Source organism: Pelobates fuscus, chromosome 7 (assembly GCF_036172605.1).
Source record: "Pelobates fuscus isolate aPelFus1 chromosome 7, aPelFus1.pri, whole genome shotgun sequence".
Lineage (NCBI taxonomy): Eukaryota > Metazoa > Chordata > Amphibia > Anura > Pelobatidae > Pelobates > Pelobates fuscus.
Window position 1 is genome coordinate 105,236,611 of NC_086323.1, and position 144,179 is coordinate 105,380,789.

The 144,179-nt window shown below is 41.3% G+C and overlaps 1 protein-coding gene across 4 annotated transcripts; it reads right to left on the minus strand.

Annotated features, from left to right (window-relative positions):
* Window positions 1-22,245: 22,245 nt before the first annotated feature.
* ATF7IP (activating transcription factor 7 interacting protein) lies at window positions 22,246-78,334 on the minus strand. 4 transcript variants are annotated; one of them, XM_063426350.1, is made up of 16 exons: window positions 78,163-78,334; window positions 41,494-42,854; window positions 40,677-40,763; window positions 40,141-40,286; window positions 39,528-39,662; window positions 39,261-39,326; window positions 38,790-38,869; window positions 38,016-38,104; window positions 37,309-37,446; window positions 35,447-36,064; window positions 34,779-34,855; window positions 27,531-27,600; window positions 26,549-26,695; window positions 25,146-25,337; window positions 24,283-24,386; window positions 22,246-23,954 (listed from the first exon to the last, which is right to left on the minus strand). In XM_063426350.1, the coding sequence occupies exons 1-16, from the start codon at window positions 78,168-78,170 to the stop codon at window positions 23,538-23,540; spliced, it is 3,735 nt and encodes a 1,244-aa protein (XP_063282420.1). In that variant the 5' UTR covers window positions 78,171-78,334; the 3' UTR covers window positions 22,246-23,537. The 4 variants fall into 4 exon arrangements, with proteins under 4 accessions (XP_063282420.1, XP_063282422.1, XP_063282423.1 ...); XM_063426352.1 differs by lacking the exon at window positions 78,163-78,334 and adding an exon at window positions 56,245-56,328; XM_063426353.1 differs by lacking the exon at window positions 78,163-78,334 and adding an exon at window positions 51,390-51,467.
* Between the last annotated feature and the right edge of the window lie 65,845 nt (window positions 78,335-144,179).

The window sequence follows — 144,179 nt, forward strand, 5'->3', positions numbered from 1 at the left end:
CTTTACATCACACATACGTATTTACAACTAGCTTGCCTGTAGAGATGACGTAGCGGAGCCTACAGTAGCTAACACAGGCATGCATACATTATCCATGTCACAAAACAGGGCATATTACACAAGGCCAAGATATTCACCCTCTACGAGCTACAGATATATCACCCACACTGCTTTATATAACGCAGCTTAGCTACTCGCCCTCAGCCAGTGGGTAACAGTGGTACTCACCTCTGTTATTAATACATGCAAGACTTTTTGTTTAACCAGCTAGCCTTTTTACATCAGTTTAGCACTTTTCTGTAGAGGCCACATACCTGCATAGTTTACCACTATTAGGCCTACACTACAATAGGCTCTATCAATAGCGACTGGCTTACTGTGGAAGAACCCCTAGGTGCCTCAACTATAGGCTACAGTTAAAAAACGTAACCATATCAGCCTGCTTATTTAGCTAGCAATGTATAATTGGATTACTCGCGTTGTTACCGATTTAACCCTCGCACTGACTGAGCCTGATTACAGCGTAAATGTACACTTAAAATCAAAACTATACTGTTACAATTATTGAGGCCTGAACATGTTATAAAAATGTACCTACTAACTATCTCAACGACGTAAACCTTTCATCTTATTATTACAAAAAAAAGTGCAAGATTTCCCGTTTACCCCTATGTTTCAACTGTTCGTAATGTGCTATATAAATGCCTTTGGGGTACCTCATAAGCAACTGTTATCATCGTACGCACTAAAAAAATAAAGAATTAAAAAATAAAAAATAAAAAAAAGCAAGATGGATAGTGGATTCTGAGTTCCATCTGTGGCACCAAAAAAGAGAATATTTGATGAAAAAAAAAAAAAAAGAGAATGTAATTTTACATACCATTGTGAACAAAGGCGGTAAATATTTTGCTGCTTCAAATTATCCTTATATATCTAAATCATATACAAGGGTGTTTATCTCTAAAACAAAACACTAGAAAGATTAACTATGTTACTATTTCATCTATCATTATTATACAAAGTATAACAAATGTAAAGATTTTTCCCCAGATTTTACCTGTTAACATTTTTAGCACAACAGCATCTGATGTCATTACATGTCTTATCAATGAGATGTAGAGGTGTTACCAAGATTTCAATATCAGTAAAAACAGGCGTTCTTGAGATAATGGGATCCATGTCACTTAAGATAATGTCTTGGAAAGCCTATCAATTAATTTATTCCATAAAAGAATATAGGAGAGTATCCAATCTATACACATCATAAACTGTGTAAAAATGTTTCATGTAAAAACAAAAACACAACCAAGCAAAGACAAAAGACAAAGACAAAAGACAAAGACAAATACCAACACAATCACCACGGTGATAACAGATGATGCTGGTAGAATATCTGCAACCAATTCTAGCCAAATACTTGGATAGCTGGACTCTACAACAAATATCCGGGTATTATACAAACACAACCTCCAGCAATGTATCCAAGGAATGTAAACTTCTACAGGCCTTTAAAGGGACTCTCCAGTGCCAGAAAAACAATCAGTTTTCCTGGCACTGCAGGTCCCCTCTCCCTCCCACCTCCCATCCCCGGTTGCTGAAGGGGTGAAAACCCCTTCAGTGACTTACTAGAGGCAGCGACATGTCCCACGTCGCTGCTTCTTCCTCCGCTCACGCTCCTCCCCTGCATCACGTCAGCCGGCGGGGGAGACTGATCATGTCCGCCGGCGGGGGAGACCTAATGCGCATGCGCTGCAATGCCACACAGGCGCATTAGACCTCTCCATAGGAAAGCATTGAAAATTCTTTTCAATGCTTTCCTATGGGGATTTTACCAACACTGGAGGTCCTCACACAGCATGAGGACGTCCAGCGACGCTATAGCACAGAATACTGTGCTATAGACCAGAAAGTGCTCTCTAGTGGCTGTCTAGTAGACAGCCACTAGAGGAGGAGTTAACCCTGCTAGGTAATTATTGCAGTTTATAAAAAAACTGCAATAATTACACTTGTAGGGTTAAGGGTAGTGGGAGTTGGCACCCAGACCACTCCAATGGGCAGAAGTGGTCTGGGTGCCTAGAGTGTCCCTTTAAAGACTTTGGATTACAAATAAAATTACAATTTTGATTACACTTACGATCAGAATCCACCCAATAATATCTTACTCTGGAACTTAATGTTCTTTTTAATTCTTTCCCAGACAAAAGATTTGCTAATTTTTAACCAACCATCTTTTACATACAAATATCACGCTAATGATGTTTTACCATTACAACAATGAGCAAAGACACTGGGAGCATAACAACTTAAAGACTGTTGGAGAACTTTGATTTACTAATTTAAAGAAGAAATGCTATACAATGCCCACAATGTAATGGAGAGGCTGTTATGGGCAAATGCAAATATTACAAGTTTTAGAATGAAATGTATTTCTTAAACTGTGTACTTTGTCTTTAAGAGATATTGCAAACTGACAAGGTGTCAGAAATTGATCATATTGTTTTTCATACATGTTTCTTTAAGCAATAACCTCTAACCTACTTTCAGTGCATAAAATGTTTACGCCAAATTTGTCTTAGCTTAATACAAAACAAGTAATGCAATAACATCTTCAAGGCTACACTACGTCATCAGACTTTAGGAAGCCATCTTGTCCCATGTCAGGGAATTTCCCATGACGTGTGCACCCTTACGATTTAGTATAAACAATAGATAAGATGTTCAGACTTTAAGATGCCATTTTGTCCTAAGTCAGGGAATTTCCCATGACGTGTGCACTTACGTTTTAGTTATGGCCTTGTATCTTTGCCAAGTTAAGGGAGGTCCTAAAACGAACATCTAAGATATAAATATGTGTACCTTTTAAATGTTAAGACACAGAGGAGATATGTGGAGACAGAGACACTGTCGCTCCATATTATAATGACAGAGATTTTTTTATTTTTTTTGTTGTGCAGGTAGGTACACGTCATTGTCAAACGCCACAACAGCGTAGATAGAGATTCATACAGGCTTAGCATTGGCATGAGTGTGTGCACATTTTTAAATATAAATAAGCTCAATAAAAACAGGCTTAACATAGATGATGGGTTACTGCTATGTAGTTTAGCATGTATGTGGATTGGGGTTAATGACAGGGATAAACATGCTAGATATGTGAGGTACACCTTATATGGAGTTTGCACGCTAGAGACTTGGTATAGTGGGAAAGATCGGCTTGAAACATGCAATACAAGAGGTTTGCTTCATGGAAAATCATGCTTGAGTTGCTGGAGAAGGGTATCACAGGATATACATGTTAGGCTGTTTTTACAAATTACAATATGCATTTGTCAATTCAATTGATAAATCCAAGAGAAACATAAATAAAATAATTGTTTTCCATTTCTGAACTTATTATGAATCAGGTGTCTGGTTTGCATAACTCACTAAACATACTCTATGCACAATTAGGTTGTGTAACTAGCAAGGGTATTAGCGTGTCATAGAGCAGGCATGATTATATTATACCACTGAGGCCAGTGAGCTTGCCAGACCAGCTCAGGCTATTAGGTAAGGAGCTTTACTAAGGGGGGGTGACTTACTGTCATGGTGGTGTCATTGCTTGTGTTAACTAAAATAAAAGGCAACATGCCAAAAGAAAACATAAATGCATGCTTATTTAGCATTCGGTGCATGCGGGGGGAGCTGAGGTTCAGCTAGTCAGTGTCCCCTTATGCCTGCCAGGCGTTATACAGTCCATGCCATGGGTGATCAGATACTTGTAGACATGTGCAATTCGTTTCGGTCCGAATGAAAATTCGGCCGAATTTCTGGCGAATCGGACATTCGGGTTCTTCCGAATGTCCGAATAGCTGAATTGCTGAAGTGCCGAATTGTCGAAGTCCCGAAGTGCCGAAATTACCAAATTTCCGAAGTGTAGTAGTGCCGTAGTGCCGAAGTTGCCGAAGTTCCGAGGTGTCAAAGTGCCGAAGTTCCAAAGCACAGTATTGCCTAAGTACTAATATACTTACCCAGTAAAAGAAGAAGAATGTTACATTGTATACAATTTTAAATAAAAAGTATACAAACATAGCCAGGATTGAGCTGTAAGCAATTGCAACACTTACAACAATCAAGTAACACACATTCATATAAAATGTAAGTTACTTAGCCAGTCAATGTAATGACAGGAATGAATAAGTAGATAACTCCCTAATTCCAACGGTATTAGGGAGCTTTCTACTAAAAGGCTGAAAGACCTGAATTGGTCTTTCAGCCAAATCTACTAATACTAAGTAAAAATTACTTAGTATTAGTAAATTATACCCCTACTCGCTATATCGCGAGTAGGGGCATGTCTATTAAACAGTGAGCAGCGACGTCCGAGTGGGGGCTTTTAAACTAAAAGGGGGACCTATTGCCCCCTCCCGGCCTCCACCCCTGAGCGGCGGGTGGGGGCCCTAAAGTAAAATAATGGGGGGGGAACCTATTTCCCCCCACCCCCGGCCCCCACCCTTGAGAGGCGGCTGGGGGCCCTCAAGTGAAAAAAGGGGGGAGGACATATTGTCCTTCCCACCTGCCCCCACCCCTGAGTGGTGGGTGGGGGCCCTAAATAAAAGATGGGGAGGGACATAATGTCCTCCCCCTAACCCCCACCCCTTAGCGGTGGGTGGGGACCCTAAACAAGAATAAGGGGGGGGGACCTAATGTCCTCCGTCTGGCCTCCACCCCTGAGCGGTGGGTGGGGGCCTTAAATACAAATTGGGGGGGGGGACCTAGTGTCCTCCCCACTGATCGCCCCCTGAGTGGTGGGTGGGGGCCCTAAACTAGAATAAGGGGAGGGACCTAATGTCCTCCCCCCACCCCTGAGCGGTGGGTGGGGGCCCTAAACAAGAATAAGGGGGGGGGACCTAATGTCCTCCGTCTGGCCTCCACCCCTGAGCGGTGGGTGGGGGCCTTAAATACAAATTGGGGGGGGACCTAGTGTCCTCCCCACTGGCCCCCACCCCTGAGCAGTGGGTGGGGCCCGTAAACTAGAATAAGGGGGTGACCTAATGTCCTCCCCCCTGGCCCCCACCCCTGAGTGGCGGGTGGGGGCCCTAAATACAAATGTAACCCCCGTCCCCCCACCCAGGTGACTAGGGGTCCCCAAACCCCTAGTCACCCCCTCCCCCAAAAAAATGAACCCCTACCTACCCCCTCACCTTAAAAATAATGAGGGGGGGACCTTTAACTAAGTACCTGTAAAAATAGAAATAAACTTACATTTGATATTTTTTTCTTCTAAAATCTTTTTTCAGCCCCAAAAAAGGCCAAATAAAAATCCATAAAAACCGACGCAATTTAAAAAAAATATCCATCTTCACCTGGCGAGGGCTCCATGCAGACTGAGCTCTGCAGGGTGGGGGAAGGCTTATAAAGCCTTGCCCCACCCTGCAATTAGGCTCAGAGCACTCTGATTGGTGGGTTTAAGCCATCCAATCAGAGTGCTCTGACAGGTAAATGAAGAGACTGACAGGTAAGTCTCTGCATTTACCTGTCACAGCACTCTGATTGGTTCGTTTGAAATCCACCAATCCGAGTGCTCTGTGTAATTTTACACAGCGTGGGAAAGTTCTTTGGAATTTTCCCACGCTGTGTAATTTGACTCATAACACTCTGATTGGTGGATTAAGTAACCAATCAGAGAGTTATGAGTCAAATTACACAGCGTGGGAAAATTCCAAATAACTTCCCCACGCTGTGTAAAATGACACAGAGCACTCTGATTGGTGGGGTGGTGGCCAGTGGGGAGGACATTAGGTCTCCCCCCTTATTCTAGTTTAGGGCCCCCACCCACCGCTCAGGAGTGGGGCCACAGGGGAGGACATTAGGTGTCCCCCCCAATATGTATTTAGGGCCCCCACCCACCGCTCAGGGGTGGGGGCCAGGGGGGAGGACATTAGGTCCCCCCCTTATTCTAGTTTAGGGCCCCCACCCATCGCTCAGGGGTGGGGGCCAGGGGGAGGACATTAGGTCCCCCCCCCGAATTTTTATTTAGGGCCCCTTTGGCTGCTCACTGTTTAATTGACATACCCCTACTCGCGGTACAGCAAGCGGGGGCAAAATTTACTAATACAAAGTAATTTTTACTTAGTATTAGTAAATTTGCCTGAAAGACCAATTTAGGTCTTTCAGCCTTTTGGTAGATAACTCCCTAATACCATGGGAATTAGGGAGTTATCTACCAAGCGGCTGCAAGAGAAGTCCCGAAATGCCGGAGTTCCGAAGTTCCCGAAGTGCCGAAGTTCCGAATTTCGGAATGCTGAACCGAGCCGAATATTTTCCCCATGCACATGCCTAGATACTTGTCCTCTCGCTTTGCCATTCCAGCTTCCAGTTCCGTATGGTCTGGGCACTGTCGCTTGCTGCCAGGTGGTGGATTTGCGAGGTCTTACCTTGCTTTATCGGCCCAAGGCCTTTGTGGAAGCCCTTTCCTGAGGTCCACTGATCCCTTTGTCAGGATCGTGGGCGCTGGGGACATCCGAGTTGTGAATAGACCCCTGGGTGTATGGACGGCGGTGGGGGGTCGCCCCCACTTGGGCCCCCAGCTTGGAGGAAGAGCGGACAAGGTGACCTGCTTTGCCACCCAGTTGTGTTACTTGAGGTAGACGTTTGCTCTGCTCTGGGGATACTGCAGGTTTAAATGGGAGACTGGCTATGATGGTATCCTGGTGGGCTGTGGGGCTGCAGGGGGTGTCATCACCCGAGATTGGTTAGCTAGTAGGTGCCAGAATTGCTGACATATTGCCTCAAACCTGTTGTTGCAGGAGTTAAGCCACTCCTGCGCCCCCTTGCTGAGTCGCCTTTGCTGTGTTTTCCGCCCAGCGGCCAATTTGGATTCGCCTCGTGTCCACAAGCAAACCATTTCTCTGGCGTATGCTTGCCCCAGTGGGGACCAGGATAACCCCCACCTGTCCAGGGGGGGGAGGAGATCATGGTAAGTGGCCGATTCCACGTGCAGCTGCATCGCGTAGTCCGGGCTATCGGCCGTTTCACCCTTCCATCAGCGACGGCAGGTCACAGCGTGTTCTCCGTGGGGAATCTCAGCAGGTGAGTTGCTCTGGTTTGCAAGGGCTTCCCCCTGGGTCACAATAGGTGTCCATGTGTCTGCCTGCAGGGGGACTGTCTGTGCTGACAGGCAGTCTCCCTGCTAGTGTAAAATCAAAGAACAAAAATAAAGGTTAAAGTTAATAAATAAAAATAATAATGATATATGTGTATATATATATATGATATATAGACGTATATTATATATATATAATATACGTCTATATATCATATATATATAATGTCATACTAAGTGTATTTATATATTAATATGTACATATATTAATATAAAAATACACTTATAATTAAATTACACACGTGTATATATATATATATATATAATAACTATATATATTGTATATATATATTATTATAAAATACAAATAATAAGTAATTTAAATTAAAAAAATTTAAAATAATAATAAAAATTTAAAAAATATATATATATCTATATGAAATTTTAATCTAACTGTATTTTGATATTAATATATATATATTTATATCAAAATACACTTAGTATGAAATTGTATATATATCTATGTATATATAAATAAATAAAAAGAATACGAACTATACATATGTCCATATACAAAATTACATAAATAATTATATAAATATACATGTAGACTTCAAATACATAAATATGCATATATATTTAAATTCTACGTGTGTATTTATGTAATATTTTTACATAATTAAGTAATTTTATTGATTGCAATTTAAGGGACCTGCCTGCCAACCCAGGTCGAAAGTCCAGAGAATTTAATTTGTTAGCACTGTATTTTACCCTGTAACGTTCAACGACACCCTAAAACCTGTACATGGGGTGTACTATTTTACTCGGGAGACTTCGCTGAACACAAATATTAGTGATTCAAAACAGTAAATCATATCACAGCGATGATATTGTCAGTGAAAGTGATTTTTTTTTTAATTTTTCACACACAAACAGCACTTTTACTGATGATATAATTGTTGTGATACATTTTCCAGTTTTGAAACACTAATATTTGTGTTCAGCAAAGTCTCCTGAGTATAACAGTACCCCCCATGTACAGGTTTAGTGTTTTTGAAAGTTACAGGGTCAAATATTTTTGCATTGAAAATGGCCAGGTTGGTTACGTTGCCTTTGAGAGCGTATGGTAGCCGAGGAATGAGAATTACCCCCATGATGGCATACCATTTGCAAAAGAAGACAACCCAATGTATTGCAAATGGTGTATGTCCAGTCTTTTTTTATTAACCACTTAGTCACAAACACTGGCCAAAATTAGCGTTCAATTTAGTTTTTTACTTTTTTCACACACAAACAAATATGAACGCTAACTTTGGCCAGTGTTTGCGACTAAGTGGCTACTAAAAAAGTCTGGACATACCCCATATTGAATACCTTGGGTTGTCTACTTTAAAAAAAATATGTATATGTGGGGTGGTATTCAGAGATTTATGACAGATAATAGTGTTACAATATCACTATTGATACATTTTAAAAATGTATGTTTTGAAACCGCAATATCCTACTTGTACTTATAGCCCTATAACATGCAAAATTTATAAACTATTTTTAAACTCAGGACATTTTGAATCTATTTAGCAGTTTTTTTCATTCGCTTTTGTAGATGAGTAAAAGATTTTTCACATAAAAGTCAAAAAACATGTATTTTTTTTCTATTTTTTATAATATTTTTTCATTTATTTTTTTAATTAAATTACATGCAATTATATAAATAATGGTATGTAAAGAAAGCCCCTTTTGTCCTGAAAAAAACAATATATAATTTGTATGGGAACAGTAAATGAGAGAGCGGAAAATTACAGCTAAACACAAACACCACAAAAGTGTAAAAAGATGCCTGGTCGCAAATGTACAACATCTCAAAAACAGTCCGGTCCTTAACCCCTTAAGGACACATGACATGTGAGACATGTCATGATTCCCTTTTATTCCAGAAGTTTGGTCCTTAAGGGGTTAAGGGGTTAAGTTTATACACTCTGCTATAAATTATTGTAATGGATTTTATATGTCTTTATTTATATATATATATTTTTTTTAATTCTTTATTTTTGTAGTGCATTTGGATATACACGAGTTGGCAATGACAAGATATAGGCATTTAAAGAGGTATCATATGTATAGGTAATGTCATGCTAGTCTGCACTTATTTATTTTTTTTCCATTACATTAGAGATATTAAAACATAGTAAGACGTGGAGATTTAAGCTAGACAGGTATGTCTGAACATTAGACAATTTATTAGAGAGCAAACATGCTGACCACAAAACGGCATTATTGGCTGACAGGATATAGACATGAGGAATAAACAGTGGATATTATAGGATACAAGTAGTGATGTACCGAACTGTCCGCCGGCGGACAGTTCCCGGCGAAATTAGCTTGTTCGCGTTCGCCGCGGCGGGCGGACGTATGCGCAGTTCGATCCGCCCCCTATTCGTCATCATTGGGCAAACTTTGACCCTGTGCCTCTCGGTCAGCAGACACATTACAGCCAATCAGCAGCACTCCCTCCCTTCCACACCCTCCAACCTCCCTCCCAGCATCCATTTTCGATTCATTCGGAAGATGCATGCTTAGTGAGAGGAGGGAAAGTTTAGCTGCTGCTGATTACATAGGGAAATTGATAGCTAGGCTAGGGTATTCAGTGTCCACTACAATCCTGAAGGACTCATCTGATCTCTGCTGTAAGGACAGCACCCCAAAAAGCCCTTTTTAGGGCTAGAACATCAGGCTGCTTTTTTTTTTTTTTTCCTGTGTAATGTAATTGCAGGTGCCTGCCTGCCAGCCTGTGTGTCAGGCTCACAGCATATACTGTGCCCACTTGCCCAGTGCCACCACTCATATCTGTTTTAACAATCGGTTAAGCTTTACATTTAAAATAAATATTTTTTTTTCACTGTAATAGAAGAGCAGTTGCCTGCCTGCCAGCTTCTGTGTGAGGTTGGATGCCTTGCCCATTTGCACAGTCAGTGCCACCACTCATATCTGTTTTAACAATCGGTTAAGCTTTAGATTTAAAATAAATAATTTTTTTTCACTGTAATAGAAGAGCAGTTAGTTGTCTGCAAGCATCTGGGTGTCAGGCCTACTTCAGCGTGTGCCCTGCACAACCCTGCCAGCGTGCTTTGACAGTTGCCAATCATATCTGCTGTCTCTTTAGCGTGCTTTTACAAAGAAAAAAGGTTTCCAGTGTAAGCTAATAGCAGCCAGTCAGTGTCCTTCAAGCGGCTCTGTCAGGCCTTCCTTCAGCGTGTGCCCTGCACAACCCTGCCAGCGTACTTTGACAGTTGCCAATCATATCTGGTGTCTCTATAGCGTGCTTTTACAAAGAAAAAAGGTTTCCAGTGTAAGCTAATAGCAGCCAGTCAGTGTCCTTCAAGCGGCTCTGTCAGGCCTTCCTTCAGCGTGTGCCCTGCACAACACTGCCAGCGTGCTTTGACAGTTGCCAATCATATCTGGTGTCTCTTTAGCGTGCTTTTACAAAGAAAAAAGGTTTCCAGTGTAAGCTAATAGCAGCCAGTCAGTGTCCTTCAAGCGGCTCTGTCAGGCCTTCCTTCAGCGTGTGCCCTGCACAACCCTGCCAGCGTGCTTTGACAGTTGCCACTCATATCTGGTGTCTCTATAGCGTGCTTTTAAAACCAAAACTTTGTTTCCACTGTAATAGAAGAGCAGTTGCCTGCCTGCCAGCTTCTGTGTGAGTTTCACAGTGGATACTGTGCCCTCTTGCCCAGTGCCACCACTCATATCTGTTTTTACAATAGCTTAAGCTTTAGATTTAAAATAAATAATTTTTTTCACTGTAATAGAAGAGCAGTTAGTTGTCTGCAAGCGTCTGGGTGTCAGGCCTACTTCAGCGTGTGCTCTGCAGACCTGTGCCAGTGTGCTTTGACAGTTGCCACTCATATCTTGTGTCTCTATAGCGTGCTTTTACAACCAAAATTAGTTTTTCACTGTTATAGATTGAATAGCAGTTACTTGTCTTCAAGCGGGTGTCTCAGGCCTACTTCAGCGTGTGCTCTGCAGCACTGTTCCAGTGCACATTGCCAATCATATCTGGTGTCTCTATAGCGTGCTTTTAAAAACAAAATTTGTTTTTCACTGTTATAGATTGAATAGCAGTTACTTGTCTTCAAGCGGGTGTCTCAGGCCTACTTCAGCGTGTGCTCTGCAGACCTGTGCCAGTGTGCTTTGACAGTTGCCACTCATATCTTGTGTCTCTATAGCGTGTCTCTTGCCTTTCTTTTAACCAATTTGTTCCTTCCATATGGTTTCAAAAGATCTCTGGCATCATTACTTTCAACGCAAATAACGTCATCATAGTTAGTCTCCTCATTATTCACCGGGAAGAGAGTGTTTGCACTGACTACCCACAGCATGCTCTTGCCATTGCCTACTCCACCTTCAACGACAGGGTGCAAGTCCCAAGGAGAAGGATCATTCACTTTATTATCTGTCTTTATTTCACAAGTAGTGCCTGGAACATCCTCATGGGTCACAAGATGTAAATCTGGACTAATGTCAACCCCAGGGTCTGGAAAATCTAAAGAGTCCTGTATTGTTATTTGTCGTCACTACCTTCCCGCGTCGGGAAGATTTCTTGCACAGGGCGCCCAAAGGCCTAAGGCTGGCCCTGTGCATGGGTCAGTGGCTCTGCACCAGACTTCCCTCCAATTGATAAAAGGTAAAGGATTTCAAGTGGACTGATTACAATCACAGGGCCTCTAAAGAGTCCTGTATTGTTATTTGTCGTCACTACCTTCCCGCGTCGGGAAGATTTCTTGCACAGGGCGCCCAAAGGCCTAAGGCTGGCCCTGCGCATGGGTCAGTGGCTCTGCACCAGACTTCCCTCCAATTGATCAAAGTTAAAGGATTTCAAGTGGACTGATTACAATCACAGGGCCTCTAAAGAGTCCTGTATTGTTATTTGTCGTCACTACCTTCCCGTGTCGGGAGTGGGTCATTTGCGCCCCTGCTGCCTTCCTTGCATGTGGTAGCTGTTTGTCAGGGATTTGTCAATCCATATCTGCCAAGTGACCCTATGTAGGGGGAACAGTCCCTATTCTGCTCTGTGTCAGTGTGTATCATGGTCTCTGTGGACAAGGAACAGTCTCTATTCTGCTCTGTGTCAGTGTGTATCAGGGGTTTTGAGGACAGGTGTCAATCCATATCTGCCAAGTGACCCTATGTAGGGGGAACAGTCTCTATTCTGCTCTGTGTCAGTGTGTATCAGGGATCATTAGGACAGGTGTCAATCCATATCTGCCAAGTGACCCTATGTAGGAGGAACAGTCTCTATTCTGCTCTGTGTCAGTGTGTATCAGGGATCATTAGGACAGGTGTCAATCCATATCTGCCAAGTGACCCTATGTAGGAGGAACAGTCTCTATTCTGCTCTGTGTCAGTGTGTATCAGGGATCATTAGGACAGGTGTCAATCCATATCTGCCAAGTGACCCTATGTAGGAGGAACAGTCTCTATTCTGCTCTTTGTCAGTGTGTATCAGGGATCATTAGGACAGGTGTCAATCCATATCTGCCAAGTGACCCTATGTAGGAGGAACAGTCCCTATTCTGCTCTGTGTCAGTGTGTATCAGGGATCATTAGGACAGGTGTCAATCCATATCTGCCAAGTGACCCTATATAGGAGGAACAGTGCCTATTCTGCTCTGTGTCAGTGTGTATCAGGGATCATTAGGATAGGTGTCAATCCATATCTGCCAAGTGACCCTATGTTGGGGGAACAGTTTCTATTATGCTCTTTGTCAGTGTGTATCTGGGATCATTAGGATAGGTGTCAATCCATATCTGCCAAGTGACCCTATGTAGGAGAAACAGTCCCTATTCTGCTCTGTGTCAGTGTGTATCAGGGATCATTAGGATAGGTGTCAATCCATATCTGCCAAGTGACCCTATGTAGGGGGAACAGTCTCTATTCTGCTCTGTGTCAGTGTGTATCAGGGGTTTTGAGGACAGGTGTCAATCCATATCTGCCAAGTGACCCTATGTAGGGGGAACAGTCTCTATTCTGCTCTGTGTCAGTGTGTATCAGGGCTGGGCTTTGAGGACAGGTGTCAATGTTAGGTGATGTCTGCCCTTTATGGATTAAAAGCAGACTCTTCATCAACTGTGCAATTTTCCATGGGAGTTTTGCCATGGATCCCCCTCTGGCATGCCACAGTCCAGGTGTTAGTCCCCTTGAAACAACTTTTCCATCACTATTGTGGCCAGAAAGAGTCCCTGTTGTTTTTAAAATTCGCCTGCCCATTGAAGTCAATGGCGGTTCGCGCGGTTCGCCGGTTCGCGAACATTTGCGGAAGTTCGCGTTCGCCATTCGCGAACCGAAAATTCCGGGTTCGCGACAACACTAGATACAAGCTTTTCTATACGTCTGTGACCTTAGTACATGGTGCAGTTCATGCTTAAGTTACACGCTAAACAAACTAACGATTCTATATGAATAAGCTTATTCGTAGGTCAACGCTTGCAGGGTCATTTCCTAAGGTGGTACTACTCTATTGTCTCGAGTGTGTTAGGGAGGGAGATGAACAGGAATATTTCCTACGCTTCATGGAGGGAGAGGGGGAACAGGTTGTCAGTAGCTTGAGAAACGTAATGTGGTCCAGAACTGTATATCCTGTATGTTGAACTGGCAGCCCATCGTCCCAGTGATAGGGAGGGCAGATATGTGGTGCTTAAGTATGGTATACAATTTTTAAAACATGCTGAAGACAAACTAAAATAATAGGACCGCTGGGCTGCCCCCCACAATGATTCAAACAGAAGGAGAAACTATGCAAATAAAATATAGGTTATAGTGGTGCAGCAAGTCCGTTTAAACAACACTCAAGCCCTTAAAACAACGCTAGACCTGCATATGGCTGTTCAACCAACTCCTTTTTGTGGCAGTGGTCCACTGGCAGTGGTCCACTGGTCTCTCGGTGGGGCCCGGTGACGCCATGTGGCTTGGCGGCTGGGTATGGGTCACAGCGTCCATGCTTGGCTTTCTCCGGTTACCAGCTTCGGGAAAGGTCCTCCCTGCTTGCCAGCCCCAGGCTCTTGTCGAGGCCTGCCCCTCCCGACCACCCCCTCTTCGGCTTCTCATGCTGAGGATTAGCTGGTTGTGTGCGGATCTCTGCTTTCATGGACGATGCTGCTGGGTTCGCACCCGCGTAGGCCAAGAGTAGGAGTTGGAGCCCTCGCCGTGGGTGCGTGCTGCTGCGCTGTCCTGGGCTTGTGGAAGGCGTTATGGATGTTGAGCCCCCACGGTGAACCTGCTCCCTCTGGTACCTGTGCTGCTGTTGGAGGGTGTCTCCGAGGTAAGCTTTTGCTCTCTGGTAAACTACCCGGGTGAGAATGTGCGCCTCTCGGCAAGGCCCGTTTCCCACCTCGCCACCATTTTAGGGCTCGGCTGGGTGTAGCTGCTGCGGTCTTCTGCTGTGTGACTGGGATCGGCTTGTGCCGCGAGTGGTCATCCGACTAGTTCCAGACAGGCTGGTGCTGTTTATTTGCCAGTTTGCACCAGAAATGATCAAAGATCCTGTCCAGCCTGACCAGGATGTTGTGATTGTCCTCCATGCAGTCATGGACCCGCTCTGCGTTCGCCATTTTGGCTGTGTCGCTGCAGGTTACAGGGGCCGCTTTGGCCTTGTCTCTAGTTCCTGTTATGTCTGCGCGGCCTCCCATGGATGGACCAGGATAACCCCCACTGGTCCGAGGGGGGCGGGGGGGTTCTTGCTTCCAGGCCGGAAGCCCGCAGTGCATAGGAATATAACAAACGCACGTGAGGTACCCCAACAGCAATCCTCAAGCTTAATCACTTGTAACAATGAGGCATTCGCGAATACGTGCACAATTTTATAGTTAAGAAGATGTTAAGCAAAGTTAGACATAAAGATAAGAATTTTGGTAGTGCATGGTAATAACTTAGCAGATTCTACAAAGCCATAACAGTACAGGCGGGTTCAAGATTAAATATAGCATATTGAAACATAACTGTTGAGCAGCATTTTGATGAGACTGCACATTTTAAGGGTGGATATAAAGAAAGCTAGGTACGCTTAAAGGACCACTATAGGCACCCAGACCACTTCAGCTTAATGAAGTGGTCTGGTGCCTGGTCCAGCTAGGATTAACCCTTTTTTCTATAAACATAGTCTGCCAACAGAAGCCGACGGTCGTTTCTCTGGACCCGGCAGGAAATGTGCAGCAGGATGCTACTCTTTAGTGGGGCGGATCTTTGCTGCTTGTCGTTCCTTCTGGCTTGGCAGCTCGATCGCCCACCTCGAAAATACAAATGCAAGCAACTTACCTGCACCAGACCACACCGCACGAGAGGTTTACATACACTTAGGCAGGCCAGAGAGCACCTACCACTACACAGCTGAGACCTGGAGCGGTTCACTTCTCAGAGCAGGGAGCTGAGCATGAATGGCCAGGGTGGCCCACGGGGGACTGCTCCGGCAAGCAAAAGGGCCCCTGCAATGCCTCCAAGCGGCGGGAAGGGAGGACCCTGACCCGCTTGGCACATCGGCATGCAAAGGAGGGGAGGCTCGCTATATCGTGGCCATTTAAATGTCAGCGCACCAAAAATCAAGATAGCGAACCCACTCCTGCCGACTGGGCCTCAGGTGAACTCATCCCAATCAGCTCACTACGGCTCCTATGATCACCTCAAGCTGCACCTTCCTCTACATTTAAAGCAGCAGGTACCCTGACTCCCCACCACCTGCAGGGTGGTGGGAAGCCAGGGTGCCTGCTGCTTTGAGTGTAGAGGAAAGTACACCATGAGGTGATCATAGGAGCCGTAGTGAGCTGATTGGGATGAGTTCACCTGAGGTGGTGGGAAGCAAGGGTGCCTGCTGCTTTGAGCACAGAGGAAGGTGCAGCTTGAGGTGATCATAGGAGCCGTAGTCTAGATATCTGTATGGTTAGCCCTGCTAAGTTCTATGCTTTAAGACGTTATAGTGGTAAATAAGGGAACCAGCTGCAGTTACACAAGCCGGATGGAAAATTTCCATCTAGCGTCGGGAAGGGGTTAAAGCGGCACTGTCATGGCCGAATCCCGCTTTTTTTTAACCCCCCCTCCCGCCTCCATTACATCTAACTGACCCCCTAGTCACCCCCAAATGCCCCTAAGCCCCCCATATTACATATTTTTTATTCTTTATTTTCTGCCCGGATCTTTATTCAGGGGGCCGCCATCTTTGTGTGGGTAGATGAAGTCCCAGTGGGACACGTCATCTGCCCACACTAGACAGACTGTGAGATTCCCGCACATGCGAACGGGAATTTAATCTATTCATTCATTCATTCATCAGACAGACGAATGAATGAATAGAAAAATCAGACGAACAAACTAACACTGAGTATCAGTGTTCGTTTAGTTTATTACAAGGAGGGAGCTACCGGCTTGAAGCTCCCTCCTTGTAATATATACAGATAGAAGCGGCAGGGAGCAGTGCTCCCCGCCACTTCATAAGCCCCCCAGATCCCCCCTCACTCTATGGGGGTCAATATGACCCCCATAATAGCACAAAGGAGATTAAAATCTCCCGAATGCCCCTACTCGCTATACCGCGAGTAGGGGCATGTCCACTAAACAGCATGTGGCTGCTCACTGTTTAAAAAATAACCTACTAAATAACAATAAGTTGGGGAGGACCTACTGTCCTCCCCCCCGGCCCCCACCCCCCACCCCTAAAAAGTGGGTGGGGGCCCTATATAAGAATGGGGGGGGGGGAGAACTACTGTCCTGCCCCCGCCCCTAAGCGGTGGGTGGGGGCCCTTAAAAACAATAAAGGGGGGGGACGGGACCTACTGTCCTCCCCCAGCCCCCACCCCTGAGCGGTGGGTGGGGGCCCTATATAAGAATGGTGGGGACCTACTGTTCTCCCCCCGGCCCCCACCCCTGAGCGGTGGGTGGGGGTCATAATAAACAATAAGGGGGGGGACCTACTGTCCTCCCCCCGGCCCCCACCCCTGAGCAGTGGTTGGGGGCCCTAGAAAAACAATAAGGGGGGGAACCTACTGTCCTTCCCCCCTGAGCAGTGGGTGGGGGCCCTAATAAACAATAAGGGGGGGGGGGACCTACTGTCCTCCCCCCTGAGCGGTGGGTGGGGGCCCTAATAAACAATAAGGAGGGGGACCTACTGTCCTCCCCCGAGCGGTGGGTGGGGGCCCTAAAAAAAACAATTAGGGGGGGACCTACTGTCCTCCCCCCCCGAGCGGTGGGTGGGGGCCCTAATAAACAATAAGGAGGGGGACCTACTGTCCTCCCCCGAGCGGTGGGTGGGGGCCCTAAAAAAAACAATTTGGGGGGGGACCTACTGTCCTCCCCCCCCGAGCGGTGGGTGGGGGCCCTAATAAACAATAAGGGGGGGGACCTACTGTCCTCCCCCCGGCCCCCACCCCTGAGCGGTGGGTGGGGGCCCTAAAAAAACAAAAAGGGTGGGGGGACCTACTGTCCCCCCCGGCCCCCACCCCTGAGTGGTGGGTGGAGGCCATAAAAAAAAATCCCCCCCCCAATCAAGGTGACTAGGGGTCCCAAGCCCCTAGTCACCACCCCCCACCCAAATAAATCTATCCCCTACCTACCCCCCCTCACCCTAAAAATAATGAGGGGGGGGATAAAATAACTAACCTGTAAACAAAAATTTAACTTACCATTTGGCGTCTTCTTTTTTTCTAAAATCTTCATTTTTCAGCCCCCAAAATAACCAAATAAAAAGCCATCATACCCGTCGAACTTAAAATAAAATAAAAAACCTGAGCGCAAAAAAAAAAAAAATGACGCTACAAATATTAATCCATCTTCACCCATGGTGGGCTCCGCGCACACTGAGCTCTGCAGGGCAGGGGGAAGGCTTATAAAGCCTTGCCCCGCAATTAGGCTAAGAACAGTCTGATTGGTTGGTTTAAGTCAATCAGAGTGCTCTTTGTCATTTTACACAGCGTGGGAAAGTTCTTTGGAATTTTCCCACACTGTGTAAAATGACAAAGAGCACTCTGATTGGTGGGCTTGGAATCTTACCAATCACAGTGCAGGGTTGGGGGCGGGGGTGTTGGACAATAGGTCCCCCCCATTGTGATTTATAGCCCCCACCCACCGCGCAGGGGTGGGGGCCGAGGGAGGGGAGGACAGTAGCCCCCCCTCATTGTCATTTAGGGCCCCCACCCATGGGTGGGGGCCTGAGGGAGGACAATAGGTCCCCCCCTAATTGTTATTTAGGGGGCTCCCACCCGCCCGCGCAGGGGGGGGAGGGGGGGCGGTTAGTAGTGTGTTTGTTTTTTTTAAACAGTGAGCAGCCACAGTCCCGAATTGCATCTTAACACAAATGGAGAAACTCTTCTCATTCTGTTAGGATGCAATTCGGCATTTTTTTGGCATTCTGTCTAAGTGACAGGACGTTCGGCAATACTGACAGGAAGCATCGTGGGAACAGGGAGGAAAGCTAGGGATCATGGGAAAATTGCTCTGACCAGCGGAAATGAAGCACACTTTGCTCCTCCGCTGGTCAGAGCTGGTCAAGTGGAGGAATCCTCCATAAGACAAAGAGTCCCTACTTTGTCTTATGATTTTAAAGAAAACTAAAAAAGACAGGAATTAACGGAGAACAGATCCTGAGAGAGGGGGAGAAGAGGAAGAGATTGAGGAAAGGTAAGTTCGGCATGACAGTGCCGCTTTAATGAAGCAGGTTTAGCGTATAGAACATGCCCCTGCAGTGTCAATGCTCATGTCTCTGCCATTTAGGAGTTAAACACGTTTGTTTCTGTCCATGCAGCACAGCTCCCCTGGCTGTGACTCACACAGCCTGCATGAAATTTTTTTTTCATTTTCAATCAGATGTTAAAGGGACACTCCAGACCCATAAAGCACTTTAGCTTTAATTTTAAAAAATAAAGCTGAAGCACCTCTTTAATTTTAAAAACTGAGCAGATTTTAAAGGGACACTGTAGGCACCCAGACCACTTCAGCTCATTTAAGTAGTCTAGGTGCAAACTCCCATCACCCTTAACCCTGAGCAAGTAATTATTGCAGTTTTTATAAACTGCAATTACTTGCTAGGGTTAACTCCTCTTCTAGTTGCTGTCAAGCAGACAGCCACTAGAGGGACTTCTTAAATTGAAATGGACCTTTGTCCATTATCGGACGCTGGATGTCCTCACAATCTGCATTACGATTTCCAGCATCAGAATTTTCTGCATAGGAAAGCATTGCATAATGCTTTCCTAAGGAGAAATCCTAATGGGAGCGCGGCCATTGCCACGTATGGACATTAGTTCTCCCCCGCCGGCGGACGTCAGCTGGGCAGGAGCGTGGGCAGAGCTGAGCCAGCGCCGAGGCACATCAGCGCTAGACACAGGTAAGTGACTGAAGGTTATTAACCCCTTCAGTGCCGCAGGAGGGGGCCTTGACAGAGAGGGAAGCTGTAGTGCCAGGAAAAAGAGTTTGTTTTCTAGCCACTATAGTTTCCCTTTAATAGAAGTTGACAATTTTATAAATAAACCTGGATACACCCCCTTGGCTTTCAGGACCTGTTACTTCCTGGTTTGGTTAGCTCAGTGGAGCTAAACAGAAGAGGTAGCAATAGCTCAAAGCACTTACCTCGCAAAGACTTCGCAAAGCTGCATTAGAAAGTCTGTTATTAGACAGGTCATGAAAAGTCTAGGCGGGAAGTGGAGGGATTGCAAAGGCAGAACTACAACTTTTCAACATATTTTTCGATATACCTCAATTTAAAAAAAAAAAATAAATAAATACATAACTAAATGCATGCAAGTTAATTTGGTTTAGGTCTACTACACAGTGATTTTTATTTATTTTGTATTTGGGTAGTGCAGTGACCCTTTAATTTGCTTTAAAGTGGTCATTGTGCTCACTTTTGCACATTGTCGTTATGATCATGTCTTATACCTTTATGCACATGATTTACGTGCCCTAATTTTGTACTTATGCATATGGCCCATGTGCTCACAATAAGCACTTCATGGTATTCGTTAATGTGCTGCCGTTTGTGTTTTGTGCGTATAATGCAGTGGTTCCCAACCCATTCCTAAAGTACCACCTAACAGTCCAGGATTTAGGTAATCCCTAAATCCTGGACTGTTAAGTGGTACTTGAGGAATGGGTTGGGAACCCCCGGTATAATGGATATGATTAGTTGAACTGTGGTATGTGCTAATTTTCACATGATAAAAGCACAGTTAAAACTTTTTGTTTTGCACTAGATTGTGTAATTGTATGGTAGTTTGGTACATCTTATCGGATAGATATTTTTTACTTGTACTTTTTTTGTGTAATATCTATATGTAATATTAGGCTGTTAAACGTTTTTCTATTAATGAAAAAGGCAAGGACTGCTAAAGCTTCACAGAGTACATTTTTTAAATAGTATTTGTTATCAATCGTTCCTGTATCTCTGATCAGAGGTCAACAGTGTTTCATTGTCCTTGTATGTACATTGTACAGTGATAATAAAGTTGAATCTGAAGTTTGAATCTTCAACTCTGTAAATTGAACTTTAATCATGCACAGGAGGCTTCTGCAAAGTCTAGAAGGTTATTAGCTGGAGATAGGAAATTCTAAATTACACAGAATGTATAATAAAGGAAGTTAGAACATTAGCTCTTTCTTATCAGGAAGTGTTTAGGAAGGCTTCCCAAGTTGCATGCAGGGAGGTGTGACCAAGGCTGTATAAACACTGAATTAATTCCTAAATGGCAGTGAGACTACATGGGGCATGATCTATACACCAAAACTGCTGCTTTAATCTAAAGTGGTTTTGCTGCCTAGAGAGTCCCTTTAAAGTTTGGAAATCATTTACAAATAGCAGCCAGGAATACAGGTTAGCTACATATATTATTCACAAACCATGTTCCTTCAATAATAAATAAATAAATAAATAAATAAACTTTTAATGACACGAACATTCAAAAATAAACGTTTTACCACAGTTTGGAAAGCAACTCCAAAATTATATTTAGCTGGAATGTGGTTGGGGAACAAAGACTGGAAACACTGAGCACACCGTGCAGTCTCAATATGCACTTATACTTGTCAAGATACAAAGTATGTATTGCTTGTAAATACATAAACAGAAGATTAGATTATTTTTAGGATATTATACCTTTTAAATGCCATTCTCTCTTACACAAATTATATTAACTTTGGGTTCAAATGAGTAGAGAAAGACATTCACAATATTATGGCAAAGAGAATGTAAGTTTAATTGTAAACTAATATTTCAAAATACACATTTTTGTAGCCTATTCACAAGTAGAGGGTTAGTGAGTTGTTCTTCTTTTATTTTCCTAGAAATATCATAGTGCTCTTATATTATAAGATTAAAAGATATTGATGTTTAGATAGTAAACCACTATGCATTCTGGAATTAAATACCAAAATAATAAAAAAAAAAAAAAAAGACAATTTAAGACTAAAATAACTAACTAGCTTTGACTGTAGCAGAGTTGGAGAATATTGGCATATCAACTATTTTGGTCTAAATGTTTTGGTCTTCCTTTTTGAAGTAAATCCCAGAGTTTGTCAATGTATTCAATTCTATTCGCTGCAGAAAATGATTTTTATTAACTGGTTACATTTGGTAGAGAATTTTAATGTTAATTATGTTTAGTTCTTATGACTAAGTTAATGAGCCAATAACACAGACCTCTGAGGCCCAAATCACAAGATATACATGAAAAATAAAAACAAATCCAAATGTGCTTCAAAAATAAGTACAATATAAAGATACCAGTACTTATGTTGTAGGAAAGCCATGAAGCTAAACGTTTGTAAAAAATATTTATTAATTTACATATAATGTAACAATATTTTTGAAAGCAGAGCATTTGACCCTATTGTCCAACGCATACCTGCTCAGAAAAATCAGTGATATGTGAGTAAGAACAGCGAGAAAGTTAGCACACAATGGAAGAATAATTTCCAGCTTTTTAAATCCTGTGTCAAGTTTTGGGGTGGTTGTTTTCATTTAACAGACTCGATCCACTTTTCAGCCATATTACTAAAGATGCTAATATCACAATAACAAAAGTTACTAGTTAAAAATAAAATAAAAAATAAAATAAAGTAAAGTAAAAAACATCAGAAATTTACAATGAAACTTTCATTGCTAAAAAAAAACCCCAAAAACAAAAAAAAACCAAAAACAAATCAACCCAAAAATTCACAAACATACATCTGAGTAATTATAGCTAACAAAACTATTACTCCTATGCTGGCATAGCCAAGGTTTTTGTCAAGATTTTGAAGCTAGAGAAGCTATACCAATACAAAAATACATATCCTCCATAAAAAGTGTGAGGATACACTATACATATGAAATAATACATGCATGTATCTTCAAATATACTTGTTTCCGGTTTGCAAGGAGGCACAATAAACTTGAATAACTGCCAAGTGTGAAATCAAAATGGGGATTGAGCTTTCTGTTTATTTTCTGGAAACACACAGAGACGAGATTTATGTAAAATTGTATGTGGACAACTGATTCATCTGGCAGTAAAAAGGCTGCCCAGCTCATGTGGTTTTGTTGTATTCTCTCACTCTAGAATTTATTTTGTACATTACAAAAAAATATATACATATACACACAAAAAAGGGTATGGAACCCACAACAAAACCTCAAAGTAAAAAAAAAAAAAAAAAACACAAGGGAAGGAAAAATTAAATTAAAACCTTTCCGGCATTTAAAATGATTCCTCTTTGGCGTTGGGGTGTGGACATGTTAAATTCTACCAGTATTCTTAGCTAGAGGACAGGTGGATAAATAAAAAAGAAAAAACAAAAAGGAACAAATATGGAAAATGTATTTTCAGGTTAAGGCACAAAACAAAAAAATCACAAAGAAGATGAAGGGGAAAAAAAAAAAAAAAAAAAAAAAAAGCCCGGAGGGAATAAAATCGATGTATGTTAATTTCTTGCTCAACAGTATAGAATCCCCATCCAGTGGAGATCACATCACAGTTTTGTCATTTTGCAAGAACTACCCACACAACACTGGTTCCTGTGTAATACTTGTCCTCTCTAAGAGCTATAATTATATATCGTTAAAGGAAAAGTAGGTTTTCCATTTACTTCAATATGATCCACAATTTATAGGTCTTCCATCCTGTATTCAGGCATTTTTATATCCACTGCAAAGAGTTCATAAACTTGACATTACAATATGTGGATGGCGTATCATGAATTCCTTTCTTGTACACATTTCCAAAGTCATTACAAATAATGATAGTGGTCAGGTTCAATCCACATTGTACTGCATATCAGCCAAACTTGAAGATTTCAAGGGTTGGAGAAATTAAACCGGTTGAGTGTCATGCCAGAATGAAAAGCCCAACAGTTTCCATAAATTTTCTAAATTTAATTTCATGCATGAGTCTTAAAACATGGAAACATAAACTATGAAAAAAATCTGTCTTTTGTCCTAGTCTTTTAACTGCTCTGGGTGGAAATAACATCTGTAGACTGTGGATCACAAAAGGGTCCAAAACGACCATAAATATCCTTAGCCCGGACAGCAAAATAGTACTTGCTACCAGATACAAACTGTGTGAGAGTACAAGCCATTGGAAGTGGTAGTGCTTTGACTTCTCCTATTTTTTTCCACTGTGATGGAGATGTTGCAGTTGGGTCTTCATGGTAAGCATAGAGGTGATAGCTGTCCACAACAGCACAAGAGCGATCTACTTCCAATACACTCCAAGAAAGGACAATTCCATTTTGACTTTGTACTCTGGCCAGTTTGAGGTGAGGCTTTTGAGGAGCAGAAGTTGATCCAGCTTCTGCAGGAAGGCGCTGGGGTTGAGGAGCCTCCGGAAGTGGAGCTGGATGAATTGGTCTTGCTGGTTCCTGTAAAAACAGAAAAGTTTATTTTACTGCATATTATATACAGATTGACATTTAATAGAAAATAGGCACATATACAGAAACCCAATTTGTATGCAATACTGTAAGTGATATAAAGTTTAATGTAAATACTGAAAGACACCAGAAGATCTGTTACACAAACACACAACATAGATATATATATAAGAAACACTGGTTTTCAGGAATACAAATATATTATCAATATGTAGTTGTATGCAAGGTTTTTTAAAAAAAAATGGCTTGTTAATTTTAAACATGTAGCGAAACAGGTAAATACAGAACAATGCAGTATTATTTTAGGTTTTCCCACCTGGGCAGGGCGATGGTGTACAGTGAGCTGTGGTCCTGCAGTACCCATGGCCATTCCATTATTAACCACATATGCAGTGGCTTGAGGCATTCGAACGGGAACACCTAAAAATTGTGCAAGATGATAAAGTAAATCAATAGAATTTTAACATTTCTACAAGGTATACACAACCATGCATACCTTTTATATGATTTGAATTACAAATTATACAATTACATTTTTGTCAAAACTAAAAAACACATTGTTCTTGTAAAAGCAGGCCCATTTTCTATAACATTCCTACAATTAGGATGCTTACAATTACATGATTAGCATAATTTTCACAGTTCCCAAAATGGACATCGACAGGTCATGATGCTGCCAACAAAGGTGAACATGGGGATGGGATATCTTGAAGCAAAGGCTGTTTCAGCTTTGATTTGCTAATTGGCAGATTTTTATTAGAATTGAACGTTAGGTTGTGAGATTATTACATGATTTCATTAAAATGGCTGTGAGGATCATCGTGTGCTTGGCTGTGAGTTAGAGCCATGTCAGCAGCCAAGGGGATACTGCTCTCTCATTGGCTGAGCTATGTACCTACTTCAAATCAGGGAGAATGTTTGTGAAAAAGGAAATTCTGCAAGTAACCCCGCAAAAAGTAGCAAAAACTAAAGATATTGAATGAAAGATAAGATTTGAATGCTGATAAAAAAAAAAAATTAACCAACAAACAAACAAAAAAAGAAAAAAACAGCATGAATATGAGGCAGGATCCTATCAACACTTGTGCTATGTTGACTTTCCCCAGCAATATCATACCAAAGCATATATTGCATGTATTGTAAAATTCCATTTAATAATAAAATCAAAACAAAATTTACCTCCTGTTTGTGGACTTATTTGCTTCAGATTCTGGTTCTGCATAAGTGTGCTACGTGCAGGTGTGGAGGGTGGGACAGTGGGAAGATTTGTTGTAGTATATACCATCTGCTGATTGCTTGGAGGTCGGGGTGCTGTAGCCCTTGTTGGAGCTTGAGTCCCTGGTCTTTGAGTAATGTTAACAGTAGTCTGAGCTGTAATGTGTACAAAAAAAATGAAACCATGCAATTAACATACTGCCAAAAACACTTTTCAAAATACTAGTCATTCGTAAAATGGGTTCTGAATTATATAGATGAAAACCGAAATACACATACGCAGAGCATATAATTGTTGATGCCTTATCCTGTGAAAGACATGTTTTAGTCTACAGGCGAAGTATACTAGGTTTTTTTTTGTTCATATCGCATGTATACAGCTTTATAATGGCATTATATGGCCATAAGTAGGAAACATGGCGTAAAAACATTGTACAGGTGAATCACATTAGCCATAGATGCGTAACCGCCTAGCATCAGGTTTGTGTATGCAACATGAGGTTTTTGATAGGAAAAGTGAAGGCTTAAGTAAAACTAGAAGGAATTGATATCAGTACACAAATAATCTTTACATCCTCTACATTTACAGTGTTACGTGTTGTCGAGCATCGTTAGGAGGATGTATGTTACGCTGTGTGTGTGTCAGGAACTTATACAAGGCTAGTTCAAGCGATACCAGTCTCTGTAGGGAGCGATGTGTGCAAAGATATGTATAGGAGGAGGGGGTAGTAAATCTTGGCGATGTTACGGCTTTGTAAGTGTGCCTAAGGAGCCAGAGAAATAATAACAAGACTTCTTAACTTAAACATACTCGTTTTCCTGGCACTATAGTGCCCTGAGGGTGCCTCCACCCTCAGGGACCCCCTCCCGCCGGGCTCTGGGGATAGGAAGGGGTTAAAATCTTACCTTTCTCCAGCGCCGGGCGGGGAGCTCTCCTCCTCCTCTCCGCCTGAATGCGGCAGGAGCTGCGCGCGCATTCAGCCAGTCTCACAGGAAAGCATTCATAATGCTTTCCTATGGACGCTGGCGTCTTCTCACTGTGATCTTCACAGTGAGAAGCACGCAAGCGCCTTGACCCTAACAAACATAGCAGTTTCTCTGAAACTGCTATGTTTATAGAAAAATGGGTTAATCCTAGATGGACCTGGCACCCAGACCACTTCATTAAGCTGAAGTGGTCTGGGTGCCTAGAGTGGTCCTTTAAAAACTTTGAAACTAAAAAAAATTTACGATGTCTGTCAATAATTACACAAGGAGAATCAACAGTTAGTTCAGACAGTGTCAAGCTGGAGGGTCCGCCGACCCCGCCGTATACTAGTTCTTTTTAAGGAAAAAAAAATAAAATAATTAACAGTTTAAAATATTACCTGATGGCAACACATGTATGGTGGTTTGGGAAGGTCCTGCAGGTACAGATTGTGTCTGAAAACTATTTGGCTGTGAGGATTGTGTAGGTTGTGAGGGGCGACCTGTAACTTGGGATGACGGAACACCAGAGCTAGTCCTCTTTGATTCTAAATAAAGAAGTTTAGGTTTAATGCACCCATTGGTACAGAGGCAGAAAGATTACATCATACAATGGAGACTGCATTACAGAAGTGTAAACATTTTTTTTAACCACTTCTAAATTAAAAGATCAACATTGGTAATGAAGAAAATGTAAGTAATAAATACAGAGAATAAGGTTTTTGTTTTGCACTTTATGCTGCTAGTGGAGAAGCCATAACTAATAAAAAATCAATACCTTATAAGACATTAAAATTATTAACTTGATATCAACACACAAGCACCATGTTTTGCATTATTAATCACATGTAAATTTCTTCTCGTAATCATAAACCTGACAAGGATTATGAATGTTAAAATTCTCATTAATACACACTTAATTTTATTTAAGTCAAATATAGATTTTTCTTTTACTCTGACATTTTCGGTGTTCAGATTTCTGCATTACAAAGACAAACACAGTAAGTATGAAATACCCCCACAGTCCAGGCTGACTGAAATATAGAAACCTCACAGGCTTGCCTGCTAATAGCCTTAGCAAGTTTTTTTTTCTTTTTAAATCTTTCTTTTGGAAGACATGCCATAATCTCATATTACCACCAAGTCTGGATAATGAGCACAAAAGAGCTTGCAGCAGTCAGAAAAGGTAATTAATGTGTGATAGGGATTTTTCTGACTTCTACTCATTGAGATTATGAACACATAGGTGTCACTCTATTCTTGAGGTATAAACACTGACTCCCATTCCATGTACATATATAATGTCTAATATAAACCAAAAACCTATTCGTAAAATGTGCAATAATAAAGTTGCCTTTTATGTAAAAAATGATTGTCATTTACCTTGAGATGCTGCTTCATGATCCTCTTCATCCAATGTAAGGTCAATAATTCCACTTCCAGCTTTCCCACTCTGGGATTAAAAAAACAAAAACAAAATTCTATTGATTTTCAATGTTATAATTAAAGAAACAAAAAAACAACAACTCACATTCATATGTAGTCTACAAATGTGGTGATTCACAAAACTGAACACGGTCAGAAAATTTACAGCTAAAGGGACACTGTAGGCACCCAGACCCCTTCAGCTAACTGAACTGGTCTTTTGCAGTTCCAGAGAAACTGCAATGTTAACATTGCAGCTCTAAATCTGCCCACAGTAGCGGCCTACCAGACAGTCACTAGAAGCCTTCCTTATTCGAAACAGACCTTTGGTCGACTATTGGACGCAGGACGTCCTCACACTCTGCATGAGGACATCCAGCATCAGATTTTTCCACATAGGGACGGAGGAGGGGGCGGAGCATCGACCCAGCGCCAAGGGACATCTGCGCTGGTAAAAGATAAGCAAATAAAGGGTTTTAAACCCTTTATTTACCTGGTAGGGGGAAGCAGAGGGAGCTATAGGGCACATATAGTATCCCTTTAAATAATAACCCTGAAAACATGTAGGCTGAGATCAGATGCACTATATCCATCAATATAGGTTAACACAACAAGCAGTCCAGTTTTGCCCAGCTGATGCTTCCACTTTTGGTGTCTGCAATTTCCCTTTAATACTCCAAGAACAAAAATCACTGTCTCTGGCCCTCTCTCAGATAAATTTGTAAATCTATTTTAGACACGTCTGACAAATTACCTGGGTCTCCCAAATGCCAGTGCTGCATCCGGTCTTCTCCCATAGGAGAAGCCAGATGTCTTCATGGATATAAGCAAGCACAGTCAGCACGTTTTTGTTTTTTTTCCAATTTGACAATTTTGTCATAGAGTAAACACAGATGGGGTACATGAGAGAAAAGGGGGAGGGGAGATCAAAATGTGCTTTAACGCATACATCTTCATTACACATTGGGGTAGCATCGCACTACCTTGTTCAATATTTTGTTGAATGTGAAACTAATAATGAGGATACCCACAGCTTAGTTGCTTAAGACTGAGCGGGGAGAGGGTGTGCTACGTGTCTACGAGAGTTTAATGGATTGTTGGTGACCAGGCCACAGGTGACCTTCGTTCATTCCCTCTCCGGACTTGACGTTGTGTAGCAGCTGTGTATCAGTGTAACTTCTGTCTTGTTAGGCTACCATGAGTGAGTGATCGCTTCTAGTAGGTGGTGTAGGAGCAGCAGTAGATTGCATCTCGTGTCTTGGCGGTCTCTATGTCTAGGAGGATTAGTGGGTTTGTTCTGGTGTAGGGACACTATGCTTATGTCTGTACCTTGGAAAGTTTGTTCCACTAAGAACGCTTCAATCCAGGTGGGGGAGAGTAGGGAGTGAGGGGCAGAGGAAAGGTAGCAGTGGGAGGTCGGGAGGAGGAAGAGGAAACATCCAGTGTAAAGGCGTCTGTATGGCATTCCAGTTTATGCTGAGAAGATTCCTCGGTCCCAGGGTCATGTTTCCCTCCCGGCTTTCGGTCATTGTCTGTGTTTGTCAACCAGGAGTGACATTAATACCCGTGAATTCTCATAGATTCAGGTATAGAGTGTAGTGTGCATGTTAGCCAGATCTTAGGTGTTCAGGTTGGGTGTTTCAACGCCCAGTTTTCCCAAACTTCATGTCTCCAACTATTGCGAGTCAGTACCAGAGTTATTTTGGATTCGTATTTACCAATGTCAGATTAGCTCTCGCATAGATGCATTATTTTGGGATAGCCATTTTTTTTGCAATAAAGTGTTGTGCCGCTACGAGTAAGTGAAAGATGAAATATCTAAATGGTTTGGGGTATTTAGTCTCGAAAATAAAGAGAAGTAAGGCAGGGGAATTTGGTACTTTGACCGAGGTGTGTTGTTACATTAGTAATATGACATCTCTGCAATACGGTTGGATTTTCTAGCAGTTCCAACGTGTGTAGGAACGAGCAAACCTCTTTTTTGCAGCGCCAGCATGTGTTTGGCATGGATGGGCGCATAGTAGCAATTTGTGTAGGGACCATGTACCAACGGTAAAAAGGTTTACGGGTTAGTTCTAAGTGAGAAGCACAGAATGTCAAACCCCTACACATATTTACTGAGGCTAACCAGGTCGTTTCTGGTAGTGTGTCCCAAATCTTTTTCCCATGATTGTACGCAGACAAAGGACTTCATTCCAAGTTTGGGCAGTAGTACCGTGTATATAGTTGAGATAGGTTTGTTCACAGGCGTTAATGTCATGAAAATCTTTTCAAAGATTGTGGGGGCAACATTGACCTGTAGTGTGGAATGCAGTGTATGAGACCTGTGTATGAGACCTCCACCAAGATGTCAGCTGTAAGCAAGAGTGGTGTGCGGTGTTGGGTAGTGTATAACTGCCTTTCAAGTGTTCGAAAGTGGCCAATTTACCCTTATCCAAGAGAGTGTATAGATAGAACACACCACACCTATTCCAAACTCTGTAGTTAAAGTCAGGTATAATAGATGTGAACATCTTAATAGGAGTCGAAAGGGGGTTGGGTGGCAGCTGCACAGGAGTTTGCGTGAGACATCCCAAATTTTTAATGTTGCTACGGTGGCGCGGAGTGCTTGCGATGTGTGTTCCCTTTGGTGGGGTAATAACCACACCTCAGTATTGATATCTTGTCGGGGTAATCAGTGTTGTTGTATGGAGACCCATTGTGGTGGGTCGATAGGATGATTGATCGAGAAAAGACCAGCTAAAACTGCTGCTTTGTGGTACAGTTGCACGTTAGGAAGACTCATTCCCCTGTAATATGGAGTTAAATGCCGGTTGGGAAGTATGGGGGTTGGTTATAGTCTGCAGGATATTATCCACGAAAAGGTTCAATTTGTATTCAGTTTCACCAATTCTGATCACCTTTGCTGATCGGATAAACTCGGCTAAGGGTTCTTAGGCCATGATATACAAGAGCGGGGAAAAAGGGCACCCCTGTCTAGTTCAGTTTGTGATGGGGAAAGGGGTCGGTTGGAAGCCTCAGTAGTATAGAGTTTGCTATGAACGCTGCGAAAAGGTTGCTAATCTCCTGGGGCCTGATCACTTTTTCCCAGTCTGTCGACAGGAGGTGGGATATTTTGGATTGGGCCTGTGCGTCCCAGAGTCTGGTAGCTAAAAGGGAACTCGCCTTATTACCCATGATGTACTCTAGTTTTGAGTCTGTGAAGGATACAAGTCGTATGAGCAAAATTAATATAATTTAGCTCGGATTGGATTTTGGCTGTGTGTTCAGCGCCTGCAGGGTTGGGGTTGAGCAGATGGGAGGCAGAGGCATCTCTCAGTTTCCGCAACAGATTTAAGGATTTAGCTTGGGAGACCTTTTTAAGGATGGAGGCTCGTCTTATGAACAAACCGCGTATGACTGCTTTATGGGCCTGCCATATCAAGGTCAGGAAGTCCCGGGTGTATGATTAAGAGAGAAGTAGTTCAAAAGTTCATATTCAAGTTCCAAACAGAACTTCTCATTCTGCAATACTCAGTCATTTAGTCTCCATGGGTTACAGCCTCGAAAGGTAAAGTCGTTGTTAAATGTCATAATCAGTGGTGCGTGGTCCGACCAAACAATGTCCCCTATGGTGCACGTTTGAACCAAATTAAGTGAAGGGCCAGTTACAAGTAAATCATCTATCCTGGAGTAAGTCTTGTGGGATTTTGAGTAATAGGAGTAACATCTGTCTGAGGGGTGTAGTGTCCTCCAGCTATCGTGTAAGTTAAATTGCAGCAAAAGATTTGTCAATGCTTTGCAGTGAGGTTTGAGGGACCGATGCCGGTGTGTGGCGGTACTAAAGTGTCTAAGTTAGGGTCTAAGACGTGGTTTATGTCACCGCAAATAATAGTGGTACCCCTCTGTGCAGCTGCCACCTTCGTGAACACACTGTGTAAAAAGTTCCACTTGTTTTCATTTGGTGCATACACATTCACTTAAGTATACAATGCATTGTTCAGCATACAAATAACAATTCGGTATCTGCCTTTTTTATCAGGAATCTTTTGTAACAGTTCAAAGGCAACTGACTTCTGTATGTATATAGAGACACCCCTGGATTTTGAGGTGTGAGCGGAATGAAATTGGTTGGGGAAGTGTTTCATGCCAAATTGGGAGACCTTCGCTCTAAGGAAATGTGTTTCCTGAAGGAACAGTATATCCGCTGCTGATTTTCGGGTATCCTGAAGCAACATATGCCTTTCGTGGGGCATGTTTAGCCCATGTACATTATGGGAGTATACTTTCAGTGTAAGTTGCGAGTGGGGCAGCTAATGTATGAGCTGGGATTCTGATAGTGCTTTTTGTGGCATATGCCAAGTTATGAAAATAGAGGGCAGAGGTATGCCTCGGGTTACTTTCCTTTACAAGGGAATTGGTTGGATTTTGTTGGGTGGTGTGGGGGAGGGGAGAGATTGTAACCGGGGAGAGCAGATAAGAGGTGAAAATAAAATAAAAAACTGTGACCCAAAGTATGTACAGTAAAGCCCGCAAGGCGGAGATGGTGACTAGGCAGGTGGCCTCAGCAGGCTAAAGACATCGTGGTGCTAAGTACACAACATTTTCTAAACAGTATACAAAAATACAAAATTGGTGACTCAGACCTTAAAACATTGGTATGAACATAGAGCACCGTTTTTGTAACGCAAAAGAGGTTCTGCATAAAAATGGCTAAGCAACTAGCACAATGCCAGTAGTATAGTGTTGCCGAAGCAAAGAATACTTGTAGTAAGCTGTCAGTTTGGTACATGCCAGTCCTGGTCTACTCTTCTAGTCGACTTGGGCGCCGATGCTTCTCCTAGGACGGGCAGGTTCCACTGATGTAAGAGCTTCACTTCGTCTTCCACGGTATGAATGACTGTGGTTGTCCTGTTTCTGGATATAATTAGGCGGACTGGAAGCCCCAGCGGTATAGAATGTGGTGTGCACGCAAAGTCTCTGCCACCTTCTGGTAGGCCTTGCGTTGTTGTAGGATGGTTGCAGAGAGGTCAGAGACTAGACGAACACAGGCATACTCGGATGGGAGGTCTTTCGCGGTTCTGCTGCGTTTCAAGAGGAGATCTTTTACGTGGAAATAGTGCGCCTTTAACAGCACGTCCCGGGGTAATGAGGCCAGAATTTGTTGGGGTTTGGGGACCCTGTGTAAGCGATCTAGCAGCAACATATCCGTAGGGATCTCAGGGACCAGGATTTTGAAGAAATTGTTTACGTAGCTCAGTAGATCCCCTGGGAGGACAGTCTCCAATAACCCCTGTAATCTTATATTACTTCTTCGGAACCTATCCTCTAGGTCCATAATCTTTGCCTAACGTTGACTCAGTTAGGTAGTGAGGGATCTCATATGCTCTGCAGAGGTATTGTGTGATTTCCTCCATCTTTTCTCCACATGTGTTGTGCGGGATCCTAGTTCGTGAAGGTCCAGTTTTATTTCAGCAACACTTGTCTGCCAGAATGAAATCAGCTTTTGCGACTGGTTGTCCAAGGCTTGTTGGAGAAACGCTGTAGTGAGTGGCTCTCCGTCAGGCGGCTGGTCCACCTCCGACTTCGGGCTGCTCCCTCCAGAGTGCTCGGCGCCATCTTGGAGGTCCGCAACCAAGGTCTGCCTTCTGGGCAATTTTTTTTTGTTTTTCTGTTTGATCCTGCTGTAGGGGGGTTTTAGACTGCAACATCGTATGATTTAAGCGCTGTTCCTCACGGGAAACTCACAAGATTCGCCAAGCTTGTGGTGCAGAGCCAAGGGCTCAAGCGGCCATCTTTCTCCATGCCTGTTGTGTGGCGCTGTAATAGTATTCAAAGTTTGCCAATAACAATCCACCTCACAAATACTTTAAATTTTGCGAATATGACTTTTTGCAGGTCAAGATGAAGAATTGTAAGTTTGCATCTTCTTCTGGGAAAGATCGCCTTTCCACAAGAGAAAAAAAAAATTAAAAATCAGCTGGCAGCTTTTATAAATTGAATGGGGATAATATCATATGCTTGAAGCAGAGTGTGTGCAGAGAGAGTTTAGAAATTGCTAGTGAGCATAACCCCCAAACACTTTAGTACTTTAAGTACTGGATTGAAAATGTCCAGCAGTTCAATTTTCAAAGAGCAAAATAAGATTGGCAAAGCTACATTGTAATATAGAGAAAGGGGCTGGGGGGGTTTAATCTGTTTTACATATTTTATAATCTGGTTCAAGATTTGCATTGGGAAGTCTGTGATTGGACAGACACAAAGTCTGGGGTTAGAAAAGGAGGACTTGCAAAGACTTCAGACAAGAGATCTGCAGCTTCTGCAATCGGTTTTTAATTATACTTCCAATGAAATTTTTTTTTTTTTTTTTTTTTTTTATAATTTAATGCATGCATGTTTTCTTTGGGGCTACATCTACTAAATAGTGATTTTTATTTCAAATTTGAACAGTGGAGTGTCCCTTTAAGCCACATATTTATTGTGCCTTTTTCAGACTATACGGTTAACACTACAAACATGTATTGCTAATACTATAGTGACCACCTAGCGGTGTGCCTGTCACAATGTAAAATAAAAAGGTAGTTTTACTTGCCTTTTCTACAGTGCCACAGTGTTCTCTCCATGTCCGCACCACATTAAATAACTGATATCATCCATTTTGATAATGATATCAGCCATTATAATACTTCCCCATAGGCTAGTGCACATGCATGACAAATTGCCACGCTGCATCATGCAAATGCTGCTCTAAAAGTATTATTAGATTTAGAACCAAGTTTGATTTGGTTCTCACATAGAAGGGTATCTGATGGCAGTCAAGAAAACAGGAACAGTGTGTGTCTAAACTTTCAATACAAACACTGCAGTTTCTACAAAAGTGCAATATTTTGGATTGCAAGGTTAAAACTACATTGAGATGAACTGGCCTCGGTGCATTTAATGCCTGTCTAGTAGCAGAGGACTTGAAATTTTCTGTCCTATTATAATGCAATACCTATAAAATCCCCCCCCCCCCCCCCCCAAAAAAAAAGGAAATGGTAATTTCCAGTCTAGAGTGCCTCTTAACATTAGTCTGATAAGGTGGCTTTTATAGTTTTCTATAGAGTCAAAGCTGACTGCTCAACTATCGTCTATATTTTGAAATTAAACATTTGTAAAACAAGTGAGTTGCAGACTGTTCAGTAGAACTTCAAATTTTTCAGCAAATGTCAAGGGCACATAACTTACAGGTGTAGTGGTTTCAGCTGCACGTTTGCTTGCGGGTGTCTCTGCGTTCGGTGTCACTGGTGTTCGGTTGGCTTGTTCTGCAAGAGAACACATTCGTATTAGGGGTTCTGCAATACTGATGAATATTTAGAAAGAACATGACAAGAATGGTTTGCTACATACACATGCTGTATACATATAAATTTCCAAATGTCAACTCAGTTGCAAACTTGTTCTGTTGTGCCCAACGTTTGAGGGATTTATGATCCCAGACAGTAACTGCATTAGTTGTTTTCCCTATATGAATTGATGCCGGCAAGTTTGAACCCAAAAAACTAACAAAAAAACAAGCCCGACACAAAATAAAATCACAGAATATAAAAGATACTCAACATTTGGGATCATGGATTATTATTTAAGAGGTTTCCTGAACCCCTCTGTGGCATTATTCTGCCATAATACGATTCATCATTATGTATCTCCTATCCACATACACACAAATACGCATTTTATAGATTTTAGAAATATATTTATATTTCAAGGGAAATTCAAATATATACTGGGAACTTTTTAACAAACAAAGTTTCTGAGAGTACATATATAAAAATTACACCCTATAAGGGGAATGTATTTTAGAATGAAATTCAGGTTAATAGGCGTCAACATGGATTCTACTTGTTGCTATATACCTTGTCTTGATGCTGTAGGTAATTCTGGTGTTGATGAACTGCTAAAACCAGACAATGGTGATTTGAGCTGTGAAGGCGTACGATTGTTTGCTTGATTATACACTCCAGTACTTCCCACAGGTTGCAGAGATGGTCTAGATATTTGTGCAACAGAATGTGATGGTGTTATAGCCTGTACTGCTAGAGTTGAGGCTATAGAACTAGCTGGCGAATTCCTCTGAATTCCTGGGCTAGGCAATGAGGAGCTGTTTATGGGTTTTGTTGCAGCCATGGTCACTGAAGGTGTTTTAGTGAGGTTACTCACTGCAGGTTGGTTTTGAACCGGAATAAACTCTACATTTCCAGATTGCTGGTTCGTTACCAATGTTCCAGTTGTACCTTGAAGAATCTGTGATTGTGAGGGCATTGCCACTGGAACATGCAGGATTACTGGCAATGATTGAAGAGAGACAGACATTGGTTGGGTGGTACTGGCAGACACTTGAGTATTTCCAACAACAGTTGTAGTGCTTGGTGCTGAGAGCACCGACGACATCACTGGAGCGGAAGTGACAGGTGTTGAAGGCTTGGGCTGGGTAGTTACAGTGTTTTGTGATGATCCAATACTTGAAGCATTAACTGTAAAATAAATAAGAAGGATATAAATGTGAATTATACTAAACCGGGAACTAAATGTTTCCCTCCAAATTATAGTGACAGGGATAACATGGAGTGGTATGTAAGCAACTTTGAACATCAATCATTGGAAGACACTCACAGTCAATTAATTAAGGCCTATTAAGGCCAAAATTTATATTGTTAAAGAATATGGGCACCAGGAAGGACCCAGTTACATATCAAGCCATTTAAAAAAAAAAAAAAATTCATTCCAAACCAGGGAAATCATGGCTCCAGAACCCCCACAGTGCCAATTGAACAGGATCATCTCATAGTTTTCATTTTACATATATAGATGTATAGATACCGCTAGTAAAATATCCAAGGTATGGTTTCATTTCATGGTCATGATTTGCTGCCAATTTTATGCTCTGAACAATTACATTTAGAACCTAGCTAGCATTGGAAAATTAGCTTTAAAAAAAAAAAAAAAAAAAAAAAAAATTCTTCTCACTTACTTCCTCAGCTTTTATATTCCAGACTTTCTTAAATTAGACTGTTTTCAAAATAATATTGTGATCTGGTTTTCAAATACATACTTAAAATAATTTTAATTTACTTTTTGTTGTTAGAGTATTAATAACCAGTGCACTCCATTTTTTACACAAATGCAAACAATGAATGTGGTGGATGTAACAATATAATTAGTGTGTTGACATAGTGAAAATGTAAATCACACAATTGAAGGAGGATAATGGGTAAATAAAACCACTGGCTGTAGAGTGATTGTTTGTGCCAGATTTGATGGTTCCAACCACTCAGAAACCATTTAGATTCTGCAACTTTGACATGTTACAGTGTAGAATTTATAGAGAAGGATGTGATAAAAAATGAAAACTTAAAAAAACACGGTGAAAGTATCTGCAAAAATGATCTGCTGAAGACAGGGAGGAAATATAGCAAAACTACATTAATGACTACATTGATTTCTTACATTGAAAGAAGGTTTTTAAATGCCATGAGACAATTAAGTAATGTTAACTCCTGGCAATATAATTATTACAGCAGGCTGGGGACGTCCAGCATCACCCAAAACCCCATAGGAAAGCATTGCAAGGCTGACCCGAGCCAGCGCAGAGGAACATTTGTGCTGGAAAGAAGGGGTTTACCCATTTTTTTTACTTCTGTATTCCTTTTTGAGATTACATTTATATAAAAAACAAACGTAGCAAGTAAATATGATAGAACCTAACTTTGTAACTTACTTTTTTGCTGAATAAGCTTCCAGTCAGGTGGTGCCCTTCCCTGAAGGCTAGTATTTGGAGTGGACTGGGTTGCTGATATTTGTGTAGTGTTAGTATTGCGCAGTGGTAAACTGGATGGACTTGGAAGTAATGGTGCACCTGAAATATGTACAACATTACCACATCAACATTTAGCAACTTTAATACCATCATATTAAACGGTTACATCTTACTTAAGAAACAAAGATATGTTTTTTTTTTTTGCTTTCTCGGTGAACACATAACCATTACAGAAGCAGTGTGAGCATGTATAATTCTGTTTTTTTTGTCTCTGACCCACCAAATGTGCAGAGAGCAAGAGGAGATGATGGATCAGGACCTCAAAGTTGGGACACGCATGCCAAACCTGAGATTTGCAATTCCATGTTAGTTATTTACTAAGAATGGCCACTACAGCGCCCCAATAAATCGTCAGATAAATAAGGATGATGTCAGTGTTTGTATTCTGTTCTCTCCCCAGCTAAAAAATGTTCCTTTATTTTGAGAAAAAATTGCCATGCATTCCACAAACTATTTTGCAGTTTGTAGTGTGTTTTTTTTCCTAATCTAGATTAGGTGCAGACTTTATGTAAATGTCCTAATCACTTGGATTTTCTATTCTCATAAGGAAAATGGTTCAACAAATGAATTTATGTGAATATGCATAATAACATAAGAATGTGATTTACCAGTGGTTGAGGATTGCACAGAGGCTGTAGGAGTAGTCTCTCCGACATTTCTCTTTGATTCCAACATCTGTCTCACAGTACTGGAATTTCTATAACAAACAAAACAGATTTAGAAACTATCATAACTGAACTACACAGGTTGTATTCCCAGACTCTTGCATTTATTTCATGCAAAGTCACATAAATTTAACATTACTAGTGTAATATATATTTCCTGTTTTATCAATATTTACGATTCATTTTATTTTAGTGCTGCAAATAATTTAAATAATGTGGAAACTACAGAAATACACCCTCTCTCTAAACTTGGTGTATGTACAAGCAGGATTAAGTTTCAACTTTTGTCAGGTGTATTTTGGTAAAACACATTTGGTGAATTACCCTTGAGGTATATTCATTGCCAGCACAATCTGAGCATTTTAAATTGAGTTTCAAACAATTGTTTTTACATATCTGCCAGGGGAATCTTTGGTGAAAACACTGAAAAATACTGCTACACTGAATTATTATAATAATAAAAAAAGAACCTTTATTCATATACCCCAACCTGTATCCCCTCCCCCCCCCCATATAAAATAATGATAAAAATATCAAAAAAAGATCCAGGTTTGGATAATAAACATTCCCTCAGCCTCAATGTTCTCGAGTCCTCACACTCCTTAACAATGACAATTATGTGCATACAAAGGGCAATGTTACTCCAAGTATTAGCATCTGATGCTTTAAAACTCACCCCCAAGCTACACACTGGTGAAAGAATATTCTTCATCTCACCTGTAAGACACAGCATTACCACTTGGAGTGACCTCATTTGTAGTCTTCTCTGGTGATGCAGGCTGGTTGGCTGTAGTTTGCTTTTTTCAAAAGGAGAATGGGAGGAACAAAAAAAGAAGGTTGTAGTTTTGTAAGAATTACATTTACCACAAAGTAAATGTACTATTTATCAGATTCTTTACTTATTTTACCATGAATCGGTAATACAATCGTTTAAATTGTGTAAAACGATAAAAATATCTGCCTAGTTATTTAAAATATAAGAAAAAGTAGTTTTCAGCTGCCAAGATCATGCTCCTATCATAAGCTGGATTTTCAAGCCAAATCACATTCTCACATTTAGTTTCCATTTGTCAGTAGAGCAGATGGCTTGTGAGACATCTTATTTTGTAAAACATGAAATGTTGTTTTATTGTAATTTTGATGATGTTTTACGGACAAAAAATTTCTTACAGAACTTCTTCACTTTACCTCAGGTCTTTTCTTTAGGTCTTCCTTTGCTGCACCAAAACGCTTTGTCAACCGGGCAATTTTAGCCTAGAGCAAAAAGATAAAGCAAGTACATTTTAGTTGACATTAAGGGATTTCTCTACAGTCATCGATAAACAGGACAATCTGTAGTTTGAAAAACAGTTCCCAATTTATTTTGTATTTAGAGAATTTAGATCCGTAGTGCTGAATCCTTTATCAACAACCTAAAGTTTTCACATCACTTTTACAAAATTCCTGGGAATTTACCTGGATTGCATATAAAACATCTTCATGTTTTTTGCATTCAATTTTCTCCACTCTTGTCTTCAAGTCAGCAAGGGTTGTGTCAAAGACTGCAAACTGCAAAACATTTAGCTTCTCATCTAACATCTTCTGGATTACCTACAAACAGAACATTTAAAAAAAAGTATTAATATAAGAGTGGGGTGCGAATGTTCACTTGTACCATTAAAACATTCTTAAATAGCTATAAAAGTAATAAAATTATGAAATGACCAAGTTAAAGGGGCACTAAGCAATATAACTCCTACAGCTTGGTGTAGGGGTATGCGGTCTATAGTCTGCTGGTGATGTACCTTGCAATAATATAAAACCACTTAGGCATAGTTTTATAGAACACAATGAATCACCACCATATTGGCTGCATGTAAAATGTTGAATTAACACTTCTATGTTGTAAATAGCAATTTTGTCCAACCTGGACAACACTGACAACGACTGTGTGAGTTTTGGGCTGGCTTATAAAGAAGTAGTATAATTCTAATTTGACTATCTATATTAACATGCTTCCCATTAATGCAAAACCACGGACACAGAATATTTGTTATGCATAATCTACATAAACTTAATAAAATATTACCGTATGAAGTTTCTTGTTGAGGTCATTTCCTCCTGTAATTTTAACCTGTAGCTCAGCTTCATATTCTTCACTATCAAACCGCCGCTTTTTAGAACTCTCACTGTCAAGGTCTTCAGATTTAGAGCGTTTACGATGGGAAACTACAGCTATAGAGAGAAAAAGGTTAAATGTTACCCAGGCTTTTATAAGGAGCCAAATGCTGATAACATATAAACATCTATATATCTCTATATATAACTATATATTAGACTTCTGCTACTTGTTAAGTCTATTCCTGGAACGATCTAGCTCTTGCTCATATTTTACTTTTCTCTCTGGAGTAATTCCAGCACTCAGCAGTAGGAGTCAGTGCCTTTATATAAAACAGGGAATGCTCTGGTGAAAACATTTCTGCAGTGAGCTTCCACCTCTCTCCTTACTTGAACAAGGTCCCATAAACAAAAAAAATCCTTAAATGTTAACTGAAAATTCATACACACACAACTAAGCATGTGCAAAACACAGGAATAGATACAAATGTATTAAAAAAGACATACTTTGCTCTACTTGCTGTTCCTGTTCATTTGTCTCCTCTTTTTGTTGTTCTTTTTCTGCTACCGCTTCTTGATCTTCGGTTCTTGGAGCTAAAATGTAGAAAAAGAAAAAACAAATCAGTTCGCAAGTAAGTACATTTAATAGGGTGTTCTCAAGTGTAACAGGGACGCAAATTTGACCATTTTAAAACTGAATTTATATATTGTTCTAAACTGCCTGGCTAGACAATAGACAAAAACTTTTCATGGCAATCAAAAGATACTATCCATCCGCTAACCCGCAAATACATCATGTAAATACCTTTGTGTTGGGATTCCACACAAGAATTCACTCTGGTGACCACTTTGCCTTTAGCATAAATGTGTTAAGAGGCTTAGGATGTATTCATTAAAAAGGACACTTTAGTCATACCCTGGGCATCAGCTTAACTTGTATTTCATAGATTATGGCCTCAGTTTTACAGTGTTTTTCTTCACTTTCATATTATTGACAATAATAAGAAAAAAAATGTTTTGCAGCTTTCAGCCATCCTATGTAATGCCATTACATTAAAATAATCATTTAAATCCTAGGTCAGAACTTTAGGCTGAGCAAGTCCAAAAACACATCACAGCATTTGCACTGCCTAAGCCATCAGAAACCGGTTTCGGTGATTGGCTTCCGTGGTCAAAATGCCTTAAATAGAGTGAACGGTTACACTGGTGAGGTTTCCAACAACACCCCAGGATATGACAGATTATGTACGCCCACTGTTACAACAACCTTGCAACAAAAGCACAAAATGGAAGCGGGAGGGGGACACCACATACACATTATTACCTTGTGAGCTTGATCCATTTTCTTCAGTTGTTTGAATATCACAGGGTTCTTCCTCATCAGAAAGACGTAAAAAGCCTTCACTTGGTCCAGGTTCACTATTTTCAAGCTTACTTGGGGATAGGTCTGCCTTATCTTCATCAATATTTACATCACTCTCAGAAATCAAGTCCTCCACTGGGGCCAGTTTTTCCAGAATAGGGACAATTTCCTCTGTTTCCATGGGTTCTAAACTATCTAAACCAGAACTCTGTAATTTGAGAGGTTTCTCAAATGCAGCTTCTGTGGCCGAAGGGGATTTATTTTCTTCACCTTTTGCATTCTGGTCAACCTCCATACTACTTGATATGGCTTCTTCATTAGCATCCTGATCTACTGATAATGTATCTGGTATATGATTATTTTGTTCTGAACTTCCACCTTTTTCTGCCACAACCATACCTAGAGTCTCTTCTGCCTCTTCTGATCCATCTACCAAAGCATTCACTTGCTTCTCAGATCCCTCTTCATCAAGGACCTCAATATTGTCTCGCTCTTCAAGTACTTCTAGGTTTTCCATCTCATTTTGTAACGACTCCTTTAAGATTTCCTCTTCACCATTAACTTCCTTAGAATCCATGCCACAAGTCTCAAGAGTACATTTCAGGTTCTCCTCCAACATTTCATTCTCTTCCTTATATTGTTGATCTGGTAATGGATCTAGATTTTCCTGTTCCTCATTTAGACAGGCTTTCTCCCTCGGACGTTCGTCTTCCACTTCCTGTATTCCTTCTGAAAGTATGTGGTTATCCTCTTCCCCAGAAAGGTTTAGTTTTAGTTGTTCTTCCGAAATGTCAGCATCACATGGTACCACACTATCCTCTACTGGCAATTCTTTGGAGTCATTTTGGTCCTCATCTATAACGAGAGAATTATTTCCAGCATAGTCCTCTTCATCTTTATCTTGGCATGTATGGGTTTTAATATCACCAACACTTACACCTATTTCAGTTTCTTTACTTGCAAGAGTATCAGAGGTCTGTATATCAAGTGTAAGTTTCAAGTCTTTTGTGTGATCGGAATTTTTTAAACCTTCTTTTATGTCAGAAAGTTTGACAATGGGAACTTCATGTGCATCAGAGATAACATTTGTTGTACCATTTATGTCCTTTTTTTCCGCCATGTAGTCTAGATCATGATGGGATGAGTTTATGTCTGAATCTCCATTTTCATGTTTTCCATTAAGTAACTTTACCTCTGCAGGTTTTAGAAGTTCCTCTTTGGCTTTATGCACGGCTTCTAATTGTTGTCGACCACTAAATTTCATTGTTTTGCGTGCTTTAAAGATTTTCTTTTGAGGTTCTTCTGAACTATCCATCTTAAACCTAAAAAATAAATATTTATATATAAAAAAAGGGTAAAACTTGTATACATTTTTTCTGAACTTTACATTACTATTATATCTGTATGCTCGACAACCACTTTAATAAATGACTGCTAATATTTAAACAAGTAGATATGCTTTTTTATAAGTAGTATATACACATTTTAAAGGACTACAATTAGCCTATATTTTCAGGTGTTCAGGGCACACTTTGAGATGGCCTGAAAGCACACCAATGTGCCATGTAACACAGGATAAATAACACCATTTTACCTGTAGCCACAAATTAATACAAAACTCTGTAGATTTATTGTAACTACTACTTGAAACATTTTTAACACACCCTATAAAATAAATATTTATATATCAAAACTTAAACTCATCAAGACACGTGACGCAGAACCCTTCATAGAAAAGCACTGATTCAATGCTTTCCTACAGGGAAGCGTGGATGCATGCGTGTCATGTGCATGAGGTCCCCAATTCTTCTCTACAAGTAGCAGTGGCTTAGACCACACGAGAGAAGGCCATGTCTCCACGACATTGTGGAAAACAGAGAAGTAAGCAGTGTGTGCTGGACAAAATGTGATGTAAATATATGCTGTTGTATACAGCAAACACAAACTCCAAGGAATCCATGTATTTAAAATGGAATAATGAGCCAAAATTGTGATTCTGTGTTGAACTAATTTGCATATGCCCACCCAGAATCCTTTGCAACAGTAACATCCCCAATTTTATCTGGGGTAATTTTTTTTGGTCAATCTGTTTTATTGAAGGAGTAATATCAGCACAGACATATCATAGATGCAACAAAGAGTAACAATTGCATATTCTCCTATGTTAAACTGACCCATTTTTTTATGAAAGTGAAAGGTCAAGCGAAGCTCAAGAGTATGCCTTGGATAACAGGAGTACGATTAAGTCAGATGTCTGGTAAAAAAAAAACATGTGCCAAGATACATCGAAGTAAACATACTGACCATAAGAGTGACTATAGTAATTAAAATTAAACTGTGCTAAACAGGTTGTGTACCGATCAGACCTACGTGTACCGATCAGACCTACATACAAGAAGAAAAAAAAAGAAAAAAGTAAAAAAGTATAAAGCAATAATCCAGAATGAAGAACTACAGCTGCTGTAAATGCCAGAACTCTGCATTAGGTGTCCACTAACATGGAGAGGCAGTATAGTCAGCCAATTCCCATACTGGGCATAATGTGTGGATTTGAACTCAGTTTATCCAAAGGGGCTTTGCAGCAGAGACCGGGAGAGGCACCCGTCCAGACCCAGGCCCATCAGAGAGCCGGCAACACAAATTCATGGACTGTCTCTCCGAGGTCAAGTCCTTCCCCATTGGGTGACTGTGGAAGGTCCTCTTTTTTGGTGCCAAACTTTGCGTGTTCTGCCAGTGTGTGGCAGTCATCTTACTTTAGGCCCGTTTCAGCTTCTCTACAAAAATTCAGCAAGGCAAGTTACTGTTATGGGTAAGTCGGTACAGTTCACTATAAAGGCGAGAGATCGGCTGCGTCCCTTGCCCTGGAGCAAACAGCAGGACGCAGATAGCTTCAGGACCCAATAAGTGCTCGACACAGCCAAGAGAGTTGGTCCAAGAAGTACTCAGGTGTCTTCTGTATCTTGGGAAGCAGGTGTAGTTTCAATATGTGCAGGATTGCTTGATTCATACAGTGAGATCAAAAGCAAGTAGAGGAGCTCCTTCAGCTTACATCCTGCTTGCTTGGCAACCAGGTCATGTCCCCTTCTCAGAGACAATAATGCACACCTTCCAAGTGTCCCTATTTAGGTGGGTCAGTCCCTATTTTGGGTGCAAATTCCCATGTCCCTCTATTCTCTCCGAATGTTCCTCTAGGAGCTCCATATATTTTTTTTTTTATTTCTTTATTTTTCATTCCACAGAGTAAAATACACAGACACAAATCAGAGTTGTCATACTTGCATATACTGGGTCTCGCTAGTCATCAACAATAATTATGGAGCCTGAGTGAGTGAAGGGTGCATCAATGAGTGTCGGGTGAGGGGATCTGTAGTAAGGCAGCATAAGTGTCGTGAGTGTCGGCTAGCGGTAGAGCTATCTGTGGAGGCTTGTGTAAATGTCTGATGCGGTGTATGACAGGCAGACTACTGGAGCTCCATATTTTTTGTGAATGTAAATCTGTGCTCCACAGAAATCATTCATACTGTGTCTTTAAAATGATGATCCTGCACGTTGCCACAACTCCACTCATACCCCTAAAATTAAAATATTCCCCTTTATCCATTTGAAATGTTGGGAGGTATTAAATTATATGCAACCTAACCCTTGATGGAAATATACAATATGACAGATGAATCTGATCAAGTTATAATCACCTTTGGGAATCTAGATAATTCATGTGAAACCAAACATGGTTAAAACTTTCACATCCAATTTTATAGTAATAAAATTGGTTCCCAAACTAACTCTTCATTGAAATAAAACTATATACTGCAAGGCAGGGCTTGACAAATCTGACAAAAAATCTTGACAAAAAAAAAAAAAGTAGGAAAGATTTTTCAAGGTCAAAATAACAATTCTTAAAGGGACACTATACTCACCACAACCACTGCAGCTTAATGTAGTTATTCTGAAGTCTATATACTGTCCCTGCACGCTTTTCAATGTAAACACTGACTTTTCAGACTAAAGACCGGGTTTACATTGCGGTCTGGTAATACCTCTGACAGTCTAGTGAAGTGCTTCCCATAGGGATGCATTGATTTAATGCATCTCTATAAAGAACAGTTGATTGCACAGCATGTTTTGCTGCGCATGCTCAACAGTCTCCCAATGTTTATCTATGGGGAAGCATTGGATTGGCTGAGATCATCAAGATTCATGATATCAGCCTTGGAGGTAGGGCCAGCCGTAGTGTCACCAGGACAGCATTGGAAAAAGGGTGAGTAAAAATCACCTTTCCCATGTGATTGGAGGGGGGCATGTCACCTAAACACGCACAGACACACACACCATTAAATTTTATTATTTTAAATCCACCCCCACATACCTTTGGGAGAGCTGGAGTGGATAAGCTTTCCTTGGGGTCCAGCAGAGCTGTGGTCATCTCCCTGCTCTGCTCCCTAGAGCGTGGTTTAGTGATGCCGGGCCAGAATTATATTATTATTATGATATTTATATAGCGCCGTCAAATTCCGCAGCGCTTTACAATGGGTGGACGAACAGACATGTAGTTGTAACCAGACAAGTTGGACACACAGGAACAGAGGGGTTGAGGGCCCTGCTCAATTAGCTTACATGCTAGAGGGAGTGGGGTAAAATGACACAAAAAGGTACGGATAGTATTAGACCAGTGACAGTTGCAGAAGAGGAATCAGTTGGGAGCTATTAACAGTTTAATTGATACGCTTTTATGAAGAAGTGGGTTTTTAACGATTTTTTGAAGGAGTGGAGACTGGGTGAGCATCTAATGGAGGAGGGAAGCGAGTTCCACAGGAACGGTGCAGCCCTCGAGAAATCTTGAAGGCGAGCATCAGATGTGGGAGTACGGACAGAAGATAGACGTAAGTCTTCAGCAGATCGTAAGGGCCTAGACGGGACATACTTGTGTATAAGGGAGGATAGATAGGTGGGAGCAGCATTATGTAGAGATTTGAAAGCAAGAACCAGAATTTTAAATTGAGCTCTATATTTTATAGGAAGCCAATGTAGGGACTGACAGAAGGGTGAGGCATGGGAGGTGCGGGCGGACAGGAATAGGAGCCTTGCCTCCGCATTTATTATGGACTTTAATGGCGCAAGTTGGGAGCACGTAAGACCACTGAGAAGCGGATTACAGTAGTCAAGGCGAGAAAGGACAGTGGAATGGACCAACAGCTTAGTCGCATCTGGCGTTAAGTAGGGGCAGATGCACACAATGTTTTTGAGATAGAAATGACAGGATTTGGCGATGGATTGAACATGAGGCTTGAAAGAGAGGTCGGAGTCAAAGAGAACACCTAGGCAGCGAGCCTGCGTGGTGGAGCTGATGGTAGCACCGTTGACTTGGAGGGAAACAGACAGGAGTAACAACACTTGAGGGAGGAAAGACCAGAATTTCAGTTTTGGTCAAGTTTAGTTTAAGGAAGTGGGCAGCCATCCAGTTAGAAACTGTCTCCCAGCGTCACTAGAGGGCACACAAGGGAAAAGAGCAAGGAGATTACAGCTGCCTTGCCGCCACACTCATTTAGCTGCCCACCTTTCTCAGCTCTCAATGAGCAGACTGTCCACCTGCCCTCCTCAGTCCTATCTGAGATGAATGTCTCCAATCTCAGGCAGCTGGTCACCTCAGGGGCTGAACAGACTCACAAATCTCAGGCGCCAGGACACATTTGCTGGTCGCCATGGCGACCTGGGACTTGCTGAGCCCTGCTGCAAGGGTTTGGGAGTATGTCAAATTTCTCTTTAGCAGTTCTGCTCAGAGTTGATATTGTCCTGTAATAAAGGGTAGTCAGGCATACAACCGGATCACTGGTTAAACTGATTGTAAATTCAAATGCAAGTTTCACTCCTGTATGTAAAAAGGAAGTATACTTTCCAAAGGCTTAACCATGATATATTTACCCGTATGAATTTATTCACATCAATAACAAACAACAAAAAAAAATGATCTTGTGCATAATGTGTTGAAGCATCTCCTGCTCTGTTAATTGAACTTCAAAAAAATAGAGACACACACACACACACACACACACAAACAAAACAGGCTGATGCAGGCTCTAGCAGGATCAGTTCATAACTAAACAATGTAAAATAGGGGAAGTTAAAAATTTATCAGGAAGTGTGTGAGTCACAGCAAGTGGAGGTGTGGTTAGGGCTGCAACAAAAAGGAATTTAACTCCTAAATGGCAGGGAATTGAGTAGTAAGATTGCACAGGCATGCTACAACATAAACAAATAAAATTATTAAGCTAAAGTTGTTTTGGTGCTTTAATTATCTGTTTAAAATATAAATTTATCAGCTTCGACTGGCATGGAAGGGAGGGAGACAAAACAAAATGACTGACTGACACACACACACTAGTTGGGCTGTAGGGGTCACAATACAAAAGCATCTTGTAGATGTAAAAAGGAATAAAAAAACAAAAAAACTGAAAAGAAGGCCTACTAAATAAGTCCCTATTCTTAAAGAATGCCCGCCCTAGGACAAAATTAACTTTTCTTTTTCGTTTAAGTAATTTAGAGAACATATTGAAATACACTACATGCCCACATGATTTGCTTGTGCTTGACAACAGTTTAAGCATGTACGGCACATTTATGCATACAAGCCATCATACAGAGTACAATAAAAACAAAAACAAAAACAAACTTTAATTTCAACATTTAACATAAAAAGGTACATTTTAGAATAGCAGGATTATGCCATTCTCACATGACACAAAAGCTACCTCCCCCACCAATGAGACGTTACCTGAAACTGAAAGAATATAACATTTTTACAATAGTATGTCTTGCTCTTTACATTTCCATAAAAATTATTATTATTATTTTTTATTTAAAAACCAAACAGTCAAACCGATTGTTCATACTGGTTGTGACTGAAATGTGCTACACATTTTCAATACATACAACAGAAAGCTAAGAGAACGGCTGGGCAACCACTGGTGTTCAAATACAGGATTTCATATAGGACTGCAAACAAAAACAAACAGTGAAAACTAACCAGTGGAAAATAAACATACTATTATAAAAAGCAATTTTCCATCCAATTTCAGACTCCCATCCTTTATCCTCATTTGGATATGCACCATGCAGATTTTACTAACCAAAATCAAGAAAAATTGCATACAAATGCCAGTCATCATCCATGAGACAAGCAGTTGCAGGGATTAATTATTGTGTTTTGCTTCTGCTCAACAATGCAACTACTCTTGTCTACAGATGCATGCTGCTATCCTCACAATTTCCAAGTACAAGCTGGCCCCCAATATAAAGCAGAAATCATGCAACAAAGCCAAATGACGTTTAAATTTAAGTCCTAACCTTAAAGTAGCTCTTTTCTTTTATATACAAACCTTGCAATACAAATGGCCATATGGTGTACTGCTCAGATTCCATGGCCCACACCTGCACACAACAGGAAAAATTTCCAGTCCTATCCACAAGAGAGCTCCCTGCAGCTACAACTGAACGTGAATGCAGGAGAGAGGCAGACAACAGAGAGCAGATGGAAAGATTGTATGCAAAAAGGGGACTGTTCAGATATGTGCAAGCCAATAACATGCGTTTGCTTCACATCAATAAATATTGGCTTTGTGAGCAAGGTGTTAAGTACATTCATAGCTAATGGGCTTTCTGGATGGGATGGAAATCGTGTTTGCTTTATAAACAAACAAACAAAAAAACTAAACAAAACACACAATGTCAAAGGAGCCTAGATGTTAATGTCAGTTATTCTGGAGGTTATTTACTAAACACCAAATCGTAGTCGACTTAAAACAAACATGGCTATACTCACAATTTTGCCACTTGAGGTGGATATTGTCTCAAAATCAGCAGCTTTTACCTAAATTTTGCAATTCCATTTTCAATACACTAGTTTTATGGGTCAATAAATTCCCTAGTGTCCCATAGCAAATTTGACATTTCTCAATTGAAAGTGTACAGTTGGTCCTGAATACCGTACATACTTCAGTTGGTAAATTGCATAAAATGGCATGTATAGCACTATTGAACTAAAATGCATTACAACTTTAACAGTAATGAACATAATAGTACCAGGAGGAATATTAAGGTCTAAGATCACAAAGTCAGGAAGCTAATGTGGGCTTCAATAACAACTCATGAGATGTCAGACCTACAAAAGTAAAAAAAAATAATTTCGAAAAATATTTGTGACAAATTAAAAAATTATTTTCATTAAGTTAAGACATTCAAATTTCTTGTTGATATATATAAATACTGTACAGATTATTGAAAGTGTATAATCAGGCAGTCATTACATTAAACTACCGGATGACAACTTTCAAAAATATGTATGGCGTTTTCTTCCGTTGGATGATCTAGTGGCCATATTGATATAGGTAAGCAAATTCAGATTGATCATGTGCTCATACTCCTGCATAGTAGTTTGCAGATTTGTTTTGTAACTTTTATATTAACACATTCTCTTTAAACAGCATTGTCCCGTTGCAAGTGTTTTTTTTTTTTTTTTTTTTAATCTTCCCTTTATATTGTCTCTCTAAAACCCTTGGCTTATAGTTTTGGAAATTCACATTGCTGCTGGCTTTGTGTTTGTTATATACAAGATAAAAAAAAAAAAGGGACTAACTTTTCTCATAGGTATTAGCAATCTTCGGCAATAGGCGGAGCTCTAGCAAAGTTCCATTTTAACAGCTAAGCTAATTTACGCACAGTGCATCAGTCAATAGACTCTCACAGAAGGGAAAACTTCAGACATCCCGGACAAAGGAGAACAAAATGGTGGGTTCCTTTAATAAGATTCAGCACAGGAAAGAAAAGATAAATATAAATATAAATAAAAGTAAGTGACAAAGAGAGTGGAGTACAATAACCAAGAGGCGCAAGGAAAGCTGAAAGAATAGACCCTCAAAACTATTACAGTGCTGTTTTAAGTAATTTAACGGTGTATTAAAAAAATACATTAAAAAAACAAAAAAAACAAAAAAACTGGCGACCCAAGTAAAATATTTTTTAAATAAACACAGTCAACTATAACACATTATAATAGAGAGTTACTAGTACATTCAATTAGTGAAAATTTATGTGGCACATTTTACTTTTTCACTCATCAACACTAGTGACACAGATCAGCAATGAACTTATTCTCGCAATTCTGTTATTCTCTAAAGTCCTTTTATTATATTAAAAAGAAAAAAATGTGTTGGGGGAGATGTGTGCATGCATGAAGAGAAATGTTAAACATTTTAGTAGGCTACGAGTTAAAAGCATACATTTCACAAACAACTCAGCACACTAGTTGTGTTATTAAGTGGACAGTTCAGTTACAATGATCCAATATAAGAAAAAGTGAGATATGAAATTTACCATTTAATAAATTTAAATATATATTTTTTTATTCAAATCAATGACCGTTTACTTGCTTTATCGGCTCTCATTTGGTGTTGCTGCCCAAAAAAACAAACAATCAGTAATGTAAAGGTTAAATAATATTGATGGCGCCATTTAATCTTAGGAGTCAGACACACCTCAGATGTGCATGCACGCGCACACATCAGAATTTAGTGCTGTGAAATTTAGAACAGACATCATCTGTAGGTGGCGCACTGGTGATAGTAGAGATGTCCGAAAAAGGCAAGATCAAAAACCAAAGAGCTTAGTTGGATCCATGACCAGCAAGACTAATAGAAGAAACAAAAGAAAAACTTTCAAAATAAATATGTAATGATTTTAGAAATCTGACATGTAATTTTTATTTTTTTTTAACGAGCCAAAATGTTAATCCCACATTACTTACATATATTCAATACATAAGGAATATAACCCCCCCACTCCAAAAAAAACCCAAAAAAACATACCAGGAAGGAAGCCCCCTGCAGCCATGATGCCATCAAAGATCAGCTCTCCCGGCAAAAACAAACTATACCAGACCTGCCTGCTGTCAACTGACTGTGTTAACAATTTGCATACTTCCTGCCATTGGATGCTTGGCTTCATATTATGCAAGCCAATCAAGAGATGTTGAGCACAGCTGAATGCAAAAAGGAGGAGGCAATGGTGAGATCTGCCCAGCAACAGACAGAAGACTAGAGAGAGAAAAAAATAATCGTCAGAAAACTTGCAAAATGGAAGCAGGCAGCAGGCCCCGACTGTACATTTTAAGCAGCCGACAAATTGCAGTGTATAGTTGTGAAAAAGCCAGTAAAAATATTTCAAAAGCTACAAGATCTAATATAAATTTAGCACAATAAAAAAAACTTTACAGCTCTAAACAAGCAGAGAATGCAGACTCGTCTCATAAGGCGGTGAAGCTGAAACTTGTAAATTGAATAAAAATGTTTAAATCATTCAATATTTTATGAAAAAGCGTTTTTAAAACTACACAAGTTCAATATACAGAAATCTTTATTTAGTCAATGGAGTATCCAATAACTTGATATTTGATAAAAGCTTTTTTTAAACCTCAGCTACATACAAGTATAATAATTCACGTTAAAGAATGGCCATTTTGATCAACAAAAAGCTGCGTGATCCGAAAGCTGGTGCGCACATAAACCTATATATTTATAAAAAAAAAAAATAAAAAAAAAAATAGATGTCTCTCTCAAATGTTAGTAGATAAAGAATATCCATCTATATATAAATAGGACATGTATGTAGTCTTTGCAAGGATAGTCTAAGCCCCAGATTTAAAAGTATTCTGACTGATCAATGTATTTCCAGCTCTGTTAATGGTACATATAAATCTATCACATGCAGGATATTCCTTCACCCAATTAGAGAGGTTGTATCAATCCCAGAAAGCCTAAAAGTCACAACCTCCAGGTTTGTATTCCTAAAGCTATTGTGTTCCTTTAAGTATGTCAAATTATGAAACTTGGAGATCTACATTGGGTCACTCTGCTGTAAAGAGTTATAATGTGTTGATTGGCAGACCGCTGATAAGGTACAGAAATATGTGATTGACAAATTTATAGGTCACATAGAGAGACATACAGGTTCTCTCTTCTATGTCTAGTAAGGAATGTAACATTTTTAATCTCTGCAAATTGTTAAACACATAGTTGGGTTACAAATTTATAACAGTTCCGATACCATACACTGAAACGAGAGTCACCTGACTAAGCTTTCCTGTATGGGTAGAGTTTAATTAGGATGATGGCTAATGCCTGTGGCATCTGCATATAAACGAGAACCTTTCCACATTTATTTTGTGCATAAACATTTGAAAGGGATACTGCAGATACATTAACAACGTCAATGGAAACTAAGGATTAAGAAAATAGAATAAAAGGGGGGTGGCCAACCTGCTAACTGACCAGACGTGTACATGTGAAGCTCTGTTCCAGCATAGGGACAAAAGTGGTCCAATTGTGAGATTCAGCTTCCAAAAAGAGAGACTACAAACACGCTTCCCCCAAGATGGGGCACAATAACAAAAAAATTTGCATACCAGAGACCTCCAAATAAGCCAATATTAGGCTCTCATTTGACAGGCCTACAACACCGGCTTAGCCCAAGATGGCGCTAGAGGAGGCCTCAGTAGACTCCCAGCATGACAGGCGAGCCTTACCTCACCATCAGCATAGGTCCTCTGTTGTGACACGGATTCAGATAAAGACTCTTCCCCAGCAACAAAGTGGGATATTAGATACCTTCTGAAAGAAATGAGGGAGGTTTGGAAAGCCGACCTCCGAGAAACCCAAAGAGAGATGGGGGCTCTCCAGCAGAGATTTACTGCAGTGGAATCCAGGGAAGGTGACAGGGAACACCACCTGCAAACCACAGAGGTTCAAATGCAAGAGATTTCTAAACACGTCAAAAGACTAATCCGGACCGTCACAACACTAGAAGCAAGACACGGGAATCAGAATATTTGCCTCCAAGGCATCCCGGAGCGCATCGGCGGAGACGCTCTACAGCCATATTAAGCAGAGTAGATCGTGGGAACCGCACTCATTCCTAGCGGCCACGGGTGCTCTGGATCAGGACCAGCAATCCCAGAACAATAGGCAAAATAAAGAATCAGGAGAAAGAATTCGGAGTGCCTGTGATTCTTTCTTCTTTGCTCTACGGCCATATGTCCAGCGACTATTGGTCACAATAGGCATCAAAGGCAACGGGACACTACTCTCTGTATTCCGAATCTGGAAAGCCGCAGCAGCTCCAGATGATGCACCCAGGGACACTGTAGTTGTGACCAGAGACGTGGCTATTATGTCACGTCCAGAGACCTAAGCACTATACAATTTGAGGGAAGCACAGTGGCCATCTATGGAGACATCCCTTTTGCAGCACTAGTAGAATGGAGGTAGCTTGCCCCAATAGCAAAGCAACTCCGAGAGGCAAAAGTTCAATACCTGTGTGTGGTGGGGGGGGGGGGGGTGGACGGCTCCCTGCAGGTCCAGATTTGTTAAATATAGGTAAAAGTAAACACAATATTAAAAGTTGCAGGAAGAGTGTTAAAGCTTGTTTTGTACACTAGGGAGACAACAACTGACTTCATGTAATAGAATGAATGTATATGTTTTTGTAGGAGTTTGCGATGAGTAAGTCTTAGTGGCATTCATTAACTAAAATTGTCAAATGCTGTTAAAATTGCACGAAAACAGTATATTTAAAGCAAAATGAGCACTTCCAGTTTAGCTCCAATGGGATGAGCAAGACAACGGTGTTCAGGAAAGTGTAATACAGTTCCTGGCAGCATTACCGCTACTACAGACTGTAGTGGGTATGCCATTTAGAGTGCCCTTTTTAACACACAACATTTTGTTGGGCTTTTTCCTTCACAATAGAATGTCTATCTTCTTATTATTTGAACTATTACATTTTAAGCAAGAGAAACAATAGTGTACTGCAATATGATTCCTTGCAAAATCGTACAAGAAATTAGTGACCATGTACATGTATGATACACTCATATATGAAGAGTAATCATCCCATCCAAGTAAACCAGAAGTAAGACTATATATAGTCGCTTGAGCACAGTATTTTTTCCCCCACCATCAATGTCAATAAGTAAAATGAGTGATGCACTGTAAAAAAAACAAACACATTGAGATATGATTTGATCATGCAGAATATTATAGCAAAGTTGTATTTATAAAATCGAAATAACTTTCATGCCACTGGCAGATACACATAATATAACATGGGCAATCCGGTTACTACGCCGAACGCTATTTGAAAGGATTGCCAACAAAATGCAAGTAGTTATAATAGTACATTCCACTGCTAATCTCTCCTGTTCGTCCTAAACGGTTTAATGTCATTTATACACCATTCTTTTATTTGAACTTTTAGCAAAAGCCATATTTGGAAGTAAATGTAAAGACATGTTAGGACATTTTTCCATTAATAGAGAACATTTTGTCAACGTAAGCTTGTTCATTTCCATATAGATACCCGTGTATCCTAAAGGGTTACCACCAACCAAGAAACTGTTAAGAAATCGCTGCCCCCTCCCCAAACAATAAAAATGAGAAATAGAATAGTTACAACTTGGATCCATTTGAGCACCAAGGCAAAGTTTTCCCTGCTGTCTGGTTCTTCTCAAAAAACATAATTAGCCCTCACTGGAGGGAGGTTGGGGAGGTGTGCCGTCTTTGGCTGATGCCAGTGTGCTGGAATCTGATGCCAAATATCCACAAAATTCCCATTAGCCAGCCCAAAACTTTACAAGGCCACATATGGAGTTACATATTTCACATGCTAACTCAAAGAACCATGGCCACTTCAAATCAGTGAAGAGGTAAAGGTGCTCGAGAAACCTTTTAAGTAAAGGTTAGTATCTGTGAACTCTCCCTGCAGCTACAAAAAGGAACAAGATTATGTCAATTACCTGAATTAACTATAAACTCATTTTGTTTTAATTTTGTCTTTTAAAGATGAAAAGCTAGATAATACACATGTAATCTAAGCGGAACAAATGCACTTTTTAAATGTCAATAATCAGGATTTCAACAATGGATACTGACTCAATCTGATTAATAAACCATTACACTTTTTTTGTTCAATCCCACTTCACTTGCTAGGCAGAGTTCAAACACTAGAGTGTGCTCCTACAGCAAATAAAAAAGGCTACAATTTAAAATGGTGAAGTAAAGAAAAGCTTTTGTTCAGTAGAATATATTTAATTTAGGTCTCTGTATTAGACAACCCCACTAATTAGTTATAAAATCGACAATAGCTTCTGCAGCGCTGTACTGTTAGCCAATATAGGCACATCTTGATATCACAAAGAGTGCCAATGCTTTGATTTGTTTAGGTTCTACATAGGTTTTAACACTTAAAGACAAAATGTACTAAATATGCCTGAACTATTTCCAAAAGATCTATTAAAAAAAAAAAAAAAAAACAACCAAGCAGTTAATCTAGTTATCATATTACATACACTTGATCACAAATAAAAACAAATTACAAGCATATGAGTACTTTCTATGTATATTAAAAAATACAAATTAAAGCTTAAGCAAAAATATCTGAACAGTCTCTGGTGTATAGCGCTCAAGGCAAAATCATTATTCCACCAAGACATACCTTGTCATTTGCCCCTCCCATGTCACACCCTCAAAATTTGCATTATGCCAATGCAGCCATTCAGAACATGCATCAACAGAATGCATTTTCTTACTCCTGACATTTTCACAAAAAATTATTGCACATACAGTATATATGTGAGTTTTAATGTATCAATAGTAAATTGTCTCTTACCTTTTAAAGACTCACATGTGTCAGTTGCTTTCTCTGGAGAACAAGACACCAGCACCAACTCCGCATATGCGCAAGATGCACTAGAGAACTTCACACAAACTCAGATGAGATTTCTCTACCAATAAATTAGTGCTAGATAGTAGTTAACTATAATAGCACGCCTTGAAACAGCTTTGAAAAGCAGCTTAACAATGGTAAACATTTTTCTTTCACCATGAATAAGCAGTTAGAGCAAGTGGTAAGAAACTGCAGGTAAAAGCATTAAAGCAAATGCTATAGTGTAGTTAGTAAGCTCTGAACTCTTTGTACTGCTTCCTTTGCTTGCCAACTAGGAGTACTGCAGCAACTGTGTGCAGTCAGGCACCTCCCACATCACACAGCAGCACAAAAAGGCAAAAACAATCCATCACAGACTACAGGAGGCCTTGTTCACACATCAGGATTCCTTAACCATGTTGCCAACATACAAGCTAGTAAAGAAATATATGATGACCTTTGAATAAGGCACACCAATAATGAAATTATAAACTGTAGCAAAGATGTATTCCATGCAGCAGAAAAGAATCCAGTACACATGTTATGTGCTTCCAAGGCAGCCAGACTGCAGTTACAGCTATCTGGCGCCAGAAAACGTTTACATAAAAGCAGACATGGTTCAGGAAGAAACTACAGAAGGATTTTGATGGTGAAAACCCTTTGCCTGCTAGTTCTAGAAAAATATCCTGTGCTTTTTTATATAGAAAAGATAGGAAACATAGAAAAGGGTGTAGTTAAATAGGTAATGGTCTATGATTTTCTAGACTGTCCAATTGAGTTATGGTAATTTGCACACATTTTACAAACATGAAAACATTGCGTTGGCAAAAAGTAATAAGACCCATAAATTGTTTCTGTATATCTATATCGGATATGGAGCAAGACCATTTAAAATGTTTTGTTTGTTTTTTTTTTAATTCATTTTTTCATTTATAAAAAAAAAAAAAGGAATAATCTGTTAAAATGTCAATCAAAATTAACTGGATTACAATTTAACACAAATTCTAGAAAATCGTAGATATTTGTGGATTGGTTTATACATGGTACAGACAACATTCGATATGGTAAAAGCCAGATACAAACAGTCACAATAGAAAACAGGTGAATGGTACACCTATACATTAAGGCTGAATTCCAAGGGGTAAATATATTAATTCATATTACCTGTTTATCTTGCCTAGAGAACTTGTGCATACATGTAGACTGAATTACAATATGCAACACAAGCATATTTTAAAAGAAATTAAACAAAGCATTTTTAGAAAGGCTATAGGATATAAAATTTGAGAATTGTGTTTTTTTAACTTTGCTCTGACATGAAGTTGAGCATATACATAAACTCTAACATGTCTCTACCCAAATTAGTGCCTGCATTTTCCTAGATTTAAGGGGTAGAATGTAATTTCCCATTCTTGTCCTAAAACTGGACAATATTGCTTGGATTCCTTAAAAATAAGAATTAAATGGCACTCTACAAAACATGTAGGCACACAGATGAACTCTGCATTGTTGCAAGAAAAATGTTACAACAAAATGTAGACATAAAAATTTATTCTTACCAAAAGATTGCTTCTGCCTCCTCGATTACAACTGTAGCAAAGTAGTGCGTTGTGGGACAATTATAGGCATATATACAATGAGAAATACTGCCCTTTTGTATGCAGCATTTACATGCTGTTGCAAGGAATGTAAATGAGTATTCTCAATAAATCTGCCCAGTTTCACTGAATGAGTTACCATCTCTGTAGCATGTGAACACTACAGGGCAGCACTTTTCATGTCTACCCAACATGTGACCTGATGTATCCAGGTTAATATGGTTAATCTTTCAATTAAGCAGTAGACCAAATTGTAGGTTGTTGTGAGGGTATTCTGGCAGATTCATTAGTATACACATTTCCAGTTTGGCTATTTGGCCTACAAATTGAAATTCAATCTAAAATTTCCAACAAGTCACTTTAGTGAATAACCCTGCTTGTGTTTATTAGACTTAAGTTACGTCAGAACTACTTTCATCGGTTGTCTGCCCAACCAAGACCCGTTACTATGCATATTTTGCTGTATTGGCTGCATACCAGCATATTTAAGCAGTATGAAGTATGGAAAAATATTAATACCTGTTGCTTTTAAATTGAGAATGTAGTCTTGTGGAAAAAAAAAATTAAAATATTTTTTTTTTTTTTTTTTTTTAAATCCCTCTCCTTGGTTTGCCCTAATCTATTGCAGCTGTGCTCTACTTGTTATGACTGAGACTTATGCCTGCCAACAACAGCTCTTTTGTGTCTTATGATGTGACTCATCGGAAAAAACAGCTCCGCCTTCTACATTCCTTTCACCCCTCCCCCCCCCTTTTCCTGAAAGCATACTGCCAAACACACCCTTGCACTGCTGTTCTTGCATCAGCTCTAGATGCATGCACAAAGACTTATCTTACATGCTGCATTACTGCAGCAAAAACACTTAAAACATGTTATTCATCTCACATGTAACCTTGAACAGGATTTTAGTGGATATTTCTATGCAAAAGTGAGAGCAGTTAAATAAAAATTCTCTCCATGAAATTGTAATTATTACTGGTTCACTAAACCATGATTTTAATTGCACTTCCCATAGTTTGAGTATATTGTGAATTTATTTTTTATGCAACATCAATTTGTATGTACATAGGATGGGGCCAGTTCCAAGTTAGTAGCCAGTTTAGTACATTTTGTATACTGCATGATAATTAAGATTGATTAAATATTAAAGTTAACATGTAATTAATTGATTTATAGCTGTAAATATTAGGTAAATAGAGAACGTTGTTTTATATATTGTAAAGTGCTACGGAATCTGTTGGCGCTATATAAAAAGTTTATTAGAGAATTTAAAAAAAAAATTATATGACTAGCCAAGACAAGGCTTCTGGTTATTATTGTATTATTTATATAGTGCCAGCAAATTCCACTATTGACTATTTGCACATTTGAAGATTTTTCCTGGCAAGTCTCTGCCCTCCACGTAGAATGGAAAAGTATGTCAATTCATAATATCTAAATATGACCAAATTGCACCATAGCTATCACCCTACCAAACGGTATGGTCACTTGTGAGTTTTTCATAAAAATACATTCTTTGTGAATTATCACATTAAATCACAGTTATCACATTTGTATCCAAATTGTTGAATTAACCAGAATAGTTTGCAAACCATAAGACAAATAGCTTAGTTCAAGCTTATAGGTCACTGCCAAGTTTGTTTTTTGGTGCTGTTGCAATATGGGAGGTTTTGAAAATAGTAGGATGCCTTTATATTGCACATGAATGGTCTCTTACTTCATGCTGTTTTCACTCTGATAGCAACACATCAATGCCTTCTTGATTCTTGTATTCCAGTGTTTCAATACTTTGGTAAACCAAACATTTTGAAAAACTAAGAATTACTGTTGTTCAACTAAAAAGTAGACTGTATACAACATACCCATATCTAAACCAAAATTTAGTTACCAGAAGTATATTAAAAATATACAATCCAGCTGAAACAGTTTAAAAATACAATGTTGCTGGTAAAGGGGTAAGTTAACACACATTCTTAAATTGTTTAAAAAGTGTGAACATCTAGAGCTGCCAAAAGGAACCTTACAAGAACAATAACCATTACAGCACATTGTAGTGGTTTTGGTGCCAAGAGTGGCCTGGCGCACCCCTCCCCATTGTAAAAAAAAAAAAAAAAAAAAAAAAAAAAAAACACCAAAAAAAAAAAAAAAAAATGGAAAAATAAAACATCTATAAGAAGCTCCTAAGCTGACTTTTCCATCACTCACGGAGGTGTAGAGGAGACGAGGAGTGATGCTTGGTGCGTTTCATGTACGAGAGTTAAACAGTTCATAAAAGTTTTACTTCTTACCATGGGGGGCACCATAACAACTACTGTACATCTATAGTGGTTATAGTGCACGGAGTGTTACTTTAATGGAACACAAGTAGCATGGAGGGAGCCGACTTGCAAGTGAAGGACATATGTAGTCTTACGAGCATAAAATGTTTAAATAATAAAAAATTAGTACGAAATTAGGGGGTCAAAATATTTTTTCCTAAACAAACTAAAAGTGGACTGATAAGTGCGCATTCAGTATGATCCTACAATCATGAATATTCCTTCTCAAAAAATTTGACGGTATCTTGACCTGACCATTACACCAACTTTTAGGACACTGAATTCTAAATACATAGACTTTAATATGAGTTGGTCCCCCCTTTGCAGCTATAACAGCTTCCACAAGGTGTGTTGCTATGAGAATTTTTGCTAATTCATCCAGTATAGCACATGTGAGGTCAGACATGGATATTGGAGGAGAAGGCCTGACTTGCAATCTCTGACCAGGTTATCCCAAAGGTGCTCAATGGAGTTGAGGTCCTGGCTACGTGTGGCCAGTAAAAAGTTTTTCCACAACAAAATCATCCAACCAGGTGTTTATGAACCTTGCTTTGTGTACTGGGGCACAGTCATGCCGAAATAGAATAGAATAGGGCATTCTCCAAACTGTTCCCACAAAGTTGGAAGCATGGCACTGTCCAAAATGCAGTCAGTTAGGCAACGTTCTACTATCATCCACTAAACCCAGACTTGCCCAACAGAAAAGCGTGATTCATCACTCTACAGAACATGTTTCCACTGTTCCAGAGTCCAGTGGTGGCGTGCTTTACACCACTTGATCTGATGCTTGGCATTGTACTTGGTGATATGAGGCTTGCATGCAGCTGCTCTGCCATGGAAACTCATTCCACATAGCTCCCACCACACAGTTTCTGTGCTGATCTTAATGTCAGTAGAAGTTTGGAACTTTTCACCTATGAAAACAGCAGAGCTGTGGATTGTCTAGCATGGATGAAATTTCATGAACTGACTTATTGCAAAGGTGGCATCCTATTACAGTACCACACTTGAATTCACAGAAAGCTTCAGAATGGCCCATTTGTTTCACAAATGTTTGTAAATGCATGCTGCAGGGCTAGGTGCTTGATTTTATACACCTGTGGCAATGGGTCTAATTGATACAACTGAATTCAATAATTAAGTGGTGTATCCCATCATGGGCTACAAAGCGCCACCATAAAGTAAGCAGAACCATTCTATGGTTACCAATATATGAAATGTTGATACAATTTCCATGATCCGTGTTAATGTCTTTATAAAGCACATTTCTAATATCACTTAAGCCAAGCATGTCAAACTCAAAGTCTGGCACAGGCCACATAAATACAGTCTATAATAAAAAAAAAAAAAAAAAAAGCATCCCCCTCTACTAAATCCAAGTCCCCCCTCCCCCCCCCCATCTACTAAACCACAGCACCCTCCTCTACCACCCTGTGCCAAATCTGACCCTCCCGCTGACACACATACACAATGACAGATACACACACAAACTCACTGAAAGAGACACAGACACACTGACAAACACACACACCATTTAATTTATTGTTCCCTACCTTTGGGAGCTGGTCTGGATATCTCCTCGCGCGATTTAGTGATGTCGTAATCTGACGCCATGGCCCGGCTTCACTACAGACGGCGCGCGGGAGGGAGCAGTGAGGAGCAGGAAGGCTGAGCTCCTTTGCTGCATCCACCGTCCCTTCCTCCCCGGCCGGTTAAGTGTTAGCAGAGTAGGCACCTGTAATGTGGAGAAATCAGGCGCCTGCTCTGCTATAACACCAGCATGTACTCACGGCTCGACGGGCCGCAAAGATGGTCACGAGTTTGACATGCTTGAATAAAGTGCTATTTTTGCAATGTATCCTTAAAGAATATAAATTCACTTTTTATTTTAAATAGAGAGAGATAATATCTGCTGGAACTACCCTTCCCACAAGACACCCAGCCCTTGGCATTGAGTTCTATACCGTTTGCACAGCATGTCTAGAAAGAAACAAATTATAAGAGGAAACCCTTACCAAGCGGTCCTCCTAACCATCAGGGCAACTACAATGCATGTGCTATAGCTGCTTGTGATTATTCCCCTTGCCGGTGGAATACAGAAATGCAGTACCAGAGGTTGGTACATTCGGTTAGGAATTAAATAGCATGTCAAAAGCATTGGGAGACGCGTACTCAGCTTGGAAAAGTGTTCCCCAAGAAGAGTTGACATGGCTCCTGGCAGGTAAAGCATCAAATGCTTAATAAGCATGTCAGAAACAAAGATGGAATGACAGGAAAGTATAGCTCTCTAGACCCAAACCCAGTGAAAAAATACAAAGTGACAGTGCAGCTTTATTCTGTATAACATATGGAAATACCAATATGAGTATGTTTCATACGATATATATACATACACACACACACACACACTAACGCAAAAGTGAATTTAGCCAAGGCAATGATTATTTACTACACAAACCAGCACTAGACCTCTATAAGCTTAACATTGCTTGGTCGGTATATATCTTTGATGCTTTTCTTTACAAACCTTCTGCGAATAAGTCAGCAAATCCTGTCCAGATCTTCCTAATGATGTGCTAGCAATCACACCAAGATTAGGCTCTCTCCACAATCTCTGCTGAGGTACACTGGCAACCTTTGGGATTACTACCAGTGATGGAATTCGTGCCTCAGCCTTTTCTCCAATTGCATTCAAAATGCTGCACACAAGCCATCAAATGCTCGTAATAGAGTCCTCATGTGGTGTCCAGTACGTATCTTCTCAGAAAAGGTGGATTCGGAATTGGTTTAGGGATAGAGGAATGGTTGCGGTGCAAGTTGGAAAATTAAGTGTAAGGTCCGATCATAAACAGCCAAATGAGCTGTTGAAAGAGTCGGTGTGGACAAGCCTAATGGCCAGCAGTCCGAGGGAAAAACAAAAACAAGACTTGTGAAATTTTAGATCAGGAGTGCTGAATTGGTCATCTTCCTCTCCTCGAGTAGACCTGCAGGCCTCAATCAGGGAGATAAGGGAAACACATGGTGATTATGGAATATTTCAGGCCATAGTCGTTTCAGATTGTTCCCTATGCAATAAAGGTAAGCTTAGCTGAAGTAGGTAGCAGAAAATATCATGCTGCAGCCTTATTCACACAGCAGTCAAGCCCATCACCAATTTGTTCAAACCTGCCATTATGATGTATATGATCTAAAGTTTCCAGTACCAAGAATGAATTTGAGAATATGTTTTATTTTTATGAATGCTCCCCCCTCTAATAAAATTGTAGATGATCAAATGTATCTAAACAAACTTATCTGGCATGGCACAGGTACATTGTTATGCATGTAAGTGGAAGGTATGCATTACCACTAAAGTGTGTTTGATATCATTAATAATAATAAAAAATATATATAGTTTTGAGTTTTATAATCTTTGTGACTTTGATGAAATGCAATTAAGATTCTCATACTTGAGACACACAAAAACTAACAATATATTACCCAACTGCCTATCTTAAATGTTTTAGATTAACAAATGATCACTACCAGCATTGCAAGAGTTAAACAAACAGCATGCATGTCTGCTGTATTCAAAGCTTTACTGAAATATACTGAAATCTGAAAATCCAATGCAATGGGTAATGATAGGGAGTACAAAACGTTGGCTGTTGCATTTGTCCTAGAATGTTCTAGCATACTTGAATTTTTTTTTTTTTTTTTTAAATAAAAACATTCAACCATTGTGTTTATTACTCCACCCTCTTTTCATGTGAAAAATTCTCAGGCAGGCACTGTGATAAATCAGGCAGATTTATTGGAGACTGCAATATTTTGACCTACACCCAGGTCTTTATCAAGTGCAGTTTCATGAAGTGCCACAAGCAGCTAATTTACAAAGTACAGACAGGCAGAGTGCAAAAAACAAACAAACAAACAAAAAAAAAACAAGACTTTTTAATTTTAATTATAAACGCAGAGGTGGCCAGGGGCTGGGCTCTTCTGAGACATTGTCATAGATAATGGTAAATAAAGGGTTAAAACCTTTGCCTTAGTTAAGTCCTTCCATGTCTGAAAGGGTTAAACGTTAACGTCTTCGCAGCACATTCCTTTGCATTAAAAGTTACTTTTGTTTTAACCTTGGTATTCTAGCAGTTAGATAACACTTTCTCAAGTAATTGTCGCTTGTTTTAATGTACACATGTGCAGTACACTGATGCCATTTTATATAAGCAATGCTCTCCCAATTAAAGAAGAGGAGATGACATTTGAACTACAGCAAAGTAAGTCTGGTTTTATTATCGGTTCTCCCAAGCGCTCGTACATCTAATTACGATTTTGGCTGACTCAGACAAGTTTTCCCCCCCAATTTTTTTTTTTAATTATATATTAGTTTAAAGACACATTACAGATAGTATAAATGCAATGCAGCTCGTTACATTTACACACACCAAGAATATGTAACTCACAGAAAAGAGGGTACTGAGAGATTTGGGCCTAAAATTGGGACACCTGGCGGTATGAAAGTGATTAGCGCTCACTTACTTTAAAATAACCGACAACTGATAAAAAAAACAAAGAAAAAAAACAAATATTCACTTTTCAACACAATTTTATCATCAGAAGCATGAATGGGTAAGTTGACTGGCTAGACTAGAACTTGCATCTCAACCGTTATAAAAAATAGAACCAAAAGCTCCATGGAAAGCCAAATATCTCTATTCAATTCACACAGAGAGATATATAGTTAATACAATGTTAAACAAAAAATCTGCACATCAATCAAGCCATAAGACTTGCTTTTCCCACAGAAATCACAAATCTGCAGTGATTTTACTACAGCAAAGGATTCTGGGTGGGCATATGCTAATTAGTTTAACAAAGAATCACATTTTAGCCTCATTCCATTTTAAACATGCATTCCTTCGAGTCTGTGTTTGCTGTATACAACAGCTTTGAAACACTATTAAGAAATGATTCAAAGCCAGTAAACCACTCATGGACAGAATCATTGTTAATGCAAATCATCAGCACGAGGTTGGTTACTGGTTTGCTTATTGAGGCTTGGTAGTGCTTGGGAAGCAAAATCCAAAAAGGTTATGGTAGGGGTAAAATTGAGATTGAAAACCCCTTCCACCTGAAGTCTGTGGATAGTTAATACAATGTTAATCCCTTAAGGACGGTGGGAGTTCTATGCCGTCCTTGGGGACCCGGCTCTAAACAACGGTGTGCGGCACAGAACACCCAAGCTGTCCTATGTACTTACCCGGTCGCCTGCAATCCCACACTGGCGATCGCGGTGTGGGGACTCACCTGGGAGCCCAGGGAGTCCCCTTCCTTCCTCTCCGGACCCTCTGGGCCATGTGATCGCGAGGTCCTTGCAAAGACATATAGCGCAAATTCAAGTTTTTGTTTACATCACAACGTATACATTTGGCTCAGTCCTTAAGGGATTAAACCAAAATCTGCACATCAGTCAAGCCATAAGACTTGCTTTTCCTCTCGTATAGTGGCAGTATTTACAAGTGGGATGTTCCTTCTAGTTGGAACAAGAAGCTTCCCTTTCTTTTTAGGATAATTGAAGTGCTCCGCCTGCTGCCTCTATATAACCTGCCAGTCAGAAGAGAACACCAGTTCTTCTTGTCCAGGCTAACGGGACGGACAAGATTCTCCCAGGATCCAGGTGGAGATGGTGCAGTCAGCACAGGCTGCTGGCCGGGGAGGTGAGGCCGATAGCTCCCGGGGTGTGAGCTGAGCGGCAGTGATACTTACGGGTTTCGCGTTATGGAACGCGACCGGATATCCGTTTTTGTGGCATCTGTGGGGAGTTTCTGGGCAGACCTCCCACCAAGGAGCTAGGTGCATGTGCACACCGGTGGAACGCACGCCCGGGTGGCTTTGCGTTACACCGTATCGCTCTACTGCGCATGCGCAAAACGGTGTTCGCGATTTTGGCGCCAGAATTTGACATTTGGGCGCATTTAAAGCTGTGCAGAATCTGGCCCCAAGGGTGGGTGTACAGTCCTGGTTCTCCGTGTCACCAGCCCTCCTACACGGTTCTAAGGTGAGATTGAACTCTTTAAACTCTCCCTTATCACATATCTGTTTTGCATGCTCCTATACAAATGTGTTTCTTTAAAGATATGTCCAGTCCTATTTTACCAGATAATGCAGAAAAAAAAGACAAGATGTCAGCCTCTGTCCCTAAAAAAGCCACAAATAAATCAAAGTACTTAGCTTGTCTGGAGTGTGCGGTCCCTCTACCTGATGGATGTCGAAAAAAAAAAAAAAAAGGGTAATCAGTGCGCTACGGAATTGCTAGAAAAAAAAACAAGCAAACTGATATGTCTTCCTTCCTGTGCTTTATCCAGGAAAATTCATCGAGACTTTTGAATCTTCTAACGATGCTGTTAAGAAGCCGGATTTTCAGGAGAAGCAGGTTAAGAAACGTAGGAGAGTTAGATCTCCCTCTCTAATATGGGGAATGCTCTTCCGCCGCGCCTTCTGATATTTCCAGCATAGCTTTGAGTGTGGAAGAGAGTTTTCCACCAGAAGAGCTTAAAATGTTTTATTAAAGAAGTATCAACAGCTGTTCAGGAACCAGAACCTACCAAGGGCAAGGTTAACCCCTTAAGGACCAAACTTCTGGAATAAAAGGGAATCATGACATGTCACACGTCCTTAAGGGGTTAAAGGTTTCCCTATACCTCCTAAAATTATGGATCTCCTTCAAAAAGAATGGAAGAATCCTGAAAGGCGTGCGTTTATTTCAAAACATTTTAAACTTCTTTTCAAACTACAGTCTTTAGAGAAATGGGAGGGTCTTCCCAAGGTGGACATTCAAATAGCCCAGCTGTCAAAAAAGACCACTATACCCATTGGTCAGGTCTCGGGACTGAAAGACCCAATGGACAAAAGAGCAGAAACTTCGTGTAGAAGAAATTTTCCAAGCCACAGGCTACCAGTGCAGAGCCGAAATAGCAGGTTCAGCGGTTCTCAGGGCACAGAGCAGTTGGCTCCAAGCCCTTGAAGAGTCCCTCATGGGCAAGTCTGATTCCGACCCTGCCCATCTTATGTTCCTCCTAAAATTATAAAACAAATTTCTTTCAGATGCCTCTGATGAGATTCGTTTATCAGCCAGAATGGGGTTGTCATCTGTGGTCAGAAGAGCTCTGTGGCTACGAACATGGAGAGCTGATTCAGCTTCTAAGGCAGCCCTGTGTATACTACCCTTTGAGAAGACATTATCAGACAGATGTCGGAAACTAAGAAGGCTCTACCTCTGGAGTCAAGACCCCAAAAGTATAGAAGATATCAGTTCAAGGGTCAGAGTTCCTTTCGTTACCAAGGGCGTTCTCACAGATTTTAAAAACAGAATGAATCCAGCAGCCAATGGTCTAGGCAGGATTTCAACAGACAAGAAAAAAAAAAAAAAAGAGGAAATTCGGACGCCAAGAGAGTAGGAGGACGCCTTTGGTTCTTCACCCATGAATAGGTAAAGATAATATCCAACAGATGGATTCTAAGAACTATTTCAGAGTGTTACAGAATAAAGTTCTCTGCAATCCCACAACCATCTTTCCTGCTGTCAAGCTATCCATCAAAAAAGAAATCGGAGGCTCTCCTGGCAGAAGCTCTTTTTCTTTTGCAAAAAGAGATTATAGAAAAGGTATCAAAACAATGGGAATTTCAAGGTGTGTACTCTCGCCTGTTCTTGATACAAAAACCAGACGGATCTTTTTGGCCTATCTTGGACCTGCATACCCTATCAAAGGTTTCATATGGAGAATATTGTGTCTGTCACGCACATCTTGCAAAAAGGGGAATTCATGGCAAAGCTAGACTTAAAAAGATGCTTACCTCCATGTTCCAATGTCAGAGTCCTCCCGGAAGTTCCTAAGATTTGCAGTTTTAACAGGAAAGCGAAGAATTTCCATTTTCAGTTCAAGGCTCTACCCTTTGGCCTGTCATCGGCTCCTCGTAGATTTAAGAAAATCCTGGCACCCATAGCAGCTGCTTTTCGCCTAAAGGGTATTTCGATCGTTCCATATCTGGACGACTGGTTCTTAAAAGACCAACCGGAACAACTTCTCATCTCAAGATTACTATGAAGATATTGAAAGATCCGTGATGGCTCCTGAACCTAAAGAAATCCCAGTTGAGTCCTTCATTGAGCCTGGAATTTTTGGGTCTTCGGGTGGAATCAGAATCCATGTTACTTTTTCTTCCAATAGAGAAACAAAGAAAGATTTTCAAAACCGTGTCAAGTTTGCAAAAAAACTCAAGCTCCATCAGGGAGGCTATGAGTTTACTGGGTCTCCTCACTTTTGCAATCCCAGCAGTGGCTTGGGCAAATGCAGAATTAGGACCATTACAATGGGACATTCTCTCTCAATGGTCAAGGTGAAAGGAAGATCTAGATTCTGTCTTTCACCTATCCGAAGTGGTGAAGAATCAACTGAACTGATGGAAAGAAAGAAACGACATTCGAAAGGCATCTCGTTTGCTCAACACCAGTGGATTATGTTAACCACAGATGCTTCCCAGACTGGTTGGGGCGCCCATCTAGGTTCTCAGTTAAATCAAAGGTGTTTGGAACAGGGAAGAGGCAAACGCCTCCTTAAACTTCAGAGAGTTGAAAGCTGTTTGGAAGGCACTGAAGTCGGAATCAATGAAAGCTCTACAAGATCTCTGCTACCGCATCATGTCTTGGGCACAATCAAGACTTCTCGCGATTTCGGCTACACATATCAGAGGGTCTCTAAAGGTAATTGCAGACAACCTCAGCAGAAGTCATTGGTCCAAGGCAGAATGGTCACTATCAAACCAAGTTTTCTTGCAGCTGGTTCTGCCGGCCAGATATAGACCTGATGGCCACAAGGAGAAACAGAAAAGGTCCGGTTTTTGCTTCTCTCCAAGCACGCGATTGTCCAGACGGTCTATCGATCACTTGGAATTTCAACATGGCTTATGTTTTCCCTCCAATAGCCCTCATTCCCAGAATTATTCAGTAGATAAAATGGAAAAAAAAATAAAGTTATAGCCATCCTCCCCTTCTGGCCAAAACAGGAGTTGATTTTCAGAAGTGGAAAACATGACCATCTCAAGTTGGACTCTCCAACATGATAGAGCGGCTGACTCTTCCCTTAGAAACCCTGGCAATGTTCCACCTGACGGCATGGCTTCTGCAAGGTTGATCCTCCAGGGACATGGTCTTTCAGATCGCTTATGTGACGTGTTGATTTCTTTGGTCCGCTTGTCCACAGCTAGAATTTATTTCAACCACTGTGGTACTCCGCAGATGTGGTCAAAATAGTAAAAAACTGTCTGTTAGCATTTAGTAATTATACAAAAAAAAAACAGAGTGAGGAAGACAGAATGATCTATAAGATTAGGCAGAAAGAGGCTAAGCGAGTTATAACAGCTTCCAAATCACTCACAGAAGAGAAAATAGTCAGTAAACAAAAAAAAGGGGGGGGGGTGACAAAAACTTTTTTTAGATACATAAATGAGAAAAGGAAAGTAAAACAAGGTTCAGATAAAAAAAAAAAAAAAGAAAAAAAAAAAGGAAGGTATGTAGAAGAGGATAAAGGTCTAGCTGACTGCCTCAATGAATATTTTTGTTCAGTATTTACAGATGAAAATGAAGGAAAAAGGACAAAAGAGTAATAGGTCCTATTTCAACTGTCAAAAGTAGACAAATAAGTCAATGGGACCTGAAGGAATACACCCAAAGTTATTAAAAGAGCTTAGTGGTGTACTAGCAAAACCATTAACAGATTTATTTAACCAATCATTGTTTTTATGAAGCACAGGTCATGTCAAACTAACTTGATTGCGTTCTACGAAGAAGTAAGTAGAAGTATAGATCAGGGTGTTGCAGTGGATGTGATCTATTTGGATTTTGCCAAGGCATTTGATACAGTTCCAAACAATAGATTAGTGTTCAAACTCAAGGAAATCGGTCTAGATGAAAATGCTTGTTCTTGGGTAGAACATTGGCTTAAAAACAGAGTACAAAGAGTTTTCGTTAATGGTAAATTTTCAAGCTGGACAGAGGTGGCAAGTGGTGTCCCTCAGGGGTCTGTTCTGGGACCCCTTCTATTTAACATGTTTATAAATGATCTTGATGACAGTATTGAAAGTCATGTTTCAGTGTTTGCAGATGACACAAAACTTTGTAAAACAATACAATGTGAGCAAGATATTACTTTGCTGCAGAGGGATTTAGATAGACTGGAGGACTGGGTGCTCAAATGGCAGATGAAATGTAATGTTGAAAAATGCAAAGTTATGCACTTCGGCGTAAAGAATACACAAGCAACATATACCCTTAATGGAAGCAAATTAGGGATAACAACACACGGAAAGGACTTGGGAATTGCTATAGACAACAAACTATGCAACAATGTGCAATGTCAATCAGCAGTGGCCAGTAAGGTATTGTCATGCATGAAAAAGGGCATTCATTCTCAGGACGAGAATATCATTTTGCCTCTTTATAAATCACTGGTAAGACCACATTGAATATGCTGTGCAATTTTGGGCACCTGTTCTAAAGAAGGATATTATGGCACTAGAAAAAGTGCAGAGGTGGGCTACAAAATTAATAAAAGGAATGGAAGATATCAGCTATGAAGAAAGGTTAACAAATTTAAACCTATTTAGTTTAGAAAAACATCGCCCGAGAGGGGATATGATAACATTATACAAATATATTCGGGGCCAATACAAACCATTGTGTGGAATTCTATTCACAAACCGGACTTTACATAGGACACGAGGCCATGTGTTTAGACTGGAAGAAAGAAGATTTCGTCTAAGGCAAAGAAAAGGTTTTTTTACTGTAAGAACAATAAGGATGTGGAATTCTCTGCCTGAAGAAGTGGTTTTATCAGAGTCCATACAGATGTTTAGCCAGGCTAGCGGTATTCCCGAGCGTGACTCGGGGTTAATTTTCGCTGCCAGAAGCGGTAGCCCCGAGTCACGCTCGGGGTAGATAACAGAGCTGGCAGCGGAGTCTCCTTACCTTCTCCTTGCGATCCAGCGATGTCCCCGCGCTGTGATTGCCGGTGAGAGCCCCGGCGGATGCCTCCATCTGACTTCCTGGTTCCGTCTCTGTGAGCCGCAGAGGCTCATGGGGCGGAACATTCAAATGTTTCAAGCATAAAAGTGACACACACATAAAGTTAGGTGATACAGTGAAATCCTGTCAGATTACATTGTATCACCTCAGATTTGAAATTTGATCATCCTACACTGCCCTGCCTGCCCTTTTTGCTGTAATTTCTGCCCATAAAATAATTTTTTTACCATGGCATCAAAGCGTCACTTTAGCATCTCCAAAGCGGGTTTGGATCAGATGAGTGACAGCGGCAGCGACACAGAGCCCCTCGCAGAATTGAGCGACTGCGATAGCGATTCGTGGCAAGATTCGTCATCCGACTCTGACAGTGACCAGAGAAATGGCGACAGCGACGATTCTGCACCCGAGCTCAGTGATGTGCGCACTTGGTGCCTTATTGATTGCGGTATGGATGAGGTACCGCCGCCAAGATTTCCGTTTACTGGATCACCTGGGATGAAGGTAGACGTTGAGCACAATGATCCTTTGGCATACCTAAAATTATTTCTCACAGATGACGTCATTGAAAAGATTGTCACGGAGAAAAATCGCTACAACGAGCAGCAATCAGCTACTCTGCATAGCAAGTTTTCCAGGAACAGAAAATGGGAACCGGTATATTATTTATTAGATTATAATTCATGATTTTATGTTTCGAACTTTATCACATCTGAGAGTACTTTTGGTCAGGTTTAAGAAAGTAATTACTGGCCTACAATACATAATACCAAATTTCCATGCAAAAAAATGGTACCGCTTTTGGTACAAAATTCCTGACATAATCATACCGCCAGGGAGGTTAAACAGCTACTAGATGCATGCAAAAACAGAATATTCAAGGATATAATCTTTCAACGTAGGGTAATAACTGCTTGATCCAAGGATAAATCTGACTGCCATTCTGGGGTCAAGGAGGATTTTTTTCCTAGCTTGTTGCAAAATTGTGCTTCAAACTGGGTTTTTTTGCCTTCTTTTGGATAAACAGCAAAAAAACAAATGTGAGGAAGGCTGAACTTGATGGACGCAAGTCTCTTTTCAGCTACGTAACTATGTAACAGGAGTAGTCCAAGAAGATTGGAAGTTAGCGAATGTTGTGCCCATTCACAAAAAAGGTAGAGGAGTCGGGCAACTATAGGACAGTAAGCCTTACTTCAGTAGTGGGGAAAGTGATGGAAACCATGTTAGGATAGGATTGTTGAACATCTAAAAACACATGGATTTCAAGATCAGAGACAACATGGGTTTACTACAGGGAGATCATGCCAAACTAATCTTATTGATTGGCTAACTAAAATAATAGATCAGGGTGGTGCAGTAGACATTGCTTATCTAGATTTCAGTAAGACTTTTGACACTGTTGCACATAGAAGGCTTATCAATAAACTACAATCTTTGAGTTTAGATTCCAATATTGTTGAATGGGTAAGGCAGTGGCTGAGTGACCGGCAACAGAGGGTTGTAGTGAATGGAGTATATTCGAAGCATGGGCTTGTCACCAGTGGGGTACCTCAGGGATCTGTACTTGGACCCATTCCCTTTAATATTTTATTAGTGATATTGCAGAAGGTCCAGATGGTAAGGTATGTCTTTTTGCTGATGATACTAAGATATGTAACAGGGTTGATGTTCCAGGAGGGATAAGCCAAATGATTTAGGTAAAACCAGAAACATGGTCAGAGTTGTAGCAACTGACATTTAATGTGGATAAGTGCAAGATAATGCATCTTGTACGTAAAAACCCAAGGGCAGAGTACAGAATATTTGATACAGTCCTAACCTCAACATCTGAGGAAAGGGATTTAGGGGTGATTATTTCTGATGACTTAAAGGTAGGCAGACAATGTAACAGAGCAGCAGGAAATGCTAGCAGAATGCATGGTTGAACAGGGAGAGGTATTAGCAGTAGAAAGAGGGAAGTGCTCATGCCATTGTATAGAACACTGGTGAGACCTTACTTGGAGTATTGTACGCAGTACTGGAGACCGTATCTCCAGAAGGATATTGATACCTTCGTGAGAGTTCTGAGAAGGGCTACTAAACTGGTTCATGGATTGCAGGATAAAACTTACCAGAAAATGTTAAAGGATCTTAACATGTATAGCTTGGAGGAAAGACGAAATAGAAACATTTAAATGCATAAAGGGAATCCGCACAGTAAAGGAGGAGACTATATTTAAAAGAAGAAAAACTACCACAACAAGAGGACAAAGGTTTCAAAATAATATCCGGAAGTATTACTTTAGTGAGAGGGTAGTGGATGCATGGAATAGGCTTCCAGCTAAAGTGGTAGAGGTTAACACAGTAAAGGAGTTTAAGCATGCGTGGGATAGACATAAGGCTATCCTAACTATAAGATAAGGCCAGGGACTAATAAAATTATTTAAACAATTGGGCAGAATGGTTTTTATCTGTCTTCACATTCTATGTTTCTATGATCTATGCATGAAAACTACTTCAACGGTCACCCCAAAACAACTTAATATAATAACGTCATCAAGTTTTGAAAGGAAACCATATACAAACACCTAAGGTAAGACAGGGTTTTGAAAACGGAGTTCTCTCTATAGTCTGCCCTACTTTCACAAAGTTAGGGAAGACCATTGACACTGTTGGTTTTCAAAGTACCGTATATACTCGAGTATAAGCCAAGTTTTTCGGCACATTTTTTGTGCTGAAAACCCCCCACTCGGCTTATACTCGAGTCAGTGTCTGTATTATGGCAATTTACATTGCCATAATACAGACCAGGACCCTGTTGGGGGCTGGCAGCAAGCTGTTACTTACCTTCACAGCAGCTCCTGTCAGCTCCCTTCTCCTGCGTTCCCTTCCGCTCACTGTCGGCTCCCTTCACTTCCGCTCGTCTCACTGTCTAAATCTCGCGAGACCCGCGGCTGTCAGAGCGCTGCCACGGGTTACCGTGGCAACGCTCCGCGCAGCACGCAGACCACGAGATTTAGACAGTGAGACGAACGGAGCGGAAGTGAAGGGCCCCAATCTGAAATCATTTTGTTTGTCAGCACTGTGGGGATTCCATTTTAGTCCCTTGTATTAGTTTAAAACACACAGAGCTGTACCGATTGTGACTCTGAGGGTCCCCTACTCCTCCTAGCAAGGGAAGCAGGACAGGAGAACAAGAGGAAGATTGCACTTAATATAATTTGAGCATTCTTTTTAATGCATACATATAAAATGCTGTAATTTTGGGGGGCTGGAACTGATTGATCAATTTTACATTAATTCTTATGGGAAATGTTGATTCGGTTCTCGAACATCCTTCTGGAACGGAGTGTGTATATATATATATATATAAAATCCTGGTTCCCCGCACTCAGTTTAACCGGTCTTGTTCAGTGCCTCGGTGCAACAACTCCAGCCTCTCCATATATTCCCGAAAGAGTGCACTCAGAGGACTTGAATAAACTTCAAATAAATTCTTTATTGAGCAATAATGTGCAGAAATATGCAATTCAATATGCAAACAGACTGAAACGTCGACTTGAATTGCATATTTCTGCACATTATTGCTCAATAAAGCATTTATTTGAAGTTTATTCAAGTCCTCTGAGTGCACTCTTTCGGGAATAAATATATATATATATATATATATATATACATACATATACATACATATACATATATATACACACACACACACACACACACACACTTCCCTGAAATGGACTTCAAGAACGCATCAAGCTCCAAAGCTGCACAGGTCCCTAGTCCGCTTCACCAGTTTGACCACCATGGTCGGTCTTTTGATATGCTTACGGAACTAGAACTACAAACTAAAACATAAATGAAATACTTAATCATTTAAATATTTAATTCTTTTTTTTTTCTCAGAAGCCAGTAGTGTTCACCTCATATCAAAGAGTTAATAAAAAAAAATGTGATGTTTATCTTGAGATGGACTACAGAACAAAAAGTATATAAAGACTTTAAATAGGATTTAACTGTGTGAGTTTTCCTTTCCCAAGAGATGTTGCAGCAAAATCTGTGTACTGTGGGAGGTAACAGTCAGTCAATCTCTAGACTGTAAGCTTGTTTGAACAGGGTCCTCATCTACCGATTGTACCTGTGTAATTGTCTCATTTATCGTAAAGATCACCACCACCCCTCCTTTTCATAATATTGTAAAGTGCTGCAGAATTAATTGGCACTATATAGATACCAATAATATAATTTTTATTGTATTTGCAGTTTGTTCCTAGAATGCTTGTTGAAGTGGTTGTGATGCAAAGAGCATTTGGCTACCATACTTCTGATTTACAATATACTGTTCTAGCTGTGGTTTTGGTAATGCGTCCATCGTCCCATCTGAACTACTACATTGATTATGGTACATAGAGTGCTTCTGTAAACAACGTATATGCAGACATTGCTGCCAGCAAAATAAACAGAATGTATGTATTCCTGAGGAACTTATAACACTTTTTCTGAACGAGTGGAGGAGTTTTAATAAAAATATATATTTTTAAAAAGGGTACGGTTTATTAGAATATGCATTTTTTAAAAAGCCGTACACAACACAAAAAAAAACCACCACCATTTTACGTAGCAAAGGCTACCATGCCAAATGTAATAATGTGGACAATCTTTTTACCATAAACATATCAACAACGATCTAATTATTCCTTAAATACAAACAAAATATATATTTTAAATCACATTATTATTAGCAGCCTTTATAAATTGCCAAATATTTTGCTGCACTTTACAATTATAGAAAGGAGATATTTAGAGGTGAAGAAGGCCCTGCTCAAATGAGCTTACAATCTATGAGGACTTTAAGTGGGCAGATGTACCTAGTTAAGTGTCGTCGCCAGGGACACTTAATAGTGAGGTGATAGGACCAGGATTCGAACCTGGGTTTCCCCAGTTCTAAAGCATTAAAGCATCGGTTGTGCGCTGTTCACAAAAGCAGACAGCAGAGAACAAACCTGGAGAGCAGTACAGTCCCCAAAATTCCAGGTTGTTAAACAGTATGCATAGTTGTCACCTTAACCAGGTTGAAAGTACAGAAAAACAGGAATATTACAGTTTCTAATTATATGATGAAATAAGAGTTTCGGAGGTGTGTTTTCTACCACTAAATGCCTATGGGAAGCTATGCCACAGAGCTACCTTCAGAAATGAATTGGCACCCATATATCACTTGTAAAGTTGCAACAGTGACATATGATGCACCAGAATACCACTCAACCATTTTAGGTGTTTACAGCACAGCATTAATCAACATAATTATTTTTGTTTAAAATGAGCATAGTTGAACTAGGGGCACCAGTAATATTTGAACTTTAAGGAAAATAAAAACACACCTATATACAAACCACCATATCTAATCCCCCCCCCCTTTTTGAATGTAAGCTTGTTTAAGTAGCGTTCTCAGCACCTTCTGTTCCTATATGTCCAACCAATCGTGTTGTAACTACTTGTTTCTTAATCCACCTATTGTACAATGCTGCCTTATTTTGTTGGCGCTTCAATATTATAAATCTAAAATACATTACCCGATTTTCTCTAGGTAATTTGTTTTCTACTTATGTGCTGCTAGTTTAGTAAAGTCTGACCCTTCTCAGACCTTTATTAATTGACCTAAAAAGTAAGCCAATAATTACATTTTTTTCCCCCTTATATTAACCGTTAAAACCAATTTTTTTCAAAAAACAAAACACTAACAAAAAATATTTCGTAAATCGTTGCACTGAAAACTAGTAGTATCAATGGCTAAGCTTTTATATTTGCGGTTTTGTGTAACGGCATAGTTTATTGTACACCAGTCGAACACGTAAAGGGATACACAAAGCAAACATCTTTACAGCTGAATGTAGCGCTTAGTTTGCCTAGATGTGAGGATGTAAAATCTTTCAGGTGCGCTTTGACAAAAACTCGGGCTGGGGTCTGTCTATGGCATTCAGCAACCAACAGACTCCCTTCTCAATAGCATTATAAATGATACAAATAATAATAATTTACACTACAGCTTTATCGGTTTCAATTTCATCCAACATCAATGGCACTGAGAGAACGAGAAAACCAAACTAATAACCTCCCACCCCCAAAATCACCACCATCCAGTTTGGGTGAAAATATATAAGAATGCGTTAATTCTGAATTATCGCTGAGGAGACACCAGCCTCTGGACGTTGTGAAAAGTCACGCTTTTTTTTTTTTTTTTTTAAACTTTATGATGTTTTGTAGAACTGCTTGTGATTTAACATAACTAGTGGGCAACTCACCAAGACTCATAAAAAGGTGCCCTTTAAAAAAAAAAAAAAAAAATCCACTTTTGGATGTAATGTGCAAAATATTTTTATACATTTTTTATTATTATACCACAAAATACATTTATAAAAATGCAGGTAGTTTAAGACATAAAGTCAATAGAACACAGATAGAAAATTAAGTATTACTTAAAAAGGATAAGAATTATTATAACCATAGTTCAACTTAAGCAGTTACAACTTGACTAGCAAAAAGAGAAAAAATTTAACTAAAAAAGTGATGTACAAGGATGATTATCTTAACCACGTGTAGATTCCCGCCCTTCCATAATAACTGCAGCTATGCAAACACTGAGCATTCTAAGAGTGCAAGAAATGCGGCTACACACCAACGCATGCACTCCCAGACCTTTCAAACAAAGGATGAAATGGTAATCACGTGGTACAAATCGAGCCATGCCCCTATAATACCAACTGTGACAGGCAGAGGGCGCTGCCCAACTCGTTATCGCAAATCCCAGCCGGCGCCATCTTGTTTACAGGCGAGTAAAGAAGACCTCGCGGGTGATAACTCTCAATGCTTATCGTGTCGCAACGCAAAAGCCGCTCGGAGCGCAAGAAACGTTGTTCGGAGGTACCTTTGCATGGAGGCGAACGTGTCGCAGGGTGAACAAACAGGAAAATTGTCCGTTAGTGGAAACAATCGGTCTCTCCGGCGCCGCCTCTCCGCTGCGTTAACACTCGCCCTCCTTCTCCCTCGGCACCGTTTGCTCCGACATTCAAACCCGAACACTGCTAAGCTCCGCCCACTCCCAGTCCCCTCACGTCACGCGCCCCGGCCGTTATGCAAATGAGCGATCTCGGAGAGAGCGTCGATTGGCTGTGCAGTCCGCCCGATGTGTTTTTCCTGCCAGTTGGTGGTTTATGTGTTCTTAGAGTGAGCCCGAGCTCTATTCAAATTAGAACTAATGGACTGTAGGGGGAGAAGGTAGGTACCCGCCCCCTCACGTGTCCTTGGCAGATGGTCTGATCTGCAGAAAGACCTACCTCTCCTTTAAGGTGGATGTGAACTTTGCTCTTACAATAATGTGTGGTTAATTAATGTGATAGTGTTATAATTGTGTGGCATTATGTAAGGAGATATATATTATATTAATCATATGCTAATTATATATGTATATAAATATTATTATTATTATTGATTGTATAGCGCCAAAGTATATGGCTGCGCGTTATATGGGGATATAAAATGGCAAATAAAGGACTATAAACAGGTAACGCGCTCCGACCAGCTTACAGGTGCCTTAATGATCACATAGAGTATTGTAATCAGGAAAAAAACTAAACCTTTTCCGATGGGGCTGTTAGGTTCCCCGTGACGAAGAAGTGTTGATGGTTTGGCGGTGTATCCGTGTTATAACTTCGCTTAGGGCTGGCTAGTATTAACCTGTGCTAGTAAACATGTAGATAGGATTAACATGATGTTAGCTTGCTGCTCTTTACGTTCAACACAGAAATAGAGAATAATGAGCTATAGCCAGGCTTGGCAAGCTATATGGGACGCATACGGAGCTCATTAAACAAACCCGGTCGCATCTTTAAATTCGTAACTTAGATGATAAACATCCTAGCACGATATGTAGATATAAATGTATTACTTCTAGTGAGGACATTCGTGTGTGTATATATATATATATATATATATATATATATATATATATATATGTCAACCGTATAACTGAAACCTTGTGTACGAATGTATAGCAGAGAAGGTAAACTCTCCTGAGAGTTGTACATTTTAAAATATGGGTAACAGTGACCCAAACTGGGACACTACGAAATGGTAAATAAAATCCGATTTTGATGTAGTGCCCGACTAAGCATGATTTGTCCGTCTCCTATTATTTTTCATCTAGGAAATGTGGTTTGTATATTGTATATAATAAAATAAAGCCAGTAATGTATGTGCACATTGATACTTTCTGATGTGTCGTGCTAGACTCAGACAAATTTAGCAAGTGTAAGTACGTGAAACAGTGGCTAATAACACTTGCAAATATTTATATTGATTCACCAATCAGGAAGGGTGTTAGGCATTAACATTTAAGGCACGGTGTCAGGATTTGCAAACAGAAATAGCCTATATCAAACCATGTGCTAAGATCTATAAACATCTTGTTTAAGTAGATAAATCTTCTCAACATATATTTCTAACAAATAAAACTTTCCGGGTAATCCTGGTCACTTTTAGCGCAGATAATTATTATTTGCATTAAAAAAAACAATTTCCTGTTTCTTGCACATTGGATAGCTGACAGCTTACTCTGCACAAACTCAGATTGGCTGCTGACATCACATGCTTGCTGTAGCTCTTATTTAATTACTCTTAGAGAGGGTGTGAACATTGAAATGTCGTTTTAAGATGTCCACCTCCATTCTAAAAACTTGCCAGACCTTAAAATTACATTTTCACCTAAAGTTACTCTTGATTGGTTCCATGATCTATCTATCTATCTCTGTTTAAAAGTGATTAATGGAAATCATTTTCAGGTGACCATGCCAGTGGCATTCTCCCTGCTAGGTATCATTTACATAAAAATATAGTGGCTAAAAAAATGAAAATCCATATGATTAAACTGTGCAATCGGCTCATTTAAGTATATTCTACCAAGCATAACCAATACATTATGAAACACTCTAATCAAAACCACAAAGATTTTTTTTTTTACATTGAGGCACAAACAAGGCTGAATGCATGGGGATCTGAATCCCAGAATTAAAATCTATTGAAGCAAAGTGCAAATATAGTGCCGACGGTCATCGGAAAACTAACCTATTTATGAAGCACTTGATCACAAGTCATTATGAAACATCCAATCAAAGTCGAAGGATTATTTGTGGTCCATAGACAACCTTTTATTTATTTATTTTTTAATGCTACCAATCTACGGTTGGACAATTTAGCAGTAGTGACTGCACACACCTCCCACTGAGCTAAAATCAGGTATTTAACATGTTAAGGACCAAAGATTATCTGCTCTGTGCTATCTAAAAGTACTTTAACCCCTTAAGGACCAAACTTCTGGAATAAAAGGGAATCATGACATGTCACACATGTCGTGTCCTTAAGGGGTTAAGGAGTCTATTCCTAAATCTAAAGACCCACACAGTCACTGTAAAACATAGATAAGTGGATCAGTCCATTTTGGCATAAGGTCTACAGAGAATGTAAACATGTAAATATTCATATTCAGTCATATGCAAATGAGATAGGAAAATATATTGAAAATCTTGGGGAGTTTCCCTTTTAATAGTTATTCAGAAATCACCTACAGAAAGGTATGTTCTCAGTAAGGTTTCGTTCTCCTTGCAACTAATCGCTGTTGAATTTCTGCACATGAGCAAGGATAGAAAATGGACCTGTATAGAAAATACCTTGGACACTTGACATTGTCACTTATTTAGGATTATGCCCTCTTTATCAATTGTTATTATTGTGTATAAACTAGTAACACATTCTGCTATTCTGTATAATGGATGAAAAATATGTGCAAGTATTAAGACCGATTTAACTTACAAGAACAAGATACGATAAAATCCCAGCACAGAGAAGTTTACAATATGCAGCTTATTGTTCTGGTTATGGAAGTTGAGCATTTTTATACTTCATCTAAGTTTAGGTACTGCCCTTTAAAACACAGTTGAAGCTGGAGAGGATTTCCCAGGAATTTTATCACGTTTACTTATCCGTATATTTTGACAGAGATGTATTTTTGAGGTGTGAAAAATAAAACTAAATGTGGAAATTATCACCTCTTTATCCTTCTAATAGGCACTTCCATATTAGCGCTCTGTCAACCATTGTTATATGCTCTGTCCTTTGCACCTGGAAGCCAGCATAGAGATGAAGATTACTGAAACCAATGTTTCTGTATTTCTTCTTGACTTGCAACATTTGCCTAGCTCTGCCTTGTCTGAGCTCAAATGTGCTGCAATTTGCTAAGTCTATACTATAAATTTAAATGAAAATCTCAGGAAAAAGGTTAAAAGTAAATAGGAGATATTTAATTTTGTAAATTCCAGAGACATGATTGTTCCCCTTTAATGTTATCTACTAATCACACTTTAATTGAATACTTTTTATGTAAGAAAGTGCAATTGATAGCATTTGGCAAAACCCATTTATAATGTTAATGGAAAATCATTTTGGTTATATTTCATGCCTATCTATGAACATGTTTTTGTTTTGTTTTTTTTAGTTTTTGGGTGTATGTAAACAATAAAGGGTTGTTAATTAGACTAACTTTCTATTAATGTGTGTTATTGCATTGTAAGTTTCTCCTGTTTTTGTCCTGGGTGTAGTATACTTATATTTTTACTATATTTTTTTTTTTAAAAATGTCTAAAATAAAAATACTAAATGTGTTTGGTTTTGTTTGGATCATAATTGTATCTAAAATTAGCATACACATACCAAGTGAACCAGGCCATATGCCTTTAAAAAAATAAAATAAAAATAAAAATTTTTAGTAATGTCTAACTCAATTTTCTTGGCAATTTTGTGTGATTTTAGATGATTCCTGATGCTTCGAAAACTTGTGTGTAATTTGTTCACGTGGAGTTCAATAGGATTTAATCCCTGTAAAAAATGTTTTTCCTGTATTTCTTTCGAAGTTATCGGTTTACCACTGAATTGCCCACTTTTGTTATCTGTCTCTTAGACTCTAGGTACATAGAGAGTAGTTATTTGTGTTAATGCACACTTCCTGCTTTAATATGATTGGCTGATGTCAGAACAGTTACAAGTTTGGGGAGACAGCCAACTAGATGTAACAACTGATACACATCTTCAATAACCGCCAGGTCAGAAAAGGGTAGCTGACAATAAGATGACATCATGCAGATACTTGATGCTGAAAAGGAAAGGGCTGGCATAGAACCAGGTGCTTTATTTCAGTTGCCTAATGAAAAGTTTTAATTAAGCCTTTTTAACATTTACTGCTTGTATTATTTCTGTATTTTCACATCAACAACCATGGATGTGAGTGGACATAAAAAGACTTGCAAGGTTGACACTTATTATCTTTGTTGCCACTTATTTTATTTTGCTGTTCTGTAACGTAAGTTACCAGCCTCATTTGGAGGTTTGCTACTACTTACATTGGCTAATAATTCAAGTATTTTTAAGTTCTGTCTCTAGGCTGATATAAAAAACCTTTTAAGTACTAGATTGGGATACAGCTTTAGTTCCTTGGCCAAATAAGTTTTAGTTTTTTTTAATTTCCACAAACTTTCTGTCATCTAAAGACAGAAAACTGTGAGCGTAAATTTAGGAACAACTAAAGTTAATTCATTTGTCAAGTACATTTGTGGGATCAGATATTCTTCAATTAGCAGGTAGCAGTCTAAATATCCATAGATGCTGGTATTATTATTCTTCATTGCACCTAGTCCCTGAGGAAGTCCATACTTGGGACGAAACGCGTAGGACGTATGGTGACAAGCTGTTTGTTTTTATATTCAAATGTAAGTCATTAAATACTTTTTTACTTAACTCTGGAAGTACACTACATTTTTGTATATATCCTTCTCTTTTGAGATACACACATCTGCTTTATGATGAACATGTGAGGAGGGACAACAATACACTGGATACTGAAAGAAAAGCTACCACTCAAGGCTGTTTTAATTCTACAAATTTGTGAGTGACCAATTGTGATTATACACCAGTGTTAGTCCCCACACAGTTAAACGCTATGTTTCTTTATTATGTCTGTATTTAGCAGATTTTCCCCTATCCTATGTGCATATATCTATTGAAGACAGGAGGAAGTCTTCGGGGATTTACCGGGAAGCTTCACCTAGAACAGGGATAGGCAACCTTCGGCTCTGCAGATGTTTTGGACTACACGTCCCATGATGCTTTGCCAGCATTATGTGTGTAAGAGCATTATGGGGGATGTAGTCCACAACATCTGGAGAGCCGAAGGTTGCCTATCCCTGACCTAGAATATTAAGGGAAGTCCTGGTTTGCTTTGAACTATAAATTTTCTTCACTGGGTTGTGTTCACATATATTGTTGTTTTTGTTTAAATATCCATAGTATCAAGACATAATATGTTGAATCTGTATATTAATGTGTCACTTTATTGTAATAACTACCCTTATATACTTAAATGTAATGCGCATTCCAATTTTGAAACCTGGGAACTGAAAAATGTTTTTGCTGGCAAATGTAATGTGCATTTGTACAAGATACTAAAGTACAACATGTAAGACCAAAGTTCACCGGGTCGAAATTCACATCGCTACAAAGATGTGAGGTACAAGTCTGTACCAAACCAAGTCTTGCATACCTGTCGCAGCGCTGCGACTTTTGCGCTTGCAAATTTGCATCATATGCCCGTAGTATCTAATGTGCCGTTTATACTCTAAACTAATGCTCTATTGAATCTAACGCACATTCAAATTTTGGAGGTTTTATTTTGCCAATAAAGGTGAGCATTAAATTCAAATCAATATGGTATATATTACATTAGGCACCTAACCAACTTTTTAGATTATTGAAGCAGTTCCTGGTGTATAAATTGTGCCCCCTCATTGTTACTACTCAGTTCTTTGCAAATGTAGCAGTTGTTTATGCACCACTAACTGCACATCCCCTGGCTCTGATTCACACAGCCTGCATGGAAAAAAAGGTTTCATTTTTAAAGCACAGTGTGTTTACTTTATATTTTTCGATACCTTTACTTTAATCCCACACAGAAGGCTCTAGGCTCTAAAATGTAATTAACAGAGTAAGATACATTTGAACAGTTCTTTCAGGAAATGTGTAGGGAGGGGTGCCCAAAAGGTAGATCCCAAGATGTTTTCAAGCAAAGCATAATGGGAGTTGTAGTTCTACAACATCTAGGGATCTACCTTTTGGATATCTCTGCTCTATATACTAAAACCACTTACTCAAGCTAAAGTTGTTTTGGTGCTCAGAGTGTCTCTCTAAAAAACAATGTTTAATAATCTGTTATTCCCAAAAGAGTACATATACAGACTTAACCCCTTGAGGACCAAACTTCTGGAATAAAAGGGAATCATGACATGTCACACATGTCATGTGTCCTTAAGGGGTTAAAGGAACACTCTGGGTACTATAACAACTGCATCAGAATTACGTTGTTATGGTGTTGGAGTTCCCTGGCACCTTTTAGGGGTTCTGATTGACTGAGACCATGAGTACAAATGTATGTTTCTCAAGTAATTTGCGAATGGTGAACTACTGATGGGCTTAGGGCATGATCTAATGCTCTCAGCCATCTAGCATTGCCCGTCTGCAACTTCCTCTTTCAAACAATGCAAAGCTTCAAAGAATGCACTGGGCATTGCAATAGGTATCGTCTGAAAAAAAATACCAAAGACGGGGAAAGGGTTTCTTTACTACCACTATTCTAACAAGCCATGAGAGGTGGGACAGTGACCAGCTGTCTAGATCCCTACAGAATATTTCAAGCATTGGAAGGCAATGGGTAACGTGGATATTCATACCTTAGGCATTTAATGGCAGAGTCTGACCACTGGAATGGGAAACAGATGATTTGGTTAGGCACGCAAGTCCAAAAGGGGCATGTTTGGTACCTTAGAAAAAATATTTTTTCAGGTGGGATAAATCGGGACTCCTTTTGAAATGTGATGTAAAATACACAGCGATTTTGTGTGCTATATTGCCCACCTGGAGTCCCTTTATGTTGAGATTTTTTTTTTATTGCTTTTCAAAAGGGTTCTAGGGCAAAGACGAAGAGCGGCAGCATCTGTGGGTTACCCCCTTGCGTGACATTTTTAACAATAAATTACTCTGTATAGGCCCTGTTCACACAGATCCGAGCCAAGGGTTCTCTATAGAGAGCTTGTATCCACCTGTACAATTTTGGTCAAAGTCCCATACACCACAAAGTGGCAAATAGGAGGTAGCCAATCAGGGCAAGGGCTTTATCCATGTTTTAATGTGTTTCACAGCTAGGGACAGTCTTTCCTTTTGTGAGAGGGTCTTCCAGGAGGTTTGCGGCATTAATGGAAAGTCGGTTGTGTAGGTTTATGGAGCTGTAGTCCTGAATTCGGGTAGTAAGAGGAGAATGTACCATTGAAGGAGATGTTGGACTGTATAGTATAATCTCACTACCTTCATTATTTTGGCTGGTAGGGTGGTGAAGTCTGTTTTGTTTATCTCAGATCTTAGCAGTGCACGTTAGCAATCTTTTCTTATTGATCGTAAGCACCAGGAGGGAACCGCATTTGTTACTGTAGGTATGGAAAAACATTTAGAGCAGAAATAGGCTCTGTGATAAGCTGCATTCAGTAGTTTAGATAGGTCTCTCCATATTAGAGTTAGGGTTAGAAGGTGGCCTGGGTGGCTGGTCCATTTATGTTTTATTATACCGTATAGATTTTTTCTTTAAGATTTTGAATTTGGGCTGAGTGGGCATTCTTAAGGGCTGAGCTTTTTGAAATGAAGAATCCACTTAGGATGCATTTATGAGCATTTCAGATCACAGAAGGCCACATGTCCAAGGAGATATCTTAGGTCTGTGTAAAGCGGTGGTTAAGGTGGTAGTGTTAGCTGCATAGTCTGACCACATGGCAATGCCAATCTCAGTGTGTAGCAATTGGCGCATGTGGTAGTATAGTAGAAAAAAGTAGTCAACTCTGGAGTATGTGAGATTTGGAGTGGGGGGGGAAAAAGGTGTAATCTTTCGTCTGGGTTCATCAGCCGCCACTAATCCTGCAATCTGTGGTTATGGAGTAGTTTGTGTATCATGACTTCAGGCCATTTGGGAGTTGCTGTATGGCAACCCTCCTAAAACAGATGATAAATTAGCACTATAGAAATGTAACAAAGTATTAGCAGTGGTCTTGGCATATACATTTGTGTCCAAGCAATTTTAGCTCTTAATTACCACACAATGTAAATGTACTCTGTAAGAACCATAACTGCTTAATTTAATTGAAAAGTTTATAGTGCCTAAATTCCCCTGATTACATTGTTCCTTTCAATAAAAGTTTAAAGCTAAACTAGATTCTCAAGTAGACTGGCCTCTCTGTTCTGCTCGGGCTAATGAGGAAGCTTAGCTGGTATAAATTGATATTGCTAATGAGCAGTGCAATCTCCACTTTAGACATAGCTCCAGTAGGGGCAATCAATGACACTTATTCAGTGTTAAGCCAATGAACAATTGTTTAACACTCAATGGAGAGACCATGCAGGGGACTCCAGGCACCACGACCAGTTCCATCAGGTAAAATTGTGATAGTGCCTAAAGTCTCCCTTTAAGCAACTGATCTTTTTCAAATTTTTCCATGGGCCACACCACTTTACCAATACAATCTGAATTGTGGCAAATTGAAATCCCAGTTGAAAGATTGAGGCTTAAATAGATCATCTTTTGGCTCTTGTGCATACCATACACGATGGAGAAGGATTTCGCTATCCCAGAGAGCCGAGCTGGAGATATAGCATTTATAATCCATGGCATTTATAATCCGTGGCTTTACCAATGTTAAAACACAGCCCAGGTCACTAAACAATGTGTAGATAGATATCAAGATATAAACGGCACACAAAAGATATCCAGGAAAATTACTCAAAGAAACAGTTAATTGCTAATACAGGTTTATTTCGGAAAAAAAGGAGATATAACATGGCAAACAGAAGTACAAATCAAATAATCGTGAATAGACCTAAATTACAAAAGAAAGTACACGCACCTGTGTGAAGGTGGTGGTGGGGAATAAAGCAAAAAATGCTATGAAACCACTGGACGCGTTTCACGTCTACGAACATGCTAAACAATGAACTGGGCTGTGTGTAAACCGATAGCTGCAGCATTTCGACTGCTAATAGTTTATGGGATGATTGGAACTGCTATTTGAAATTATATATATGTATATATATTATGTATTACAAATATATTTATTTAAAGTAGACAATTCCTTTAAACTATTTTGACAAAGATTATAACTCTGTTGAAATGTTGGTTGTATTGCTGTGAACTTGTTAATAAAGAGTCACTCTGATTGACAACATGGCCATGCTACCAATTCATACCAGCAATGAGTATGAGTAATTTAATAGAAATTAGGTCCTCTTCTTATCTGTCCTCTCCTTACCCCTTAGCATGACTTTGAAAACTATGGCGATAATAAGAAGACTGTGATTGGCTGTGGGACAGAGTCGAATTAGCAGTTTTCCTCACACTAACCTCTCACACGTAGAATCACAAAGACTTTTTTTTTTTTGTTAAAAGGGTAGGTGTAGCATAGGGGTCGGGTCTATACTCAACAAACCTGCAAAACTTATTTTTTCTTTCTTTTGGAAAATTAAAGAGATTTGTTCAGGAAGCAAAATATAGCATTCATTTTAAATGCAATAAAAAAAAACGGCTATCATCAATTTTCCACTTCTCTTTTTCTTAAGTTTGATTAAATTTAATGATGTTTTTAAATTATGTATATTGATTTTATTTTTAGGAAAAAAATCACTTTTTGATGTTGGGTCAGACTTTATTATTACCTGACCAACTGTCACTCAACCTTGCTCAAATGTGACTGCTGCAGCAGTTTCACATAGCGCAATCACGGCAGCAGGTACATTGAGCAGCAGTTGGTTAGATAACAGTAGAGTCTGACCCAACATGGCTGCTCATGCAGAAGAAATGTGAAAGTTTCTCAAAAAATCTATACATTATTAATACAAAATTCTGTTTCCAGTATAAACAAAGTAGTATTTTTGCTGCAAGCAATAAATCTAGAATACAGGATCTACATTATTTGTTAAAATGTGGGGAGTGATGGTGTGGATAAGGGAAATTATTTTTATTATGGGCTATTTTAAACCATAAGGGCTATTTTAAAACATAAGACTATGAACATCATATCATTTTGGTGTATTTTCATTCAGCTGTCATGTTCCTTTTTTCATTTAGTGCCTCTACATGTATTATATACATCTTTAAAAATGTTGCATAGTATGCTTTAGTTGCCTTGTCATTATGAATAAAACAATTTAAAAAATATATATTTGTGTATTCTGATTTTCAGAGTTCATTGTACGCTTATTTTCGACTATTTTTTTACTAATAGATCACACATTACAAGGAGCGCATTACTGTTTTCAAACCACAACAATTTTTTTGTAATCTCTCTAGTGACTATGCCTAAAGGAACACTTTAGTGTTAGGAATACAAACACTAAAGTGTTCCTATGCCCTACCACCATAACCACTCAAAGGGTTAAATAAGCCCTGATTTACTCACATTATTCTCTCTGTGGTGGCTCCAAATCCTTCAATGTCAGCGTTAAGTGGTTCCCGGGCTAGAATGATGTCATATTCCAGCTCAAAGCATCACTGGAGGGCGAGGGAGCAAGAAGCTTACAGCTCCTTCGCCGCCTGGCTCCATTCCACACCGCCGGCCTAATACCACTCCCAGCCGGACACCGGCCTGCCTTCACTCTTTCTCAGCCACCTGCCACGGAGGGAATGTTCTGATAAATCCAGGCGCCAGGCCAAAATTCCTAGCGACCATGGCGCCTGGGATTGTCGAGCCCTTGTTTATATGTAGGCTGCTATCTTGATGTTTTGTATCCAAACTCGATTAGAGGTTCCCAGGTTGTCACTGACATACTTTTTTTTTTATTTGAAGTTTCTATAATATTTACTAGATTTAGAATTGTTTTCGTTATATCTGATTATGTCTGGGCATTTGCTGCGCCTTGGGCATTGAGAAACAACCTCAAATTTCTCAGTCATGGCCTTCTTGAGCACATCTGACAACTACATATGGCTCCTGCCCGACTACAGTGCTACAGCCAAACCACTGACAGACCTAACCCTTAAAAACCTCACCAGACAGGACCGGACTGTGGTCTCCAGAGTGTGAGGCAGAATTCAACAAACACAAGTCAGTCCTGACAAACGCCCCAGTGTTGGCAGCTCTCAATCCAACTAAAAGATTTATTGTTCACACAGATGCTTCGATGTTTGGATTGGGGCCTGTGCTGAGCCAGGTCGGAGACAATGGAGGCGAGCACTGGTCGGCATATATTAGCCGCAAGTTGCTACCCCAGGAAATCAAAATCAGTTATGCCTACATCGAGGAAGAATGCCTGGTCTTAGTTTGGCTACTGAAAAAACTAAGCCCTTCCTATATGGATGTTATTTTTCTGTCAGACATTTTTCTCCCCTTAAGAGCTGTACGCACACTCTCTGAGGTTTCCCCTACCCTTCACCAGGCACAGCCCCGAAGAGCACCTGCACTTTACCTCCACTCGTGACCGAGCCTCAGAGTGAAAACTGTGAGTCTCCTAGAGGTCACTCTGGCCAGCCATGTGGTACTCTCCATCGGACCGGAAATCAGGCCGCGGCAGGCAAAAATTTTAGCTGAGTATCTATACAACACCCTGAGTGACCGAAGAATGGGTAGAGCTATCCGGGTTATAAGACATGTTGGGGTGTCACGAGCGTGGGCTATAGGCCCAGCCGAGACAGTGGGGAGAGTGTGGAAGTGACAGGGTTAATGACACCAGACCCCTGGTTACCTGTTGCTAGTCCCAGCAACCACTCAATTAACCCCTGCAATCCCTTTTACACTAACCGCCTAGTACACACTTTACTGCCACCACCAAGACTTTAAACCCGGGCGTCTTAGGTTACCCCACACACAGGAGAATTATAGAATCACAGTCCTACTTTTACTGATCAAACACATATAATTAACCCTTTTTGGTAACGTGTTTACTTGAGCGTTCCTCTTGATAGTGAAGATCATAGAGAACAGAGACACAAGCTGATTAAGTAAACATTTAATCTGACAAAAAGATTCACAGTGCTGAGTACAAAATACAGAAATAAATGACATACAGATAACAAATTGCAAAACAGTACATAAAATAAAATAGGAGAAAACACAAGAAATTTCTTACATGTATTTACCCCATATAGAATTCTTGTGGGAGTCTTCGATGGTATAGGTCTCCTAGAAGTTGCTGACCAAAGAAAAAATGAATAACGAACTCCCTGGATAGTCCAGCACCCTCATATACCTAAACTAGTTGTTTCTCAGTGGGCAGACCCCTCGGGGGGGGGGGGGGGGGATCAGAGGGGGTTGGTCTGGCAGTTTATTGCCCACTCTATGCAATTCCTTGTGTCCAGCTTCTGGTAATGGCTATCTCGATGTTTTATGGTCTAGGCCTGGTGCAAGATCAAAGACCACAATAAATGTCATCCGAAGGTTTACAAAAAACAACTCTTAACATATATCAACACACATCAAACACCAACTCATGCTTTTGGCATGACATGGGGTTATTTATGTTTTTTCATGTGTTTGGTATTATCTCCTAGCCCTGATGTCTGTGATATAATTAAGTTAGCGGTTACTGATCTAGTTATCTCCCAGATTCAGGCACCAAGGTGAGATTTTCACTGTTTAAACCATGTACCCCCTGTTGGGGTTATGTGTATAAAAGTGTACCTTGTTCACAATAACGCATTTTTTATTTACCATTCACTACGTTTCAACTAGTGTTTGAGTGAGACAGCTATTATCACTCCAGGTATCAAGTGCTCAAAGAGAGGAACCATTGATATAGATACTCAAGCTGAGAGCTGAACTCTTTTACAATTTTTATACCTGGATGACATTCTCATCCACTCCTCTGACCTTGTTTCCTACCATATACTAGTGTGTCCTTTTATCACCAAGTTGTTAGAAAATTGATTCATTTGCAAGCTAGAGAAGTGTGTCTTTGACAGGGACCAAATTCTTATTCTAGGTTACATCATTTCCTCTTCTGGTTTCCAGATGGACCCTGAGATGCTAGCAGCTACAGTATACTGGCTCCTTCCCCAGAGTTTTAGAGCTAAAAGTTTATTGTATTCAGAAATTACTTTGATCTGTCCCCTATCACTGCCTTAGCCATGAGACAAGTCGACACGATTAACTGGTCTCCTGGAAGTTTTAGAACTATTTGGAAGTTTTTGTGTCAGCTCCTATTTTCAAACTTCTCAATCCCAATATGTCTTGGAAGTATCTGTATCTGAGGTTGGAGTTGTGGACATATTTTGCCTGAGGACCTTTCCAGAAAGTCATCTCCATCCATCTTTTCCAAGAAGCTCTCTAATGGGGAACAAGACTATGATATTGGCAATTGTGAATTCCTGCTCACTGTTCTAGCACTTAAGGAATAGAGACACCAGCTGGAAGGATCAGTCTCACCAGTTCTCATATTCACCAATCACAAGAACATAATTTATATTAGTGAGGCCAAGAGGCTTGCAAGTTCAGGTGGTCTCTATTCCTGTCTAGATTCAGTTATATTATTGACTATTGTTCTGGTGCCAGAGATGAAAAGGCAGATGCACGTTCAAAGCAATTTGGCAATGAGAAAGATAAATCTACTCTTCTACCCAGTTACCCACCAATTGTATTGTTTCTGCCATCTCCTATCCCATCTAACCTATCCCACCACCAATGGAAAAGATTATCGCTGTCCTACCAAAACCTACTAATTCATTCTTCGTTCCTGAACCTCTGAGACAACAACTCCTTGATCTTCTTTATTCCTGTAAATTAGGGTAGACGACCTTCGGCATGCCTGATGTTGTGGACACCACCTATAATGCTCTTATGGAAGCATCTCGGGAAATGTAGTCTAGAACATCTGGAATGCTGAAGATTGCTTATGTATCAGAAAGAAAAATTATACAGTTACTGTCCAGAGAATTTTGGTTGCCTGATTATATTAAGCATTGTAAAGATTTTGTCTCTGCCTGTCCTTGCCCAGCACAAGGTTGTGCATATACTGCCTTGTGATCTCTTCTCACTTTTGCTAGTCTCTGAATGCCCCTGATCCTACCTTTTCATGGACATCATTGTTCACCTGCCTCCCTGTAACAACTTCACCATCTTTCTAAGTTGCCTTCCTGCGCAGAATTGGCCAAAGTATTTGCTCATGAGGTTATTAAGCTGAATGGGTTACTCACGGATAGAGTCAGTCCATTTCACGCTTTTTTTTAGAAAGTTCTGTGACAAGATTAGCACTTGATTTTTTTTTCGGCCTGCCATCCACGAACCAGGTCTAACCAGTCTCTGGAGCAATACCTCCTTCATATAAGCTTGGTCAAGCAGGATAATTGGTCTCACTTGTTGGGATGAGTTTGCCAGGAACAATGCTACCCATGACTCATCTGGTCAAAGTCTGATCTAAAATGTAAACTGTGTGTTTCGCTCCATGGTTCTTCCTACTAGAAGATCTGTACTCGAACACCTGGCTGAACTGCAGGCCTTATGGGCACAGGTTAAAGATCACCTGGATCACTCAGTTTTCCCCAAAAAAGACTGGCGGCCCATAGGTTCAGGGCTGTTTTTCTAACTCCGCTCCTGTCCCTTCTCCAGTACTGGTAGAAGAATATGAGGACTATCAAATTGAATCAATTATTGGCTCTCAGTACTCTAGAGACAAATTACAATATTTGGTCCATTGGAAGGAATACAATTGTGAGGAGATATCCTAAACTGACATCTTTAATGTCCTCTCCAACAGGGTCCAGCCAGGGCATGGTTCTTTGGGGGTTAATGTTAGCATACTCTATATCAGGGGTGCCCACACTTTTTAGCATCATGATCTACTTTTTAAATGACAATAAAAATACCCGGTTTCTTAAAAAACAAACATTAAATCCTTATTACGACTACAGTATGTATCATCATATTGAATTAATCTAATAATATAAAAAACAAACCCTGTCACCCCATCTACAAAACCCCTGTCACTTCCTCTACAAATTCCCTGTCACCCCCCTACCAGTCCCCTGTCCCCACTTTACAACACCCCTTTTAACCCCCTTACAAAACTCCTGCCCCCTCTCTACAAAATCCCTTGTTACCCCTCTGCAAAACCCCTTGCCCCCTCTCTACAAGACCCCTGTAACCTCTTTACAAGACCCCTGTCACCCCTCTACAAAATCCCTTGTCACTCCTTTACTAAACCCCTGTCACCCGTTTACTAAATCCCATCACCCCTTTACTAAACCCCTGTCACCCCTTTACTAAATCCCAACACCCCTTTAGTAAAACCTGTTCACCCCTTTACTTAACCCTTCTGCAAAATCCCTGTCACCCCTTTACTAAACCTCCTGTCAACCCGTTACTTAACCTCAGGCGGCCCTTTACTAAATCCCTTGTCACCCCTTTAATAATACCCTGTTGTCCCTGTACTAAACCCCCTGTCACCCCTTTACTTAACCCCTTTCACCCCTTTTCTAAACCGCCTGTCACCCCTTTACTAAGCCCCCGTCACCTTTTTACTAAACCTCTTGTTGCCCCTTTACTAAGCCCCCTGTCACCCCTTTACTAAACCCCTTGTAACTCTTGTACTAATCCCCTGCCCACCCCCTTGCAGTAGTATCCATTAAAAAAAAAAAGCCCAATATCAGCACGCAGTTACTCTAGTTACAAACGATGAAGGTCTGCTTGCTGCTCCTGGCTCCGCCCTCCATGCTTTACTGCTGTGGCCCCACCGCACGCAGGAATCCTTCTGCTTCCAGGGATCACAGGAGGAAGGTGGAGCACGTCGGTGTTGTGCACCTTTCCACTCCTCCAGGATCATGTTGTGCTGCCAGTCACCGGGCCCTCATCCCATGTGTGAGTAAAGAGACGACCGCGATCAACCAGCAACGCCTTTGCTATCGACTAGTAGATCACGATCAACGTATTTGGCACCCCTGCTCTATACTCTGCCTTTTGTGTATTATTATTTTGTCATGTGATGTAATGTAAGTATTTAAGTAAGTGATTCAGTATATAAAGCTCTGTGCTTAAGTAAAATAATTTGTCTGCCTAGGCAATTCGGACCAATGGCGTTCGGTTCGGCACTTCGGCAATTCGGAACAGGGCCGGACTGGGACAAAAATTCATCCCGGGCAATTAAAGGCAGAGCAGCCCACTATGAGGGATAGAGCCAGAAAGCAGGCATGTTTATGTTAGTGTCATGCCCCCCTGGAGCAAATGTCCTGTTTTTTTTTTTATGTAAACATGCGCAGTGTTTACTAGTGATTTGTCTCCTCAATTGTGGGATAACAGAGAACAAATGTGGAACAAGACTGTTTTGTGTGGATGCTCCCTGTGGTGTTGTGTGTGTTTGGAGGTTGCTTGTGCGATTGCATGTGTGCATAGGAGACTATTTGTGTTGTAGTTTTTGGCATACTATGTGTGGCAAGGGGCTGTAGTGTGTGTTTTTATAGGGCCTGTCGAGTGTGTGGGACTAGGTGGTGTGTGTGCGCATGTGAGGGCTCTACTGTGTGTATCTAGGGGATGCAGGGTGTTGCATTGTGTGTATCTAGGAGCTTTAGTGTTTGTACGCATATAGGGGTTGTAGTGCACGTGTGTGTATAGGTGCGGCAATTAATGTATCTATACGGGGTGTAGAGTGTGTGTATAGAGGTATAAATGTGTATTTATAGGGAAATTGAGTACTGTGTGTATAGATTGTGTGTGAATGCATAGGGGGTGTGGTGTGTGTGAAAGGGGTATAGAGTGTGTGAGTGTAGTGTGTGTGTAGTGTGTCTTTATAGGGGGTATAGAGTGTGTATACTGTGGGTGTAGTGTGTGTAGATGCAGGGGGTGTAGTGTGTGTGTATATAAGGGGGTGTACAGCGTGTATATAAGTGGGCGTATATAAGAGGGTGTACTGGGTGTATATAAGGGTTGTACATAAGGGGGTGTATATAAGGGGGTTTATTGTGAGTGTAAATAAGGGGGTGTAGTGGATGTATATAAGGGGGTGTAGTGAGTGTATATATGGTGGTATACTGTGTATATAGTGGGTAGGATGGCTTCATTAATTAATTTATATATGTATAAAATTTACTCCCCCTTATTACCTTGATCGCTGGTGGTCCAATGAGAGCGGGGGCAAGCTGACACACCGCAAGCTGGTCCCTGGTGGTCTCGTGGTCCGGTTATTTGGTCTGTACCACCGCAGAGTACAGATCACGTCTTTGTCTCTCGCAAGCGCCAGAATTTCAGAGTCTTGCCGTGGGTTACCACGGCAAGGCTCTGTTAATATCGGCGCTCGCGAGAATACAGAGACTGCCTGGCACGCACGGAGCATGCCCAGATCAACTCTTCCACTCTGGCCCGCAAATCTCTTCTCAGGCCCCTGAAGGGACCGTTGCCCCATGGACATCGCGGCCCACTGGGCATTTACCCGGTTTGCCCGATGCCCAGTCTGGGCCTGACTCGGAACTTTGGCTATTCGGACATTCGTAAGCACCCATCTCTTGTTTTGCCACTTTTCAAAAATCCCAAGCACTTTGCCACCACAACCACTGTAGGGCACATCTGTAGGGCTCTCTAACCCTAAACCACCACAACCACTTTAACATCTATAGGGCTCCCAGTGCCCGGACTGCCACCACAACCACTTACACATCTGTAGGGCTCCCTAGCCCCTTATCTTAACCACCACAACCACTTACACATCTATAGGACTCCCAGTGCCCGAACTGCCACCACAAATACTTACACATCTATTGGGCTCTCAGTGCCAGGAAGTAGCTTATTGGTCACGATTCCTGTCATCATTCACATAATATTCTCTCCCTCTCTCTTGTTTTGCCACTTTTCAGAAATCCAAAGCACTTTCACAATTCGGTTCGGCACTTCGGAAATTCGGCACTACAGCAATTCGAACTTCGGACATTCAAAAGCAACCCGAATTGCATGAAATTCGTCCGAATCTACATTCGGAACAAAACTAATTGTACATGTCTACTAAATACCCTATTATTCCCTATTACATACAATTCCTATTCTGAAAATGTTGTGGTGAGTGAGAGGAAAAATATAATTGAAAAGAATATGTAATTGAAAGGAAAAATATTATTTAATAAATATCCTTCAAGACTGAGGATTTTATGCATTTCAGTGTGCTCTTGATTGAAGCAATTACATTTTTTGTTCTACATGTGTTCTGCTTTAATTTCACAATTTCTCATTAATACATATTATATATTTTGAAAACTTTTATATTTGTTCATAATACATTAAACATGAGAAATCAGTGTAAAAATATATTTCCCAATTTCACCTACAATTTCTACTCTAGTGCAATTAAATAAGTAAATACTATTCATTTTTTTTTAAATCTCAGATTCTTCAACAGAACCCGTAGAAATGCTTGTAGTATAGTCTGTTTTTCAGAGACTATAGGTTCTCTATGACACTAAATGACTAAGTGGGTGCAGAAGGGGTTAATACTGTGTAAATGCATGTTCTAAAATCTGTGCAGGTTGCAGGTTTTTTTTGTGTTTTTTAAAGTTTAATTTAATCAGTGCAACCTGCCACTTTGACCTCCTTCCTGGGGTCTGTTGTGGCTCCGCTCCCTGCCTCACATCAGTGCAAGTACGCACATTGGATGAGAACATCAGAGGTGTGGTGTCAGATGAGTCCCAGAGAAGAAGTCAAATTATTATGGTTATGGTGCTTAAAGTTCACCTTTAAAAGGCACACTTTTTTTATGGAAGTTCTGATAGTTCATTTTTACCTTAATCCCTTAAGGACCAAACTTCTGGAATAAAAGGGATTCATGACATGTCACACATGTCATGTGTCCTTAAGGGGTTAGACCAGTAAACCGTATTAACATATTTATTGAGGTTAACATACTCATAACTCTATTGAACTTCTGTGTTCAGGATGACTTAGCCACACCTTTGGACATATATCTTTAATAGAGCCATATGCATGCACTAGAGAGGTTAATGCAATTTACATGCCATGCCCAGCTTGATACAAACAAACAGGGGATTCAGCACTTCGGGGTCTCTCTTGTCCGGTATAGAAAAAAAAAGAAGCTGAAGGGTGGTGTAGGTCCTTAAAGATATGTGGAATGATAGAAAGAGAAACTAATAGTATAGTATGTAAAATACAATTGGAAAAAATGATTAAAATAATCTACTCACACTTTTTGTGAGCTTAGGTGAAGCTCCAACTTTAGTGCTTTGGCGGAATGATCCCCGCCTAGGTATTTATTTTTATTTTTTTTAATTAATTAATTTTTTAAAATTCTTTATTTTCTGTTGTGCATGGTATAAGAATAGGCTTACTCAGCCACAATAGCATTCGTAAGCAGTAACCGGCATAACAATCAAAAAATGGCATATGATATACGGCACAAATTTTTAATTTTGTTGAAAGAAAAAGTAGACAGTGGATAGACATAGTAATGAACATTTGAGCTTTCCTGTCTATTTATGAAGATTAAGTTAAGTGAAATTCTACACATGTAATGTATACTAGGCATGTTGTTTGTTTAATATTTGTTTATGCTAATGAGGTTAAGTAATTTAATGCTTATAAAGTATGCTAAGCAGATTACATGTGTATTGTCTATGTGTAGGCAAGTGAAGACTGCATGCTTATAAAACACGAATAGAAGAGAAGGGTGACCAGCATATGAGTATAAGAGGAGCAGGTGTCCGGCCATCCGGAGATGCAACCCACGTGTGTACCACAATATTTTACGATCATTATTATATTTTTAGAGAAATGCCCAGCGCAAAAATAGAAGAAACAAGAAAACAAAAAAAAAAGAAAATCAGGCATTTGTAATATCTTAAGTGTTCTCTGGTATTGGCATCTGTTAGGGAGGCTGTTATATGTTCTGGGCCGCGTCCTTTGCAGCAGAGGCTCTAAATATGAACCCCTGCGCTATCCTAGGATGATGGTCATGTTCAGCCTATGCCCATCGTGGGAAGTAGCTTTAAAGTTGCGTGTAAGTCCCTCTCGGCGATGTCTCCTGACTTGATTGTGTTTCCAACGTATGTCTGTGTGGCTGCCTCATGTGTAGTGGTAAGCTGTCCAGCTCATGCCTTGAGGGGTGGTTTAGTGGCACTCTGATCTGCGGGTTGTGAGTTAAGTGAGCTGCTGGTGTGTGGGGGCTGCTCCATGTCCCTGCTCCCTTGTGTGTAGGAGTGGTAGTGTACGCCCTCTGTTGCGGTTTGTGCTGCTTGTGGAGTCGGATGTCTGCTTTGAGGGCTTTAAGGGCCCGGAGAGGAGCCCAAATGGCGTTGTCTGGTTGCCGGAAGGAGCCACGAGGCCACCGTTCGGGTCGCTCATTTATGAGATGTACCCCGGGCACATAATGCTACACAGAGGCTCAAGTAGACCTGATCGAGGTCCTCCAGGGGGTAAGTTCTTGGCCAGGTGCCTGCTTTCTCCCCCTCTAGTCCCTCCCGGGCGGCCATCTTGAGTGTACCTTAACTATTTCGTGTTTCTGGGGGACTCGTCACCAGGAAACCCTGTCTGCCGTCTCAATCAGCTTGACTAGCGGGGACCGGGATACTCTTTGAGAGGGTCTTGAGTCGGAGAGAGCGGCCGCCTCTCCCCGGTCCAGCTTCAGTAGGCCGCACCTGAATTTTCGGTTCCCTGACTCCCAGTGAGGTATTGGTCAATTCAGGAGTGCATCCCCTACATGGGTAGTACACCCCGGTGAGTCCTTGGACTATATAGTCGTCGATTGTGCCCAGTTTTCTGCCCGATTTTCGGGAGCTATAGTCCCCTGCCTCTATACAGCTAGGCGGTCAGGCCCTGCCCCCCCCCCCCGCCTAGGTATTTAATGTGGTCTACAGGTCTGCAAGCAGTCCTCCTCTATATCGATTTCCCTCCAACATAATTGACCCCCCCCCCCCCCCGGGAACCGGGGAGCGAGGGCGCGTACGCAGAACATATAAGAGGAATATATAAGACTGCATAGATAGATAGGAGTAAGCATGACAAACTAGGCATTTTAGACAGGGGATGACTACTGGGTGCGGAGAGGTGCTTCGTACCAAATTAGTACAGGGGGGGTAGATACACCGACGAGCTACACTGAGCCCACACCGCAGAGAGACAACGGAGAATGGTGGATGACTGAAGACGTGAGATAGGGACGACAACCCGAGATTACCTTAGTCATCAGCTGATCCCGACAAGCAGAATTCCCCCCCCTCCTCCCCACCCCATACCCCCTCTCCTCCACATCACAAAGAGAGGGGCACCCACCCGTAGAACAGGAGAGCCCGGCTGTAAATCCCTGAAAGCCCCGAGTCAGCTAATAACATAATCACAGCAAACGTAATGGGAAGCCGGAGATATGCCTTACCCTATGCTTAAACAAAACAAAGGGACCTGCGAGTCCACCTATGTCGAAATAGGAACAGTCGATAGGGGTAGTGTGTAACCTCAGTTTATATGTTTCATATTCTTTAATAACTGGACCTGCGAGTCCAATAATGCTGAATCCTGACAAGTCGGAAGGGGTCTTGTGTAACCCCGGAATATATGCTATAGATACTCTGATACCGGGACCTGCGTGTCCACAAAGTTGATTATGCTTTATGAAACTCTGTGCAATTCCAAATAAAAAGATATTTACAAAAAATAAACATATGAGGGAAAAATGTAAATAAAATGGTGCAGTATGTCAGACCAGGGTAGCAGAAAATAAAACAGTGTAAGAAATGTGCACTCACATATTTTGGAGCCAAAATGTTGGCTCCCCAAATGTAGCGTGGAGTGGTATGATCCCCACTCTAGAATATAAGTGGTGATGGTGTCTCTCGGTATGCAGGCATAGAAGAGAAGAAAACCATATTAGTGTGTAACTTTAAAACTGGAGTAGAGGATGTAAAATAGATTTTAAAAAAAACACACTCACATATAGTGGAACAAAATAAGGTTTGCTCAATCCAATGGGTAAAGGTGGTTTTATGTCCCCATTAAAGATTTTGGCGTTCATGAATCCAGCAGCAATCAGTAAGGTCCAATAGAAAAGTATTTTGGCTATTTTCTTCTGTCTCTTATTTTTGTCCAGGGCTGCATTACTGCAATGCTTGATAGAATTTGGGATGTTTTAAACTGCAGGTGTTGTCTTCAGTAGACTGGGGTAACTCAGTTCAAATGCTCTGAACAATACTTTGCTGGAAGGCACTGCAGGACGTGATGTGTGCAACAGTAAAAGATCCTTTACTGCCTCTCCTTGCCTCCTTACACCCGGACACCCTGTTTACTAAGCTAAGCCTGGCATTTCAGGGTGTAACTCATTGGCTGACAGTAATCTGCTAAAGCACTCAGCCAATGAACTCGCTCTGCACGGCAGGGCTTATCTCAGCAGAGCAAATGGAAGCTTCTAGCAGGGGTTTCCAGCCCTCACGTTCATCTACCGTATATTCTTGTGTATAAGTCGAGAAATTTTAGTCATAAACTTCATTTTAAATGCAGAGTCGACTTATCCACGGGTCAGTGCTAGTTTCAATCGAATTTTGTACATTGAATGCGGGGCAATGTCGACTCCCGAACACCGTTCTCCTAGCTGGTTAGGAAGTCAATTGGGCGGGGGTACAAGTTTTAGCAGGGTTCGCAGGCTTGCATAGCCGACTCAGAGATCCGTCGACGACCATGTACTGCTGCCTGCGTTCGGAAGAAAAGATGGTGTTCGTATATACAAATGGTGGCCACCCAGTGAAACAGCCAGGGGTGGTCTGTGATTACGAGGGTGTTAACAAGGGGGACCACACAGAGTCTGTTCGGTAACCGAACAGAAGGGGAACAATTCCATTCGAATTCAGGGGGATATCAGATGAAACAAGGTACAAATAAGGGAACACGTACCCTCAATTTATCCACAAATCATAGCATATTTCACAGTTGTTGGTCAAAAAACTAGACTCGACTTATAGACGAGATCGACTTATAGAGGAGTATATACGGTAGATAGAATAGATGAATATATAATTGTCTACTGTATTTTCTGTCTGCACTATAGGAAAATCACAAACAAACAGATATGGGGATTCAGATCCATAATATGGCCATATCACGTTAAACCAGACATGCACAGGGGCGGGACTTGACTTAACCTTGAAAAACCTGGGTGGCCGTCTGTTGCTGATTCCTGCAAGAGTCTGGGAGTTACTGGGCACCTGTTACAGCATTATAACCTTTTGTTACGAGGTAGCTCCGGTCTCTGCTGCAACGTGGCCTAATGTGGATCTGATCGGGAGTTGTGGCCGACCTCCTCAGCGGATGCTGGGCAAAATGCGAGTCCCGAATCCCCCCACTTTTGGACTGGTGGGGGTTATCCCGGTCCCCACCAGCGCAGTACCTGTTGCCTACCTGACTCCTGGTCACAGTCCTGTAGTGGAGTGTTGCATGCTAACCTCAAAATGGTGGTGGAAATCATCCCTCCACGGAAGACAATGCTATCCTCCCACAGAGTTGGAAGGAGACTTTCTGCGAGGCATTTGATCATCAAGATCAGATGACCTACCTGCGGGCACTTGCCCTCTAACGAAACCGGGGTCTGTTCCTCGCATTCTGGGCTGTGAATCCAGAAGGGGCTTCGCCCTGACCACAGTTCACATGTCCAGAAGAAGGCTATTGGTTCCTACCCAGGAACTTGACCCACTTAGAAGGGTCAGTGAACATTGTGCCGTGGTTCTTAAAGTGATCCAGAGCCGGAGGAATGGATTTCAAGAGCACGGAGCTCGATTCTAAGACCCGCCATTACTACTGCAAGTGGAGGCCTTTCACAGCACTGGCATTGGCGGAATTGAGGGAAGAGCTGCCATTGTGTACGATATGACGACATGATCTGAATGCTCTCCACTACACAACTGCAGTTTATTACATTTTTGTTAAATTTAGTTTGATGCATTTTACTAATACTATATTCTGCCGGCTATTCATACTGATAATGTAGTTCACCTTGTGTTGCCCTGTGTGGTCCTAAAGGTGCACTACAGGGTCAGGAACACAAACATGTATTCCTGACGCTATAGTGTTTAATACACCATTTAGGTTGCTTTCCCCCCCTTAGCCACCTTAGAAAATGGTAAAACTTACCTTATTTACAGAGCCGCGTGGGTCCGCTGACGCTGGCCCCACTCCCGATCCTCCTCCTTGGTGACATAATCAGAATTGTCATATTTTAGCCAACCTTTGCATTGGATTGGCTGCAATCGGCAAGGAGGTGGGATAAAGGCGGGGCCAATTAGAACCTCCACTAGAAATGCATTGATTCAATGCATCTCTATGAGAAAATATCAGCGTCTCCATGCAGAGTGTGGAGACGCTGAACCATTGTGCTGCCTACTGTGCAGCACTGCCCCAGGAAGCACCTCCTGTGGCCATCTAAAGGAGTGGCCACTTGGAGGTGTCCCTAGGGGGCAATGTAAACACTTCATTTTCTCTGAAAAGGCAGTGTTTGTATTAAAATGCCTGAAGGCAATGATTATATTCACCAGAACAACTACATTAAGCTGTAGTTGTTCTGGTGTCTGTAGTGTCCCTTTAAGCACCAGAGCTACTCTACATATTGAGATCTTGGCAAATAATGTGCTAAATATCCATGTAGGACCTGCCAGTCCAGTTTACGCAGCAGTAGTTTACTACACAGTTAATATTGTCCTATTTACTCTATCTTTTATAAACAATGTTTGCTTTTCATCTACACACTGTACCAGTGAATATGTTTGTCTATTAATGTGATGTTCTCCTTGTTATTACTAAGCACAACGACAATACTGTTTCTTTTCTAAAAATGTGCTATTCTCATGTATGCCATGATATGCTCTGTTTCTAGAATTATCTACCAATACTGTTGGGGCATCTCAAGTTACTGTATGTAACTACCAAGCTAATAAAAAAATAAAAATATAAAAAACTAAATAAAAAGGCATGCACAACATGCCCGCAAAAGCATTTTGTGCAGCCAGCACACTAATTAGGCCCATCGGGTGGCCTCTGCACCTAGGGCCACCCAATGGGCTTTTGTCAGCAGGGGACTGGCCGAGTGCCGTGGCCCTTTAACAGCACGACCTGGCCCCTGGCTTATCCCAGCATGGGAGGAAGTGACAGCTTGTCATTTCCATTCAGAGACTGGAGCCATGCGGGAGGGGGATGAGAAGGCCACTATCATGAGGCCAGGCTGGGAGTGACAGGAAACTGCAAGAAACAGCCCCTAACACCTGAAAGCCTCAACCTGCAGACTGGGTGCCAGGGAAGTCACTCTCCAGCACCCAAAAGGTAGTAAACTGGAGGTTGGCTATAAAAGTGTATATTTTGACCTGCATGTGTATATGTATGTCTGTGTATCTGTATGTCTGTAAGTATGTGTCTGTGTGTGCATCTGTATGCCTGTCTGTATGTGGGCATCTGTATGTCTGTATATGTTTAGGTATATGTATTTCTGTCAGTGGGTGGGCATCTGTGTGCCTGTCAGTGTGTGTATCTGTGTGTCTGTCAGTGTGTGTCTTTGTCTGTCAGTGTGTATACCTGTAAGTCTGTCAGTGTGTGTGTGTATCTGTGTATCTGTCACTGTGTGTGTGTATTTGTGTATATATGTGTCTGTAAGTGTGTGTGATCATCTGTATGTCTGTCAGTGTGTGTGTCAAAAACTATATCTATAAAACCCAGTTAAAATTAACTCCAGTGGTTACAGGTCTAAATTACCTAATATTATGCAGAATTATAAAGAAGATTCCTTGAAGACTTCTCAAACCAAAAAATATATCATAAATAATCTTCAATAAAATACAAAAAGAACTACAATAGTGTGGTAAATATATAAACACCAGATAAAGAGGAACCATAAGTTGATGTTTAGATGGAATTTTCAGTCTTCTTTATTTCCAGGTATACATATAGAAAAGATAAAAAAAAAAAAAAGAAGGAAACATAGTGCAGTACTGTAAATAAGTTTTAAAACCCCTTTATTTGTTGCACTAACAAGATAAAAGTGAAAGATAAGCCCATCAAAATCCAATGGTCCACAGGTTCTCCCGGAACAGGATCAGATGAAAAGGCTAAAACAATTACAAAAGAATACTTTGGTTTCTAACTATCGCCCAATATCATTGCTCCCAGTATTGTCAAAAATCTTAGAAAAATGCATCCATACGCAACTATGTAAGTATTACCAACAATCAAACTATCTGACCCCTGATCAATCGGGTTTTCGCCCGAATCACTCCACTACAACTGCCCTCTTAAAAGTTTGCAATGACATCCAAACTGGCATGGAACAAGGAGACCTAACTGGAGCTATTTTCCTTGATTTTGCAAAGGCCTCTGACACAGTATACCACAACATTCTACTGCACAAACTCAAAAACTTGCTCGCAATATGTGTCCATTTCTGACAGCAACTCCCTCCCTCTCCCAGTCACTTGTGGTTTGCAATGACATCCAAACTGGCATGGAACAAGGAGACCTAACTGGAGCTATTTTCCTTGATTTTGCAAAGGCCTCTGATACAGTAGACCACGACATTCTACTGCACAAACTCAAAAACTTGCTCGCAATATGTGTCCATTTCTGACAGCAACTCCCTCCCTCTCCCAGTCACGTGTGGTGTTTCCCAAGGTTCCATTCTCGGCCCGCTACTATTCACATTATTTATAAATGATCTGCCTAATGTCTGCAAATCCTCAAATATACACATGTACGCAGATGACACAGTAATCTATGAAAGCAAATGCATGCACAACATTTGCTTTGAGCTTGAGGCTGTGCTTCAAGACCAGTTTACAGAGGTAGAAAAGTGGATGCACTTTTCTACCTCTGATCTGCACAATAATCTTTGGAACAGTACCTAAATTACACAAGTCCCACGTATTCATCAAAACTAATTCAAATAGCACACTGACTGCAGTCCACTCTTTCAAATACTTGGGTATGTTGTTAGACCCCAATCTACTTTTTGGCCTCCACATAGAAAAACTTGCATCTAAACTTTAGCCAAAACTAGGTGCCCTGTACAGAAACAAATTCCGCCTAAGCCCCACAGTAAAGGAAAAGATTGTACAGCAAATGCTGATGCCAATTCAAGGATTTTACTATTATCATGACGGAAAGTCATGATTTTATTAAAGACACGGAGGTGAGTGTTATGCTGCACTTTTTCTATAATTCCCTCAGCAGCAAAGAAAAACAAATTGATAACAGGTATAAACATCATAATGACAATAAACAGCAACACCAACAACAAAGTGTAAAAACACAAAATGGGAGTGTACCCTTCAAACAGAATACACATGTAAAATAGGTTAATACTTATATATATGTATAGATGGCAAGGAAGTCTTCACAAAACAATAACCCAAGACAAAGTGTATACTGTATGAACAGAAGTGAGTATAAGCTGGTAAATGGTTAAACTCACGAATTTCAGAGCCGTGCCAGGCTCTGTGTAGTAAGCCCAAACTATACAGAGCTTGGCACGGCTCTGAAATTCGTGAGTTTAACCATTTACCAGCTTATACTCACTTGATTATTCTTTGAAGCTCCCCACTTTTATTCTTTTTTAATCATAATGACAATATCCGCCTAGTAACATGAACATCCAATCAACGACATCCTTATCCTATAGTAGGCGGAACATCGATGACCACTTCCTTTTTCTTGCAAATCCTGAAGAAGAACTTAAACTCGGAGCAGGAAACTAAATAGGCCAGAACCCAAACAAGCCGGAACAGGGCATTGCAACAAATTCACGCTAAAAGAAACAAGAAAATATGGTAATTTCTTGAAATCATGGAATGGCAGCATATTTTTTTTTTTAAATTCTTTATTTTTGTGTGGTGGGTAAATGCCCACCGGTTTTGATGGAAATTTACAAACATTCATTACAGAAAGTTAAAAGTAGTACAAATAATATGAATCAAACAATACAGCAAGTAATAAAACGTATTAGTCTCTTTTGGTCGGACATGTTAGCGTCTCAGGTGTATTCAGTGACAATTATTTAACACCCCTCCTGCTCGTGAGGGTCTAGATTTAGTTCAGGTAATATGTCTTGATTGCTGGTAGGCTGGGTTTAGTATGAGCAGTATGGTGTAGGGTATTTGGGTTTAATTGTTGGCAGCTTAAACGGGCCTGGTGCATTCCGTACCGGACTGTGTACCGTGTAACCAGGGAAGGGAAAGAATTGTTTTGTACGTGTCTGATAAGATTAAAACATAATATCAGATATGTGCTTGTGAGACACGTCCCTGACATGGTGTACATAGTAATTGCACTATTATAAGTCTAAGTCGGGTTGAGCGAGGGCCCGGGAGGGCAATACAACCTAGTGGGGACATATAGGTAGTGGTCATAATAAAGGGCTCCCTCTTCCCGGTCTATGTCACTGTTTAAGGCCAAGTAAAAGCCCTGTAAAGATGATATAAGTTTGTCATATAGTATGCCCGCGGCACCTGGCACGTACATATACAGTCTCTCTGGGTTTTTGTGATAACTCAAAATGTAAACGTTCTAAGCAATCATCTCTAACGATATAACAAATTACATTGCTATTAGCTCGTCTAAATATGGAACAGGTAAGAACAACATGCTCATACCTTATGCCACAACGATATGCCTCTATGTGACTAAGAGGAGTCGGGCCAGGCGTCTAACGGGCTGCCCAAGTTTTATGTTATGAGACTTTCTCGGTATTAAAACTTAAAATGAAGGAAAATGTTATACATATAGCCGTTGCACACTAAGTGCTGATGAGTTCTCTGTGTGAGGCACTGTAAATATGCTGCATTCCTAGCATACATCAATATGTTATCTGGGGATCGGTAGACTGGGAGTTACTGAGATGCTCATATTTAAGGAAATTAAAAAAAAAAAAGAGAAGGAAGTAAAGGGGGAAAAAACGAAAATCTAAAGCATACGTATATGGCATGTTGCACCCCCAAATCCGCACTTGAAACCTCATATGACTGGAATAGACAGTCAACGGGCCTATGACGTAGTCATGTTAAGCATTCTTATCTAAAGACACAACAAAGTACATTGCTATCAGCACAACCAAATATATAAAAGGTAAAAACAACAAGCGTATACTATGTACAACTACGAGATGCCTCTATGCAACATCTAAGAGGTGGCCTAGGCGTTTAACAGGCTGTACAATTTGTATGTTATGAAGCCTTCTTAATATTTAGACAGAAAATTAACTAAAATGGTACTCATATATTCGCTGCACACTAGATGCTGACGGGCGCTCTGTGTTAAACACTTTGAATGTGCCGCATTCATGTTAAACAGTATTATGGTATCTGAGGATTGGTAGACTGATAGATACTGAGACATTCATATTTAAGAAAAAAAAACCATAAAGACTAAAATATATGTATATGGCAAATTGCCCCTCCAAGTTCACCTTTGAAGCCTCATGTGACTGGGTTAAGCAATCAAAGGGCCTATTTAGTAAAAAGAGATGTGCATATTAAGGTTTTTGGCGTATGTTATACACTGGTAGTCCCTATGGGCTGTCGAAGACATGTGAGCTGATGTGCGAAGACAATGGGTTGATATACTATCACTGGGACCAACATCCACATATATCACAAGAATACTAGGCAATAAGTCACCCATTTAAGATCGTTTAAGCGTCCCATGTTAATTGCCTGGAGAGTATCGTGGGTCAGTCTTTTGCCCCTTCAAGTCGGTGGGGGGTGTTGCGGGTGCTGTTTGCGCCTCTTCTTTTCCGTCCCGTTGCTGCTCTCCTGTGTCTCGCTTGTCCCATCCACGTGCGCTGGTTGGTGCAGCTGTAGGGCCTGTAGCAGGCCTGTTGGATCCTCTTCTGCGGATAATGTGAATATAGAGTCTTTATATGGGACCACCAGTGTGCCCGTTGCTCCCCAGCGATACTTGATGCCTTTGTCCCTCAATTGGCGGGTGATCGGCATGAGTTTCCTCCGCTCCATCAGGGTTGTGAATGGGAGGTCTGCGTAGACTTTCAAGTGGTGATTATCCACGGCGACGGTAGGATTCCGCCTAGAGTAGGCCATCAGCGCCGCTTTTACCGTGATATCACGGGTGATGGCGATAATGTCTCTAGATGCGTCTGCTGGGGCTGTCGGGGCTTTCCTGATTCTGAACGCTGCTATTATTGGTTTTGCGTCTCCGTCTTGGTTGGCCCCCATTGTCTCTGCCACTTTGTTCGCGTATTTCAATAAGGCCTCTGGGCCTATGTCTTCAGGGGCTCTGCGTATGCGGACATTTCTCTTGCGGTGTCTGGTTTCTATTGCCGTTACCGCTTGGGTGAGTCTCCGGAGTTGGAGCGTTAGTGTGTCCGTTTGCCTGCTGGTGACCTGCAATAGGGCATCTCTGGTGCTTTCTCGGGTCTCCACGGCGTTTAGGCGCCCCTCTACGTCAGCCACCTCCTTCCTCACCCCAGCCAAGTCGGCCTTCCACATCTCCCGTAGATCCAGGAGTAGTTTCTTGATGTCGCCCTTTGTAGAAGGCGAGTCGTCCGAGTCTGACGTCTCCGACCCGTATATTGCGGCAGTTGGGATTGCGGCCTGACAGTTCTCTTCCTCTATAGAGGATTCTGAGTCGCTGATATTTCGGGGCCTACCCGGCGCCATTTTGGGTGGAGGAGGCTGTTGCGGCCTTTCAAATGATCGCCTGATGTCCGGTTGGTAGGAGCTCTCCAGACGGGCAGGTTTTTAATTTTTCTTTCCCATCTCTGAGCAGGGGGTCTTAGTGCTTAAGCTGCTGGGTTTTCGGGTCTCAGTTCCGCTTTTTGTTAGTGTATTAGGCTGTTTTTAAGTCGATGAAGCAGGAGCTCCACATAGACACGTCTGGTGTGCTCGGAATGGCAGCATATTTAGAAGCCTAATCACCTGACTAGTCAATGACAATGACTCTTAGAATGTAATAGGAATACATCTGTCAGTCTTAGGATAGTAACATACAAGGTCCCCTAATTAAACTGCACCCTATAGTTATGCAGGCATATAATGACAGTAACATCGCCAAACCAAACTTACCATCGAGGATAGGTCCTTCAAGAAGTAACGAGAAGTTTGTAACTTACCCTGTCCTATACCCAAGCTGTCTGAGGACGGGTGGGTCGGATAATACTCGCTTCCGTGTCTTTAATAAAATCATAACTTTCCATCATGATAATAGTAAAATCCTTGAATTTTATTAAAGACCCGGAGGCTCCTATTATTCTAGTTTAAAGGTGTGATATCACGGCTTTTGCAAAATGCTGGATTGTTTTGAATATTTTTATTGTTATCACAACATCACGCAGTTTGCAAACTTGTTTGTGGTAAAGCATGTGATCACCCGCGCAGGGGCGTAAGCATCGGTACTTAAAGATGTATGCATTTTGTCGCCTACGCAGAGGCGGATTCGTCAAAGCATATGTAACATAACAGAAAAGTTCATATTCAGACATTTGTATTTTAATATGGTAATTAGGGCCTGTAATAGCAATGACAATCTTAGTCTTAAGTCATCACTGTAAAGTCGGGTACCAAGCTCTTAGTAATTCCTTGCAAAATTATAACATTAACATAACGGTCGGGTAATGTAGGCATAATGGAGTCAAAAATGTGCAACCAGAAATTAAAGCATAGATATTTAGCGTGTTGTTAATGTGTCTAGCACGTGCTTACAGACCGTGATATGTTATAATTGTTTTTTGTGTCCGGTCTGCGAATTTTAATACTAAGCACTGTCCCTGTGTGGCATGAAGCGCTTCATTAGGTTTCTGGTTGTTTGTATATAAACTACCTACTTTTGCGTTAAGTATAAGCGACATGAGTTGAGCATTGTGTATTTAAAGAGTGGGCACTAATTGGTACTAGTCTGCTATTGGTACTAGTCTGCTATTAAGTAAGCGCCAAACTTTACCTAGCTCAGAAGGCGTAGTAATTTAGTAGTAAGTAAAGTGTGAGCATGTTAGTATACCGCCTATTATGCCGCAATCGGCCATTATGTACGCGACAATAAACGACAGTAATCTTTGGCCCCTAGGGGCATTTTAGCGTAAACTGCGTGTTTCTGCAGGGTTCTAAACTAGCACAATAATAAAGAACCAAAATACATATAATAGAATGCATAAACAAGCCTATGCAGTTTGTAAGAGAAGTGACCCTCCTATTATGCGTGAGCTGGTGCAGACCTTAGCTTATGGAGCTTTTCTGGTAGCTAATATGACATAGCTGTCCTATAGTAGCGCCTTGTACAGTTTGGCACAGGCCTGCGATTGTAATGCATGCAAAAAGTATTAAAACCAATCTTAGCACATAAAACAGCTAAAACAATATGAGCAAGGCTAGTCGTAGCGTGTGTGAAAGCTGTATGGCCGTCTGAAGGAGGCCTCACATGTCTCCGCATCAGTATAGTCCACAGGTCGCCGATCTTCTGTCTGTTTTCCCCTCACCGGCCCCCGCCGGCCGGGTCCTCGGCGGCACCGTGGGCACTTAGGGGTAGAGGTTGTCCAGTGAACCCCACCACAAAGTCCGCGGCCCCTCCCCCCTGCACCTCCCCAGCACCACAGTGTTCCCTATGCTGCAAGCTCACCCGTGTCTCTCCCATTGCCGGCCTCACACTTAAGGCTGGTACTCAGCCCCCACGGTCACCGGTTCACCGGTAGGGCAGCGCACTCCCGCCTCACAGGGCTCACGACAGCGGGGACATGGTTCTCCGGGGACCCCTCATACCCATGTTGTCCATTCATGGATGGCGTGGTATCTTATTTTTGAGCGATCTGAAGCGATTTTTAGTGCCTTTTTCGTTAGCTTTGCACTGGAGACCATGTGAATGGCGTCCAGTCGGCCCGGCCCCACCCCCCAAAATGCTGGATTGGATTAAAGTAGAAGTTATGGAAAGTAGACTCAGAGGACCAATCAGCTGCTTTTAAAATATCCTCCAAATGACAACCAGCAAAGGAGGCTTTAGAAGCCATAGCACCGCAAAACAAATGAGGAGAAAAAATGGAGATATCAATACCTGCCAAGAACATGAGCCATTTGACCCAATAAGCCAAGGTAGGGGAGGATACTGGAGCATGTGGTTTATGAAAAGGAAACGAAGAGTTGGGAGTCTGAACCTGTCCGAAGGGGGGGCGGTAAATGATTCGGAAACCCATAGGCATGCCACTGGGCATAGTCGCGGTTTCATGGGAAAAGCCAAAAGACCGACCTGGAGGACGATTTTGTTCTCCGTGAAATGTCAAAAACAACTCCGTCTGGGGAGAAGGAGCGAGCATTAACATCTAGTGCCCTAACATCTTAGATCAAGCAAAAGAGCATAACCAGTTCAGGGATAAAGAGTCATTATCTGGCCAATGTATGAGAACGTTTAATACCAGAGAAACGTCCCATAAGGAGGAATAGCGAGGCAGGGGTGGCCTTGCGAAGGGAATGCCACGGAGAAGACTACAGACAAATGGGTGGCGTCCAATCGGGGTACCGTCAATGCCGGCATGGTCAGCTGAAATAGCTGAGTGGTAGACTGTTAGATATGCTTTCTTGTTATCATAAAGGCAAGTAAAAAATTGAGGACATTCGTCACAGGAGTTGATAGGGGATCCACACCCTGTGCCACGCACCAACCATCCCATGTGCGCCAAGCAGACTTGTAAGACTGTCTCGTGCCGGGTGCACATGCGACCTCGAGAAGTCGGAGAGTCGATTGCGAAACTCCCTCGATCGACCAGGGTCCCCAGAAATTATCCACACCATGAGGCAGAGGAGACCCTGGAGGATTAAAGGGTGGAGGGGCCTGTCGGGGTCCCGTAGGAGAGACTGGGAGTCCGGAAGGAGCCGTGGGCGATATATAGCCATCTCCAGTAGAGGAGGGAATTAAGGTTGCGACGGCCATTGGGGGGTTATTATCACTAGGCAACCCGATTGGTGCCGCAGATGGAGGAGGCAACAAGGGATGAGGGCAAATGGAAGGATTGCATAATTCCTGGCTATGGACCAGTCCTGGGAGAATGCATTCTATTGCCAGAGGACCCAACAGATCCCAAATGCATTGGAAGATTTGGGGATCGAGGTGCCAGTCGCTGGAATCTCGCAAATGGCGGGAGTACCAATCCGCCGTAATGTTGGACAACTCTGGTATATATTCCGCTCTGACAGCAATATTGTGCTGAAGACAAAACTGCCAAAAGTCTCGGGCCAAATTCGCCAGGACTTTGGATCTTGTGCCTCCGAGATGGTTTTTATTACGGACAGCGAGATGTTGTCCATTTTAAATAGGATTGAACACTGTGACAGGGTCGGGAGAGGCTGCGAATCGCAAAGGACCCTGCTAGGAGTTCTAGGCAATTTATATGCAACGTTGACTCCACTTCCGACCATCATCCGCCTGTGCGCACCCCATCCATAAGAATTCATGCTCGACTACATCTGGAGCCAAGCCGAAAATTGCTCTGCCATTCCACACCTCCATGTGTAGGAGCCACCAGTGGAGTTCCTCTTTCGCCACTGCGTCTAGTGTCAATATATCTTCGTATGAGGCGCTGCCCCTGAGGTATAATGACTGTAGGCGTTGAAGGGCTCTGTAGTGAAGGGGGCCTGGAAATATGGCTTGTATGGAGGCAGCTAGGAGCCCAATCACGCGGGCCAGATGCTTGAGAGAGAATTGTGGCAAGAATGCGCTGTATCTCTTTTTTTATGTTTTTAAGTTTTGACGTAGGGTTTGCATGGACAAATCCACTAGGAGGCCCAGAAACTCTATCCGTCGAGTGCAGGGCCGGACTGGCCCACCGGGATACCGGTGGCACACTCAGAGGGGGGCCGGCGGCCGCGTTCCAGGCTGGAGCCGCCGGGCTGGATGGCACTCTTAATGTTGAGGGCTGACGGAGGAGGGAGCATGTCTTTCCCATGCTCCCTCGCGGTTCCCACAATTCACAGCACGGATGCTGCTGGGGATTGTGGGAACCGCGAGGGAGCATGGTAGAGATATGCTCCCTCCCCCTTCAGCCCTCAGCAGTAGGAGTGCCGCCGGACCGGCGAGGATGCAGTGTGGAATGCTGCCGGCCCCCTGACTCCTCTAAGGTGGGTGGGGGGAGGCCAGATTTTCTATACCTGTCCGGACTTGTCCCAGCTGCTAAGACTCAAGACACTTTGAGTGGGGAAACTTGGGGAGATGTGCCAACATGAGAGAGAGAGACAGAGGGGATGGGGGGGGGTGATAGAGAGAGACAGAGGGGATGGGGGGGGTGATAGAGAGAGACAGAGGGGATGGGGGGTGATAGAGAGAGACAGAGGGGATGGGGGGGTGATAGAGAGAGACAGAGGGGATGGGGGGGTGATAGAGAGAGACAGAGGGGATGGGGGGGGTGATAGAGAGAGACAGAGGGGATGGGGGGTGATAGAGAGAGACAGAGGGGATGGGGGGTGATAGAGAGAGACAGAGGGGATGGGGGTGATAGAGAGAGACAGAGGGGATGGGGGGGTGATAGAGAGAGACAGAGGGGATGGGGGGGTGATAGAGAGAGACAGAGGGGATGGGGGGTGATAGAGAGAGACAGAGGGGATGGGGGGTGATAGAGAGAGACAGAGGGGATGGGGGGGTGAGAGAGAGACAGAGGGGATGGGGGTGATAGAGAGAGACAGAGGGGATGGGGGGGTGATAGAGAGAGACAGAGGGGATGGGGGGTGAATAGAGAGAGAGACACAGAGGGAATGGGGGGGGTGAATAGAGAGAGAGACACAGAGGGAATGGGGGGGTGAATAGAGAGAGAGACAGAGGGGATGGGGGGGTGAATAGAGAGAGAGAGGGGATGGGGGGTGAATAGAGAGAGAGAGACAGATGGGATGGGGGGGTGAATAGAGAGAGAGACAGATGGGATGGGGGGTGAATAGAGAGAGAGACAGAGTGAATGGGGGGGGTGAATAGAGAGAGAGAGACAGAGGGGATGGGGGTGAATAGAGAGAGAGACAGAGGGGATGGGGGTGAATAGAGAGAGAGACAGAGGGGATGGGGGTGAATAGAGAGAGAGACAGAGGGGATGGGGGTGAATAGAGAGAGACAGAGGGGATGGGGGGGTGAATAGAGAGAGAGACAGAGGGGATGGGGGGGTGAATAGAGAGAGAGACAGAGGGGATGGGGGGGTGAATAGAGAGAGAGACAGAGGGGATGGGGGGTGAATAGAGAGAGAGACAGAGGGGATGGGGGGGTGAATAGAGAGAGAGACAGAGGGGATGGGGGGGTGAATAGAGAGAGAGACAGAGGGGATGGGGGGTGAATAGAGAAAGAGAGACAGAGGGGATGGGGGGGTGAATAGAGAAAGAGAGACAGAGGGGATGGGGGGGAATAGAGAAAGAGAGACAGAGGGGATGGGGGGTGAATAGAGAGAGAGAGACAGAGGGAATGGGGGGGGGTGAATAGAGAGAGAGACAGAGGGGGGTGAATAGAGAGAGAGACAGAGGGGGGTAGTGCCACAGGGAGAGGGGGGGAGAGTGAGACACAAGGGGAGAAAGAGGGGTGAATGGAGAGAGACAGAGGGGGAGGGAGAGTGCCACAGGGAAAGGAGGGAGAAAGAGACAGAGGGGGGAGAGTGAGACACAAGGGGATAAAGAGGGGTGAACAGAGAGAGACAGAGGGGGAGGGAGAGTGCCACAGGGAAACTCTAGCCCTGGAGCTACGGGCTAGAGTTCACTCTCACCACTGCGACCACCAGGGATTCCTGGTGGTCCAAGTGGTGAGAGTGAACTCTAGCCCCATACAAACACTGCCCACACACACACACCATACACATTCACACACTGCCCCCCCATACACACACACAGACCCCCATACACACATTGCCCTACACACACAGCCACCCATACACACATTGCCCCACGCACCCTACACACTGAACCTTTCACACACATTGCACCCCTCACACATTGCACCACTGCTCCTATACCCTACTACAGCCCCATATCCCAGCAGACCCCAGGTAAGTTGTCAAACTGTACTTAAACGGTTTGACTATTTACTCTGGGAGCGGGTCCCGGCACTCCTGGCACCATACCCACTACACAGAGCAGTAGTGGTTATTGTGCATGGATTATTTCTTTAAATAATCTATAGGTGCCCCTCCTGAGATCAGGCTCTGGATCCGCCACTGATTTTTATATATATATATATATATATCTATAATATTTACATATATATTAATGTACATTTATATATGCATAATACACTGAGAAACGTCATTGATATGTACAATATGTAATAAGCAGATATTGGCCCAGTCTTGTTGCTAGGTACATACTCCAGCACAATAACATATTTAAAGTGAAGAGTGCACCCACAGGACCTCAAAATAAACAAGATAACGTATTTTTTTACAGTTGTGCCCTACATACATTCACCATTTCAGTCCCATTACCAAGCTTTCCTTAATATGTCATGGTAGTTGGATTGAAACATTGGTTATATGCAAAGGCACGTCTGCTTAAAATAAATCTGCACTCTTTTTTTTTTTTTAAGCCTATATGTGCTTTTTTTCACGTTGGAGTAATAATTTTAATTTTAAGTTATGTTTTCTAACTCTGTATCTGCACACTCTGCTGGTGCGACGCATTATGGGGCTGGTAAATAATTTTTTTCCAGGGCTGCTTTTAATTCCCAGTCCGGCCCTGGTCGAGTGGGAATGAGTATGGACTTTTCCCAATTTATAATGAAGCCCAGATTTTGTAATAAGGTTGTGGTCCAACCGAGATGAGTATGAAGTAGAGGGATCGATTAAGATAACAGCAGAATGTCGTCTAAATAAATGATTAAACAAATCCCCCGACTGTGGAGGAGAGCGATAACGGGCTTCATGAGCTTGGTGAAGCACCAAGGCACGGAAGAGAGACCGAAGGGAATTCAGGGGAGCCGCCATTTCCTTCCTTGCCACGTGAATTGCAGGCAGGGCCGGCGCTACCATAAAGGCGAATTAGGCATTCGCCTGGGGCGCCGACCTGCAGGGGGCGCCCACCGGGAGGTTTCTGGGTGGGCTGCTCCTGTGGGTGGGCAGCGGGCTACCCCCCAGCGCAGCCATATCCTGTGCTCCCTCTACCTCCCTCTTGCTGCAGTGCCGATCATGTGCTCAGGGAGAGGGGATCTGTTGAATCCCCAGCACCCGAGCAGAGCACTCTGCTTCCTGCAGGCAGGGGAAGCTGGGATGTAACCTGGTATCCTGGCTGCCCCCTGCCTGTGAACACAGGAAGCACTCTAGAGGGAGCAGGAAGCAGCCTGTGCTTACAGTGCACGGCTCTCCTGCTCCCCCAGGAACAAGGACAGATACCTGCAGGCTGAAAGATAGTCCCCTTCTCCAGTCACATCACTAGCACAGGTATGGCATAAGGGGAGCTGGTTATTATTGTGTGTATGTTTGAAAATTGGTGTGTTAAGTTTGTTTGTGGGTGTGTGTATAATAAACTGACTATATGTAAACTGGTGTGTGTTGGGCAGTATGTGCGTATGGATGAATGTATTAGGCAGTATGTATATAATGGGCAGTGAGTGTGTATGGTTGAATGTATATATTAGGCAGCGTGCGTGTATGGTTGTATGTATTGGCAGTCTGTGTGTGTGTGTGTGTATGGATGTATGTATTGGCAGTGTGTGTGTGTGTGTGTGTGTGTGTTTGTATATGGATGTATGTATGTATGTATTGGCAGTGTGTGTACTGTATCTGTGTGTTCATATTGGACAGTTTCTTCCCCTCCCCCCCTAAATGTCTGCTCACTGTGTCTCTCCTAAAATGTCTCCTAGTCTGTATCGGTTTCCTAAAAACCTCAACAATCTCTCTATCCCTTTCCTAATTGCCTTCCCGGTCTGTTCCCTTTCCCAAAATTTATCACTGGTCTCTCTGCTTTCCCTTAGACACTTAGGAGTCTATTCACTAAACAGTGATTTGAAAAAGTTGAGATGACTTTATACAACTCTTCTGTTTTGGTCTAAATGTTTCAAGTTATATTTCAACTCACTGTTTAATGAATAGACAGGGAAAAGAAAAGAAGAGAAATTGACAGAAGATAATTACCGGGTTATTCACTGAAGTGAGAATTGTAAGTGTAAGGGCAGAGTAGCCAAATCTGGAGAATGTTAACAGGTGTTTTGACCATAAATTAGAAGTTCAATTTGAATTCCCAACAATTCTCACTTTATTGAATAACCCTATTGGAATAAAGAGAAACAGGCTGGAGAGAATCAGTGGCATAGAGTGAGCAGATAAATCATGAACATAGAGACTGCAAGCTTTTGGAAACAGAAACAAAGGAGAAAGCTGGGGATAAACACTAATGAGAGAGATTGGGCACTATGGAGGAAAGGGACAGCTGATCAGACCTAATTAAAAACCAAATGGCAAAATTTATACCATTTAAAAGAATTCGCCAACTCCGCTACAGTCACAGTCCAGCTTTTTTTGCTTAAACTATGCAATTCGATTTCCAATTCACTGAATTCATAGTTTAGTGAATAAACTTCTGAGAGAGTGTAGTTGCATTCAAGAGGGGGTGGCAAAATGGATCTTTGCCTAGGGCGGCAAGAATCCTTGCACCGGCCCTGATTGCAGGAAATCTTGATGAACGTCTGCAGTGGGCACCGTGAGATATGCGTCCCTTAGGTCGAGTTTGACCATCCAATCTGTTGGTTGGAGTAAATCTTTAAGTGATATCTTGAAGTGATGGTAAGTTACATAAGTATTTAGTTGTTTCAGATTAATGACAGGGCGGATTCTGCCACCTTTCTTGGGGACAATAAACGCATTTTTTCACGAAACCTCGGGTATGCATAGGGACTTCTTGGATAGCACCTTTGAGTGCCGATTCTTGTACTTCCTCGGAAACCAGGGTCATGTCTAGAGAGGAAAAAACAATCTCCCTGGGTGGGAAACGTTGTGTAGGAAGGGACACAAAATCTATTAAATACCCATGGACAGCCCTGAGTATCCAGGCATCTGATGTAATCAGAGCCCAGGTATGGGAAAATGTGTGAGTCTGCCCCCTATTATTATCGGGGAAGAATATTGAGTTAGATAGCTTATCGTAGGGACGTCGTCCTGAAGGAGCGCCTTGTGCGCATCTTGACACCCAGGGTCTGCCTCGTTGAGGCAAGAAGGTGGGAGCGGACCTCTGTTCAGGAAATTGGGTTTTCCCCAAGTAGGAGTCTCGGTTCGGGCATGAACCGCTATTAACTCTGACAGACAGATGGCCCCTTGCTCTGCAAAAACACCCTTTTGATATTTGACTGTGCCTTGTCTAAGGCTGTAAATGTTTTGACAGGAGTCCAGGTCTTTCACAAAAGATTTGCCAAACAGGAAACCTTTTGCTTGAGCGCCTGGCTCCGTAATCGCCATATTAATAAGCTCTATCTTTAAGATCTATCTTTAAGAGAATTGACTTACGGCGCTCTGTGGCAAGAGCAGTATTTGCATTGCCGATCAAGCATATCACCCTCTGTATCCAGCCCCTAATTGTGAGACGATCTAGTACATTGTCTCGAGCCAAGGATTCTTCCACAGTCTTAAAGATCTTGTTTGTTGAACCCAAAATATCTAAAAACCTTATCTTGGCAATTGTAAAGGGTAAAATCCAAAACTTTCTTTGGTCTCCACCCAGTTTTGACTTGTTTATTTTGGGCTGCCTTATCAAGAGGCTTGCAGACCCGGGATGCGATGTAGCGCGCCGCATGCTCGGCCGTTGACCATTCCGCTGAGCAAGGGTGACGTAAGTCATCAGGCTCATATAAAGATTCGCCCTGTGGGTCAAGTATTTTACCCTCTTTGGCCAAATCAGAGCCAGAAGTGCCAGTGGCTTGCATGTCAGTAGAGGGTTTGTGATCCTCCTCAAATCTGTAACCCGAATCCAGGTCGGATAAATCATTAGATTGGTCTGAATCTAAGGTAAGGGCACTCTCCTCTTCTGTGCGGAGATCTGACTCAGTGGAATCAGTTTGGGCTTTTTTTGCTAGAGGCTCTCTTGTGTAGTGAATGTATAATCAAGGAGGTATTGCGGCCGGCATAGAGGCTGGAGGGACCGCCAACTGGGCTTGCAATAAAGGCTGCGTAAAGGACTTAGAAATAGATGAGGACAATTTAACCGATCCATCGGCGGAGATTGGGCACCAACTCACCCCACACCTCACAGATTGGCGGGGGAAGCAATAATTGGCAAGAAAAACAAAAAAACAAGGCCTAACAAGCCCCCTTTCAGCCACGATATCGGGTCATACTGATGGTTAAATACTTTGTTGACTAACATGCTTCCATTTAAAAACAAAAACCCACTCAGCGGTGTGGTGTAATCACCAAATTAATATAAATATTACACAAGGTTCGTCTACATTAAAAGGTATTTATTTAGAAGGCAACAACACAATACTATCACAAACACACAGCCCAGACCCACGGAGCAACAACCCTTTTAAATCTATCAATCTATATAGTAATCCCCTTCCCCACACGTTTGATCTCACCCACGGTTAGGCCTTCACCATCTAGTAATGGCTCACTGCTGCAAGTTCAACATCACATCCACCAAGGAAGAAAAGGAAGCAACAGAGTATAACATGGTTCACCAAGATAGCACATGGCGTCTGCACATCTGCTCAGTAGAACAGCCAAGAAGGAACAGAGAGGGGTGAGGATAGAGGGGAGTGGCTCTCTCTCTCCTGACTTGTAAAGGTATTGAATTACCTACTAAACATATCAAAGGATAAAGCTTATCCCCCTGTAAGAAAGATCTACATGAACTTGATCACATGACCCCTGGTCACCATGTTAGTTTGATGACAGAATGTCACCACAAGCGGGACACCATGTCTCAGCCAGTGACAATGCTTTTGTTAATGTATGTGACCGCTATGGGCAACAGCCCACGAATTGTATTGTTTTCTCTTTTTTGCCTGCTGAGTGAACAAAATAAAAAATAAAAAAGAAAAAAAAATAGATGAGGACATAATGTCCATGGCAGATGCCAGGGATTTTGACACAGATTTAGAGACAGTAGTGTCCATAATAGCCTGCATTTCCTTAGATGCTGGGAAATCAGCTTCATCCCCAGAAACCATAGGTGGAAAAACCAGGGGGGCTTGCGGACCAGTTTGTGCCCCAGATGACCCAGGTAAATTGTTGATGACCCAGGTAGATGACCCAGGTGATTGCATTTTTATATATGATTTATAATGGAGAAGCAAAATTGCAATGTACAATTTAATAGAAAATGAAAACAGGGTTAAGTAACTCACAAGAACAAATATTGCCAGTACTCACAGTCACTTAATAAAAAATGAGGGGGAGCGCAGAAATCAGGGAACTGTCCGCCACTAACTAATCCTGTACACCAACTCCGACAAGGGGAAGGAGTGGGCATTCCAGAGCAAAAAGCATTGAGTAATGCTTTCCTATGGGCTGTTTGAATGCGCGGTGGCTTATGCCGTGCATGGGCATTCGAATCTGACGTCGGCAGGGGGTGGAGATTCCCCAGCACAAATTTGTTTTCCTGGCACTATAGTGCTCCTTTAAGAATACTTGGCCATTAATATAATTTCCCTCTTATTATTAAGAATATATTTCAAACAGAGAAAAAATGGAAATATAAAAAACACAATGTGCTAAGGGCAATATAATATTCTAATTTGGATGAATAGATGTGTCCACCTGTGTCACATACTTCAATATATGTGATATAGGACAATTTAAAAATTCATAAATAACATATAAAAGATTATAATAAATATCTGTTGGAATAAATAAATATAAAAATAATTAAGATTAAAACAGGAAAAAGGGGGTGAGAGGAGGAAAAAAATGCAATATGGGAAATCTTAGAAAAAATATATATTCATGAGACAGAGAGAGGGTCACAAAAAACAAATCATATCAAAATCTACATTCAGACCCTCGGGTTGTAGTAATATCTGTGTATCTGTCAGTGTGTATCTGTCTGTCAGTATGTGTGTATCTGTATATCTGTAAGTGTGTATGTCTGTGTGTGTATCTGTTTGTATGTCTGCCAGTATGTGTCTGTGTGTGTATCTGTGTATCTGTCAGTGTGTGTCTGTGTGTGTATCTGTATGTCTAATTACGAATATGGATCCCACACTCTCCTGGATCCGAGGGTGCAACTGGGCTTTAGGTTGGCCAATACTCACAATGTGATTTGCAAAAAAGTAATGACGGTCAAACTTGACAAAGGCCCTGTTCTGGGCCAAAACGTTGCTTTGATTCTCCCCAATAAATCTGCCTACTTAATTGAACTTGAATGCCTGGACTATCATTACTTTTTTTGTATCTGTATGTTTGTCTGTCTGTCAGTATGTGTGTATCTGTATGCCTGTAAGTGTGTGTGTCTCTGTGTGTACCTGTATGTCTGTCTGTGTGTGTATCTGTATGTTTGTCCATGTGTGTGGTAGGTATTTGTATGTTTGTCAATGTCTGTGTATCTGTATGTATGTCTGTCAGTATGTGTTTATCTGTATGTCTGTAAGTATGTGTGTCTGTCTTGTGTGTGTGTGTGTGTGTCTTTATGCCTGTCTGTGTGTGAGTGTATCTGTATGTTTGTCAATATCTGTGTTTTCATATGTCTGTCTGTGTATCTGTATGTATGTTGGTCAGTGTGTGTCTGTGTGTGTATCTGTCCATTACTGTGTGTCTGCGTGTGTATCTGTGTATGTATCTGTATGTCTGTTAGTGTGTGTGTATCTGTATGTCTGTCTTTACGTGTATCTGTATGTCTGTCAGTGTGTGTATCTGTATGTCTGTCAGAGTGTGTGTCTTTATGTATGTCTGTGTGTTTATCTGTATGTATGTCCATGTGTAGTGTGTATCTGTATGTCTGTTGGTGTGTGGTTGTCTGTGTATTTATATGTCTGTCTATGTATCTGTATGCCTGTCACTGTGTTTGTCTGTGTATCTGTATGTCTGTCAGTGTGTGTGTGTGTGTGTGTGAATCTGTATGTCTGTCAGTGTGTATATTTATATGTCTGTCCATGTGTGTATCTGTATGTCTGTCAGTGTGTGTATGTGTATCTGTATTTTTAAATGCAATTTTCTACCTTTGCTTAAAAAGTGGTGCCCTAAAAACCTATGTGTGGCCCAAAGAAGTTTAGCTTTTTTTAATTTTGTCCACTACCTACTGCCACGTTGTGCAGGTTTGTGTTAAATCCACCACTACGCCACAGTACCCCAATATCGCTGGGTCCTATACTAATTTTAACGTGGCTGTATTGGTTTTTGTGGGCTATATTAGTTTTTGTGCTTATAGTGTTTCAGTGATATACCCTGTGCATCAGTCTCTGCAGATGGTAGTTACACAACCAAAACTGAACTTTGTGCAAGTTTTGCCCAAATTACGGCAAAATGTGCTTCCAGTAACATCACGTTTAGAATCAGTTATAAATAAACTGAGATTCAAAATCAGGATGGAATCATGCAGTTAATTTCCTTTCCTTGGTTTGTTCACATCTGTTATCCACAAACAGAAGAGCTAAGTGAGGGAGTGGGGGATGGGAATTTATGAGATCAGATTTCACCCAGAGCTGCACATGCAGAGCAACTCTAAAGTGGTTGGTTATGTAAAGATCTATAAAGGGAAAAAAAATGATTAAGCTTGCCCATAATCTACCAAATGCCGTATGGTGAAATTGAATCCCCATATTTGTTTGCTGAGGTAGGTGATTGTAAGAAGCCTTATAAAAGTTAAAACTGTATTTTGTGTGTGCGATGTTCATTAATTTGTATTTTGTATACATTTTTACCTCTACGGCAGCACCACTACTGAGACATTCCTGTTCTGAATGTGCCCCCAATTCCCCTTTTTTACTAACATCTGCAGAGACTGTTTAGTTTCAGAGTATAGCAGAAAAACAATTTAAGCACCATAAGTACTACAGCCCGCTGTACTGGTTAGGGTGCCAGGAATGACAAAATGTATAAAAAAAATACAAATTGGGGGCGGAGCTTGACTGCGATCGCGAACGGCCGCCATTTCACGGAGCTCCGTGTTTCCCAGCCGCAAAAACCCGACAATAGGGGACAGATCCTCTCTCCCTACCTGCTACAGGCTGTCACCAAACAGGGCAGGCGACCGGGAGAGGACCTATGCCGTTTTTTCAGCCGGCGAGGGTCAGGAGACAGAAACGAAGACTTGAGGCCTACAAGCCCACTCTGAACCCGACCTGGTCGGATCTGCTGACTGCTGGCGGCCTCCAGGGGCACCGGAGGTTGAATTCTTCCAAGACACCCCTCAATCACACCCAGCACAGATGGGTAAACAGACCCAGAAGCCCCCCATGGAGCCACAATCAGGTTCCAGGGATATAGGGGCCCTGTTACAGAGAAACCAGGCAGCAAAACTGGCGGATCACAGATCACCTCAAACTCCAACAGAGTCTGCACAACCAGACCCCCAGCCAGAATAGGTACCTAGTACTGCAGAGAGCGCAGAGGGGTCGGCACCGGTCACTCAGCGGGACTTCCTTAATCTGGTCCAAGAGCTTAAGATGCTTCTGGCGACAGACGTGGCAAATATCAAAGCAGACATTCAGGCAGTGGACACCAGGGTGAAGGCCTCGGAAGAGGACATAGCAACACTCAGACAGGGGCTCTCAGACCTCCAAGCTACAGTTCTAACCATGCAAACACACCAACAGGCCCTCTCACTCCATTACACCGCTCTTGATGACAGGTCACGGCGCAACCACCTGAAAATCAGAGGGATCCCGGACACAATCATGCCAGACGAACTGCCCCACTATGTGAGGCGCCTAGTGTCCGCCATACTGCCCCAGGCCCAAGCCAAGAAATTTTCAATAGACGGGATATACCGCCTACCGGCTGCTGGCGGACCCACCTCTACAGTGGCGAGAGAAGTGATAGTCCGATGCTCCACTTCACATGACAAAGGAATCCTGATGACAGCGATGCAGGCCAAGACGCCACTACCCTTCGAGGGGCACAATCTCTCATTCTACCAGGACCTCACCAGGTCCACATTGCAATGGCGACGATCCCTGAAACCGGTCACAAGCCACCTAAGAGCAACCGGAGTGGAATACCACTGGAGATCCCCTAGGTTCCTAGTGGTCAACCATAAAGGGACTGTGCATAAACTTTCATCGCTGGCTGAGGCATCTACTTTTTACAAAGCCCTGGGAATCCAGAACCCACAGACCCAACCTGAGCGACACCCCAGAGCCAGAGCAGAAGTGCCCTCAACGACACCCGACCCGGCAACTAGAAACTTGAACTCTCAAGGGAACATACCTACCCCATGAGGCACAAGCACCGAAAGTTCAGCCCAGTTAATCCCAGTTATTCTTTTTGCATAGCAGACATGGCGACATAACACACACCAGACGGACACAGTTACGTGACAACATAATAAAATGCAGTGCTTAAATGGTGCAGACACCACTCATAAATCGCAGACCGAACGCAACATCCCCCCCCTCCCCCCGACACCCCCTTGGTTAGGGGCACATGTAGAAGACAGCCCGCCATCACCACCCCGAATGGAGTACACACCTTCATACACACGCTAGCGACTGATACCCACTTGACAGAATACCAATGCACTCGGACTGGCTACGGGGATGCATACGACAACCCAGTCCCACACATATGCCTGTAATGTATGATTATGTACTCCCCAACCATCTTTTTATCTTCTGTATCCCAAAATGCATTGATATGAAAACATTTCAATAAAAAGAGATTGACAAAAAATTAAAGAACAGTGCCTACAAACACCCCATATGGCCATATTATGTTAAGCCCACCACTACCCCACAGTACCCCAATATCGGTGGGTCGTACACTAATTTTAACGTGACTTTAGTAGTTCTAGCGGGTTGTAGTAGTTGTCATGCTTATAGTGTTCCTTCCATGTTCCAGTGTTCCTTCCTACCCTGAAATAATGGTCTCTTCACATGGTAGTTACATAACCAAAACTGAAATCTGTGCATGTTTTGCCCAAATTACTCAAAACAAAAAAAAAATGTGCTTCCAGTCACATCAAGACTAAAACCAACTTCAAATAAACTGAAATTCATAATCAGGTAATAAAAATCCCAAATTTGCATTACACATCTGGAATCATGCAGTTAATTCCCTTTGCTTGGTTTGTTCACAGCTGTTATTCACAAACAGTAGAGCAAATTCAGGGAGTGGGGGGATGGGAAATTATGAGATCAGATTTCACCCAGAGCTGCACATGCAGAGCCACTCTAGAGTGGTTGGTTATGCAAAGATCTATAAAGGGAAACAAAACGAATTCAGCATGCCCATAATCTACCAAATGAATAAAAATAATTGTGATATTTAACAGAAATTGCATTTACTTACGAAAACAGAAAGAATGTGACTTCGTGTAAATATCCAGGTAGCATGTATTAATTAATCCTATAATTAGACAAGAGAACTCTAAAGTTAGTTATTCTAAATAGCGTAACAATAATAAAATCTGACCGACAAAGTATCCCTATTAGGAATAACCATGAAAATTATGTACTGAATATACAAAAGGACATTTTGTCTTTCTTCACCTTGTTCTAAGTTAATGTCAAATGTGTTGGGAGCTCTGCCAGTTATTACTACCCCGTTTGCATATTTTTTATATGTTATATTTTCCTTTCTGCGGGACTCTACTCTCTGTGTTTTGATGTTGATTGCATGTTTTCTTTTCAATAAAAATTTAATTAAAAAAAAAAAGGACATTTTGTAGGAAATTCAATATATTTTTGTGTCTATTAATTAAGTAGATTATATGTTTCTCAAATATTTTTTTTACTGTTGACACAGAGTTATGAACTGTGTTGGCAATTTATAAACAAAACTAACCACTTAACCCAAAATAAATCAGTGTCCAATTACACAAAAAAAGGGGGAATGGTTTAATTAAAATAAGTGAAGAATGAAGAGATTCACACAAATGGTAAAAGAGAGAAAATGGAGGGAAAAGAATCATTGCATAACTGAGCAGGAAAAGAGAAAAAGGTGATAGAGGGAGGAGCCACAAAATGGAACAAAGGATCAGGCATACTGCAGTGTAGACGAGAGGAAAATCTTCAGTGTTTAGAACTTTAAAGCAAAAAGTAAGGCAATTAAAACCTGAACATGACTCCCTGCAGCAAATGTGCTTAATCTCACATCATCACGAGCATGTACATGTACTATAGATATTCGAATGTCAAAACATTTATTTGGACTTTTCTTATAAGTGAGAAAAGATAAGGGAGGGGAAGGGAAGTAGAGCCAAGAGGAGAACAAAGTGAAAGTCACACACGGGGGAAGGGCTGAGAAAAGAAATAAAGGCAGGCCTAAATAAAGAGAAAGTCAGGCAGAAAATTTACTTCTGAGGAGAAATAAAGTGAGAAAGGCTAATTAGCTCAGTGGAATAATTGGAAGGAACAAAATATAAGGGACGTTACAATGACAAGGAACAGGGAGGAATGGAGAGAGGGACAAAACTGGAAGAGGACGGTTTAACAAAATAAAAATATTAATAAATTAGAGACAAGACATGTAGGTTTATTGACTCAATACTGAATTGTAGGCATGTGAAAACAGACAGTGTTATTCAATAAATTAGGAATATAATAAAGAGATTCAGAATTAATTTAAGACTTAAATACCCAAAAGCAAGTATGCGGACTTGGACAATTTGTCAAATTCGCCTAAATTTGAAATTCACACCAAATTCCTGAGAATTCTCACTTTAGCAAATAACCCTGAAAATGGCAAATTTCAGATAAAATACACAAGTTCTGATTATAGCATAATCGGAGGATTTTTCTAAATCCACAATTCTAGCCAACATTTTGCAATTGACTTTTCCACTCACTACAGTTTGATGTTTACAGAATAAACCCCTGTCTTTCTTTCCTCCCCAGAGAAAGAGTTAGAATTACAGAATAAACCCCTGTCTTTCTTTCCTCCCCAGAGAAAGAGTTAGAATTAATGATGGCTGAGGAACGCATCTGCAAGGATGTAGTATACAGCCTTTTTCACATATACACATAGCTTTGCTGTATCTAGACACAACATGTGAGTCCTGCTGCAGCCCTAAGATTAAAGGAACCCTAACTCTAGCTGTAAGTCTAAAACAAAAAAATCATACAATGTTAAAGAAACGTTACAGTAAAGTTTGTGTTTAAAGGGACACTCTACCGCCCAAATGGGCAAAACAGTATGCATTCACTGTTTAGTAGATATACCCTCAATGAATACATGCATGTATTTTTCATTGGTACAATTATATAGTAAACAAGCTTGCAAAATCTGCAATTCTTATGACTGCAGAATTTGCAAGCCTTTCCCCTTTTCCCTGGATGAAATTTCAGTCTCTTCATGGTGAAATGGCCTACAAAGCTCTCCCACCGTGTACATGCACAGCACAGCGTTCTGAGGTCTGACAAAGAGGTATGCAGGGAGAGGCAGACGCGCTCAAGTAGAACACGCCTGCCACTTATGTTAGCTGTGGGGAGATTAACAAATCAGGAAGCAAACCTTCCTGGCTGTCTGATTAACAACTAGGGGGATGTTTCATAATTTATTTATAAAAGTGCCAATTAATTATAGAAATCAGCAGTTTAAGAGCTGGGGTTAAAATAGGATATACTCCTTGCCCATAAAGCACTTCAGCATATTTGTAAATAGTTAGTCTGCATATATATATATATATATATATATATATCAAAATATATATTTAAAGGGACACTATAGTCACCCAGACCCTTCAGCTCAATGAAGTGGTGTGGGTGCCAGGTCCCTCAGGTTTTAACCCTTCATATGTAAACATAGCAGTTTCAGAAAAACTGCTATGTTTACATAGCAGGGTTAATCCAACCTCTAGCGGCTGTCTTCCTGACAGCCGCTAGAGGTGCATCTGCGGAATTGAGAAATGCTTTCCTAGACAGTTTAAATGCGCGCACGGCACTTGCTGCGCATGCGCCTTCCGCTCCACTCAGGAGCTGACATCGGCGGGGGAGGAGAGGTCACCAGCGCCGAGGGAGCCCGGCGCTGGATAAAGGTAAGCTGCTGAAGGGGTTTTAACCCCTTCAGCACCACGGGAGGGGAACCCTGAGGGTGAGGACCCCCTTAGGGCACTATAGTGTCAGGAAAACCGCTTTGTTTTCCTGACACTATAGTGATCCTTTAAAAAAAAAATATATATATATATTTTATAGTGGTGACCCCACTGGTTTTACCATTATGTCTGATTTGCCTGAACCAGCAGTCTCTGCTGAACTCAAGGCATGGCTATACAATGTCATCGCTGACTCCATACCCAAGGCTTTAGCGGCTTTCCGCGAGCAGACAGTGCCAGCCCCTATAGCGACCATTACTCAATTGTCAGACTCTGAGGATTCTCAAGGTTCAGACCGTGACAAAGCCCCTCGCAAACGCCTTTGGAAGGGTGATAGTGCTACCGCCGGTAAAGGCAAAGCGCCTGCCAAGAACACAAGAGTTTCCCATTCTAAATGCAGGGGAGCTGTCTCCCAACATGATTTTGATCCACTTGAGGGTTCAACCTCTAACTAGGTGGTAGATAAATAATGTGCATGATACTCGGATCTTCCACTCAATAAAACATCCCGAGACTTTTCCTCTTCTAGATTTGCTAACGAGTCCTCCCTCATGCCACAAGAGGAATTCCACTTGGAGTCTGACCTAATCCCTGACCCTAGCTCAGATGATGCCCTATTAAATGCCGCTGGTCGTCCCTTATTTGACCCTAGATGTATCAGGCACCCTACATCTGCTGAATGGACACCTCCGGACCACATTGCCAGATACTGTAGAATGTGGCTCCGTCGACCTTTATAGAAGGCGGTGAGAGCCAAATTAAGGGCAGAATGCCCACGACCCATCATCCCAGACAAGGTGGCAATTACACCCAAATTTGACCCCTTTCTTGTTACTTTTCTGACCAAGTCAGTGAAAGACCCTCGTAAGGGTTTAGAACAAGGCCTGAAGGCCACTCAGGATAAACTTATGGATGTGGTGGGCCCGCTCATCCTGATTTTTATTATCGCAGATGAGGCTTTGACAGGTGGCACTTTTGACGCACATATGGTATGAGAGTGGGCACAAACGACTTTTTGCCTCTTAGGCAATGCCAATGTGGCGATCTCGATGGAACGGCGGAAGGCCGTCCTTTATAAAATCGGTGCCAAGCTTGCCGAATTGGGCATTAAAGAACTAGGTCCTGAGGCTCAAGGGATGTTATTTGGAGACAAGTTCATAAAAGAACTGAGTAAACGTCTCCGTATTTACTACGCTAACCAAAGCGCAATCCTCCCTTCGCAATGTATTTAGCACATAACGTTTTTCTTGGAGAGCTGGTCGCTACAGACGCCGATCAACCGGCAGTCACATTCACGGGCTACAGGCCTTGACCATCGAACACCTGGAACCCGGACAATACCCGATTCCACCACAGGCAGTTTTTCCCCTCTTGTGGAGCTATCCGAGGACGTGGATCTGCTTACCTCCGCGTTTGCACTGCTACAGGTAATGGACCTCCCTTATTCTCATATACCTATTACAGGCCGGTTAACCCTTTTTTTCCCAACAGTGGTCTCAACTCACCCGGGATCCTTGGATCCTTCAGACTGTGTCTGACTGAAGTCCACCTGGACTTCACAGACGATCTGATACAACATTTTTCTCCTATCCCGATCAAGATGTCACTGATAGACGAGTCGACTCTACGGATCGAACTCAACAAACTATTCACCAAGGGTGCTATCGAAAGAGTTTTTGGCCCACATGTCTTCATAAGCAACATGTCAAGAAAAAATCAGGAGACATGCGACCTATTATGAATCCGAGAGATCTGAACAGGTTCATCACATACCTTCACTTCAATATGGAGGGAATCCATTTGTTACGAGACCTACTCTGAGAGGAAGATTGGTTACAGGTGATCTCGCTACTAAAGTGTGAACTGTTCACCAAGATCCTATCACACAGAATACAGACTTTCCTCCCGGATCTGGTCCATAGAGACCAAGTGGGATTCCCCCACGTAACGCGAGGAGCGGGACAACACGCCCTGATTCAAACGGCAACCAGCAGATCGGAGGGCCTTCTCCTGCTCTCCACGGAAGCGGAGAAGGCCTTTGACCGTATCGACTGGGGCTTCATGCTCCTAGTCCTGGAGACGCTGGGCATATGATGAGCTGGATTAAGGCCTTGTACTCGACACCTACGGCACGCATCTGTATCAATGGGGCTTTCACCGAACCTTTCCTGATGCCCCCTTTTATCCCAGCTCTTCGTCCTGGCCCTCGAACCTTTCCGGAACTCGATATGGAACAACAACATTCCGGGGCTTTTGGCGGGGAGAGAGAGACATTCGGTGGCAGTGTATGCAGACGATCTGCTGTTGTTCGTCACCGAGCCCGAAACCTCCATTCCTGTTATTATGGAGGAGTTCACAACCTACGGAGCACTGTCAAATTTCAAAATTAACCTTACTAAATCCACTATCCTTAATGTCTCTATCCCACATTCCAGATCAACAGCCCTTAAACAGGAACTCCCTTTCCAGTGGTCTGATACCTCCCTGAAGTACCTAGGCACTGTGATCACGAAAGATCTCACCCAACTATACACAGTTAATTTCCAGCCACTTTAAACACGCTACACAAAGACCTGGAGGAGTGGGCGAAGGTCCACCTCTCATGGTTCATATGAATCAGGGTGCTTAAAATGAACCTCCTACCTAGGGTCCTTTATCTGTTCCAGACTATCCCCATAACTATCCTGAAGAAGGGAGGCCTTCTTCATTTCTCTTCGCTCAATGTCCCTTAAGTTCACATGGCATAAACTCAAAGCGTGGATCAAACATGACGTCCTCACGTGACCGAAAATGAAAGGAGGTTTGGCCTTACCAGACTTTAAGATGTACAACAGGGCCACACACATTCAAAGAATAGTGGAATGGACCAAACAGGGAGTATCCAAACTGTGGAAGGACATTGAGACATCACACATAGGCAGACCGATTTCATTCCTCCCTTGGATAGATTAGCAACAAGGCAGACACTTGGCCGCTCCACACCCCCTCATCAGAGCGACTATGCAGGTTTGGCACACATTGGCCAAACCTCTATCACTTACCACCCACCGGGAATGGAAACCAGAACACTCAAACGCCTACTAGGACAAGACATACCCAGGATCTGCCATGCTCTGTTTAATGGCACAATGCGATCCCTGGAGTCAGTGGCGCTAAACGAAAGACACTCATTCATGATGCGCTTCAGGTATAAATAACTAACTGAGTTTGCACTCTCTATCATCCAGTAACTCCACCTCCAGACCACTAACGGAATTCAAGGCAATATGCATGGACCCCGACCCACTGGTAAGGAGCCTGTCCACACTTTACGGCATGCCCCTACGGATGAGGAGATTGCCGCCACCGAGTTTCATGGGAAAGTGGGAGGTGGTCTTGGGTACCACATTCTCGCCGGACCAATGGGACAAAATAGGCACCCTCTCTTAACACTGCGCGCCGTCAAGCGGGACACAGGAAATGGCATATAAAGATCTAGCCCTCTGGTACCACACCCCACACCTCACCCATATCTATGACTCCACTGCCGAGGACACTTGCTGGAGGTGCGGCGGGACCTGGGCACCTTCATCCATCTAATAATGGATTATCAATTAATAAAAAAGACATTTACAATTTTTTTTTAGATATAATAACTATGTGTGTATCCTTTTGGATCCAGTTGGCAAAGGCCAATCTAATATACCTGTACCCGAAATTATATATCCTAAAATGAGTACCTTGCTCTTGTTAAATAGAATTGCTTTGAGCTTACAATATAACCCATTTTCTACTAACTTAGAAAACTAAGAAAGGACTCGTCTCACGTGTTTATGGTGGGTTTGGTGGGCAAAATAGCATCTTAGTCAATGGCATGTACATCTAACATTGTTTATAAAATCCTGCAAGGAGGCTGGAGCATTTCAGAGATTTATGGTATATTCATAATGTCCATATCTAGTGTTTACATTCATCCCTTTCTTTGATTGTGCCTCTTAGATCAAGCCACTCTTAGATTATGCTTGATAAATATAGATGATCTTTTGAACCTATCAAATAACTCTGTTATTAATGATATAGTGTACGCATTGAGTATGGTTATTTTACTTAATCCACAAAAATCTATACAGGGTCTAAGATCTCTTAAACTGGCATCAGTTGCGGAGACAGTTTATGTGCCTCTTTCGTTTCAAACGCAGCTGTTAGATCCTCATAAGGATCTGGTATCTTGGTAGACAAGGGTTCCATAGTAGGAACATTAATGAAGCACACTGGTCTCACGTTAAAAGTACACCATTCATACAAGAATCACTCGAGGTTTTAATATCCTAATTCTCTGTCTATCACAGGGTTATGTTTAGTGAGCCAAGGAAACGTAAAATGATAGGAAAGAAAGGTGAAGATATATATTGTTAACCTATAATCTCTTGATGTAATACACATACAAACAAGAGAAGCTGCCTACTTTTATGAATGGTATGTCATAAAGGGGATAATTCTCATTCCTGGACTGCCATGGGACTGCCATGTCTCAAAGGCAGCATAGGCCACCTAAACAATCTGGCAAACAGAAATGGGAAAAACCCTATAACTGACCCAGAGTATTCAGAATTGTGTAAGTCTGGTCTTTTGTAGTAGCCACTTAGTCACAAACCCTAACCAAAGTTATTTGTAATTTTGTTTTTGCATTTTTTAAACACAAACTGTGCTTTTACTGATGATATCGTCATCATTACAAGTTTTAGTGTTCTAAAACACTCATATTTGTGTTTGACGAAGTCTCACAAGTATAACAGTACCGCATATGTACAGGTTTTATGGTGTTTTGGAAAGTTACAGGGTTAAATATAGGGGTTGAAAATTAAATTCAATGGATTTTCTGCCTGGGTTGTCAGGCAGTTCCCTTGAATTATAATTAATAAAATTACTTAATTATGTAAAAAATAGTAGATAAATATACACATCATATATATATACACCCATATATACACACACACACACACACACACACATATATTTAGAGTAGGACCTGCCAAAGATGGGGTATATTTACATTGTGGCAGGCTTATGCAATGTATGATCATATAATGTAACTAAACCCCCATTATTGTTGCCTAGATTAGGTGTTTTTTTAAAAAAAAACTAATAAAATCTGTCAACATTGAAGTTGCTGTTTAGTGGATAAGTAAGTGCGCTGGATTTTGTGTATTGTATAATTTAGAATCCTAAGAAGTATTGTGTGCGATGAGCAATCTTTCATTAAGGTAGATTATGTTTAATGGTTACAAAATAAAACAAAACAAATCTTGCAAGTGGTTTATTAATGTTATTCACAGTCTGTGTTGATCATCTACATAACCAAATTGTTGCTGTTGTTTCCAATTCTGGAATCTCTGTACCGAGTGTGATGTAGCTGGAAGACATCCTCTTCCCTCTCCTCCCCTCCCTTCCTTTGCGGTATGCTGAATTCTGGTAGTAGAGAATATATTACATCAAGCTCCTGCATACATAACTCTGCAAAGCAGCCTAAAAGATATTTTTTTTTCTGCCCTCTACTTTTGATCAAGGAGAACTGGACGCACAATGTGATAGGATTCATAATTTGTGGACTCACAATGTAATAGGATTCAGAATTCAAGCAAATGCCTGCCATGCTCACCCTAAAAATACACAAAGATCAACACTGCCATTTTCTATCACTAATTAGGTTTCATGCTACACTGTTCAGTACCACTCTTAGCCATTAGTCATCTTGTGATCCATTATATTCAAAGCCACAAAACGTTTTTATAGTTCATAGTTTAGGGTGCTGACAAAGCATCCAGCGTAGACGCGAAACACGCTCAGTTTTATCAAGCGTGCTTTATGTCTTCCTACTTCCCTCTTTTTTCATATACAGTTTTCTAAGTTTTACTATCTGCCATTTTTGCTTCAAGATTTTTACTTCCATGGATATTGAATAAAGAGAAGATCTACTTAAAAATACGCTATAGGCATCAGAACAACTTTAGTTTAATGAAGCAGTTTTGTTGTATAGATCATGCCCCTGAAGTCTCTCTGCTCAGATATCCGCCGTTTAGGAGATAATTCACATTTGTTTCTGTCCATGCAGCTCTAGCCACACCTAGTCTGGCTGGGACGCACACAACCAACACAAAAAATGCATTTATTTTCAATCACATGTTAACTTACTTTAGACATTATTATCTCCTGCTCTGTAAATTTAACTTTTATCACATCTAGCAAGCTTTTAACAGAGAAAGAGGTAAGAAATTCTAAATTTAACAGACTGCACAATAAAGGAAGTTTAAATATCTCTCTTTTTTTTTATTCTTTATTTTGTCTTGACACGACATGTTACATACATGGGCTTACACGGATTAAACATGAGTTAGCGTGATTCCACGTGGGTGAACAGAACTTAACATGGTTTAATACAATCTTTCAGCGGACATGCCATGGGATCTCTGGTATCGCATTGTGGACATGTTTTCGTATTGATTGTTATTATGTGACTGTAATATAATAACATCTGTGTGACCTATACGTGTCTTGCTAGTGTTAGGTAAGGTTCGCACCCTGCCTATGGCAAGTCGCAGGTGTTGTTATTGGCTATACAGCCGCGTCCCTCTTCCGAGGTGTCAGATGTCTGTATGTCCCATGAGTCTGCTCCCGTGAATGCATTACGGTGGTCAAATGTTTTGATAATTCCAATTAAAGATTGGAGGAAAAGAAAGAGATAGTGAACAGATTGAGAGAGGGGGATGGTGCAGGAGGGGAAGTGGGGGGGGGGTATCGGGGTATCCACTGCCGGTGCCGATGAGTTGCCATTGGGGCCTAGTCATGTATTAGTTACTCAGGTCGGAGTTTTCCCAGGGTTCCCAGATCTTTTGAAATGTTTTTTGGGTACCCCTTATTCTAGCTGTCAGGTCGTCCATTAGGTGGACTTCTTTTAGTCTGCTGATGACCCTTGCGATAGACGGTGTGCTTGGCTTAAGCCAGTCTGACGCTACCGCCCTCCTTGCTGCTAAGGTAATCTTATGGAGAAGCTTTTGTTCCTGTCTAGTCCAGCCGTCCAGGGTCCTACTTAAAAGGAATAGCCAAGGGTCGAGTTCTGGTGCTCTGCCAAAGACCCGGGTCAATAGCGTCTGTACCTGTTTCCAAAATGTGATCATCTGTGGGCGTTCCCACCACATGTGAACGTATGTCCCCCTCAGTCCGCACCCCCTCCAGCACTCATCCGTAGATGTCTTGTGCATTTGGTATAGCTTAACTGGTGTAGTGTACCAGCGAAGCATTGTTTTGATGGATTGCTCCTGGAGGGTAACGCACACCGACGAGGTATGGTTTGCCTCCCAGATCTCTTGCCACCCTATGCCTTCCAGTGTGTCTCCTAGGTCTCTCTCCCAGTGTTCCGTATAGGCTAATTTGCCCCAGTCCCTGGCTTCCGAACAGAGGTGGGCGTACATGAGCGTTATCATGCCCTTGGGCACCGTTTTTAATCTCTCTTTATAGGAAGTGTTTAGGAAGCCTGTTTAAGGTGTGCCTCGAGCTGTATAAATAAAGTTAAGTAACTCCTAAATGACTGAGAATTGAACAGTGAGACAGCAGGGGCATGGTTTATACACCAGAAATCTTTTAAAAACAACAGTCACTTGTACTGCGACAATGCCAAGTTCGGGAAAGGATTTCAGACACACACCACTGAGCCAATGCAGTTACCCAAAATTCTGAAAAACAATCATATAATATGTCATGCTCTATTTGTTCTACGCCAGAAAACTCTGCAGTTTGCTAACTTGACTTCCCAATGGATTATTTGTCCATTGGGAACTACATGTTTCTTTCTTTAAATTTAAATATTGCAACAAAAGAGATAAATGCTCAAAAATGAGTGCCTAGGTGTCAGAAGGACAGACTAGGAATGTCCAAGGACTTGTCCCTAGTTACAATAACATTGATAATAATGTTTCTTTCATTTCCTGCATTAGCAGCTTCTCCTTTTTCAGCTACCCTTCCCCCACCTAACTCCCTTTGCAGGTGGGGGAATTTAAAGGGACACTCCAGGCACCCAGACCACGTCTGCCCATTGGAGTGGTCTGGGTGCCAACTTCCACCACCCTTAACCCTGCAAATGTAATTATTGCAGTTTTTATAAACTGCAATAATTACCTTGCAGGGTAAAGTACTCCTCTAGTGGCTGTCTATCAAAAAGTATTTTAAACGAAGCTGGACGTCCTCTAGGTATGCATGAGGACCTCCAGCGTCGCCTGAATCCCCATAGGAAAGCATTAAATAATGCTTTCCAATGGGAGGTCTAATGCGCGGCCATTGCTGAGCATGTGCATTAGGTCTCCCTCCTCCGGCTGATGTCAGGGGAGGAGCATGGGCGAAGCCTGACCCAGCGCCAAGGGACATCAGCGGAGGTTTAAACCCCTTCAGCAACATGGGATGGGGGTGGGAGGGGTCCTGCCGTGCCAGGAGAACTGATATGTTTTCCTGGCACTGGAGAATACCTTTAATTTAAAGATTTTCTGCAAAGCCCAGGCAGATACAAATCAGTCACTTCCCACCAATCCAAACAATTACAACTAGTCTAAATGAGTGATATGTTGATGTGATATTATTCCACCTCTACTCTTATAAGTAGAGATGTCCCTAATAGTTCGCTGGCGAATAGTTCCTGGCGAACATAGTTTATTTGCGTCCGCCCCCTATTAGTCATCATTGAGTAAACTTTGACCTTGTACCTCACAGTCAGCAGACACATTCCAGCCAATCAGCAGCAGACCCTCCCTCCCAGACCCTCCCACCTCCTGGACAGCATCCATTTTAGATTCATTCGGAAGCCGCTTTCTTAGTGAGAGGAGGGACAGTGTAGATGCTGCTGATTTAATAGGGAAATCGATAGCTAGGCTAGTGTATTCAGTGTCCACTACAGTCCTGAAGGACTCATCTGATCTCTGCTGTAAGGAAAGCACCCCAAAAAGCCATTTTTAGGGCTAGAACATCAGTCTGCTTTTTTTTTGTAATGTAACAGTAGTGTACATAAAAAAAAAAAAAATAGAAATTTGACTGTGAAATAATAGCAGTCAGTTTCCTTCACACGTGTGCGTTTCACGGCCTGCCAGGGCACAGTGTCACACCAGTGCAACTCATATCTGGTGTAACAGTAGTGTACATTTAAAAAAAAAACAACACTTTTTTGACTGTAAAATAATAGCAGTCAGTTTCCTTCACACGTGTGCGTTTCAGGGCCTGCCAGGGCACAGTGTCACACCAGTGCAACTCATATCTGGTGTAACAGTAATGTACATTTAGAAAAAAAAAAATTTTTTTGACTGTAATAGATTGAATAGCAGTTAGTTGTCTGCAAGCGTGTGTGTCAGGCCTACAGCGTCTACTCTGCCAACTTCTGCCAGTGCACAGTGCCACTCATATCTGTTGTCACAGTAGCTTGCACGCATAGTACCACTAATCGAAAAAAAATGACAGGCAGAGGCAGGCCACCCCGCAGGGGCCGTCGTGGTGCTGTGATTCCCTTTGGCCCTAGAATAATGCCCAGTGTTCAGAGGCCACGTACCATTATTGACTGGCTAACACAGGACACCCAATCTTCTACAGCTTCTGCTCGGAACCTTGACGCACCATCCTCCTCCAGCTTAGCTTCGGGCACCTCTCAAGTTACCACTCGCCCGCCTGCCGCCACCACGAACACTAGCACCACAGCCGCTTCACTTGATCTGTCAGAGGAGTTATTTACACATCAGTTGGAAGAAATGAGTGATGCGCAACCATTATTGCCAGAGGATGTAGATAACAGGGATATGTCTCAGTCAGGCAGCATTAAACACATGGACGTACGGTGTGATGATGATGATGTTGTACCCGCTGCTGCTTCCTTTGCTGAGTTGTCAGATACAAGTGAAGCAGTTGATGATGATGATGCGTCCGTGGATGTCACGTGGGTGCCCGCTAGAAGAGAAGAAGAACAGGGGGAAAGTTCAGATGGGGAGACAGAGAGGAGGAGGAGACGAGTTGGAAGCAGGGGGAGGTTGTCACAAGGAGCTAGTGGCACAGTCAGACAGCATGCATCGGCACCCGGGGTCAGCCAGACAGCACGCCAATCAACGCATGCTGTTGCCACCACCTCAGCAGTGTGGCATTTTTTTTGTGTGTCTGCCTCTGACAACAGCGATGCCATTTGCAACCTGTGCCAAAAGAAACGGAGTCGTGGGAAGTCCAACACCCACCAAGGTACAACTGCTTTGCGAAGGCACATGATCGCACATCACAAACACCTATGGGATCAACACATGAGTACAAGCAGTACACAAACTCAAAGCCGCCATCGTCCTCCTGGTCCAGCATCTTCAGCCACGTCAACCACTGCTGTCCTCCTTGCCCCCTCTCAACCATCCGCCACTCCGTCTCTCGCCTTGAGCAGTTCCTGCTCATCTGCCCACAGTCAGGTGTCTCTCAAGGACATGTTTCAGCGTAAGAAGCCAAAGTCACAAAGACACCCCCTTGCCCGGCATCTGACAGCTGGCTTGTCTGAACTCTTAGCCCGACAGCTTTTACCATACAAGCTGGTGGAGTCTGAGGCGTTCCAAAAATTTGTAGCTATTGGGACACCGCAGTGGAGGGTACCCGGACGAAATTTCTTTGCACAAAAGGCAATCCCCAACCTGTACTCGTTTGTGCAAAAGGAAGTAATGGCATGTCTGGCACACAGTGTTGGGGCAAGGGTCCATCTGACCACTGATACCTGGTGTGCAAAGCATGATCAGGGCAGGTATATCACCTACACTGCGCATTGGGTAAACCTGCTGACGGCTGCCAAGCATGGAATGCGTGGCTCTGCAGAGGAGTTGGTGACACCGCCACGACTTGCAGGCAGGCCTGCTGCCACCTCCTCTACTCCTCCTACTCCATCCTCTTCCATAACCTCCTCGGCTGAGTCCTCTTCTGCTGCTGCGTCTTGCTCCACATCAACGGCACCCCCCCCAGCTCCCCAGATACTATTCCACATCCCGGATACGGCAGTGTCACGCCGTCTTGGGGTTGACTTGCCTGAAAGCAGAGAGTCACACCGGACCAGCACTCCTGTCCGCCCTGAACGCACAGGCGGATCAGTGGCTGACTCCGCACCAACTGGAGATCGGCAAAGTGGTTTGTGACAACGGAAGAAATTTGTTGGCGGCATTGAATTTGGGCAATTCGACACATGTGCCGTGCATGGCACGTGTGTAATCTGATCGTACAACGCTTTGTGCATAAGTACCCAGGCTTACAGGACGTCCTGAAGAAGGCCAGGAAGGTGTGTGGCCATTTCAGGTGTTCCTACACGGCCATGGAGCACTTTTCAGATATCCAGTGGCGAAACAACATGCCAGTGAGGCGCTTGATTTGCGACAGCCCGACATGTTGGAATTCAACACTTCTAATGTTCGACCGCCTGCTCCAACAAGAAAAAGCCGTTAACGACAATTTGTTTGTCCGGGGTGCTAGGACAGCCTCTGCGGAGCTGGGAATTTTTTTGACACGTTACTGGACGCTCATGCGCAATGCCTGTAGGCTCATGCGTCCTTTTGAGGAGGTGACAAAGCTAGTCAGTCGCACCGAAGGCACCATCAGCGACATCATACCATTTGTTTCAGGCCGTAGATGAGCGTGAAGAGGAAGAGGAAAAGTTGTGGTCACCATCACCACCAGAAACAGCCTTATCAGCATTGCTTGCTGGACCTGGAAGAGGATTGTGAGGAAGAGGAGTCAGAGGAGGAATGTGGCTTTGTTGAGGAGGAGGAGGAGGAAGACCAACCACAACAGGCATCCCAGGGGGTTCTTTGTCACCTATCTGGTACCCGTGGTGTTGTACGTGGCTGGGGGGAAGAACATACCTTCAGTGAGATCACTGAGGACGAGGAACGGGACATGAGTAGCTCGGCATCCAACCTTGTGCAAATGGGGTCTTTCATGCTGCCGGGCCTGTTGAGGGACCCTCGTATAAAAAGGCTGAAGGAGAACGACCTGTACTGGGTGTCCACGCTACTAGACCCCCGGTATAAGCAGAAAGTGCTCAGGCAGTGTGTAAAAATGTAGCCATTGCTTTTAGCCTGCCTCGGAAAATATGTTGATATTGTTAGAAGCAATTTTTTTTTTTTGTGAAGATAAATGTAGGATCATTTTTTATGGTTCATATTATATATATATATATATATATATATATATATATATATATATATATATATATATATATATATATAAATATGGTGCATAGTAATCAATTTCACATTTCAAATATACACATCTTTTCTTATCTTGCAATATTTGCAATATTGCAATATCCCTATGTAATCATTTCAAAACATTTTTTTTTGTGAATAAGGTTTTTATTGGTTACCGAATAAAAAAATAATCGCATTCTCAGTATACACCTATATCACAGTAATAACCATTTTTATTTTGTTTCTATCTTAATACAATCAGTCACACAGCACAGATCAAATATTAGTAATGAAAATAAAAAGGGATTTGTAGGTCTAAACAGACAAAACATTTTCTTTAATAACAATTTATTTAAAGGGACACTCTAGGTCCCTAAAGCACACCAGCTTGCTGAAATGCTTTATGTGTGTAGGGTGTGTCATCTTTATGTGATTTTATAAAAAATAAAAAAGTGCACTTTTGAATAGAAATTAGCACTTATATAAATTAACCTTGTTACATCCCTTGACTGTCAATAAGGCAATCAGTCCTGTTTCTTTCTCCTTTGTTTAGCTCAGTGGAACTAAACTCAAGAGGCATCAATTGCCCTGATCACCTGTTTGGGCAGTGTAGTGTCCCTTTAACCTTCCAACTTTATTATCCTCCTTTAGGCGGTTGTTGTAACTCCCACTTTTTGGATTCATTCATTCCCCATATGTATTAAGAGATGCCCGAAATACGCTAAATTAACAAAAAAACTTTTATTGCTTTTCAGATTGAACAAAATAAATTTGAAAGAATTATGGCCAAAAATGTAAAATAATCGTAATGAAAAAAAACACATCTCTAGTTACCATACACCAGCTTTAATGTGTAACAAAAAACACTTTTTACATGTTTTTGCGCTTAAGTGACCAAACCCAAAAACTAATTCTAACCTTTGTCTTGATGAAATGTAGAAATATTTGGCTTAATATATAGTAAAATATGGGAATAGTTTTTCACTGGAAGATTGTGCGGGTATCTTATGTGAGATGAAACATTTCAACTCGCTTTTAAAATGTAAGTTTAGTAACTTAGTAAATTCAGATTCTTTAAATTAACCTTTAGAAAAAAGAAATGTGGTTTAGGAAATGTTTCCTTTTTTTTTCTTATTGTGTCTCATGTAATTGGTAAGCCTTTATAAAATTACCTTTTCCTATTTTAGAGCTAAACGTGATGCAAGACAAACTAAATATTTGCATCAATTTCTTTATATCATGTTTGTTTGTTTTTAAATTATATACTAGGTCAGAATATATTTGTGATGCATCTCAACATCATATGTCGATGAGTTGGCAAAACTGTATTATAACATTTGTCTTTTGTACTTCTGCCTTATGTTATTTTTTAAACTGCCTTCTTTCTTTTTTTCCCTATTGACTAAATGTATTGAATATTTTTTTTGAGTTTCTGCACATTTGTACCTTGTAATGTAATTTGGACATTTATATAATTTTCTTAAAATTATCAACCCTAAAAAGGTGTTTGATTTTCTATTATTATAACTGCTATTTCATTTCTTTTATTAATGGAGTTAAATTGGCTTCTAACAGCTAGTTCATTATGCTTGTTACCATTGGTAACAAGATATGATCTGCTTTTTAAGCAATATGAAGAATATATACAATCATTTGACAATATATTTTGATCCCTTAATTAATATGTACATTTAATCTATAATCAGATATTCAAGTTGGATCTTTGTTAGGTGTCAGTATAATTTATATGATAGCTAACACAAGCCTCTATTTGATGGGTTTTTTGTTTTTTTAAACGATTTTCAAATAATTTAATATTTTTACATAAACTTCTTAAATAATTTTTTTCAAAATATACAAAAATATATCATACATAAAAACTATATAAAAATATTAATATATTTTTCAAAATATTAAATCATTTTAAAAGTGAATCCAAAAATATTAAATAATTTGAAAAGCATCATTTCTTCGAGACAGGATAAATTGTTGTTAAATGGACACTCCAGACTTGGCGTGTGTGAAGAGTTTGTTCAGTTCACAAACAATGCAGATTTCAATAGAAATTATTTATCTTGTTCACCACTTCAAGAGGCAGTCAATTGCCCAGAGCACCTGCCTTGCAACGATTCTCATTGAGCTATAATGGAAAGCCTGTGATTGGACAGCCACAGAAAGTCTGGGAATGATTTGGGTGGCTTGCAAAGACTTCAGATCTGCCACTTTTGCAAGCTGTTTTTTGACATTCCGCCACTGAAAAAAAGCATAATTAAATGCATGTATGTTTTCCTTTGAGGCATATCTACTAACCATTAATTTTTACTTATTTTTGTATTTGGATAGTGGAGTGTCTTTTAATTTCAAGCAAATATACTATGTAAATAAGTTCCAAGACATTTGGTAAAAACAATAGAAAATACATTGGGTAACTAAATCTCCTCTTAGCTGCTTATTTTTTTATTTTATTTGTTAGTTGCATTTATAATCTCAGAAAAAGAAACTCTTGTTTTTCTTTGTATTTTGAAAATTTTGTTAAATTTTAATTTCTTTAAATAGGCTGTAGCTTTAGGTATTTGTTTATTGTACATCATATATATTTTATATTATGCAGTACAGAATTTCAAGAGGAAATCATGAGCCACAGTTTTATGTCTCAAAACAATTCAAAGTGTATTCAAATTGAATTTATAGTTTAATTTCTAGTTTTTCTAATTATAGTAATTTGGCCTACATTTTGAAAGTCACTGTGATTTCACTTTAACTCTCTGGAAATTCTCACCTTAATGAATTACCCCAATTCTTACAATCAGTATCTTATTTACACCTTGTAGTAAAAGTAAAAAATTACATTTTGAGCAAAAATCATGTAAGTGGTTTTTACAAAAAACAAAAAACAACAGCATTAAGATCTTGTAGTTAGTCCTGTGTTGTGCTTTTAACCACGATTTATTCCTCAAATTTTTAGATACTTAATGAGAATATGAGTGTTTCTTCCATATAATTGAATTTTTTTTTTTTTTTTTTTTTACTCTAAACATTTGAGCAAAAGTTGAGCAAATCACTCACACAAACTCCTGGAAACCAGATCTGTAGTAAAAGGTGAGGTGGAAGGACATACAACTGGGACATCAAAAGTAAAAAAAAACAAAAAAAAAAACAGTTGTCACTGTTGCTATTATCCAGTGGCATCTTCAACAAAGGAGGAGAAGAGAGTGGATATACATGGTCAGAATGCAGTTTATTATCATGATGCTCCACCCCCATCCACACCTATAATACCGTCCACCTACCCTCATTATTCCCAGCCACACATCCATTATCCCCAGACAATCTTCAACACCTATTAGACACAACCATCTATATTCATTAATCCCAGAAAAATCTCAACATCCATTACCTACACCCATTCACAAAGTCTGTCAAAATGCTGCAAAACAACATCTACCCAGGGCCGGATTAAGAGCCCAGTGGGCCTGGTGCTGACAATTATGATGACCCTAATTACAAAATCTTATCAACCAAAATCACTAAAACAGTTATACC

What these genes read in the sequence shown, in the direction of transcription:
- ATF7IP (XM_063426349.1), bottom strand. Translation starts at nt 48,925, where the DNA reads ATGGCCATTTGTATTGCAAG. An exon ending in GGAACAGCAAGTAGAGCAAA is followed by an intron (nt 40,287 to 40,676) that starts GTATGTCTTTTT and finishes TTCTCTCTATAG; the next exon opens with CTGTAGTTTCCCATCGTAAA. An exon ending in TCATGAAGCAGCATCTCAAG is followed by an intron (nt 26,696 to 27,530) that starts GTAAATGACAAT and finishes TTCTTTATTTAG; the next exon opens with AATCAAAGAGGACTAGCTCT.